At 36.4% G+C, this 144179-nt stretch overlaps 4 protein-coding genes, 1 long non-coding RNA gene and 2 pseudogenes across 9 annotated transcripts; 2 read left to right on the top strand and 5 right to left on the bottom strand.

Annotated features, from left to right (window-relative positions):
• The first annotated feature begins 784 nt into the window (after nt 1-784).
• Nucleotides 785-5026, top strand: LOC110694418. Its single transcript, XM_021871591.1, has 7 exons — nt 785-1084; nt 2157-2437; nt 2602-2657; nt 2761-2839; nt 2922-3060; nt 3790-3903; nt 4428-5026. Exons 2-7 carry the CDS (start codon nt 2271-2273, stop codon nt 4617-4619), a joined length of 747 nt encoding a protein of 248 aa, XP_021727283.1. The 5' UTR covers nt 785-1084; nt 2157-2270; the 3' UTR covers nt 4620-5026.
• Nucleotides 5027-6656: 1630 nt separating this feature from the next.
• On the bottom strand, nt 6657-12535 carry LOC110694419 (annotated as a pseudogene).
• A 4966-nt stretch (nt 12536-17501) lies between these two features.
• On the top strand, nt 17502-42280 carry LOC110694420. 4 transcript variants are annotated; one of them, XR_002505829.1, is made up of 6 exons: nt 17502-21302; nt 21424-21505; nt 39636-39787; nt 40709-40949; nt 41054-41133; nt 41978-42280. XR_002505829.1 is itself a non-coding variant. In XM_021871592.1 (5 exons), the coding sequence occupies exons 3-5, from the start codon at nt 40780-40782 to the stop codon at nt 42265-42267; spliced, it is 471 nt and encodes a 156-aa protein (XP_021727284.1). In that variant the 5' UTR covers nt 39304-39453; nt 39636-39787; nt 40709-40779; the 3' UTR covers nt 42268-42280. The 4 variants fall into 4 exon arrangements, 1 of the variants encoding a protein (XP_021727284.1); XM_021871592.1 differs by lacking the exons at nt 17502-21302; nt 21424-21505 and adding an exon at nt 39304-39453 and having other exon boundaries at nt 40709-40880; XR_002505828.1 differs by lacking the exons at nt 17502-21302; nt 21424-21505 and adding an exon at nt 39324-39453.
• LOC110694421 lies at nt 27612-36538 on the bottom strand. The gene is made up of 10 exons (XR_002505831.1): nt 35820-36538; nt 30682-30725; nt 30198-30557; nt 29834-30102; nt 29521-29756; nt 29213-29416; nt 29072-29131; nt 28872-28982; nt 28310-28777; nt 27612-27861 (listed from the first exon to the last, which is right to left on the bottom strand). It is a non-coding gene; the product is annotated as an uncharacterized LOC110694421 (long non-coding RNA).
• A 6110-nt stretch (nt 42281-48390) lies between the features above and the next one.
• LOC110694422 lies at nt 48391-54299 on the bottom strand (annotated as a pseudogene).
• Nucleotides 54300-55005: 706 nt separating this feature from the next.
• LOC110694423 lies at nt 55006-60471 on the bottom strand. Of its 2 annotated transcripts, none has more exons than XM_021871594.1 (7): nt 59391-60471; nt 58342-58583; nt 58125-58247; nt 57858-57989; nt 57490-57660; nt 56741-56882; nt 55006-55401 (listed from the first exon to the last, which is right to left on the bottom strand). In XM_021871594.1, the coding sequence occupies exons 1-7, from the start codon at nt 59728-59730 to the stop codon at nt 55334-55336; spliced, it is 1218 nt and encodes a 405-aa protein (XP_021727286.1). In that variant the 5' UTR covers nt 59731-60471; the 3' UTR covers nt 55006-55333. The 2 variants fall into 2 exon arrangements, with proteins under 2 accessions (XP_021727286.1, XP_021727287.1); XM_021871595.1 differs by having other exon boundaries at nt 57858-57974; nt 59391-60469.
• A 61552-nt stretch (nt 60472-122023) lies between these two features.
• LOC110694424 (phosphomannomutase/phosphoglucomutase-like) lies at nt 122024-127092 on the bottom strand. Its single transcript, XM_021871596.1, has 7 exons — nt 126395-127092; nt 125328-125591; nt 124001-124517; nt 123711-123910; nt 123424-123536; nt 122501-122641; nt 122024-122414 (listed from the first exon to the last, which is right to left on the bottom strand). Exons 1-7 carry the CDS (start codon nt 126962-126964, stop codon nt 122345-122347), a joined length of 1875 nt encoding a protein of 624 aa, XP_021727288.1. The 5' UTR covers nt 126965-127092; the 3' UTR covers nt 122024-122344.
• Between the last annotated feature and the right edge of the window lie 17087 nt (nt 127093-144179).

The raw sequence follows: 144179 nt of genomic DNA on the forward strand, positions 1-144179 counted from the left end.
TCCCTTCTTCAAAAAAAAAATAAAAAATAAAAAAAACTAGGTTATCCTCGTGCGATGCACAGTTAGAATGAATCTTTCTTGTAATTTATGTTCAGTTGCATTACATTATTGTATATGAAAATTAGAATTAGATATAAAATGATTTACATTTAAGGAAAGTAAGAAAATTAAAACCATGATCAAACATCAAACAAATAAGATATGTGAAACTATAGTTTAGGAGAGAAACTTGGTTCATTGAATTTTATATAGACACTTATACATTGAAGTCAAAAGTGTAGATAAAAATACAAATAATAAAATCATTAATAATTGATGACATTACACATTAAATTGGAGGGAAAATTTTAAGTGTGAGAATGACGCGTAGGATAATTTGAGAGTTAATGATGTTAACAATGTTTTGTTTTAATAATACTTCCTCCATTTCTTTATAGTTACAACACATGCTTTATCACGATATTTAAGAAAAGTGGACTTCACATGATATAATACATTTAAAATGGGCTTAAGAGGTTGTTATGAGTATAATCAAGTGGGCCATGAATTTTAAATAAAGGTAAAAGTACCATTATCACCATAAAAACCTTCTTTTTATGATGTGTTGCAACTATTGTGATATTTCCATTTAAGAAAAGTGTTGTAACTATAAAAAAATGGAAAAAGTAGATAATAAAAGTTTTAAAAAAAAATAAAAATTTGTAACTTAACGTGAAGTTAACTACCCGAACCCGAACCCGAACCGAAGGAAAGAAAACAAAACGTTAGCCAACAAGTAGCATCAATGTACGGCACGGCATTGGTGGATTACTCGCACAACAATAGGAGAGATCGAGAGAGGAAAGAGTAATAATGTTGTTTTAGACAACGAAGAGGAATATGCTGGAGACTCCTCTTCCGAAGATTCTCACTCCCACGCGCATCTCCTCTCCTGTGATCCGCATCTACTCTACAATTTAACCACCATTTTTTTCAATTTTTATTTTTATTATCATAACTTTATTTTTAATTTAATCAACTTTACTTTTTCATTCTAGCTTTTTCCCAAGTTTCTGGGTTTCTGGATTTACCTTCTTTTACTCAGGTATAATTTCTCTTTCTTGATTTTATTGGGATTAATTAGCATTGCATTTTAAAGTAAAATTAATTTTGAACTTGGTTGATCTTGTTTTCTTCTTACTAACCTCTAATTTGTTCTGGGTACTTGAAATTATTGTGGGTTCATCATATCATCTGATTACTTGTTTTTCTTTTGCATTATTTTTTTGAAGGCAATAATTATGTGAACTTTTGTTATGATTGATGAATTATAACAAAAGGGTATTTTTTGATGACGTAGGAGTAGTAATTTAGTAATTTAGTTTATGATTGTAGTTAGCTATGATTTATGATTAATGACTTCTTTGTTGACATTTATTCAAGCTTGGCTCCGAAATGAGAAAGCAAATGAATGAATGTATAATATGTAAATGAAAATTATTGTTATTTATAGGAGTCTTATATATCCTGAAAGTTATTTAATCTGAAAAAGATTGACTGTTAGCTTGAATTTGTAATTGAGGTAGTGTGAAATGGGATTTGTTTGTCAATATAACTGTTTGAAGGTTTGAGACTGGTTTCCAATCGGTAATTAAGTTAAGTTAAAGCTGTCTGATTTACCCTGGAATACTAAAATCTACTATAATTCTTTAGCAATTAAATTTTCATCCTCTCCCCATTGATTAGACAAAGTAGGAATATGATTCAAATGCGGCCTGAAATTATTGTTGATAGAATATTATCAATAGTTTTTTTGTGAAGTGTAAAATTCGAATATAATATTGACAACTAGGAGACACAAATTAAAGCTCAATGTAAAGCACGTTTTGTGTTAACAACATTATAGTATACAAATTTATCACCCTCTAAGGTGAAAGTTGCACGCTATTAAATATAGGAATAAATATATTAGTTATTGGTATCTCTTTGACTCTTATGGTCGTCGAAGGCATATGTTGTAGCTATTTGTGAAAGTGAACTGCTGTGGACAAACATGTCTTACAATTCCTTCATGATTGAGCACTTCTCTTATACTTTATATTCTTCTTGCATGTTTTCTTCTTTTATACGAGGAATTTGTGATGTTTCCATAATGTGTTATTAACAAAAAAATCCAGTTTGAAGCTCTGCCTCACGGCTGACAACACAAGTTTCCTGGCAGCAACAAGTCTTTTGACTGCTACCTGCAAGTTATTGTGGGTAGGCAGTACATGTTTATAATTAAATAGGAGATGGTTCCCCAGAGTGCATTGAATTCAAGTCGAGCATTAGAAGGTGTGCATGGAGTGCAGGTGGTGCCACATGCTCCATTTGTTGTTGAAGAGGTCACTCAACTCGGGGACCAAAGGCCAACTTGTAAAGATTCAAATACAAGAATTAGTCGACATGTATTAATGCAGTGAGTGAAAATAAAATAAAATTCCTTTGTTATATTTTCAAAATATTATCATATTTGCTTCGTCTATTGATAGCATCTTGGGAAGCTTGATACCAGTTGGTCATAATTATTCCAACAACTTGAACCAATATTAATAACCTAATTGCTTGTTTGGACATCATCAGACGCGTGCAGGAGCAAATAGCCATACGTTTAAGACCTGTCCAATGCTGCCATACCGGTATTTTGGAATTCCGATCATTGCATTTATTTGCTAGATTAGTGTGCAATGTATATTGTTGAAGGCTACTGGGGATATTCATGGCTATCCTATTTACCTGTAGGTGATCAAAATATTGCTGAAACAGTTGCTAATGTTGTAACATCTCTTCCATTTATTGCTCTTGGAGCCCATGCACCTAGGTCATACCTTTCTTCTTTTCATGGTATCTTTTGTCCGAAACCATGTGGCTGTGCCTTATCCTATTTGTATATTGTGGTGCAGGAAAAGTTACAATTCCAAGCTCTATGCTAATTCTCTGATTGGAGTTGGAGTTGCCTCTAGCATGTATCATTGTTCCAGGGGCAGGATTAGGAAGTTCCTGAGATGGGTTGATTATACCATGATAGCAACTGCAACTGTGGTAAGATTGATATGAATTACTTGTTGATTCAAATTACTTGCACTTGCTTTTACTATAAAATTAGCTTTTCAGTTACTTAGAGGCCAAGTACAGTGTGAACATATATAAATCCACTGATCCCCCCCCCCCCTCCTCTTCCTTTCTAGCTGATTCAAATCATTTTTAACCCAAACTATCATTCAAATCATTTGTGATAGTCCTCTCTATGAACAATCACAAATCAATCATTCATCACAATTCATCACAAATCAATAGTTTATGATTTGTGATTCAAATCATTTGTGATAGTCCTCTCTATAAACTATCACAAATGCAATAGGAAAAAAAATAAAAAGGGAGTTACAATAACAGAATTGTTAAACTGTAATTACTAGCTTTCTCAGTTCCTATCAGACTGTTTGCTTCTGTATGTATGAACGTTATAACCTGACACACTCAAATTGTGAAAGAACATCTCTGCTATGAAGCAGGTTAAGATATCAATTATGATGCATTTTGATGCTCTCAAGACACATGATTACATGAAATTATTATACTACTGCTAGTGGCTAGAGGCCAAAGGTTATGCTATCACTCTTGTCAGGCTAGATTTTCTTATAGCAGCCAAGAAGAATTATTACCCACCATTTGACAAACATGTTGGCAAAGGATCATCAGCTATAAATATGATTTCTAGTTGTGCTTTGTTGTCCACTGTCCATATTCCTAATGGGTGGAGAATTCTTGCAGTGTCTTTCGAGAGCACTTAGGAGTGAACATCCTAAACTTCTGATGGCTGCTTCTGCTGTGTGTCTACCATTCCAACCACTCATGGTTTCACTTGTTCATACTGGTTTGATGGAGGTAGTTTCCCACTTTGATATCTCTGCTAAATGTGTTTGGATGAATTTGGATTCCTGTGCTTTATTGACTTATAACATTATATTAGGCTAATTTTGAAGAGGAAAAAAAAAAAAAGGTTGTTTCATAATAGAAGGGACTCATATCTTTCAAGTTAGAGTTTTGACCATGACGTATAATATTGCTTGATTATCAATATGTTAGAGATATCAATAATCACAATATGCACATGGATTCTTTATATTATGGAATAATAGGATCATTGATCAATAGGTAACCTCTGTTTTTTGAAAAGTTCTTAGCAAGAGAAAGGTAGAAAACAATCTTGACTTTCCTACTATTTTATTTCTTTGATTCATTAATGACTTCATGTAAATATTTGTGTTCTATCAAGGGTAGCTGCCTTTTTATTTCTAAATTGTTACGTAGTATTTTTAATAGATTCTCTCTCTCTCTCTCTTTTTTTTTTTTCCTCTTTTTTCTACCTTTGTTGCCGTTGTACTGAATTTGAGCTTCTCTGTTTCCAGGTGGCATTTGCCCAAAGGGCATTCAAAGATCCAGAACTAAAACTGGCACACAATGTCCACAAGGCATGTTCATTGTTGGGTGGTGTGTTATTTGTTGCTGATGATGTTTTCCCAGAAACTCCGTACCTTCATGCGGCTTGGCATCTTGCTGCAGCTGTTGGAGTTGGCACCTGCAATAGGCTTCTTGAGTAACATGGACTTTGGCTAATCTATTGGTAAAACTATAGAGGGTAAAAAGAAAACTAGGAATATTGTATAAAATTATTGAGCTATCCTGAGCAATTGGATTATCTGAAGTGATTAAGGCTGTTATGTATCACAGCAAATTAGGGGGAAAATTTGTATATATTTAAGAATGTAGACTGTAGTATTTATCAGAAGGGGAGTTTTTACGGACCGAGAGGGTGGAACAGGGGGTTGATGAAGGTGGAAAGAAAATGTAGTATGTAACGGCAACTATTGTTGCCTTAGGGACTGAGTCTTGCATTCTTTGGAACTTGTAAACTACAAGTATTATGTTCGTTATGGTACTCAAGACCAATCAATACTTTTTAATGCATAGGATTGGAATTTCTCATAGAATAAATTCCATTATGAAATTGATACAAGGCACATTAGATACATTTTGTCTGAGCAAGCGTCTCTCTGTTGGTCGGCTAAATTGATAAGCACTAGAAACTGTGTCATGACTGTTATCATCCACAATTCTGCATTGCATAAGCACGAAAATTATGGACTAATGACAGTAGTGTACCTCTTTTCGGTAAATTTGCCTTTTCCTCCGAAAGACTTTAGTTGCCGACATAAATTTGGAAGTTTCTTCCAGTACGTTACTTCTTCCTTTAATCTTTATGGTACTGAAGAAAGTGAATACTACTCCGGACATAACATTAGAAGAAACATCCTATGTCAGAGCTACAAACTGAATATTTTGCTGGATTTAAAGTGAATCTTTTTGTCAAACTTTTAAGGCACTTTGTTAATTGCTCCTATATCCAACACTTAATTATTTACGCTGAGCATTTAAAAAATTCATGAAATGTCATCGTGTTTTCCAGAATTCACCAAATGTTACTGACAAACAGTAAAATGTCATGCCATGCCATTAATGAGGTATTTCCGTTAGTTGACCGTCAGTGCCCGTTAATTGACCTCACCACTTGCCACATGTCACCTTCTGATTGGTCCGTTTTTAAAAATAAAAATAATTAAACAAAAAAAAAAACCAAAATATTTAAAAAAAATAAAAAAAATTAACAAAAAGAAAACAATAAAATTTTTTTTAAAAAAAACAAAAAAAAAATTTAAAAAAAAAAGGAACTTAGAGGTGGTAACCACCACCTCCTCCCTGCCGTCGAGCCCCCTGCCCACCCCAAAACCCTAGCCGCTGCCACCCTCTGCCGCCGGGGCTAGCACCGAGAGGCGCGCCGGCGACCTCTCCTCTTCCCCCCCTATCCCGTCACGACCCCCTAACCTGCGAAACCCCACACCCATACCTCCACCACCCCCCTTCCTCTTCCTCTCCGTTTTCCGGCCACCCTACCCAAAACCCATCCCTTTTCGAAAACTTGGTGCAGGCTGACCTTGGTGTGGCATAATGTCCATCAAAGTCTGTAGATGCCTCATTCAAGAACATTACTTCTGGATGAATTTCAATTGACGTAAACAGTAATAGATCCCAAGGCTTATCCTTGAATATCTACAGAAATCTCAAATTATCTTGTTGCATCTACCTTGCTTCTTTACAGAAACCAAAACTTCCTGTAAACAAGTCAAATGTCGGAAATCAGAGAGGGAGAGGAAGGGGGTGGGGGTGGGGTGGGGTTTCGGGGTCGTGGAGGAAGGGGGTGGGGTTTCGAAGGTTAGGGGGTCGCGACAGGATAGGGGAGGGGTCGCCGGCGGCCTGCGTGCCGGTGCTAGCCCCGGCGGCTGGGGGTGGTGGCGGCTAGGGTTTTGGGGTGGGCAGGGGGTTCGACGACAGGGAGGAGGTGGTGGCTGCCACCTCTAAGTTCCCTTTTTATTTTTTTTTATTTTTTTGATGTTTTTTTTTGTTTAATTATTTTTATTTTTAAAAACGGACCAATCAGAAAGTGACAAGTGACAAGTGATGGGGTCAACTAACGGGCACTGACGGTCAACTAACGAAAATACCTCGTTAATGACATGGCATGACATTTTACGGTTTGTCAGTGGCATTTGGTGAATTCTGGAAAACACGATGGCATTTCATGAATTTTTTAAGTGCTCAGTGACATTTTATGAAATTGCCGTATTTACTATTTTACACCAATATGAACTGTTTGAACAAGGAATTTCAAACGAGGAATAAAAATGGATACAGAAAAGACGGTCAATTAGTTGCCACTGCAATGTGGAAGTACATATTCTAACATACAAATTTTTTAAAAAAAGTTTTTTTATAATCAAAATGATGGTGCAACTCAAACTATGAAGTAAAACTTGCAAATGCGCCAAACAGTAGACAGAACAGGCCAGTGGATGTGCTAGATCAGGAAACATATATGGGCTCTGGCTCCTGCTTTCTTCTGATCCTGCAAGCACGGGAGGGGATGGAATACAATTAGAATCGAAATATGGAAACTCAAACAATTGGACTTTAAACTTTCCGAACAACCTGTCGGATGGACATTGCCAACAGCATAGTTATACAAAATAATACTCCGCAACATTACAGATCATTCATATACTGCAACTGACTATCAGTAACGTCAAATTTTAGTCAATATCAATCATTGGTTTTTAATTGTCAGATAAAAAAAAAAGAAAAAAAGCTGTAATAATCATTGTCCCCTCGCCCACTTAAAATAGAAAGCATTCACTATCTTTCCTAAACTGGCGCCAAGGGAAAAAAAAAAAAAAAAATCCAATTATTGCATCACTAGAAAGAAGATACAAATTCTGCACATTGTGTGCTCGACTGTTTTGAATAGCTAATGGGAAGTTAAACCGTCTCTATATAAATGGTGTGGTGGGATTCGTATGGAAATGGAGAAAGTGAAAGTGAGGGATACATCTTTCCCTTGTTTCGTTATGACTTGAATAGGCAAAAGAAGAAAATTTGAGGATTTATTTTACTTCCCTGATTGCAACACCTTTAATATACACGTGGTTGCACCTACCTCTATGTGCACCTAAATGTAGTTTTTTTTTGCTTATTTTATTATTTTAAAATGAGCAAAAATAAATAAATGAGCAGAAAATACCCTAGGTGCACTTTGTACCCGGGTGTATATAAATTTATTTTCCCTATTTGATAAATTAAAGCCTTTCAATGTAGGAAAGATTTAGAAAGCATAGACAAGCTCATTCCTCTCATGACCTCCCTTTCTTTTCTCTCTCCTTCCCTTCCCTTCCCTCCACTCCCTTTCCTTCCAAAAAAGCTATCCAAACATAGTGTAAGCAAATATGTTGCAACACACCTTTTTTGGCACGCTACGTGAGAAAGTGATCAGAAACGGTAAAGGAATGGATTAGGCTATAAAATTAAAACCGTAGCAACTTAACACTTTGTTTTCATCGGTGCTAAAATTATTTCAAATAATTTAACTGTTTACCTAGTCTAAAATCTTCGAAGTGTGTGTCAAAGTGGTGTGTTGCAAGTATATATAGAAATGAAGGAAATATAACAATATTTCCTTTTATATTCTCCAAGGGTAAATTAGAACCTTATCAAAAACATTAGGCATCACTGATCATACAGTGGAAAAAAGTGAGCAAACATTGCCATGTAGATAATAATAAAATAAATAAAAAGATTTTAGAATGCAGAAAATATCCAGACACTCACCAATTATCTCCAGCCCACTTGCAACCATCAGTGTCCACCACATGCAAACTATAAGCATGCCTTGAACTCGGTGACTGGTTCTCAAAACTACAGTGAGCATATCCAAAAATAAGAGAACACACATTGTACATTTATTGAGTGTTAAATAGAAGTCATGAGAGTTGACTAACCTCTGATGAATAAGATCACCATGAATGACAACCAAGGAACCAGCTTTAACTTCAATTGGAACAAAATCATTCTGGTCGTATGATGGAGATGGGCAGTCAAAATGTACCCCTTCGTCATCTCTAATGAATCTTCTCACAAGGCCCTCTGAAAATTTAGTTTAAGAAATTAAAATAATGATTTGCATGGAATTTTAGACCACATATTATATCAGAAGGTCATGTACTTTTTTGAGAACCAGGGATTGCCCACAGGCAGCCATTGATCACTGTGGCATCTTCTAGTGCAAGCCACAATCCTGTACACGTTGGTGGATCTGTATAAAGAAATGAATTATCTTGGTGTGGCACCACTTCTCCACCAATACCTGGTTGCTGAAAATGGAAATCTTACAATCAGCTAATACTTCACTATTAGATGCCTAATTTTAGTTTTATCCCTTCTTGCATCGGTATAACCTATACTAAGCAGAGAAGCAGACATTCAGTTGAAAATGAAGCTACCCTTAACCAAGATTATTTTTCATTTAACCCCTCTTCTGACAGTCATATGCTTCGTACATAAAGAGCATCTTTTAGCATACATGTTTACAGGACATTCATCTGAGTCAACTAACCAAGGCTATGCAATTATCCAATTACATGATTGATTTTGTTGGTATTGATTATTATGCCTACTAAGAGCCTTTTATAGAAAGCCTGAGGTACGTAATGGTAGCTTCATATGTAGTATTTTCCAAATAGTATGATATGCATTAGATAAAGGAATGTCCATGGATCACCAATAATTTATCTTTAAGTGAAATCTAATTCTAAAACTTTCGTAATGGAACATAGGATCAAGTATAGGTTCTTTTTAATTTCACAATTTGCTTTGACGACTTTTCAGGTCAGTTGTCCTTGCTGGGGAGATGGCTACCATGGCTCACTAGAACGCGCTCAAATTCTAGGGAGTAAGAAGCAACCTCTCACCTCAAATATGCATGCATCTATGAAGAATCTGATATAACACAAAACTACTAATCTAAATCATCAATACAGGTCTTTGTATCAACTTGCAGGAATAATTTCCAAGAAATTGACTCGGTTCTGCCTTTTCTATTTCATGTCTTTGCCTCATTTGAGCCAGGGAGTGATCCTGATTCTGAGGGATGCAACAGCATTCCCTTGCCACATTGGTATAACAGATGTCAATGGAAACATATGCTTAACTTTTGAATAAAACATCCACCAGTATGATTGAGTTTGTTTCTAATTTCAATTTTTTCCATTGTTGACTTTATGAGTTGATATTCTTTTATCAGTTTTTGCAAGGAAAAACCAGAAAGTGAGTGTAGCAATATGGGATAAATGTAGCTATACCTTGAAAATGTACATAGACTGAACAACTGCCGGCCTTTTGTAACCTAAACTTGAGAGCAAGCTTGAGAAACTCTTTGAGGAGGAGAACTCTCTGAAAACTGGATCCAGCTCATGTAGAGCTGCAGTGGCAATTTAACAAGTACTCAAATGTCAAAATGTATTACGTACTAATACAAAATCTTTATACAAGGTAAATAAACTGCAACCTTTACAACCATCCTTATCGAAAGAGGTCAGAGGCAACTACATAGACCAAAGAAACAAGAAAAAAAAAATCTTTACCAGTAATGGTACCCATATAATAACATACCATGGCCAACTTTATTGATAGAAAGTTCTTTAGGCTGCTTTAGTTTGCCGTCCTCGTCAAATGCTTTCTCTAAATAAAACCAGAGTGTCAAAATCAGCACATAGAAGTCAATATCCTTTTTGAAAGCAATATGGAACATGTATATCTATAAAATTGACCTCTTGAGGAAAACAATACAAGACAGAAGCATCTTATTCGTGACAAGTGAAAACACACCTATCTCACCTAAATAGAATCTTCTACAATAACAGAATTCTAAGATATTCATCTCTGTTATAAATAGGTATGAGGAAGTTTCATTTACCCCTTCTTTCGGCTAAAATATGTCAGGATCCTTAAAAAAAATTTCTTTTATCTCCCCTAAATTTCAACCCCCCCCCCACCAAACACACACACACACAAAACTTCCTTTCTTTTGCATGGGGGTAAATTTGTTTTGGCAATAATGCTTATGATAACCAATGTGGCACTGGTAGAAACAAGCAACTTTCAGAAAAAATATCACACCATTTAAATATTAGCAACGTGGATATGATATTTGTAATCTCATGCAAATTGTCTGAGCATGATAGATAATGATTCGAACCAAGAATTAGAACAGTAAGCTTTTTTGAACCATGATGCAACCACTTTCTATCACAATACTCAGTATACATATTATCTATATAATAAGTTTATAACCATGTACACTGTTACCAAATTCCATTAGTTAGAGGTATGTAACTTTCATAGCCAAAGATAATTATGAATAAAAGTGACATACTAAAAGTCTACATTTCATCTTCCACAAAAGGAGAGCAGCAAGTCTACCAACACTTTACGGAAGCAAAACTTCAATCATTTGACGCTCTACATAGAGTACAGGCCTGTTCATAAAGAACTTTTGGCTAGCTTATTGTTGACCTTGGCTTTTAGCTAATTAATGTGGTCAAAGAATGAAAATTTATGGCTACTTCCAAAAAAAAAAAAAAGCTGACTAGAGCAGCTTTTTCCGGCTAACTATTTCAGCCTAAAATGAAAAAAGTTGATCATATTAACAATTAATGACCAAAAATATTTCAGAGTATGAAATAACTAAAAAGCCAATACAAAAAATATCTTAGTAAACAAGCTAGGTGAAGCCACTAACAACAAATACTTTCCAATTCAACTCTTAGCGTTTGCATATGAGTTCATTCCTTGAGAAACAAAAGAACTTCAAGCTCAGTAAATCAGCCAAAAACCAACTACAAATGAGTGCCAATTTTGAAGATTTAGTGGCTTGCTAAAAAAAAAAAAAAAAATCACTCCTTGAGTAATGAAAGAGCCTCAAAGAAAGAGATACCAAAAGTATAACCTAACCTATTCCTTGTTAACAAGCTTAAACAATTGGTAAATACAAAGAGATACATGCTTGCATCAATCATCGCTCATCCATGTAGAGAAACACCAAGTGAGTGTTCAACAATAGAGCGATATGATAACTAATCTAACAGATTAACCACACTTGGAATGAAAAGAATCAATTAAAGGGGTATCATGTATTATACTCGGTCAAAATTAATCTCGGGTAAGTTATCGTGCACAATAAGTACTACTATTCTACCCTTTGCTTCTCGGATTACCGCCTTGAGTTGTAATTCAAGCTGCTTTAGCATCAAACTTTGATCAATTAACTAAGCCACAAAGCATATTTTCGATAAGTCTTCAATCTCTTCATCATCAAATAGTGTATGTATTCTAGTTCAACATATCATATACGAAATTCAAATAAGTTTGAATTAACAAATAGTTTCAAAATAATTCATCAACATCAACAAACCTCCATAACAATTTGATCAACAACTCATAGAATATAATCAATGCAAGTAAACTCAATACCTTCAAAGAAAAACGAAATCTTCTCAGCGCTATCGAAAAAGTAATTATCTTTCGCATGACTCTGATCACCAAATATACAATAATAATCAAATTAAGAAATACAACAACAAAAAAGAGTGAATTTGATTAAATAAGTCAAATAAATAAATGGGTTCAGCAGAACAAACATGATCTTTAGTAGAGAAGATAACAGAAGAAGAGGAATCAAAATCATGAAGTAATTGTTCCATTCTAGTCCTCATTGACTTAATTTGATCTGGATTTGCAAAGGAATCCAATACCAAATATCCTGCAAAAATTGAAATTGAAATTGTATTAAAGAAGAAGGTGAGAAGAGAGAAGAAGAAGAGATGAAGAAGTGGTGAATTGGGTGACCTTGAGAATTGAAAAAAATCAAGCTGAATAGGGTTCAAACTACCGGGAATTGCCATCTTTCGACGATAATGGCAACTTTGGGTTTGAAATCTGAATTCTAGCAATGTTACGTGCTGGAGATTGGAGAAAGAGAAATTCCTATTTCATCACCGTTATGAAGATCATGAGTTAATCCAATAATTAGACGCTACACTCGTAATCACCGTACGCTCAATAATTTAACGCAAGTACACGACCACCTCCAAAACTTAAAATGTTGAAGGGGGTATTTGCGCGAAACTACCCAAAAAATCGAAAATTCAATCCGTAATCATTTCGAAAATTAGGGTATCTGATCTGATAATCATAACGATTTAGATATCCGTTCTAATAATTTGTTATCGGGTATGGTTATTGGATATTATTTTAAAATTAACGGTTACCCATTCCGATCCGATAAACAATTTTTTGTTTTTATTCCTACTCAAATCTATTTTCCCAAAATCTAAACTCTTACTTTACTTCATAATCACTTTATAAAATCAATGATTAGTAAGATTATTAATAATTTAGTCAAGATTATGTGGTATTGTTGTTAATTAGTGTTAAATGATATTATAATAACTACTTGCAATTTTTAGATACTTGCTCCACTTATCATTTTCGGCCGTTTTTAAATACTTGCTCTATTTCTTTATTTTGAAAGCATTTACAATATTTACTTCATTTCTCTGAAATAGCGGATCCAACATAAATCATATTTTATTAATTTCATATTCTCTCTCCTCTAATTCTCTCAACTATTTTTGTTTTTTACAATTTTTTATTCTTTCACCTACCCCACTACCTCCATATTTTATTACTTTCTCCAATTTCTTCTAAAACTCCGCACATGGAGAAATGGAGCAAGTATTTAAAAACGGAGGGAGTAAATTGTTAAGTTTAATTATCATTATTGGATACCTTATTGGGTACCCGATAACCAATCCGAAAATTAGGGTACCTGAACTTATCAGTTCGGTTTATGGATATCACTTTTAGTGATGTTGGTTATCGATTACCCGAACCGTGGTACCCGTCCCATGCTCACCCCTAGTATTTGGTTTATCAAGTTGGAATGGATTGGTATGGAATCTCGTAATAGAGAGGTATGGATTCTAAAACACATACTAGTCCAAAGTTGTTTGGTTTTATTGTTGGAATGCTAACTATCCTTCATTAATAGAATGGATTGTGAATCTTAGGGGGGCGTGGGTATGGGATTCCATCGGTATGGGAGGGAGTTAGAACCCTTTGGGTATGAGATTCCATTACTATAAATCTCAACCAAACAAAAAATTAGATGGAATGGATTCTAACTCCATTCTAACCCATTCCAAATTATCCAACCAAACGACCCCTAAAAAAAACAACCAAAGTATTAATACCAAAGATAGGTTGGCTACATGAATGAATAAATTAAGATTTTAATCTCAAAGATAAGTAGTTATGTGATTAAAGATAAGTTGGTTATGTAAAAATAAAAATCTAATATATTATATAAATAAAGTAGGCATTTTTGGAGAGCATTCGGAGAGTCACGTAAGAAATATAATTATTTCGACCAATAAGAAAAAAGATTAGTATTTTATTTTTGAATTAAATAATTATATCGCCATCTAGATAAAAGTAATGAATTAGATTTGATATATCTAAAATTTTAATGCCACGTAGATTAAAATTCAGGAATTAAATTATTTTAATGGAAAAAAATAAAGTAAAAATATAGGAAAAGATAAATTCATTAAATCAATACTACGAGTATAAGAAATCCAAAAAAATATAGCAAAAGATAAATCTCCAAAAAGATATTTAATTGGGTTCAAATTATGAAAATATCCTACTATTCAAAAATTATCTCCACATAACTTTACTTGGTGGAGAAATATGGTGGGTTCAAATATTAATTTTTTTTAAAAGATTTATAATATGGTGAAAATTATCTCCACGTAACTAAACTTGGTGGAGAAATATGGTGGGTTCAAATATTAATTTTTTAATTTATGATATGGTGGATTCAAATAGAAAAATACGTAACTATAATATGATAATTTATGAGTACATGTAGATATAAATGGAAGAGAATATGACTTCATGATAACCCAATAAAATAAATAAAAAATATTCAAATGATAAACGATTATAATAAAGTTTGATACCTACCATTATAAGATAAATTTTAATATTATTTATGATAAGAAATAAAAATTGTTCGTTAATTATAATTAAATCAAAATTTGTGATACCTACCATTATAAATTGACACATCATACGACAAAAACAAAATTTTGTATCAATACAAAACCCCATCAAGTGAATTTTGTGTTAGTTTTTGGTCATCAATGGTCGGGTAATTTTTAGCTTAATTTCTAAAATCCTATGTTTAAATTTGTATTTGTAATTATTACTTACATTGTGTTAATTTGGGATACTTAACAATTATATGTTTATGTTTTAATTACTAAATTTTGTTTTTACATGCACAAACGCATCATACGACACCAACAAAATTTGTATCAATACAAAACCCCATCAAGCGAATTTTGTGTTAGTAATTTTGTGTTAGTTTTAGGTCATTAATGTTCGGGTAATTTTTAAAATCCTATGTTTAAATTTATATTTGTAATTAGTTACTTACATTGTATTTATTTGGGATACTTAACGATTATCTGTTTATGTTTTGTTTACTGAATTTTGTTTTTACATGCAAATCTAATTTCATTAGAGAATTAAATTCGAGCAAAAATGATTGGAAAATCAAAGTACAAGTTTATCGCCTATTTGACATACTAAATTTCTGTAAACAACATAGCTTAAAAGTTTGGATATGGTCCTAATGGAAGAGGAGGTATTTTTTTTTATTTTTTTTATAAATTGTTTAATTTACATTTATTATATTTTTTTTATAAACCTCTTTAGTTTTTTATTAATTAATTTTATTAAAAAAATAAAATTTGTAATTTAGGTGGCTTAATCAAGTTATTAAAATAACTTAATTTCTTATTTTCAATTATAGGGTGATTACGTTCACGCCTCAATTAATACCAACTTTGTTCAACACTTTCATCCAAAATTGATTGAAGAAAAAGTTTACTTCTTTAGATACTTTTCAATCGTTCCAATCCAATGCCTTGATTTTTGTCATTATATTGATTTAATAAAAGTTCCATGCATGAATAAACACAGGGATGGACCGCATTTTAATTGTAATTAGTGGTCTTGATCTCATTGATGCAATTCATATCATACTACTTTTGATTAAAGATGTAATGGATGTATATTCTCCATGACATTGTAGACAAAATATAACAATGTGGAAACTAGCTAATTGTTGACTAGCTTAGTTTAGTTACTAAGAAATTTTATGTTGAGCATTGTCAAGCATATGTGGTTGAAATTAATTTGTAAAGTACTTTATTTGATGCAACTATTCAAGTTAATATTTTGGCTTTTATACATATATTTAATGCAACTATTTCAAATTAATTTTAAAAATTGTAAGAAGAAGTTAAGGCAAATGACACACGATTTGATGTCGTATACTTATTATATGGATGGCTTTCGTTATTATTGGAGATGATGAAAAAATTCCAATGCATAGATTTGCTTTTACACAATTACAGTTTTTTTTTTTATCAATTTCGCAACAATTTTTCATTTATTAGTAAATATATTGATTTACTTTATATAAATGTAATGATTTAATTTATATCAATTTTTTTTTTTTCTAACATAAACAATGAATAATGATTTAGAATTTAAATTATTTAAAAAATTAAAAAATTTATCTTTTCACATTAAAGATTTAGGTAATGGATGAAATATCAAACTTAACAATTTATTTATATTTAAAAAATTCAATTATAATGAATAAAGTTGTATTATTACCGGTAGGTCTAAGTCCTTATCTAACTAGAAGAGTAGCAAATTGTCTGCTCAGTGAAGAAATTATAGTAAAAAAAAAATTAACATTAAACTTTTGTAATTTTGTCTGATTATTAAATACAATAAATCAAATAATTAAAAACCTTAGATGAAAAAACCGTGCATTGCACGGGCTTTCATCTAGTTTATAATCTAATGAGCGCTCAACATTTAGAGGAGGAGGAGGAAAAAAAAAACCCCCACTCCCACCACCAAAATCTTTACCTTTAATGTAAGTTGCCTATATATACCAAGACACCAAAATCAATCATCTCTCATTTTCATTTGGTCAATATTATATAGTACTTCCTCCGTTTCATATTAGATGACACAACACACACTCTATAACCTTTCGACTTTTGTCTGACATGCTCAAACCAACAAAATCTGTCCTCGCTCATTTTATCATGTCTGCAACTCCAATTTTCCTTTTTTAATATATTTATTTCTAATTATATTATATAACGTGTTCCCACACATCCATCTTAACATAAGCATCAATGTCACTCCATCTTTCAATACCCAACATTCTAACCCGTATGACAATACTAGTTTAATAGTAGATTTTTCCCTCTATCTTCTAATGTATGCTCCAATCCCACAATACCCCTAATTTGGATTAGTTATTAAAATATAAAGGGAGTAAAATAATTTATCTTTAACACATTTTTTATTCTAATTTAGATCTAAATTGGATCATGTCATACATGTACAATTCGGGTTTAGGTCACGTGATTTGAATTAGCCAACACTGCAAGAAATAGCTCGATTTCCGACAGAACACTTCCGACGAACACGTAATTGTGTCGGAAAATACAAAATTTCCGACGATTTTAAAAATCCTGTCAGAAAAGTCGTCGGAAATTTCCGACGGAATTAAAATCCATCGGAAAGTACGTAATTTTCAACGAAATTTACGTCCGTCGGAAATTTCCTACGAAATTTTCCGTCGGAAAAAAAAATTTCGACGGAATTAAAGTCCGTAAGAATTTTCGGACGGAATATCATTCCGTCTGAATTTTCCAACGGACTTTTCTGACGGATTTTAACTGATTTCCGACGAAATTAAACTTAAAAAAAAAAAAGAAAGAAAAACCTAACCCTAATTTTTTTTAGCCGCCCTTTACCCCCTTCTCCCTTCATTTCTCCTCCCCCCTCTCTCTGATCTCTCTTTTAACTCACTTCTCTCTCCTCTCTCTCTTCTCTTTTGTCGGTTCTCTTCTCTCTCCTCTATCTCTCTTCTCTCTTTCTCGGATCTCTTCTCTCTCCACTCTCTTGGTGCTCTTCTCTCTCCTCTATCTCTCTTTTTTTTGGAATTTTTATGGTGGTTGGGCTGAGAAATATGGTAGTGGTAGGTGGTATTTTTTATTTTTTTAATTTTCGGTGGTTTTGTTGGTTTTTAGGTGGTTTTGTTGGATTTTGGGTAGGTGGTTTCGTTGGATTTCGGGTGGTTTTGTTGAAATTGGGCCAGGGTTTCAATTTTGGGGGTGGCGTAGTGAATGGTGGTGGTGGGCAGGGGTGGTAAGTGGCGGATCTGGGTTGTGGCATTGTGAGTGGGGGTGGTAGTTCTGGGTTTTGGGAGTCACGAGGTGGTTGGTTTTGTGCGGTGGGGTGGCAGATTTCGATAGCGAGGTGGGTGGTGGTTAATCTAGGATGTTGAGGTGGTGGATCTGGGTATGTGGTAACGGTGCAGGGGTTTTTTGTGGTTAGATTTTTTGACGGATTTTCTGTCGGAAATTTCCCGCGAAAAATTTCCGACAGACTTTTCAGAATCTCGTTCGACACTCGAAATTCCGTCAGATAGCTGGTTCCGACGGAAATTACGTCAGAAAAGGTCTTTTTTCCTATAAATGTGTTTCCGATGACCATTTCTGACGGAATTCCGTCGAAAACGCGTTTTTAGACGGAAAACAGGGTATTTTCGACGGAATTTTTCCGTCGAAAATGGAATGTTTTCTAGTAGTGATAAACCGGACTCTAATATTGATTTTAAGAAAGAGGAGAGCAAAAGAAGCTACTGTTGTAGGCCTTGAGTAGGAGGTGAAAATAAGGTAAGACTGAAATTCCCTGCCACTTTCTCTCATTTTTGGTATCCTTTTTCATTTCCATCTTGCAAAGCCCCAGGTTTGGATGGTTATGGCCCCAAATTCTTTTAACGTTATTTTAACATAATTGGTTCGGAAATATACAAAGCTATTAAAAGTTTCTTTTTTATCGGTATCCTTTTAAAAGAACTAAATCATAAGATTATTACTTTTGATCCCTAAATTAGGTTCTCCTTCAATAGCTAGTCATTACAGACTTATTAGTCTCTGTACTACTATATATAAAGCCATTTCTAAAATCTTAGTCAATCGGTTAAAACCCTTCTTGAATAAAATTATTGGTCCTTATCAAAATGATTTTGCTCCTACTCATGCTATTCAAGATAATATTCTCTTAGTACATGAAATTCTCAACCTTTTTAACAAATCTAAAAGTAAAAACGATTGGCTGGCTTTAAAATTAGATATGAAAAGAGCTTATGATCGAATTAAATGGGATTTTTTATGGACTACTCTCTCTTCTTTTGGTTTTAACCAGATTTAGATAAAGTGTATTAAAGCTTGTATTACTATGGTCTTTTACTCTTCTGCCGTTAACTACTCTACTACTCAACTTATTTGCCATTCCTTGCCATTCCTGAGGTTTGCGCCAAGGTGACCCCTTATTCCCGGCTTTGTTTGTTATTTGTATGGAAGTTTTATCCAAAAAACCTCTCCATCTTAGCCAATCAAAGAAGCTTGGGATTGGCCAAAGAATTGTCCATTCAGTCTCGATTCTTCTACAGCTTGTGGTACCCTTAGAAATACTTTGGCCGAGTTTGCCACCCTTTCTGGAAAACTTGTTAATTTGCATAAATCATTAGTTGTTTTCTCTAAATTTGTTTCCCATCAAAATAAATCTATTTTAGCTAGTTACTTTAACATGACCCCTAAGTCATGTCTTGGCCGTTATTTAGGAGTTTCCTTTAATTCCAGTACTTATAATAACAACAATTTTCACCATTTGATTACAAAGGCTAATTAGAAAATGAACAGTTGGTCTCCTAATCTAGTTTCTAAAGCTAGTAAGTTCGTTTTAATCCAGATCAATCTTGAGGCAATTCCTTCTTATGCTATGTCCACAGCTAGATTGCTCGTATCTAACACTTCCTCCCTTGATAAAATAAATAAAGGTTTTTTTCTTGAAACAGTCTCCTCAAAAGAAAAGATTGCCCTTGGTTGCCTGGGATACTATTTGTCAGCCAAAGAGTTAGGGTGTTCTTGGTTTATGTAAATTTGAGGTTGTAAATTCTGTTTTCTTAGCAAAGCTAGGTTGGAAACTTCTCATTAATCCCGAATAATCTGTGGGTACAATCGGTTTCAGCTAAATATCTTCGTCATTTCTAATTCCTTAGTTACCACCCCCAATCTAAGGATTCTTTGATATGGAAGAAATTGCTTCAGATCGTCCTCTTCTTATTCGAGGCCTTCGTTGGAAAGTATGAAATGGTTCCTCTATCCTGTTTTGGGTTGATATTTGGTGTGCTAATACTAATATCATAGGCCTATTATATTTGGACCCAAATCTTATTTCCAATCTAGATACTATAGTTAATACTTTTATTACAGATTACAACTCTTGGGATGTTCCCTTGCTTCTGTCCATCCTCACAGTTGATTTGATTCATAAGATCTGAGGTATCCCCCTACCATCCTCTACAATGCTTGATGAACCTCGTTAGGGTTTATTACAAGATGGTAATGTTTTGGGTACGGATCTGGGGGCTCTGACTGGAGCAGGTTGGGTCCAGTTGGATAACCTACACAGGGTGACAAACATAACTGCCCTCGGGGGTGGCTCGAGGAACCCCCCTCCGATGCTTAAGTTAGAATGTTTTTAGAGAGAGAAAGTGTACTTAGATATAGAGAGAGAGTGTGTGTAAGAATTCGTGTGTCTAACCTATTTTCCGCTGTACTTGGTTCCCTATTTATAGGTGTACGATCTCCTTTGGGCGGAGTCATACTTGGTCAGCCTATAAGTCGACTCTAACGGGCTGGTGAGCCCATCTGAATGTCCTTCCAGCGATGAGTGCGCACCCCATGAGCAAGGCTGGGAGCGTGGTGATAGCTCAATAGGAGCTATCATATACAACTAGCCCCTTAAGAGGTGGTATGAGGTCATTTATGCTAGGTCTTTGACTGATTAGCACACCTCCTCTGGACGAGCTCGACTGAAAGGGAATAGCTCTGCAGGAGCTATCCCATACAACTAGCCCCTCAAGAGGTGGTGTGAGGTCACTCATGCCAACTGTTTTGAGCATGTAACCTTATCGGTATTTGCTCAAAAAGTCGTCCGGCTGAGATTTTCTCCTTACAACTAGCCCCTCAAGTCTCAGGAGTGCATACGCGGTTCTAAGACTTAAGAGAAACATGTGGCGAGGTGCTAAAGATATTACCAACTGCAGTATGTGGATGATAATAGCCCCTCGAGTAGTTTTGAAGAAATGACTAGCTGCCAGCGAGGATTTTCGTTTACTCCTGCTAAGGTATGAGAAATGACGAGCTTATAGCGAGGAATTTCGATTACTCCCGCTGAAGTCTAGAAATGACGAGCTTATAGCAAGGAATTTCGATTACTCTCGCTGAAGTTTGAGAAATGACGAGCTTGTAGCGAGGAATTTTGATTACTCCCACTGAAGTTTGAGAAATGACGAGCATGTAGCAAGAAATTTCGATTACTCCCGCTGAAGTAGAGGAAGGTTTTTTTTCCTTTTTTTTGGTGGGAATGGTGTCTTGCATGTGTGGGACATGTGTCAGTCATCCAGGATGCAATTTATTTTACAGAAGTGACATGGCAGTTGAACTCTTATAGATTAGGTAAAACCGCCCATTAATTGTCACATTTAATTTCACTGTCTCCCTTTTTTTACTTCCCATCTTTCTTTTCATCTTCCTCTTTTCAAATTTTCTGCTCTCTCTTTCCTTCGCCATTGCTCTCCTGTTAACGGTTGTTGCTTCATTGTTGTTGTAAGTGTTCCTTCCTTGTTTCTTCTTACACTTTGCTTTTGTGTGATTAATTTGTCCTCTTTTAATTGCTCATTTTTTTAATTTTCATCCTGCATTGGGTTTATTTTTCCCTTGATTACAGTTCAAAATCCTCACTTGATTTTCATTTTTCGGGGTTGCAATTATCGCTGCGTGTCGTCAACTACACGATTTTTCTTTGAAAGGTATTTTCTTTGTACCTTCTTTTTCACACTTTCCTCCCTTTTCTATTTTCTGTTTGCGCAATTACATTCCCCATCTGTTTTCTTTGCAAGATTGAATCTTTATTTATGAGTTCTACTGTTCATGCGCATTCTTTCTTTTTGCTTGCTGTTGGTTGCGCTTTTTCGCTTCAATTTTGCCTTTTCTCTTCTTTTCCTTTTTTGTTTCTCTTGGATTCGCTGTTGGAGCACAACTGATTTTGCTTTTACTCCCCATTCTTCTTGTCTTTGGGGTTTTCTTGTTGTTTGTAAATCCTAAGAATGTCTAACGCTTCTAACAGTCAGAATCCAAGTTCTCCCTCTGTTTGCACTAAGTCTATTTCTTCCCCTGAGTTGTCTCGCTCAGGTGACCATTTTGAGTGAACTTCTTTTGTTTCTTCTGCTTTACCCCCCATTACCCTACAAGTAGTCATCCCGGGTGGAACTTTTCCTGCTGGAAGCGGGGTTGTAATACTCCGTATTTTTATAATATTTTCATGTAAATAAATTATTTATTTTATTTATTTTTATAAATTAAAATGATTCATTTCATTTTAAAATAAATTAATTATTTAAATGTTATGTAAATGTGTATAAAATAATATGAGTCATTAATTAAAGCAATAAAAGTATTTTGAATTGGGTCATCCTTATTTAAATAGTTGGATCAACTTGTTGGGAAATTGAGGACACTTAAGAGCCCAACAAGTTGGCTCCAAAGGAAGAAGTTAAGAAGAAGTAGGATTTAGTAATGACAGTCTTGTAATTATGAGTTTTTGTTTTAAAAGGGGAGTGTAAATACTTTAAAACCTCAAAGTTTTTCACTCTAAAATCATAATTGTCAGATTTCACAAAAAAATACCCCAAAAGTTTTCTTTTTATTTTCTCCCTCTTTTTCCTCTCTTTTTATTCTCTCTTTTTCCCACACCTCTCTCTCTCTTCTTTTTCTCTCCCACCGACGCCATCGGCGATCAACTAGCGCCACCACCGACCATCGATCACCGGCGGCCAGCAGTAGCCGGGGCCACCAGCCGGCCACCGTTTTCTCTCTTATCCTTCCCTCTTTTTGGTTTGGTACAAAAGAAAAAAAAAACTCTTCTCTCTTCCTAATTTAATGTTAGTTGTTTTATTAATTTAAAGTATGATTTTGAATATGTTTTTATATTGATTTTGGGTATTTGATGTTGTTAAATTATCCATATAAATTTCAGATTTTTATTTAATTAAAAACCCTGATTTACAAACCCCTAGAATTTGGGAATTTATTGTTTATGGTTAGGGTTTGATCTTAGGTTGCTGTTGTTGTTTAATTAATGGTTTAAACATGTTTTTAATGAGTTTGAATCCCTCAAATTAATGCTGGAATTTAATTATACACACTACTTTTTAATTACTGTGTTAGGGTTTGATTACCCATAAAAGGGAAAAAGGTTTTAATGATTTAAATATGATTTCTTAGTCTATTAGTGATGTTTTATATTAAATAAGGGCATGTTCTGTTCAGCTTAATTTTAGTTCAGTTCAGTTTAGTTCAGTTCAGCTCCAATCAATTCAGTTCAGTTCAGTTCCTAATTTCCTTCTCTCATAAACAATTCATTTCAGCTCTATTCAGTTCAGCTCAGCCCAATCAGTTCATTTCATTTCAGTTTAATTGTTTTCAGTAAATCAGAACAAGCCCTAAGTGTGCTTGAATTTTATTTAAGTCATAAAAACTAAGTATTTTTGATAGGATTTAAAGTACTCACTTAAAGAAAAGGTTTTATGGCTTTTATGTCATTAAATTAGGTTGATTAGTAAGGTTTAAAGTGTATTATAGTTGCTGGAAATTTGTGAGAATAGTGGATTAATTATAGTTATGTATTCTTATTTGTAGGAAGCTTTGAGCTAGGTGATTTCTAGCGAGTGTGGCCTAGTTTAGGCACTATTCTAGGTACGTATGTGCACAAGAAAATGTTTGTGTATGCATACGTAGTAGCATGCTAGGGTTGTAAAGTATGATTTAAGTGATGATTTAGTAGCATGTTTGGTTGATTATATGCTTGGAATTGATGTTGGTTGAGCATGTATAATTATGCAAGTATGTGAATATGTTGTTTAGGGTATGATACAAGTTGAATATGTATGAATCATGGAAGTATGTTTTATTTTCAAGTGTCAAGAAAGCATGAATTTAATAAGCAAAGCTTATGTATGTTTGAAAGAGCTAAAATTAGAATTATTGAGCATGATTCTTGAATTTATTTATCACCATTTATTATTGGTGTTGAGTCAAGAAGTTAGTTTATTTATTTACTCACTCATGTATGTTGAGTTTGAGTCAAGGAAGTTTAGTAGTGCGTCTTATGCACCAATGTAGTGATCGTGCAATTTTGTGCGCAAAACTTGGCAAGGAGCCTTAATTAAAATAAATAATATGTGCTCACTAATTAATTCAAGAATGAATTGGAAATTTGTGTTGATTGTTGCAATGTTTTTTCTTGATTGATTGGTTGGAGTCATAACAAGTTAAATTGGTAAATCACGTAAAGTGTAAGAGGATACGCACCAAAACTCTTGGAAGGTATACACCTTGAGTATGAACATATGGGGGAGTTATGGGGTTTTATATTTAACCATAACTTTTACAAGGGTATAGGATGCTGTACTTTCTTTTATTATTAATGCGCTGGAATTCTGTCAAAAGTGTGACATAGTAGGTGTCAATTGGGGTAGCTCCCTAATTGGAAGCTCCATGTTTAATGGGATTTTTTAAACGAAGGAAACCCGCTCGATGCGTAATCCAAAGCTATTTTTTAATAATTAACATTGCTAGTTATGAGTTAAAGGTAAGTTGACTTGTGATTGTATGGTGAGCATGTTTTAATTATTTTATTTGGTGCTAGAATATTCATGTTAGTGTGGTGCAACTAAAGTTTAATACTCAATCGTTCATCATGAAAACTGTATCAAGACGCTTCAATAACTTAAGACAAACAATTTCATGAAAAAAAAAGTAAGACTCCTAAGTTCAAAATTAAAGGGTCTTCATTCTCTATTGTTGCGCACATTGGAATTTCGCAAAGAGGATGATATCTATTGTGTCGAGCTTCAATCAGTAACAAAATTTGAGCTCAAAGGAAAGAATTCAAAAGTAGCGAGAATAGAGGGAAAAGTTGAATAACATTTTATTTTTCCTCTTACTTGTTCTAACGAATGACCAATATTACTAGGCTTAACAAGTTTCCTTTGGTCAAAAAACTATTTAAACACATTCGTTTAATCGTTTCCAAGATCCTAATTGTTATCATAATAAGACGAAACACGGGATTTCTAGACCCATTTCAAGCAACATGAAAGGGTTTAAATCTTAAAAACAAACAAGTCATCGAAGCTACCCAATATTGGGGGCTACGACACTCGGAAATATAAAATGGGGGCTCAAAAGACCGAAATATAGCCAAACTACACCAGTTCGATGATGTCTCAACAATTTCCTAAGCTAACTAGTTTTATGCAAATCTTGAAATCATAGTTTTATAAGTGAATAATAATAACTATCGATTATTGTTATCATTGATAAAACCAATTTTGCAACTTACGCATGGCAAAAATAAACATGAGCCGCAAGAATAATTTCATACCATTTTCAAAGTTCAAAATTTTGATCCCAAATTTAGTGCATAATTTTCGTTCTAACACTTCAATCTACATTAAAATTTACAAGTATAGTCCATATGAGAAAATAAAAAAGAAATAAGTTCAAGCACATTCGGAAATCAAATGAAGAAAAAACATATATGCTTGTGTATGCTCATACTTGACTCAATACTTGACCACTTCACATGAAATTTGTTGCAATATATTCCTTAAACATGTCACAACAATATAGAACAAACAAATTCATGAAAACAAGTCGAATCGAATACCCTTAATTTAAAAAAGTAACGGACTTCTTTCGATTTTCCCCATTTTGTTTACCAAATTAAAAGTTTGGTACAATAAACAAGGAGCACGATTTACTTTCCTTAAGTTCATACGACAACAAAAAATGGAAAGAGATCGGAAAAGACGAATGAAGAAGAAAGGCACGCGCTACAGATCATGTTCTTCCACAATTGTTCGTCATTTAAGTTCTGCGCGCAACTCACAGAGTTGCGTGAGATAGCTGCGTGCAACTTCTAATGTTGCGCGCGACGCCCCAGCGCAACCCTCAAAGTTGCATGCGGTTACTGGTAAGTCAAAATGCCCATTTCTCAGTTTTTGTTTAATCTTCCAAACCAACGTTTTAGCTCATTGAATTCGCCCCTCGACAGGCTTTCTCGCGAAGTTTTTTTAAAACCTTCAAAAACCATTTATTGCTTTGCATTTTATAGTTTATTTCTTCTTTGATAGTTTTTTTTGCATCATCCTGCATGCACACCGTGCTTTGTGCCTGCCCCAAGCATACGTTTTAGTTGTTTTTCAGAAAAGCGTCTACAAAATATACCGTAGTGGTGCTTTACGTAAAAGCTTCCATAGACAGCTTGGCATTTTCCTATACTGCCCTTACAGAAATGTCACATTTTTCGTATTTTTGGCGTTACTTAACAAAAATACCGCGTACGTACAACGTAAAATTGTACAATGTATTGCTGCGTAAAATTGCACTAGCAACGTGATTTGCCTCCCGTCGAAAACGGTAGAACCCTTGTTTCTGTTAAAGGTGTTAGCTTAACGAGTCAACAGGCATGCCTAACCATCGGGGTCGGACGACCCCCATTGTAAGAAAATACGGTTAGCTTGAAAGCTATCGTGCTTTACCGGACAGTTAGGGTGTCCGTCCACCCCTTGTATAAAGAGCCGCCCCAACTGAAGCTGCTCCCATTTAGACACGTGCCCCTAGTCCTAAGACGCGTGTTTTCATCTTGTGGACAAAACTGCTTAGAGAGTTATCGATTTTCTTCTCTCTCATTGGATTTGGATATGTGCCTCCAGTCCTGAGACATGTATTTCCATCTTGTGGACATTGAATATCTGTTTTGGCAGCGTATGTCAATCTTTTATTCAAGTGTTAGGCTACGAATGACGAAACACCCCCCCCCATTTATCATCTTTTACTTTGTTAAAATCATGGACTAAAGTTCCAATGACAGATCGAGGGACTTTAGACCGTCGATGACATATTGAAAGGGTATCATCCTCTTTTAATCTTTTTAAACCCGGTACTCTCTTATAACATGACATCACCCAGGACAACCTATACTTTTAAAAGCGTTATATACTCGCAAAGGGTCAACCTAGATTCTTTAGCGCGCTAAGTTCAAATTACCTTAATCTTAGTAGCAACTTGTCTCGAACATTTAGCGAATCGAGAATAGTTTCGACATTCTCAACAATACTGAACACTACAAGGAAAAAGGGATTAGGCAACGGCCAAAAATTGTTGCCATAGATTCAAAAACTATTGCAGTAGTCCTTTGGCAATGGTTTTGCTACTGTTGCATTAGGGTGGCGCAGCCTTAGGTATTAGGCAACACTTTTGATATCTATGGCAATGAAATCATCAAATCGTTGCCTTTAATTTCCTATGGCCACGGTTTTATAATGCAACGCTTAGCTATCTAAAACAACGGTTATCTTTGAATTTTAGCCAACGCTTATATTTGATTTGCTACAATTAGCCACTACCTATAACCACGGTTTTCTTGCTGTAAAAAGTGTGTTACGAGAATTTTTGGCAACCAGCTCAAGTATCTAAGACAACGATTATATTTTTTAGAATTAAAATGTACCCAATTAAATAATCCTCCTATTTTATAAGATGAATGTGCACAATCTTATAATTTAATACATAAGATTCATAGATAAAGTGGCTTAATGTGCTTTAAATGTACATACATCTGGGTAATATATATATATATATATATATATATATATATATATATATATATATATATATATATATATATATATATATATATATATATATATATATATATATATATATATATATATATATATGTGTGTGTGTGTGTGTATACATACATACATATATGTATATATATACATGTATACATATATGTATATATACACAATCAATTACATCAACCCATATACTATGTATATATATACACACACACACACACACACATATATATATATATATGTATATATACACAATCAATTACATCAACCCATATACTACCAAGGCTTCTTACATGTCCAAAAACTTGCATACATATATCCTACCAAGCCTTCTGACATGTCCAAAAACTTGCATATATATCAAAATATGAATCAAATCTAATTTCAAAATGTCGCCTAATCCTAACGAGCTGGATACTTCAATTTACAAAAAGTTGTATGCTCCATATATAAATATCCTGCAAAAATATATACACACATAAACAAAACAAAATCAATAATAGAATATATGCAAGGAATAAAAATTAATAATTGAAGTGGAAAATTCGGCAAAGTTTCCTTTATAAATTGGACAACTTGGAAAATGGGAGTGTTTCAAATCAAGATTCAAATAAAATAAAAACAAGTTCCCAAATCAAAATAGGACAATTCATAAGATAAAGAAAGAGAGATGAGTAACCAAATTCAAGTATAAAATTTAGCAAAGTTTCCCTTACAAATTGGACTACCTAAAATTTTGGGGTGTTTCATACCAAGATTCAATAACAATAACAAAGTTCTCTCAGACCATAATAGGACATCTCAAAAGATAGAGAAAGGGAAATGTGGATTGGAGGGGGAAGGGGGGGGGGGGGGGACAAAGAGATTGGAGGGGGAGGGTATACTTTTATGAAAAAGGGAACATACCTGATTCAACAGTGGCTAATGCCTAAGTTTTTGCACCACCATCAATAGTAGATACAACAGCCTTGGTGATTAAATCTGGAGTAAGATTAAGGTCCTTTTTTCGCTAAGTTGATGAGCAAGTACTAAGGATACCACTTCATGTGCCAGACTTTCCTTTTGAGCTTCATAATTTTTTTGCATCTCAGTAAATTCAGCTACTTTGGCAGCATGTGCTTCCTTTTCCTTATCTAATTCTTCTTTTTCAACAAGCATATCCTTTTGCACATCGACATTAATGGTCTCCATAACCTTAGTTGGAAAAACTAGTTTATTACTAGCTCCACTTGCCTTCAACTTTTTACGAGAAACTCCTTTCCCAATTAGACGAACATATCCATTATAGTCTTCTTTCATTACTTCATCAAATGGATCCTTTTTAGAATCATCACTTACATCTACTTGGGATGCTTCCAAACGCCTCATTGCTTCCTGTATCATTTTAAAAACCAGTAGAAAAATATTCATTTAAGGTTTAATTGATGAATAAAATTATAACCCATACATTTATAACAAAAGTACCCACAATTTTCTTTTGTGTATCGTCAGCTGATGTCTTATAGGTCCTTCCTTCTTTACGACGTCGCGTACGTTCGAACATCTTTAATTTTGATGGTGCTTCACCATCCATTTCTAACTGCGTTTCATACAAAATTAAACATTACTATACTAATATATAAATTCAACTTTTAATTATTGAAATTATGTATGGCATAAAATTCTCACCATTTCCTGATGTATACCCCGCAAAACCCTCAGGACCAGTTGTATGCATTTGTCTTGCTACTGCCGTTTTATAAAAGAAAATAGAAGTTAAGCATGATGTATAGTAGGATAATTATTCATAATGTAATATTTTTTATTTACCTTTGCTGCCTGTGTATTCTAGTAAGCTAGAAGAGTTTTGAAATGTGCTTCAGGCACATTCAATGGGCGAAACGTCCATCTACCACTGTTGTTGGAATATGAGTAGTAATGTAATTTCTTAAGTCGGCATTTCCAACCTCTCCAAAACCAATCAACAGTTGTAAGAACCCAATCTTTAGCAATATTTGGAAGGATGTACTTGCTCTAGTTAAAAAAAGTTATCACCATAGTAGTAAGAAGTATAGCAATATAAAGGATCTTTTTATGATCAAGAATTAACAAGTAAAATTTATGCAAAAAGAGCTTACTTGAACATATTCCCAAATCTTATCCTTGTTAGGTACTTTGTGCCAATCAGTATAATTTAAGGGTGCCCAATTATGATCACGAGCAATGGTTCCCAGAAATAGACTAAGTTCATCCTTAGCTTTAGAAGGGCCTACAGGTTGTCCTTTATCATTGCAGTAGATTGCCACGCGGTCTTCCCATTTTCGAGCATGAACCTCAAACATATTCGTTAGCCCTCTAGTTTTTTTCTTGGGGCCTGATCAAGTAATGAAAATTTTCAATGTTGAAAAACTAACATAGAAAGTAAAAACAATAATTTGTTCGAACCATTACCTTGCTTTTCCGGAGGGACAACTACTTGATTATCAATGACGCTGACATCAGTTTGATTTTCAGATGGAATTATAGCAGTTTGCTTTCGCTTGGATCTTAAACGTGTTTCCAAATTTTGTATCTCCACATCCACTTGTTGAGTTTCACTTGGATCTTTTTGTTGCTGTAACTTCATGAAATCATCCATCGCCATGGAAGGACATAATGGCTTCTTTTTTTTTTTTTTTTTTTTTTTTTTTTTTAGCAGATGCAAGTTCCTTGGTCATTACCTAGATTGCAGAACAAAAGCACCCAATATCAGATTACATAAAATAAAACTCATTTATAATTCAGAAATCAAAGAAGAAAAATATTTAGCAAGTACCTTCTTAGATATAGATTTTGTTAGTGTTTCCACTAACTCATTAATTTCTTCTATCTCATTGCTTGGAACTTCAAAAAATTCTTGTTCAGAATCATCATCGTCATCAAATTGATCTTCATCAGGCACATAATCTTGATATTTCAACTCTATGATCTGGTGTTTCTTTTTGTCTTTTTGCTGCAAGCTCTTAACTTTGGCTAATAAATCATTAGCCAACTTTTCCATCCCAAGCTTTTTGAATTTGAGAGCATTTTTTTCGATAGTCAGGTTCCTTTGTTTCTCATATTCGGTCAACTTCGTTGGTTCAGGTACTTTTAAGCCTACCTTTGAACCTAAACTTTTTCCTTACTTTGCCACATTCTAAAATCAAAAGATTAATAACATAAGAATGAAATACAATCATACAACAAGCATAGTACACATAACTACAGGACCAAAAATATAAGGAAAAAAACAACCTTATAAAATGTATAAGGCCACATACCTAATCAGTCTTTATTGACGACTTCAAAAGGATGTAAAAAGGTCCTGTACAACATTAAGAAAATTTAATGAACCAATTTTATATAATAAATCTATAAATGAAACTAATTCTCCAAATATTGAAGTCACTACCTGCAAATTATAAGACGCATAAAACAACCAAGTTTAAGGAAGATAAGGAATGAAAACAACATTCCTACTTATATAACATCACAACTTTCTTAAAGCAAATCGTGAAAATGTCATTTCAGATTACGACTTTAGACTACATACATAAAACTAACATTAGTGAAACACTAGAAATGAACAACAAACAAATATCCAAGAGCCATCATCCTTAAGACCCAAGCACTAGGGAATCATCAGTGGCATGCATCCAGTCCCAATCTGTGTCATCATAGTCAGATTCATGTTCATGTATTCACTAACATTATCAGGTTCATGTAAGATACTTGTGACACCAACTGACCGTACATTAGAACTTGATCCTAATTGACTAGCATCCATGTCATCAGAAGGGGTGAAATTGAAACCATAATCAACCGACTCTTCTCAATATGTTTTAGTGTTTAATGTTCCCTCAAAGTCAAAGAAGTCTCTTGGAACTCGTTTCATTACATAGTGAATATCATGTTCTTCAAGGTCTTGGATATAAAAAAACTTGATGAACTTGAGATGCTAACACAAATGGATCATCTTTATAACAAGTCTTCTTGATGAAATTCACGTACGTAAGCTGATGGTCGTCAATTCCAGCAAGAAACCAGTCACATAGCACAACATTGAATTGAGACAAAAAAAACACAACTCAATAATATCTCTTATAATACCATAGTATGTAACATCTTCATTGATAAGAGTTTGGTCCCTTGAGCTAGCAAAACTTGAAGTTAAATCTGTTAAAGTGACTCCATAATTTTGACTCTTAACCTTAAATCACCATCCCAAGTGTGAAACCTATAGCCATTCATGAAATATCCACTATACCTTCTTGCTTTAGGATTGGGACCTTTAGCTAACCAAAATAAATTGCCCTCAACATTATCTCTTTGTATCTTATCTTGGAACCAACCAATAAACTCAAAACTATGAGCTCGAGCTCTATCCCATCTACACTTTCGACTTTGGTTATTCACCAAATTTTGGTGTTCCCTAAATTCAAAAAGACTAATTAATACAAATAAAATAAAATATAATGTAAATCAAGTCCAAAAAGTAAATTGTAGACAACAGTTGAAATTTTCTTACTTACTAGATGTATTTGTCAACTATTTCACTATTGCAATTGAAGATGCAATATCTATGAGCTTGCTTTAAACTTTGAAAGTCTAATGAAAATCCCTTACCTTTTCTTTTCCGCTTACCACGTCCAATAGGATATCCTCCCTTTGGGAAAAAGGGATATTCATCCTCATTTGGATTACTTTCACGATTTCTAACACATCTTCTATCCAACCTAGTCTTGACCCCGTCATGCAAATATCTAGAACAAAATGTCAAATATTCCTCCATCCAATAACCTTCTACTATACAACCCTCTGGACGACTTCTATTACGTACATAACATTCAACTTGTAGAGGTATCTCTCAACAAAATACATCCAGCGATATTACACTGGTCCACCAAACTTTAGTTCGTCTACTAAGTGAACTGGCAGGTGCATCATAATATCAAAGGAAGCAGGAGGTAATAACATTTCAAACTCACAAAGTATCTCTACAACTTCAGCTGCTAATGTTTCTAGCTCCTCCAAACTCACAACTTTACTACATATGTTTCTAAAGATATTACCCAATCTAATCAAGGGTAATGCAACACTTTTCGGCAATGCTTTTCGAACGCAAACTGGAATCAAGTGATGTAACATTACATGTGCATCATGACTTTTGTAGCCAACAAGTTTTCTTTCTCTACCTTGAACAGATCTTCCTAAATCTGATGCATACCCATAAGGAAATTTAGCTTCTTTGATAAATTTGAGAAAAAGATCTTTTTCTGCATTTCCCATTGTAAAAGATACTAGAGGTATCAAAAGCTGTTGACCATCTTCTGATAAATATGGGTTAAGGTTTAATTCCAATTCCATCAAATCTAGTCTTGCCTTATGATGATCCTTTGTTTTACCTGGAATGTCTAACAATGTACCAATCACATTATCAAAGACATTCTTTTCAGTATGCATGACATCAAGATTATAACGGCATGCAATGTCTGCCCAATATGGCAACTCGAACAATTTAGACTTCTTTTTCCAATGACCATCACCCCTTCCAGGTTTCTTTGTTTTCCCAAAATCATTTATAAAGTGTTCCAATTCTTGTAACACCTCTTTACCTGACAAAGGTTGAGGAGCACATCTATCCTCTACTTTACCATCAAATGATTTTGCATCTTGTCGCCAAGGATGATTTATATCTAGAAACCTACGAGTGTCCGTGAAGCAAATTGTTTTTTGCTATGTTTTAAATACTGAGGTGTCACATCATGATTAAAACAAGGACATGCGTAATGGCCTTTGGTGCGCCATCCTGACAACATAGAATAGGGTGGGAAATCATTTTTTGTCCTCATTAAAGTTGCACGCATCCTTAATGTTTGCTTATGAAATGCATCATATGTCTCTACTCCACTTTCCCACAATTCCTTCAATTCGTTGATTAATGGTTGCATATAGATGTCTATGTCATTTCCTGATGACTTAGGGCTTGGAATCAACAAAGACAACATAAAATATTTGGGTTTCATTGACAACCAAGGAAGGAGATTATAGTTGATCAATACAACTGGCCATGTGTTGTGAGAAACACTCATCGTTCGAAAAGGGTTGAACCCATCACTGGCAAGTGCTAATCGAACGTTACGTGGATCTTTTTTAAAATCGGGGTACAATGAATCAAATTGCTTCCAAGATTGTCCATCTGCTGGATGCCTTATTTTATTATCATTCGGACATTCTTTATAATGCCAAATCATTGATTCTGCTGTTTTTTAGCACATATATAATCTTTGAAGTCTAGGCTTCAAAGGAAAATGCCTTAACACTTTCGCAGGAACCTTATCAGATTTCCACCTAGATAAATGACACTTAGGACACTCTTGAGCTGATTCGTATTCCTTCCTGTAGAGAATACAGTTATTAGGACAAGCATGTATCTTCTTATAATCAAGACCTAAATCCTTAATAATTTCCTTGGATTCGTAGGAGGATTTAGGAAGATTAGCCATGGGAAATGCTTCTTTCAAAAGCTCCAAGAGATCACCAATTGCTACATTACTTAATCCATTAAGACAATTGAAGAGGTATAAACGAATGAGAAAAAGACAACTGGAATATAACTCTTGTTTCCCTTCTTCAACCAACTTGTAGAACTTTTTAGCTTCCTCATTCTGTTCATCTTCAATCCCTTGGCATGAATTTGATTCTTCAGCAACATCTCTAAAAGTATCATGTAATAAACTATGAATATCATCACAAGTGTTCTGACCACCAGGTTTTGGGTCATTACAAGTTGATGAAGATTGTTCTTTTTGAAGAACCCACTCCTTGTATCCCTTCACAAACCCATCAACTACCAAATGATCATATACATTATGTCTATAATCCCCTCTTACAGTTTTTGCAAGGACAACAAATTTGTTCCCCAACGGCATTGTAGGCAAACGAATGATCAAGAAATGCATTCAACCTTCTTTTATACTCATCTGATTGTCTGGGGTAATTCATCCAATTTTGATCCATCATTAATTTTCTTGTTTAAAATCAATGGTAACTAGATATCTACCAAAAAAAAAAAAAAAATTGAAGACAGAATTATACAAAAAATTATGACATTTAAGGGTAAGCATACACTATATTTATCATTCCAATATGACGCTAACAATATCATCTTATTTTCCAAAGATATTGTACATGTTTTACTTTAATTTAAATCCCCCAAAAAAGATACATTATAATTGAATTTAAAAACAGGTGAATAATAGGATATTATAACAAACATAGTAACATGATTTATAAAACAAACAAATGTATCACTTTTAAGGTATATAAATTAAAGCTAAAGACTAATAGCATATTTCCAACAACACATGTTCACATAATCAATAACTAGTGAGATTTCCTAGATTATGTGTAGACATTATCCTTTAGTGCACATAATCACATTAATACTAATAAAAGGTTTGACAAAGTTCAATCCTTAATACTACATTAAATATCAAAGCAGGGCATAAAATAAAGATTATAAAAACAAATAATAGCTCACAAAATATATACAGAATAAGAGTGTCATTTATACAGACAAGTTGACATACTTCACCGTACAATCTTATATGGAGTGAATCAAAATTAGTGATGCAACCTTGAACTCCATCGTCTTATGCAAATGCTTTTATTTGCCATTTGATAATGAAAGCAAATATTAGCAAATCGACATAAAGGCTAGAAGTAATTACTCACTTTCCACTATAAATTTCACAAGCAAACAATGCAGGTGAACATTCAATTTCACCTAGCTAATAACAAGTATTACAATCAAACAACACATCAGAGTACTAAAATGTGCCTCTTATACTATGCTAATAGAAATAAGCCAAGGTTCCATAACACACTAGTTGCTTATTTAGAAATTTAACTGTATAATTTACCCCCAATGTATAAATTGCAAAATTAGATAGTAAATTGCAAAAATTATATTAGTAACCTCAACACATTTCTCAATTTGTTTATAAAGCATACTAGATGGAAAATGCTACAAATAAACTCACAATACCCAATTTATTTAAAAGCATTCTAGATGACCAGTGGTTCACCCCCACTAGAGGACTGTACTTCATTTTTAAATTTACACAACAACAAATTAAAACCCAAACTCTACATATATATCATACATTCAAACAGAAAATTCACTTGGTAGTAGCGTAAAATCACAAACCCATTCTTAACAAATTATTATAAAAAAAAAAATATATATAAAATATAAAAAATAAAAAAAAAATAAAAATTGGAATTGGCAGAATTTTTTCCTACTATATTAAATTTGTAAGAATAAAAAAATTATATGTTTCAATTACCCAAAACTTGCTAAGAATCAAATTTCAAGATTTAATTCTCAAAATTCAGCTGGGAGAAGGACACTTACAACAAATTAGCAGACCCACTAGCACTTGATGAGAAACTTGCTGACCCGATAATTGTACAGTTTCTACACACAATTTTGCTAGCTGCTATCAGACCTTCTTATTAAGAAATTCGTTGATACTACCTAGACGCTCGTGAATGAGATGTTAGTAACCCTAATTATGAAATATAAGCTAGGTACGGTAGGGGGTTATGAGAAAAATTAGGAAATCTAAAGATGAATGAAATTTATGAGAGAAAAGAACAGATAAATTCGAAATTAGGGTGAGAGATTGATGAGAGGATTAGCATCTTGTTCATGAGTTAGAGAGAGAAAATGAGTTGAGATAAAAATTGAGTTAGAGAGAGAAAAAACAGGCAGCTTGGGGTTTTGGTGGGATTTGGTTTGTGGGAAAAAAATTCATGGGAGGGAAAAATTTGGGTCCTTGGCGCGTTTACCAAAATATAATAGGCTTTAGGTTAAGTTTTTTTAACCGTTGTTTGATATTCTAACAAAAAAGTAGTGATAAAACTGTTGCCTTACTTAATCTTTAGCAGCGGTTGTTAAAGGGCTAAAACAAAGGTTGGAAAAGTGCAGCCATAAATGCCTTTATGCAACGCTTAGAAAACTATTGCTGATTCGGAGTTGCCTAAGCCCTTTTTCCTTGTAGTGAAAGATTCTTTATCTTTAAAGAACTTCGCAGAATGAGTCTCGGATTTACTTTCTTGACTACTTTGATCTTCGTCTATTCTAGACTCAATCAAAGTGGGGGCTAATTATAGACACCTACTTTTGGCCTCCTGTCCCGATGGGAAGTGCGATGATGTTACAAAAACTCGTTATTCATGCTAGATCAAAGTTGAAGTGTTTATGGACTCTGAAATGCATTATGAACCTGTATTTGAGAGAAAATTATCTTATAGCTTAGTCCGATTACTAATTAGGCCTAAAACATGCTCATACATGTTTAATATTGATTATTAACGAACCTAAATGCGTCATATGCAATTATTAGATCAAATGGGTCTTACATTGTTAAAAAAACAAGCCAACCAGAAAATTTAACCATCTAATATCCGTTCAAGGCATATAAAGTTGGATATTCCTTTCAAAGATCTTTCCAACGGTATATTATAAGCTTAATTCCGAGTTAAAACGAAAAAGTTATCATCAAAATACTAAACCGGGCCCTAAAACCGACACCCTTGCACTCAAACAGCCATATCTTGTGATCCATAACATATTTTAACCTAATTCTAACGGAATTGAAAAGTAGACATTTAGAGTTTTCCAATGATATCTTATTTGCCTTAATCCGACTTTGCAATCAAAATATAATAGGCTTTAGGTTAAGTTTTTTTAACCGTTGTTTGATATTCTAACAAAAAAGTAGTGATAAAACTGTTGCCTTACTTAATCTTTAGCAGCGGTTGTTAAAGGGCTAAAACAAAGGTTGGAAAAGTGCAGCCATAAATGCCTTTATGCAACGCTTAGAAAACTATTGCTGATTCGGAGTTGCCTAAGCCCTTTTTCCTTGTAGTGAAAGATTCTTTATCTTTAAAGAACTTCGCAGAATGAGTCTCGGATTTACTTTCTTGACTACTTTGATCTTCGTCTATTCTAGACTCAATCAAAGTGGGGGCTAATTATAGACACCTACTTTTGGCCTCCTGTCCCGATGGGAAGTGCGATGATGTTACAAAAACTCGTTATTCATGCTAGATCAAAGTTGAAGTGTTTATGGACTCTGAAATGCATTATGAACCTGTATTTGAGAGAAAATTATCTTATAGCTTAGTCCGATTACTAATTAGGCCTAAAACATGCTCATACATGTTTAATATTGATTATTAACGAACCTAAATGCGTCATATGCAATTATTAGATCAAATGGGTCTTACATTGTTAAAAAAACAAGCCAACCAGAAAATTTAACCATCTAATATCCGTTCAAGGCATATAAAGTTGGATATTCCTTTCAAAGATCTTTCCAACGGTATATTATAAGCTTAATTCCGAGTTAAAACGAAAAAGTTATCATCAAAATACTAAACCGGGCCCTAAAACCGACACCCTTGCACTCAAACAGCCATATCTTGTGATCCATAACATATTTTAACCTAATTCTAACGGAATTGAAAAGTAGACATTTAGAGTTTTCCAATGATATCTTATTTGCCTTAATCCGACTTTGCAATCAAAATATAATAGGCTTTAGGTTAAGTTTTTTTAACCGTTGTTTGATATTCTAACAAAAAAGTAGTGATAAAACTGTTGCCTTACTTAATCTTTAGCAGCGGTTGTTAAAGGGCTAAAACAAAGGTTGGAAAAGTGCAGCCATAAATGCCTTTATGCAACGCTTAGAAAACTATTGCTGATTCGGAGTTGCCTAAGCCCTTTTTCCTTGTAGTGAAAGATTCTTTATCTTTAAAGAACTTCGCAGAATGAGTCTCGGATTTACTTTCTTGACTACTTTGATCTTCGTCTATTCTAGACTCAATCAAAGTGGGGGCTAATTATAGACACCTACTTTTGGCCCCCTGTCCCGATGGGAAGTGCGATGATGTTACAAAAACTCGTTATTCATGCTAGATCAAAGTTGAAGTGTTTATGGACTCTGAAATGCATTATGAACCTGTATTTGAGAGAAAATTATCTTATAGCTTAGTCCGATTACTAATTAGGCCTAAAACATGCTCATACATGTTTAATATTGATTATTAACGAACCTAAATGCGTCATATGCAATTATTAGATCAAATGGGTCTTACATTGTTAAAAAAACAAGCCAACCAGAAAATTTAACCATCTAATATCCGTTCAAGGCATATAAAGTTGGATATTCCTTTCAAAGATCTTTCCAACGGTATATTATAAGCTTAATTCCGAGTTAAAACGAAAAAGTTATCATCAAAATACTAAACCGGGCCCTAAAACCGACACCCTTGCACTCAAACAGCCATATCTTGTGATCCATAACATATTTTAACCTAATTCTAACGGAATTGAAAAGTAGACATTTAGAGTTTTCCAATGATATCTTATTTGCTTAATCCGACTTTGCAATCAAAAGTTATGGAAGTTTTAAAAATACATTTTTGTATAAGGCAAACCGCACTACATGCAATTCTCAAAGTTGTGCGCACTTGCCGCGCGCAAGTCTTATAGTTGCGCTCGGCACTCTAGCGCGACACTAAGAGTTGCGCGCGCCACCTGACACCGCGGCTCTAAAACCGTAAACCTAGATTCCTACGCCTATGAATAGCATAGTGGAAAAAATGCCATTTGTAACAACCTATTTGTAACGGACAGTAATTTGCCAGTTACAATAAACCTATTTGTAACGGGCAAAATAACGATCCGTTACATTAAAGCAGCGTAGTGGTAAGGAAAAGAGTATTTGTAACGGGCAAAATAATGCCACTTACAAAAATCGAATTATTCGTAACGGGCAGCGTATTGCCCGATACAAATAAGTCGGTGTTTGTAACGTGCACTAGTTGCCTGATACAAATAGATTAGATACGTAGACGTTAAAAAACTCTAAAAGCGCCTAACTGCTTTTTCACTTCATCATTTCAAGCAGCTGTCTCACAGTCTCTCCTCTCTCTTACTTACTCTCTTTCTCTCTCCTCGGATCCTGCTTCCTTCAATGGTGATTTTTCTCACTTCACTCTCTCTTCCACTCCTCCTTACCTCCATTTCTCTCTGATCGCTCCATTGATGAACCTCCCTTCAATTTCCCCCTTTTTTGGATTTTTTATTTGATTTAATCCTTTTTATTTTTTTGTGTTTTTGCGATTTGATTTTGATATTTTATTGTTTGGGGTTGATTAGGTGAGAAGGGAAGAAGGATTAAGGATCTGAGCTCGATTGTGCAGAAGAGGTTTAATTTGTGAGACAATATGAAGAAAGCCAGCGTCGATAGAAAGAAAGTTCGGCGATCCGCTGGATCTCTGCAAAGCGGCAGCAGCGATACTCTTCCTCGGGTTTCGCCTCTTTCTCTCTTCTCTTTTTCTTGCATTTATGTCGATTTTTTGATATTTTTTTTTGTTTGATGATTTAGGGTTTAAGTTAGTTACAGATCTTGAATTTCGTCTTTTAATTTCACATTTTGGAAGATTAATATATCGATGGTATTCTGTTTATGGAATTAGTTGTCGGTTGATGATTTTATCTGTTTTGGCTGATGAATTGTTTAAATTTGGTGGTTATTTTTGTTGTGAATTGAGGTTTAATTGTTGCGATGAATGAAATTTTGGTTTGTTTTTTCTGATTTTGATGTGAATATTGTTTATTTCAGGTTGTGTTTTTTCGTAATTAGTTGATTACTTGATTGTTAATTTGCAAAATGAATTGAATAAATATTTAACTTGATTTATACTTGAGATTCTACAAAATGTGCTTATGAAATGTAATTTGATTATTGTGAATCTTATCGACTTTAAACTGCTATATGAAGTATTGTATTGAATTTTTTTGGTTACCGGGTTTGATTACCATATTTACTAAATAAATACATGTATTTGTGAATTCTTTTGGTAAAATTATATATTCCTGATCCATTCATTTGGTTGAGGCTGAATTTGCCTAGTTGATATGAGGAATGTTTGTATATAAAGTAAAAAGTTGCGTGATATAATCAGAATCATTAGATAATTTGATTTCATTTGGTACAATTAGTTTTACTCTAAACAATGACGGCCATATTAATGGAGCTCACTAATTTAGTAGAGTGATTGAAATTTCAATTTGTGCATGTAAATTCTGTTGGACTTATGAAGTGATTCTAGCTGTGTTTATTGCTTTATTTATATACGTGTGTTTATTGCTATTTAGGTGTCTGTCTCATGAGTTCTTTAGTAATGACATTATATATATTAAGATCTGTGGCTTGAACAAACATGCAGGAAGATAGACAATTGCATTTACCCCTTGATTGGAGTGGTGGTGCTTTCCGAATCGTTGAGAGGAGGCCATCATGTGGTTTATGTTAGAGGAGGTGACAGGAAAAGATGAAGATCAGAAGAAGAATATACGGGGAGATATTATATGGTATCATGCCAGTGGTTCGTATATTGGGTAATACATACTCTGGTTCACCCATTGCAATGAATCTAAAGCTCTTATGTAACCTATGATTTGAGCAAGGTTATATAAACGAAACGCCTTCATCATGATTTCTTCAGATTTATGTGTTCTAATTTTATCAATTAAATTGCATTTGATTAAAGGGTGTTATCATTTCTGTGTAGGGTATTTAGAGGAGACAAAGGAAACTTGTTCATCTTAAAATTGGTTGATCGATCATACTCATCATATAGAATTCCACAAGGTAACAAGTAAATCTGTAAATGTTAGGTTGTCAACTGGTTTTTTGTCTAGTTAACTTAACACTAGTCTTCTAGCTAGTGTTAAGTTTGGTTAAATTTTAAACATGAACTAGTAATGGCTTTTTATTTTGAATTAAAATGATAACGATACATATTTTCTAAATTAATCCACTTTTTTTGTTTTTTCCTTTTTTCTTTTTTTCTCTTTTTTGGTTAGAGCTGAGCACTTTCTTTGGGTGTGATTAAAAAGATTGATTTTGTGAATTAAACTATAGATGTTTCTCATAAAACTTATTAATACCTTTTTATAGTTATGTATTATTTTAGTATGCATTAAAAGTGAACTAAACAACAATTAGTAAGGAAATGAACATAGTATAATTTTCTAACTTTGGTTAACTTATATAGGGACATAGAAATATAAAAAATCAACAACTAAGAATCTGGGTTTGCCTAATATGATAGTCCTTTGCTGTCAAATTTACAAATTAATATCAGAATCTGTTTTAATGCTTGATCATAATCTATAGATCACACTGTATTGACTATATATATTAATCAATGCTCAACAACAAAATTAACACCAACTCTCATAAAAATTCCCAATTTTTAATTCAAAAAACCAATTAAAATTATATGTTGTGATATACGTGTGTTGTATCCTTTTAAGTTTTACGTTTTGTGGTACAATTTTTTACTAAGATTCTTGTAATAGTTGGGAATCTTTTATTCCATTGTTATTGTATGTGTTTTTGTTGGACACAAATACGCATTTTTATTTTGATCTAAATTCAGTAATCGTATCTGATCCATTTTCATCATTTCTTGCTAATATGTAATGTACAGGCAATGAAAGAAGTACTTCAACTTTTACAATGTTTGCTGCTGCGCTTGGTTGCTGCTGCCAGCTTTTGGTTGCTGCTGTTCTGCTACTAATAATGCTGTTCTGGTTGCTATTGATACTGTTGCTTTTGGATGCTGCTGTGATTCATTATTTACTAAAATTTAACATTTTTAGCTTTACAATATTGTTGGTTTATAAGCAGTTTTTCAGATGTAAATTGAATTTGGTGTATATGCTATGTTTGAAAATATGTTTGTGGCATGAAAACCAGCATTTTTGGTGTAAATGTTAATTGTATTTGATAATATGATTGGTGAATGAAAAAAGAATGGGGTATTTGTAGTTGGCATATATGTGTCAGTTACAAATACCCCTAATATTTTGCCTTATTTATACATTATTTGAAACGGGCACCAAAAGTGTCTATTACAAATAAGTAGTTATTTGTAACTACCCATTACAAATAAACTTATTTGTAACGTGCACTTAACATTTGTTATCCGTAACGGCCACAAATGTAACGCTCGTCGCCCATTACGGATGAACTGTTTTTGCCCGTTACGGATAGCACTTTTTCCACTAGTGTAGGGGTCTTCGTTAGCCCTAATCACAACAGAAAATTCAGAATTAAAAACCCTATACTTTGAAATCCCTAATCTCTCGTACTCTCTTGCTATCAAATTACTTTTCCCCTATATTCCCAAATACTCTCCAACCCTAATTTATTCCATTGAAACCTTGGAGGTACGAAGGAAGAAGGTCCATAAACATCCAAAACCATGATCTAGCAAACAAAGGAGAATAGTTAGTTTCCTAAGCACTTAGTTAAATCACTTTTTCTTTTTCTTCTTATTTTAAATAACTTTAATCAATTAATTAGTGTTGTTTGATCACTTTAAATAAAATCTAATTAATTTACTCACATAGTAATTTTTCGTTAATTGAAGACTAGAAATTGAATAATTTAAATGTTGTTTTATCACCTAAGTTAAGGCAAATATTGGTTATTTTGTTTTTTTTTTACGAATTTGAATTAAAAAAGATAACGACATTCATTGCAATGTAGACTTTTTGTGATTAATGTTTGTAAACAAATCAACTAACTTAGTACTCCCTCCGTCCCAGTTTACTTGCAACATTTTGACTGGACACGCTTGCCGATGCACATGTTTGACCGTTGATATCTTTTATTATAAATTTATATAAGTTATAAAAAGTTTATATTAAGAAACTATACATTAAAATAGACCCAACAACATCTTACATGATTACATTGACTTTCATATAATAGTTAAAAAAGATGGTCAAAGGGAGATGTGTGAATAGTGCAAAAAGTCAAACCGTTGCAAGTAATTTGGGACGGAGGGAGTATTTAGGTTTCGCATTGCACATATTATTTGGTAATGAAATAGTGAAAAAGGAAGAGCTAGTAGAGGCCGCACTTGGGCTAGGATAGCAATTCCCCCCTAAAGGGAACATTATTTAGTACCCTCGCTCCCGAACTCATTTCTAGTACTAGTAGAACAATTTGGGCATGGGTAAACTTATGATACGTGCTAAATATCCCTTGAACTCTACTTGGGAGAAAGGCATGAACGAGGTTTATGAGTTTTCTAAAACTCATTGGCGACTCCCTATTAGTTTCTTACAAAAAAGCGTAATGACCCTGGTTGCATACTTCTGCATTGCTGGCTCTCTGGTTTCGTACTCTCCTTTTAGCTGACTAGCCACCAACAGAGATTCAATCTGTAAGTGTACTTCTTGGCTCCGGCTGCTATGCTCATGCGCAATCCAGCTAGGGTCGCTTTGTATTCTGCCTCGTTGTTTGATGCTTTGAACTTGAACTTAATGGCATATTCAAATGCATTGCCTTCCGGCGAGGTCAGAATTATTCCAGCACCGCTACCTGTCTGGGCGGCCGATCCATCTACCGCCACTTTCCAAATTCCGATTTTGTCTTCCTTTTCTTCGTACGAGGCTTCTACTATGAAATCAGCCAGAGCTTGAGCCTTTATGGCTGCTCTTGGTTTGACTTCTAGCTCGTACTTAGAGAGCTCGATTGCCCATTTCAGCAATCGTCCTGAAGCGTCCATTTTCTGCAGAGCTTTTTCTAACGAGTGGTTGGTGAGAATCTGAATCACATGTGCATCAAAGTAGGGCTTTAGCTTTCGTGCTATTGTCACCACTGCCAATGCTAACTTCTCCACCAGCGTGTATCTTTGTTTAGCCTTAGTCAGCACGTGGCTTACAAAATAAACTGGCCACTGTTGCTTGCTTCTCTCTACCAAGAGGACTGATCCTATTGTTTGTGTCGAGGTTGAAATATACAGTTGGAGCTTTTCACCCTACTCCGGGCTGATCATTGTGGGGAGTTTGGTCAAATGTTCCTTAATCCCTATGAAGGCTTTCTTTTCTTCTTCACCCCACTTGAATTCTCTATTTCCTTTCAATAGCTGATAAAACGGTAAGGCTTTGTCCGCTGATTTATTGATGAAACGGGTCAGAGGTGCCATCCTCCGTGTTAAGCGCATTATGTCCTTGGTGCACTTTGGTTCTGGGAGACTAAGAACTGCTTCAAACTTTTCGGGGTTAGCACCGATTCCTCTTTCACTCATCATGAAACCGAGGAATTTTCCGAAACTCACCCCAAAAACGCATTTCTTTAAATTTAGCTTGATGTGATATTTATTCAGTGTGGCAAATGTTTCTTCCAGATCCAAAATATGACCTACTTGTGTGATGCTTTTGACGATCGAGTCATCTACATACACTTCTACATTCCGCCCTTTCTAGTGGATGAACACTCTATCCATTGTCTTCTAAAACGTGGCCCCTGCATTCTTTAGCCCAAAGGGCATGGCAATGTAATTGTATACCCCCCCTTCATTGATGGTACCTTGAGAAGGCATCCATGAAGCTTAGTAATGCGTGTCTACTTATAGCGTCCACTAATTGGTCAATTCGTGGCAGCGGGTAGCAATCTTTTGGACATGCTTTGTTGAGATATGTGAAATCAATGCACACCCTCCACTGGCCATTTGCTTTCTTTACCATGACCATGTTGGCTAGCCATTCATGGTAATCACATGGTTCGATGAATTCAGCTTCCAGTAGCTTGTCTACTTCCTCTTGTATGGCTTGATTATTTTCATCAGAGAAGCTTCGCTTTTTCTGCATGACCGACCTGACTTCTTCTTTCACGTTCAGCCCATGGACCATGACCTCTAGGTCAATCCCAAGCATCTCGTCCGCTGAGAATGCGAAGATGCTTTTGTTCCTTCTTAGGAGCTCAATGAGGTTTACCCGCACTCCAGGATCGATGCCTTTTTCAATTTTTACCATCCTGGAGCTGTCTTCCTCGGTGAGCTCAATTTCCTCATGCTCACCACTGGGTAATGACTTGGCTACTTCCTCTTTTGTAGGCTCAAAGTTCTCCATGGCCAGCTTTTGTTAGTCCTTTTCACTGCAATATTCTTCTCCTTTTCTCTTCCGAGATTTCCTTTCACCCCAAACCTCTTGCTTCATCTCTGAGCCTAGTTGGGATTTTGCCTTAGCCGGTTGCTTAAGAGCTGTAATGTAGCACTACTATGCTGTTTTCTGACTTCCTCTTAGCTTGGCGAATCTTCCGTCATTAGTTGTGTAAGCCATGGCCAAGTGATAGGTGGAGACCACTCCTCCTATCTTGTGGATGAGCGGTCTTCCCATAATCACATTGTAGGGCGAGGGTGAGTCCACCACCAAGAACCTAACCTGAACGTCGCGTCGTCTGGACCTTTCTCCTACTCTGACTGACAGCTCCATTATGCCCTTTGGGATTGAACCTAATCCATTGAACTAGGTGACTTCATAGCTCACCCTTTTTAGGTCCTTTCTATCCAACTGTAGATTCTTAAACGCATTGATGAAGATTATGTTGGCTGAATTGCCGCCATCTATTAGTACTCTATCCACTTCCCATTTTGCAATTCTCACCGTGACTACCAAGGGGTCATCATGAGGGTAGACTATGCCTTTCTGATAACACCACTTGCTAGGATCACAGTTCCTGTTTACCATTCTGGGTGGCCTTTGCCATTTATCATCAATTTGTTCACACTGAAGATTTGAGACCTCGAGTGAGTAAGTGGGGTATATTGCTCAAACTTCCCTGCCCGCGCTCCTTTTCGGCGGTTAGCTCTCCTGACTCCTATTTATATGTCCGCGTTTCTCTGACCTTGTTGAGCTTTGCTCGGTTGATCCCCCCTGGTTTGATGCTCAGCCCGGGTGGTCTCAGCCCGCTTAGCTGGGTCGTTCGTTACTCTTCTTCTCAGCATGGCCTTATCAGTCTCGTCCGCTTTTATGAACTCGTGAGCTTATCCTAGCGCTTCTACCTGTGTTTTAAGAATTTTACGCCCCATGTAAGCTCTGAATGGCGACCTAGGCAGGAGTCAGCTCTGCATGGCCAGTTAGGCTACCTCCTGGCTCATGTCTGGGATCGTCGTTGCCTCCTTATTGAATCGGGTAATGAAATCCCGTAGAGGCTCCTCCTTCCCCTGAACTAATGACATCAGCTCTGTAGTCATTTTGGTACGATCTACCAACGTGACGAAATGTTTCATGAACATTCTTTTCAGCTAGTTATAGGAGTAGACAAATCCTTTTGGAATGGCTCCACACTATTTAGCAACCAACCCTTCTAGAGTTGGGGGGAACGCCTTACACTAGACAGAGTCGGTCATGGTATACAACACCATGATTCTTAGGTATTGTGGTGCTGTTATATTTGCAGCTTGGCATCTTGATCTTCTCTATTGGTTCTTCCAGAATCTCCCTACAAAATGGGGAATCATCTAGAATTACCTGAAGCCGTACACGCTTCCTCCTATCCAGGCTTGGCCCTCGCTCAGAGATCAAGGATCTGCTGCGAGTGACTCGTGCCTCCGGGCTCCATTTTTCAGCCGCTACATCTTCTCCCCACTCCTGGTTCAGATTGCGAGCTTCCAACTCTAGAACCTTCTTCCTTAACTGGATTAGTTCTTTTTGCTCTGGGTGAGAGTTGGTAAGGGGGGCTTCCTGACCACTGCTCTGAAGTGGCAGCAAATGATGTCGAGCCAGCCCCTTTGCCAAAGTTGGTAAGCACCGCCGTCATTGATGCCAGTTGCTCTTTGCTGCATTTGGAAAGGTTTTGGAGGATGGCTGGTATATTGACATGCTGAGATTTCTGGGTTAGGGGTGTTTGGATAATCGGCTGATTATTCAGACCTGTTACTGGCATTCCGAACTTGAAAAAAGAGCTGGATCCTACCGAATCTAATGGTTTCACCACTGCATTTGTTGCACCAGTCGTCGATTTGGCGGGATTGGTTTTCTGGGTTACATTTGATTTGGGTTTTTCGATGGATCCTTTATGATATGCGGTTACTGGGGCTGTTTTTTGTGGTGTGTGGTTGTTTTCGATTGCTTTTGAGGTTGGTGTTTGCATCGCTTCCTCTCCGGCCATGACGATTAACCAGTCGGTCCCTGCTCAGTTGGCAAACTTTGGGTTCGGATGATCCTTTCCCCTCCTTCTAGCGCCAATTGTTCGGATGATCCTTGTTTCTTCTAGCGCCAGTTGGTATATTTACGGTGAAATCTGCTACGTGGTTAGCTCACAACTATTCTGCCAGTTCTTCAAATGGGAAGTTCATTAGATATGGAAAATTAGATATTCCTCTTAAAATACAACTTTTTTTTTTTATGGAAAGTTCTTCATAATAGTCTCCCTACCCGCCAAACGTTAGCTTTACGGAATGTAAATAATTCTCATCACTGTGCCATTTGTAATAACTAACTTTCCCGAAACACAAAACTTATTTCTCCATTGTTCTTTTACTTTTGACTTTTGGTCCTCATCCTATGTTAGAAAGTGGTTAGGAATTCTCCCTCCTTCCTCTTCCCTCCCTGATCTCTTATCTTCTATGAAAGTTATGTCTCCCTGTCTTCTCCCTAAGTTTGCTATTTTATTATGGAGTATTTGAAAATGTAGAAATGCTACTATTTTCAAAAACTCAGCCCCCTTTATTACTACTGTTTTCTTCCGTGCTTTTTCGCTCTCCCAAGAATGACAGGCTAGGAATTTTTTGGATTCCCTCCACCAATCCAATACATACTACTCTCCTTCCTAACAACCAAAAGGAGGCAACTACAACGATTGTCTCATGGTCTCCTCCCCCAATAGGTTAGTGTAAGTTAAATTTTGACGGGTCTGTGACTCATACCACTTCTACAGCTAGTGTTGTAATTAGAAACTCCCCCGTTAATCATATTGCCAATCGTACTTATAACTTGGGTTCATGCTCAGCTTTTCTTTTCTTTTCTTGCTGATGCAATCTCCCTTCGTAATGGTCTTCTCCTAGCAAAAGATCACAATATTTCCAATATTTTTATAGAAGGTGATAATTTGATTGATATTAATATTTTGCAGGGTCATTTTAATTGCCCATGGAAGCTTCAGCTCTTTATGGAAGACATCAAGATTATCTTGAATTCCTTTTTGACTTTCAATTCCCAGCACATCTTTCGTGAAGGAAATAGAGCAGCAAATTATGTGGCCTCTTTGGCTTACTCTACTCTGACCCACTAAGATATTGATCCATTCATGGATAGCAAGTTTTCTTATTTTTTAATACAAGATAGATTAGGACATGGTTTTGTGAGAAGACGTTCCTAATCTCTTTTTCTATATCTAACCTTCAAGAAAAAAAAAAAAAAAAAAATCTTGCGAAATTGTAATTGCTCAGAAGTACCAACCAGAAAATATTTGAGAAAGGCGCCAAACTTGAAAATCAAAAGGGTAGCCTGCAACACGGCTTTGTAAGCGTACAATTCATATGAATATATGATTTATGTTTAAGTTTATGATGTACATGGCCATGTCAGAGGGCTTGTCAATTTCCAGGTTTTATCTACAAATCAAAAATCATAATAAAATTAGAGATGGGGAGGGATGCGAGGACATTTATACAGATATTGCACAAAATTAGCTACAATATCAATTCATCATGTTGATCTGACATTCACTGCTTAACAACTCAACTCGACGATGATTCTTATTCACTGCTCAGAATCTCCAGAATCAGTAGATGACAAAGATCCAAACGTTTGGGCAATTAGGCTTCCACCTGCACAACAGAGGTACTGCAATCAGCACAACCAGCCAGTGGCCGATCCAGTATGGGTTCAGTGGGTTCAGCTGAACCCATACTGGATCCAGGAAAAACTGTCAACCAGCAGAGATGCAGCCACTAAGGGAATGCATGCAGACAAATGTATGACAAGAAGATAGGCTCAGTTTTTTTGGTAATTAGTAATACTATCACTTTTCTGGTAGAAAATGTTGTGCCTTTTTTTTTTTCCCTTAACATCATAACATTTTTTTTCTACCATAAAATCCCTCCAAAACTACCATGTTACAGTAAATCAAAGCTTTAAGGTGGTGCCTCCAAGCTGTTTGATACGATGCTAAAAACTGATTTAAAAAAAAAAAAATCTCTCCACTAAGCCAGAAGATTAGTAAATTTCTCATACATGCAGGCAGACTACAGCTCAACAAAAAAGTGATTCTCGGTACAAACTCGACAAGTCAAGCCTTTCATCCTTACTGAATCTCTGGTAAAGCATATTTAACAAATGTGCAGATTAAAATTGAGGCTGGTAAGGGTAAAGGGGGAACACATCTTTTGTTGAATGGGAAATAACTATTTATCCCAAGTCCAAAGGTGGTTCAGGCTTGCTCAATCTATTTTTGGAATTTAGCTACTGTTTTGAAGTTGTCAGATCTATTAGCACCCAGAAAAAGAAAGCCTCGGGCATGGACAATTCGGTTAGACATGCTGGCTTTTAGGAAGCCCCATTCCCCAAGCAAGGTTCCTGGATATCTAAACGCCATAAAAAATTAGCAAAGATCTAGAGCATGCAAAGAATGGCCTGTCTCCTATAAAAAAATCTGGTCAAACGTACGTGATCCTTTTACTTGAATCTCAATCTTTGCCTGGGATTCTTGAACTTGACACTGCACAAGTGCACAGTCATTGCTTGAAGAAATATGCAAGGCATACACAGTAGAAATTTTGATCTAAGTTGAAAGAATATGATTATATATGTAATAAATAATCTCACTCACTATTTCCCCAGAGGCCTAGATAGGTGTTAAATTTTCTGCCTTTTTCTTTCTAGGATTTCTTTGGCAAATGTGTTCAACTGAGTGAGCCAATGATTGGTTCCCAAAAAACAACAGTGCATTTGAAATTTAATTAGTAATAAAAAAGTTATTTATTACCAAGGACAAGAGCAGCACCAATCCATCCATAAATACCCCATCTTTCACCAAGAAAGAACCAAGCAAAGCCAGCTCCCCAAATTGGTTCCAGTCTGTAAATAATAGCTGCTTCAGTTGCTGATACTTCCTGCGCTGTAGCCATCTGCAGAACCAAATGCATTCAGAAATGATGGACACCATATAATAATCCTAAATGACAATAATTTCCTAAATGGTCAACAGTACTCCATATTCATAGCTATTTTACTTGTGACAACAAATGGTATGCTTAATAGTTCATTATATATCTAATTTACCTTCCACATATCATTTTCCAATTCCAGATTTCCAATTTCCAGTTTGACTGCTGATTCACAGTATAGTGATTCTAAGTTGGAACTTAGGGAAGAAGTACAAAGGCAGTAGGAAGAAAAAAATTTTGAGATGTGTCTTTCATTTGTTTAGGCCCTTTTAATGCCTATACAAATTAATACTAGCCGTGATTGTAACTAGAGACTAACCTTTATTCAATGCAAATACGAAGATCAAGTCTTTTGAACTTAATTAATCCATGTCTTTACTCAAGTTTTCAATAAATCAACACTCCAAATGCTTAATTATATCAGTCCTAAATGCTTAAGTTTCTATTCATGCTAATGTTCTCAACATTACTCTAATTCAAAATGTAATCTGCATGTTATCTTGCTACCATACTGCACTCTTAAAAAATGTGCTCATTAAAATTTTCTGAAGCAAAAAATTTAAAAAATAGAGAGAGAGAGAACCTAATTAGAAATAAGATGAGAGATCAAGATTAAATAATAAGCAACCACGAGTGGGTAAAAAAAGAAAGAAGGCTCACATAATTTTAACTAAGCTTTGAATAGAGACGTACCTCTACCCATAAGCATATCCCGGAGAACACTCCTGTGTATATTGCTGGTATCCAAGGAAAAGAGACCCATGAAGCCCAAAACAATTCCCATGTCCAAGGTCTATGACTTTCATCAAACCATCCTTCGAATAAGAACCAGGTGATTGATGAGACTGCAACAACACATACCTGGATGAAACCTCAGAACTGCTCAGAAAACAGGCAAAAATATCAACATGTGCGATCAAAAAAAAAAAATAAAAAATTGCAGTTTTATAACTACTGGCTGCCTAGGAATTGAAACACCCAATTGCCCAAACGTTATGGTTGATATTTTGACAAGGCTCTTAACCTCATATCCAAGGAGTGGTATGAAGTTCTCTTTTGTTGTGGTTCTTGAAATTCTCTGAGTCTTCAACATATGGACACCAAAAAAAAATCGCACTCAGAAGGTTAAAAAGATCTCCAACCTGAAAAAAATTGATGCTGAATTAATCAAATAATAACAAAGTGTCAACATCTTTTAGCACAGAGTTTAGATAGTATGTGATTAATGATTTTTCATTAAAAATGCAACATGACTTAAAGCATAAATCACTTACACTAGGCGGAGACCCGCTACATTCAAGCATAGTGACCCCTACGACAGACATTATAGCCCCAAACCATGTAAGAGGTGGAATCACTGATCCAAACATTTCACCAAGCAAAGGAATCACAATCACCTGAGCAATAAATGACCAAGAAAGGAACAAAGAAACTTACTATCTATACACCATACCAAATTGGGCTTCGATACAAGGAACATAGGAACTTACTCCAATCATAGAGATAAAAGATGCCCGTCCAGCATCAGATGTAAGCAACCCAAATGCCTGCAAAAGATAAGCTAAACTGACCCATAAACCCAATTCTGCCCCTGCCTTACAAATGTGAGCATCATTTCTTGCTCCTAATGTAGCTGGTAGAAAGGGAATAGCTGATAGAGAAAATCTAACAACATTGAAAGTAGCAGGGTCCATAAATTCTTCAACCTCTTTTAAGACTGGAATGTCACTAGCTGCAACAATAATCAAACAATTTTTTCTAAATGTTGAAGTCGGAAAAAATGAATGTTAGTAATGTACCCTAAATATAAGCAAGTAACCAGACAACAGATTTGGCTACACGTATCTATGAAAGCTCAAATTTTTCACTGCCATAAGGCCATATGTGAAATCCATGACAACTGACACTACAATTGCAACAGAACACAGTAGGTCAAGCACGCCTCAACTCCTGATCCGTGATTAACCATAACTCAACTTTAACACTCAATGCCTTCTCACAGCGCTTATTATTCTTGGGACTATGATAAAACTTTCGTTTCCTTCTCAATACAACCCGTACATCCTTGAAAGTTGAAACTCGTAACAATAATGGTACAACATAGATTTTTCAAAGAAAATATTGCCAAGGCAATTGTAGTTGGTGCGAAAAGATTGTTCCTCAATATTTGCCTTTGCAGCAATTGTATAAGTTGAGTATAACTAGTATCACCTAAAAAGAATTTTCTCAACCTTAATCATATTCAATGCCATTTTTTCTAACATTAGTCCTACAAATTATCAAAGTAAAATGTATATTTTACCCAGTGAAGCACTATAAAAGCAATTAAGATCGAAAAGCTTCCAATCAATCAACTTGAATTACATAGTCTTTGTTGTTGAATACAATATATAATTGCATAATTTTGATATGTTTTCGACATCAGTCAAGGTAACTAACTGGATGCCTCTTATTAATATCAACACACAGGCCATGTTTAGTTCACCATATTTCCACTTTATCATAGGAAGAATAAGTTTGGCTAAAAACAAGTCATAATAACAAGTTTAAATAAGTTCAGGTAAGTTCAAATAAGATTAGATGGAAAATCAAGTGAAAAGAATGCACCCTTGGCCATCGTTCGAAATTAATCTAATATTGCTTCATACAAGTACAATGCACAACACAAGAGCAGAAAAGTTGAATAAATTTATAGAAAAATTAACAAAAAATTCAACCCAAAAAAATAAAGATAATAGAGAACACACCATAAACAATAGTAATGACATTAAGCAAAATAATGGCGCGAAATTTCTTGGAGGTGAAAAAGGTCCTACACCACAATGATTGGCTGTGGAATAACAACTTGAATGAATTGAACCCAATAATTTGTGGGGATTTGATTGGTTGAGAAGCCGAAAGCGCCTTCGGTGGAGTATTATGATTGGCGGGTGTCCTACAAAGGTAGACGAATCTGTTGGATGGCTTAGAACTTGTAATAGGAGAAGGTGGATGAGGAAATGAGAGACAAATGAATGGATTTGAATGGTGACAGAAAAATGAAGTTTTTGAGGTTTGCTGCTGCCATGGATATCTGCTGCTTGAGCTTGAAACTACTGCTGAAGCCATTTCTGTTACTCTCCCACTCTCTCTATCTCCTCTTAAGAGTTTATGCAAAAAAATCCTACCTTTTTTTTGGTTTATGCATTTGGATTGTACAAATAGATGGATTTGATTTAACTTATTTGAAAGGGGTCAGATTCTGTTTGTGTAGTGTGGACTCAGGTGTGAAATGATGAAAATGAAATATGTTTCATTCTATCGGTTTAATTTTGATTTTGACGGTACATACAAATGCATTAAGACAAATCTAACAATGTCACGCATGACTATTCTTTAATACTATATATCAATATTTACGATATTTTGAATCAACTTTTCATTATACTAGTATTACTCCAATATTATTAATGGCAAGTTTTTTTTTTTTTTTTTTCTCTTGAACAAGTTGGTGCTAGTCTAATGAGTGGTATAACTAGATATTAATAAATGTGATAACCCAAAAACTGGTGTTATTGAGCGTTACATTGCCTATTAAACATAAGAAGTACAGAGTAGTACTTAGATTTTGTATCGATGTATGAATCGATGTATGAATAGTGGTCAGTTGTTGGGTCCGTATCTGATTCCCATAAATCGCACCCAAGAGCATGCATCTGTGTAAAGCCCGTCATTATATTTGAATATGAATACTACTTCCGTTTTATATCATGTGCAAGTGCAACAAAGGTTATGGCACAGACTCCTAGGCAAAATTTGTTTGTAAGTGTTAAATGGAGATAGAAAGATAGAACGCAAGTGATGAGGAGAGAGATAGAAAGAAATGACAACTTGAAAAGGAAAGAAAACATTTGTTGCACATAATGTATAGCATCCATTTTTAATAAATATTGCACATAATATGAAACGGAAGTAATATCATATGTTGGACATTTTCCTCCTACATGACACAAACGACACCTTCAGTCATCACTTTTGCTTATAACTCTCCTTGTTCTCAATCTTCCTAAAGCAGTTATGTAGCCACAAATGAATGAATAGCGATATTATATCAATTCTAAACCCACTGCATTCCTAATTAATTAATATTAATGATCTAAAACGAGTAGTTTGATCTATATTGGAGCTTCAGTAATCAGTTCTTTCATAAGATCTAGGCTAGGAGCCCATGGATTCATCACAACAGGCTGACAGCCATCCAGATTAATATGATTTGTTCCTAACAGCACAGGGTCAACTTCAATTGCTTTGTTCTGTTTTGTTCCTACCATCCTTATGTCTAATTTTCGCCATAAACACCCCACTACTTAACAGCACAGGCTTCTCAATACCATTTCTCCCCATACTCTCCTTGCAAACGCATTAGCAACATGAAATGGAGGTTTTATCCTGAAAATGTAACAGGCAAATTGCAGTTTCCTAGTATTCAATTTCAGATTGAACAACTTTCGCAATTTGTAACCATTTTAACAACATGCTGAGAGTTGTGAATTTCTGATAAACAAACATTGATGTGAAGTATGTAAATAGCTGTATATATGCCAAATTTCAAAATTGTAACAAATTCATATCTATACATTTTAATAAGATTATATATCCACAACACTAAACACAAAAAAAATTATAAATATGCCAAACTTCGAAACTTAAGGCAGCACTGCAGTTGGCTACTGGCTTAGATGAAGGATATCAACATATTTTCGCTTTAACTGTTATGTACTTATGTATCGGGTTTATGTACACTAAAGCTATGGTGCTTTCTATACATACACTGCACATCTTAGATACATTATAATAGTGTGATCTACCATTCCAGATCTAAAATTTGAGGCCTAATCTAGATCACCCCTCTCTACTGCCAGAATCTGTAGATGATAAAGACCCAAACATATGAACAACTAGGTTTCCACCTGCAACAAAGGATAATTTGTAATAAGCACAACGAGTGAGATACAACCACCATGATCACTCATACATAATAACAGGACATATTCAAGTATAGCACTGGATAGAAGTTTAGATATTAATGCATGAGAGACTGGAGCAAACTTGAAAACAAGCCGCTGGGCAAGGAACAAGAGTGGCTTCTATATACGAAGTAGGTAATAATGTTTAGAGTTTTCCTTTTCCTTACGTTTCTAACATTAACGTATCCTATCCCTCCATAAAATCCTTCCAGTGAGAAAACCATAACAAATAGAGAGTAAATTGAAGCATTTATGGTAGTGCCTCCCAATTGGAGAAACAAAAGGTTTGGATAGTACCAGTGAGACACATAGGGATTCTGTCTGATAAGAAGTTTGACAGAATCAACTAAAAAGCTGATTGAAACTCCTTCAGGTAAGCCATTGGGCTAGTAAATCTCTCTCATAAGCAGGCAGATTGTAGCTCATCAAAACTTTTTTTTTTTTTCGACGTGCTAACCTGACTGGACAAACCCTACAGTGTCATCTGAATCAGGTTTCTGATTTAGCTTGTTAAGTTGATCTGCAGGTCGTTTTCATGGCTGGTAAGGGGGTAAGGAGGAAAAGAGTTTCTATCGAACCATAGTACCATACATTCACGTTTCCAAGTCCAAAGGTTGTCTAGGCTTGTTTAATCTTCGGGATTGGAATTTGGTTACCCACTTTGAAAAAGAAGCCTATGGTAATTAAGATGAATCAAGTCAATCAACCAATCACTGCTATCACTTGAACCATGCCAATTCATGTGAAGCTCACATTCTTGAGCAGGCTTTCTTGATAACTATGGAGTAAAAACTATTATATAATAGGAAAGATCATAAGATTCCTATCATTTATCAATCATAGGCCTGGTCTAAAATGTTACGGTCACTTCTGGAACTAGCAAAAATTTTTGCAATTCGCTAGCAGTTCTTTAAATGCTTCTTAAGACAGAAAGAATTGGTGAAATGAGGATCAATAAAAAAAAAAATTCCACCTCAAAAATCCAAGCTAGATGCAGAGGCTTAAATTTCAAATGGCTAAATCTGTTCCATTCCAAGTGGGAAGAGATATGGGGCTCCAATCAAAAGGACCGAAGCATTGGCACATAGATATGCATAGGCGTACTTGCAGCACAGATTCACATATTCATTAGAATCTTTCCTCCAGATTTAAGGACAAGCCCAGATAGGTGTTGATTTTCTTTTTTCTTGTTTTTTATTTTATTTTATTTTTTGGTGGGCGGGGGGATTGCATTTGTAATTTACAGGGCATGTGAAGACTAATCAAATTAGTGATTGCTTACCAAGGATAAGAGCAGCACCAATCCATCCAATAGTGTCCCATCTTTCACCAAGTAGGAACCAAGCAAACCCTGCACCCCAAACAGGTTCCGTTCCATAAATAATTGCTGTTTCAGTTGCTGATACATCTCTCATTGCAGCCATCTGCATAACCATACGCATTCAGAAATGTTTATGCACAAAAGAATTTTACCTATGGTATCCTAGATGGTCAGCAATACACCATATTCACATTATTTTTACTTGTGAACAAAAAAAAAAAAGCAATGCTTGATAGCTCACAATGACCTAGATGTATCTTCTATACTCACTGAAAAGCGTAATGTTACCATTTTCAAAAATAAATAAACAAAACATATCTTCTGATTTTTTAATCTACTACACGTAAAAATGTTTTCTCAAAAAATTTCACAAGGTTCAGTGGTTCACTAGACCCAGCAATGTAAAATGCATAAATTTTCCACAACTTAAGCTTCTGTCATTACTACTTTCACCACATGACTCTAGTTACCATTAATAATGCAGAAGGTCATCAGCATGCAACCGCTATTAGCAAAAAGAGCTCTAAATCTGTTGTCTGTCAATTAGTTTATGCAATACATGCTAGATGGCCAAGAAATAATATTAAGAAGAACAAGAAACAGGAATGTAATTCATACACAAACTTAAATAAAGAAGTAAGTAGCCAATGCTCAGACGAAGGAAAAAAGTAAGTGTAATATAGGTCAAACTAAGATTAAGAAAAGTTTACCTCTACCCATAAGCATAACCCGGTTGTCAACACTCCTGTGTATATTGCTGGTATCCAAGGAAATGAGACCAATGAAGCCCAAAACAAATCCCATGTCCAAGGTCTAACACTTTCACCAAACCAACCTTCGAAGAAGAACCAGATCATTGATGATAGTGCAACAACGCATACCTGGAGGAAAAATCAGAACTGCTCAGGACACAGGTGAAAAAATCAATATTTTCAATTGACAGGCCTTTTTTTTTTTTTTTTTTTTTTTTTCTTCCCTTTTGGGGTTACATATGCAAAGTATTTCTGAATAGAAAATGAACCTCAATTGCCAAAAAGTTGAACATGAAAATTCCTTCAGGGCTCCTAAGTGAACTTACCTCATATCCAAGGAGCGGTATGAAGTTCTCTTTGTTTGTGCATCTTGAAATTCTTTCAGTTCTCAACATATGAATGCCAAAAAAAACTGCACTCAGGAAGTTAAATAGATCTCCAACCTGAAAAATGATTGACTGAGATACGTAATTAAGAAATCAGACAGTGCCATATCATCTAGCACAGAGCTCTGATAGTGGTGATTACTAATTTATCTTTCATATAATGACATAAAGCATAAAGCACAGATTGGCCTGGCATAAGACACTTACATCAGGCGGAGACCCAGTAGATTCAAGCATAGCAACCCCTACAACCGACATGATGGCACCAAACCATGTAAGAGGTGGAATCACTGATCCCAACATACCATCAAGCAAAGGAACCACAATCACCTGAGCAGAAGAATGACCAAGAAATCAACAAAGAATATCACAATCAATACATCACAACCAGATGAGCTTTGATATCTGGAATATATAAGCTTACTGTAAGTATAGAGATAAAAGATGCACGTCCTGCATCAGATGTAAGCAACCCAAGTGACTGCAAAAGATAACCTAAACTGGCCCATAAACCCAATTCTGCTCCTGACTTGCAGATGTGAGCATCATGTCTAGCTTGAAATGCAGCTGGTAGAAAGGGAATAGCTGAAAGAGTAAATCTAACAACATTGAAAGTCGCAGGGTCCATAAGTTCCTCGACTTCTTTCAGAACTGGAATGTCACTAGCTGCCATAATAATCAAATCATCATTAATAATGTTCAACTGGAAATTACATGTTAATAGTATCATTAAGCAACTATAAAAATAGGCAAGCAATTAGAAACATTATGACAGCTATAATATTTCACAATTTTCACTACATAAGTTTCAATGTAGGCAGTCAAATCGCGCCTCAACTTCTGATTCATAATAAACCACTGGGAATCATATAGAAGACATATCTCTACTCAAAAGCACCTCACAGCACTAGTCATTTCCAAAATTCATAACACCAATTTTAAAGTAATAATCTTTCAAAGACCATATTTACTGCTGCCAAGACGATTGAAGTTGGTAGGAAAATATCACTCCTCAATATATGCAGGGACAGTAGTAAAATTATCCTGGAAAAAGAACTCTACCCTAATCATATTCTAGCCATTAATTCTGTCTTAATGAAGCTAATCTGCATTAGTACTACCATAGACAAATGTATCAATTGAAGCTCTATCTAAGTAATTAATCAACACCTACAAACTCTAATACAAAATTACAAATTACTACTATAACAACAAAGCCTTAGTCTAATAATGATCTGGGGTTGACTCACATGAGGAGCAAAAATGATTTGGGGTCGGCTAACATGAATCATAGAAACCGTCCAACTCCAAACTCTAATAATAATTATTATCTAAAATATATAAACTACAATTAGCTTCATAAATAATACCAAATTAACAATCATCACAAAAACATTTAAATTAATTTTTTGTGTTTAAAAAAAAAGAAAGAAGCAAAATTAAACCTAATACAGAACAGAATTAAGAACGCACCATAGATAACAGTAATGACATTAAGCAAAATAATGGCGCGAACTTTCTTAGAAGTGAAAAAGATCCTACGCCACAATGATCGCTTTCGAGACAACACCCGAAATTCATGGGATTTAATCGGTTGAGAAACCACTATTGCCTTTTCTCGATTATCATTTGCAGAATACTTACAAATGTAAACGTATTTTTTGGATGCTTTAGAATTTGTTGTAGAAGATGAAAATGAAGAGAGAGAAATGAACGAATTTGAGAAAGATGAGAGTGTAGAATTGGTGTGTGTTTTTAAGATTAACTGCCATGGATGGCTGCTGCTTGAGCTTGATAGTGCTACTGAAGCCATTTTTGTCTGATTTTTCTCTGCTACTCTTTTACGTTTTGATTATTGATTTATGATTTGTAATATTTGAATTGATTTGATTTGATTTTTGGGGGAAAGAAGTCAGATTTTGTATGTGGACTTGAGTGTGAATTGTGAAAATATCTTTCACTCGGTCTGTAATATTCATCACGTTTTTCTTATTTTGGTTTTCGGACATTAATTTAATTAGTTTCAATGTTTTACCTTTTTGCTCTCCTCACCATTGTCTCCGGCTAAATTTGTTTATTTGTTTTTTTGACACGTAAATTTTAGTCTAACAGTTCGGTTTAACGATGGTTAATTGAATTATGGGTTAAAACAGGTCGGGTTATAACAGATCCATATGGTTAGTGAATTGATTTGAGTTAGATTTTTTTTTTTTTTTACAGAAATATTAATTCTTTTTTTCTTTTCTTATCTTTTTTTTTTATTAATTTTTTTTAATTTTTTTTGTGCTTTAAATTCGGGGCTAATCGAATCATATTGGATTAGAAACGAGCTTAAGCAGGTTAAAGTGAATCTTGTTCAAATCAAATTAAGTTAGGTCATAATTGAATTGGATTATAAATAAGTTGGGTAATCGAGTAGCGGTTGAAACATATTGAGTCATAATTGAGTTGGTTCATAATCAAAGTCAGTCGACCAGATAGTAGGTTGAAATAAGCCGAGTACTAAATTTGTCGAAGTAATCTAGGTAGCAGGTATAACGCATCCAATCATGATGCAGTTGCTCAATAGTCATAATGGAGCTGAGTTATGTACGATATCGATTTACATAATTCAGATTATGAATAGATAGATTTAGTCGAGTTATAACAGATTTGTATTCATATGACGTTAAACTTCATATATGATATGTAAGCTCTATCTTCCATAAGTGTTCCAAAAGATTTAACATAAACATAAACGAGCACTCACATGTTTGATGTACAATCGTTTTTAGATGAACACCTCATTCAATAGCACCATGCCCAATTGATATACTTCACCTTATTCAATAGCACCATGCCCAATTGATATACTTCATTTTTATCACGTCCCTAGAAGAACAATTTAAACAGTCTCTTTTGTATACCAAATTTCTCCTATAATTTCTTAAAGAATGAAGGGGTGTCAATGTGTCACTTAGAGTAATTTGTATAGATAGGTCTGTCTATGCACTAGAAGTACTTTTGGAGTCTTGGTGCCTATACTAAAATTTCTGACAAGTATGATATATATATATATATATATATATATATATATATATATATATAAATATATATATATATATATATATATATATATATATATATATATAATATATATATATATATATATATATATATATATATATCATACTTGTCAGAAATTCAAAACATTTACGTTATTCCTTGTGGCAATACTGCATCTTAATTAGGTTCATATGTATGAATTAGGTTCATATGTACACATACAATGACATAGGGTGAATGCTATATACACTAATTTGCCATTATCATTTAATCTCATCCAATGGCGGAACCAGAAATTTTTAATAAAGGGGGCCAAGTGTAATATATGTAGTAATATGTCTGGTATAAAAATATTATGGAGTATATTGAAATATAAAAAAAAATGAGACCAAAAAAAAATGTTAGGGAGAAGGTTTGAACTTGGAGCTAGAAAAAGATCTCTATATTTTCACCCAAGAACAACTCATAACATTACAACTAACATAAATTAATGCAACATTTATTAGATAACTAAAATCAAGGGGGAGGCCAAGGCCCACCCCAACCCCCCTTGGTTCCACCCCTGATCTCATCTATGTTCAATGCTTCTAACTATTGATTCTTTTGCATAAGGTTTTATCTCCTTATATAAGACTCAACCAGAAATAAATATTACAATTTTATTTAATCCGTTGTCAACAAAAAAATATAAAAGAAAAAAATATAATGAGCAAAGGAGAAGTGAAAATATTGTCAAGTAATTAAGGTTTCACACTTATCCATAAAGATCTTAGTCATACATATTATTAATTTTATTATGTTTCGGAAATAATCTGGGCGAATTATAATATTATTGAAAATTCCTATTGCTATTGCTTCTTTTTTAAAAGGCGAGGTTGTTAAAGTATAATTACGCACTACTATGTTGCAAAAGAGGCTAAAATGGGCTGATTATAGTAGATGAGTTTGTTTTGAATGAATGTAGGATTACTTGTACTTCTTAATGTTTGGCCTGAAAAGGGCCTAATTTTATGAACTCGCACAGGGCCCCGCTAAACTTTGCCCCACCTCTGCGTGGGTGGTATCGGTGGCGTGATTGGTGGTGGTTGATGTGGTTGTTTTATAAGTGGTGGATGGACTAAAGTTAGAGAAAGAAAATGGGGAAATATTTTAGTAAGAGCAAGAATGTACATTTTCTTGATAAGTTGGCAGTGCGATAAATTTTGTTGGCGGTACGTTTTAGCAATTCACCCCAATATTTAAATCATGAATTCAAGTTTTTGAGTTCAAATTGACTTTAGCCAAATTCATCGTTTACATTACACCCATCATTTATAATATACCCTCATTTAGGAATTATAGAACTTACTAATTGTAAAAAGAAATTCTTTAATACACATCGTTTACATTACACCCATTGTTTACACTACGTCCTCATTTAGGAATCGATTAAATTTGCATTACAAAGTATGGAATAAAGGCAAAGGCTCTTTAATATAAGACCTGTAACAATTCTTACCCCACCTTAACTACTCTAACGATCTAACCCAACACCAACACCCACCATCCCACATTCCCACCTACACCATGGTAGACCAAGCCTTGATTATCACGATACCATGCTCAAACCCCAATCCATTAACATCTCCCATACCCAATAGCCCTAGGCCACAACCACCACACCCTCGCCTGAAAACTTACTACGACTATCATGTTAGAGAAGGGCAACCTTAAAACTGAAAAAGATTGAAAATAAAAGTTTGAAACAATTCTACCTAAGTACTACTCACAATATGGTGGGTATGATTAAATCATTAGTCGAAATTTAGAGGAAAAAAAGTCAAAGAAGTGTTTAAAATTGTTTGTGGTTGACAAAATGAGGTTGGAGTAGTGACCTGAAATTGAGATGCTATCCTAAGTGAAAGTCATTGTCAATCACCACAACTAAAAGGGTAATTCCAAGTTTCTCTTTTTGTTAAACATGGAACGTATCTCAAGGGGCTAAATTTATATTTTTACGCTGGAAATTGGGGGTACGTTGGTCATTCTGTATATCTGTCAATTAACACATGGTCAAGTTGGGTAACGGGGTTAACAGATGGTGAATTGGCATAAGGTATTCACTTCACGGAATTACTCCAAACATCCTCACTTTCTCTCTCCTCAAATCTCCTTTCTCCTCATCCTAACCCAGCACCCCTTTTCTCCATGGAAATACCACCACCACCAATTCTCTCTCCTTCCTTGATTCTCCGCCCTTTTCTCTATCCACCTCACCATCAATGCAAGGCAAAGTCGTCTGCGCCACCAACGTCCATGGGTTCTTCTTCTTCCATTCTCTTACCTCCATTAAAGGAAATCAAAACCTTTAATACAGAAATTGGAACGCATGAACAACCTCAATGGAAGAGGAAGACAAACCTTGCCCTTAAGGGTTAACCATGTAATAATTTCTCCAATTTTTTTAGGGTTTTTCGTTTTGATTCGGTGGCGAAGCCGCCGGAAAGGCGAAGGAGAGTGAAGAAGATAGGGGCAACGAAGGTGATGGTGGTTTGCGAGCAAAATGATAGGGGCACCTGTTTGATGGAGTAACTTTGGTTGTAACAACAAATTAGATGGATGTTGAAGAACGACGTTAACAGCAGTAAATTCATCATTTCACACCGTCTAAACCAGTCCACATCAGCAGTTTGAGTGAATGTTACAGTTAGCGCATCCTTTCATTATAATATTATTACTTTACAAATCCGAATGCTTTATAATTTCATGAATGCCATTAGAGAAACGCTCCCTGTTTCTCAAGAAGATCGAGGAACTGGGGCACGCCCCAACTAAAATTTCTTTATGGCCTACTACTCAAATCATTCTAATCTTAATCTCTTATATTACCATCATTTTAATAGTAATCACACTATTTAGCCTTTAAACACCTAACAACCAGCTTAACAAAAGCAAAAATAGAGCCATACATTGTAATATATGTAAGGTGAGAGCAAAAAATAGTTTGATATCACATCCCAATATAAATCAATAACTTTTACATGAGAAAAGTAACGATAATTTGAATGAAAAAGAGTAAAATTCGTTAACCTAGATAGCAATGTGACCATAAATTTGGAAGATGGATTCAAAAGCCGAGGACTTGGTAGAGACTGGAGTGAGAAGCACCTCGTTTGAATGTGTTGGTCGTTGGACTTTGAATTGGACAGAAATACAACGGTGTGTCTTTTTCTATCAAAGGATCAAGATTTCGAAGATTTTAAGAATAAGTAGTGAAGCTGAGTAGACCATTGTTGAGATGGTGCAAAGCATCGAAGATGTACTCTGAATAGTCCTCAAAGTTAGAGGACAAGACAACATTCAACCATTGTTTGGTGTCTAAATCATAAGCCTTAAGCAATTGCTTGGATTTACGGCCAGCAATCATAGGTCCAAGTGAACAAGGATACGATCGTGTATAGGATCAGACACAAGCGGAGGAGAAACTTGAAATTTTCTCCCAATAAAAGGAATTGGCATTGGCAAGGGATTCCATGTATTATTAATGGGATAAAAAACCTCGCTGATGCAAGACTATTTTGTACTTCTAAAGACATAAAGCTGCCGCAAAGAGCGACACAATTTGGAAAATTCTTATCCTCCATGAAAAGAACACCTTTTTTCCAACCCATATGAGGGTTGGTTAAATCGAAATATGACATGCCCTTGTGAAATTCAACTATATCGTTTACTCCTTTACAATGGGAAAAATAAAAAGAGTAATCTGGGTTTAGACTTCCAGTTCAGGACGTTCCGAGGGTGTAAATTACTGAACCTACTGATAAAATTGTGTCGATCCCAGCATCCCCTAAGAGTGTAAAAGGAGTTTTTGACAATTCACCACTATCTACATCTAATATTTTGAATTCACTATAGGAGGAATAAGAAATTAAGATTGATATGGTTTTCTTCGCACTATGCAACACCCGTAATAAAACCTTCTTCTTTAACGAACACTTTTTCACATACTCATCACCCATTATTTCTTTGAGTAATCTATAGGAGAGAGAAGGAGGAGAGACAAAGAGCACACAATTGTTTTGAAAAGTGAGATTAGGGCGATTTAAAAATAAATAAATAAATAAATAAAAGGTGAGATTAGGGATATATCTATTTTGTATAGTGATTTACCCCTGTCCCTTGGTCATATTTAGGAGTATTATTGGCTCTACGGAGCTATTTTTATTACTAATATGCGTTTTCTAGTGTTTTCGTAGCTTTGGCATTATTTTGTAGGAAATTGCGGATTTGGAGCATTTTCCGAACTTATTTGAGCCACTACGAGCATTCGATATGGAGCACATTCTTATGACCATATTATGTATCCCAAAACCGCGTTAGAGTGATCAAACCGGTGATTAAGGGCCCGGCGAAAAAGAAGAAACCTAGGCAATGGACCGAGTTATAAAGACCCATTGAGGATATTCGAATTAGGCCTAGCAAAAGAGCCCAACCGTGGAATCTAATGTCGCCCAGTGGACTTGCTCGACCAGGAAGTGTCCTCGCCTTGAGGCGTGCCCGGCCGGGCGAGGAAGAGAAGTTCAAGGACCTCGAAGGCGCGCCCTACCGGGCGCGTGTTTTTGAGGATGTTTATGGCGTTTAATCGCCGTTTTAGTTTAGGATTCGTTGCTTTAATTCAAATACGCTTTTTGTTAATCATGACAATTACGTCTTTCATTAGTTAAAAATTCCAGATTTTAGATTTTAAGCTTACTTAGTATTTTGTTCTCTCAACGCTCTTTGGTTTATGCAATTCACACTACTAGAAATAGGCTGATTTCCGATGGACTATTTTCGACGGACACGTAATTCCGTCTAAAAAGTCAGAAATTTCCGACGGACATGTAATTCTGTTGGAATATAAGGGATTTCCGACGGAATATTCCGTCGGAAATTAAAATTTCCAATGTAAATAAAATCCGTAGGAAGATTCTAACGGGATATTCCGTCGGAAAATTACATTTCCGACAGAATTAAAATCCGTCGGAAAATTACATTTCCGACAGAATTAAAATCCGTCGGAAGATTTCGACGGAATATTCCGTCGGAAAATTATATTTCCGACAGAATTAAAATCCGTCGGAAATTTCGTCGGAATTAAAATCCGTCGGAAATTCCGTCGGAATTTAATAATATAAAAAAACCAAACCCTAAGAAGAAACCGGTTCTTTCTCCTTCTCATTTCTCTTTCTCTCTCCTTCTCTTCCTCCTATTTCTCTTCTCTTTTCTCCTCTCCTCTTTCCTCTTCTCTTCCTCTCTGACCTCCTCTCCTCCGCCCATTCTTTCTCTCTCTTCTCCTTCTCCTTCCTTCTCCTTCTTCGTCCTCTTTCCTCTTCCCCTTCCTTCTCCTTTTTCGTCCTCTTCGACCACCGCACCGACACCAACAACCAACGACACAAGCAGCACCGACAACCAACAACCACCGCCGCAACAACACCACCGCGCGAGCATCTCAAGGTTTCCACAACAACACCACCACAGCGAAACAACGACCACCGTCGCAACAACACCACCGCGCGAGCATCTCAAGGTTTCCACAACAACACCACCACAGCGAAACAACGACCACCGTCGCAACATCACCAAGGTTTTTTATAGATCTAGTTTTAGTTAGGATTAAATTGTAGATCTTGTTTTGTTTTTGAACATTTATGATTATAGTTAATTATTTTTGTAATTGTAATTGTAGTTTATAAATTTATTAGATATTTGTAATGATAATAGTGAATTGTTGTTTTTTTTCTTTTTTTTTTAATTGAAATTCAGATCAAATATGCAAATCTACTGGTTTAGATCTTGTTTTTGTGGTAATTTTTGTTTCGAATTTTACGTTTTTATTTTTTTCGATTTGGTAATTTTTTTTTTTTTGGTTTTTCTGGGTGGGTGGGTTTGGGGGTTGGTTAGGTGGGGTGGTGGTGGCTCAACAGGGTGGGGTAGAGTGGGGGTCTGGTCAGGGATGGATGGGGGAGATTTGGTCAGGGTGGGTGGGTGGGTGGGGTGGGGGAGGTTTGGACAGGGTGGATCTGGGTGGGGTAATATAAGCGTTAGGGGTGGGGCTGGTTTTTTTTTTTTTTTTTTTTTTTTTTATTGACTTTTCCGACGGAATATTTCGTCGGAATATACCTCTTCCGACGGAAATTTCTGTCGGAAACCTCACCAACTGCGACGGAAATTTTCGTCGGAAAATTGCAACGGAATTTCAATCAAAGTCAAAGTAGGGCCGACAGAAATAAATCTGTCGGAAATTCCGTCGGAAACTAGCCTTCCGTCGAAAAATGTCGAATTTCCTACAAAGGGTTTTGCGACAGACTGATTCCGACGGAATTCCGTCGGAAGGCTAGTTTCTGACGGAATTTCAGATGTTTTCGACGGATTTTTTCCGTCGGAATCAAACTGTTTTCTTGTAGTGTCATTATTTCCTTTTATTTTGGTAACGATTTTCTCCCCCTTTATTTCTAGTAAGTTAATTGCTTTGATTAATTATGTCTTGTTTGATTGCTTTGCTTAGTTTAGATTTCATTATGTGTGAGTATTTTATTTCTAGGGTTCTTGGGGATCCATAAATAATATGAAGGGGTGATTTATTATTGTTGATTGTCAATGCTTTGATTAATTTCCTATTAATTGATTCAGTCCTATGCAATTAGATTAGGCCTGTTTTGATTGTATGAGTTATACAATATTGATTCGAGATTCGACAAATAAGAATTGATGTTTAGGCTTAGTTTCCATCGGTAGGTTAATTTATAAATGGTTAAGTCAAGATTCGAGAGATGCGATTTAATACCGCTAAGTTAATTATTCTGTGATTGTAATACGTAGCGAAAGCCCTTTATGATATGATGAATTGATGCATTGATAATTGATTGTTGTCATTCATCCTAGAGTATTATTTATTGGTGAACCTATACCCTAGGCTTTGATTTATTGTTATTCCTATTATTCTTATTCGCGTTAGTTTATTTATTTCCCTTAGTTTAATTCATAAATTCATATTTGTTACTTAATAATTTAGATTATATTAATTTTTTGGGAATAGAATAACATTGTTTCCCTGTGGATTTAACCCTACTTCTCTATCTGCTTTAGTTAGAGGACTCAGGAATTATTTTTGATTTGGTGATACGACTAGATCCTGTCAAAATTTGGCGTCGTTGTCGGGGAAACGATTTTATCTTTATTTCTAATTATTTTTGTAGTCTAGATTATTTTCCTCCGTCTTAGAGAACGTAAGTTCTTTGGGACAATTTCTCATATTTGTTGTTTAGTTCTTTCTTTATGCCCAGGTGTTCTAGATCAGGTTATATTCCATTTGATCCTGAGATCGGGCGCTCTTTCTAGATAAAAGATCTCTACAAACAAATACTGGCAAGTTCCGAAGGTAATACTCCTTTAGACCCTCCATTTGATTCTAGTGACACATAAATATCTTCATAAACAGAATCAGAGATGACGGCTCAACCACCTCGCAAGCTCGGCGATTATTCGCAGCCGTCCTTGACGGATCTTCCACACCTTGGTCCTCCAACGGATCTCGAAGGAGTAAAATTTGAGATCAAACCCCAGTTTATTACTATGATCGAAAGGAAGTAATTTGGCAGAGCTAAGAATGAAGATCCTAATATTCATATTTTGGATTTTTGTCAATATTGCAACACCATCAGACAAGCCGGGGTCACACAAGACCAAATCAGGGAGGTTCTTTTTCCTTTTTCTTTATGTGGTAAAGCTAAATTATGGTGTAATGGATTGAATAAAATTGCACTTGGTATTACTGACTGGAATTCTCTTGCTTTAGCTTTCTACAATAAGTATTATCCTGTAGAGAAGACTGCTTTGTTAAGAAGCTCAATTCTAAATTTTGCCCAAGAAGCCGATGAGTCCTTATATGAAGCTCGGGAAAGATTTAAGGGTATGTAGAGAGAAATTCCCCATCATGAGATACTACAATAGTAGTTGATCCAAGCCTTCTACAACGGGCTTGGAAATTCTTCAAGATCAATCCTAAACTCTATAGCAAACGGAAGATTTATGAATCTTTAAGATGATGTAGCAGGCAATCTTATTGAAGAGATGGCAATTCATAATTCTCAATATGGGAATCCTAGAGGTTTTGCAAACAAAGGGAAGCATCATGTTGACTCTGTATCCTTAAGCTCAATTAAACTCTATTTGCCAGAAATTAGATACTCTCACTACTGTTATTTTATCTTCCGTAGCTAATATTTCTGCTGTTAATAATACTAATACTGATGCTTTTTGTGAAAATTGTGGAATTGTAGGTCATTAGGCACAAGATTGTAGGTGTAATCCCTCATATTTTTAAATAATTTATAAATTAAAATTTATTTTATTTATAATATATAGTTGTATTTTTCCGGAATTTAATTTCAAAATTTCGGGTTGATAAACTATTTTATTACAAAAGGAATTTTATGTGTTCATTCTACACTTCATGACCATAAAAACAAAGCCTAACCCATTTTATTTATTTAATTGGCTCATTATTTTCATGAGGCCCAATTTTATCCTACAATTCTCTCTCCTACAAATACCCCATTAATCCCCAAAATTTTTCCCACACGAAATATTAGTTTTAACTTTCCTTCTCCTTTAGTTTTATTTTATTTTCTCTTCCTTTATTTTTTTTCTTTTCTTTTCTTTTTCCTTTTTTTTCTTTCTTTGTTTTTTTTTTCCTTCTTCACGTGAGAATTTTCTCACTTTGTTGCCTGCTTGCTTCTACCCGCTGCCACCTGAGTCCGCCAGCCACCTGTCGTCCGTCGGACTTCGGTGCCACCAACCCTTGGCCACCGGTGAACCACCAGCAGCCAGATCGGCCACCGTGGCTGCCTTCCTCACCTTCTTCCTCCTTTTATTTTGTTCTATTATCTAGTTTATTATTAAATTATTTTGGGTTTTGATTTTAATTGTTTGAAATTATTTATTTAGTATCAAAATCATGTTTTTGATGTTTTAAACTAATAATTTCAGATTATAATGTTAGTTTTAATTTTCAGATTTTGTAATTTTAAAACCTAGGGTTTTAATTTATGTAAATTGGGATTTTAGGGTTCTAATGAGCAATTTAGTTGGGGTTTTCGTACCTAATGTATTTTTAATGATTAATTAAGCATAAAAACATGTTTTAAAGGAAGTTTTAAGGAGTTTTAATCAAATATATATTGCTGAAAATTAGTTTAGGAATTAATTTTTGATTATTGGTTGTATTCTAGGAGCTGATTATTCCCTGGGAGACTTCAAAGTGATTAAAAGTGGCACAAAAGATTGTTTACACGAGGTACGTACATGTCTATTTTTTTTAAGTAGTATCATGTTTAGGTACCAAAAGGAAAGAACTTAGTTTCATGTCTAGAGAACTCTGAAATGGAAATTGTTTGGTTAAATATTGAATTAATTCATATGCATGTGTTTATGAGACATGTTTTGGTGAATTGATTATGTTTGTATGGAATAATGGATGCAAGTATATTTTATTGGATTGGTTTGTTATCCACATTTGGATTATTGAAGGATTGGAATTGAATGGTTTAAATGGAATGAATTTATTAATTGTTCCATGAGGTTATTATTATTTTATTTATTACTCAAGCATGACTTGTTAGTATATTGAGCAAAGGTGGACTAAGTCGAAATGGCTAGGTGGGTTGACTATGTTCAACAAATTTTGGATATTTTGGAATTTAAAGCAATTTAAAGTCAATTTGTGATGTGATCATCATTGTCCTAATTAAGATTAAAAGTGAATCTCTATGATTGGTTTTGTAATGTTTAATTGAATGATGAGTTGAAGTTTAATTAAACTTGTTATCACGTAAAGTGAAACATGGATGAGCAATAAAACTCTGGAAAGGGTGCACTTCTAGAGTATTGGCAATTATGGGTTGGGGTACACGGTGGTAGCCCGTGGCTTTCCGAGGTTTGTTTGATCAACATGTCCTCTTTTCTTTTGGTATTTACATTTTATTCTATAATGAAAGTTAGGTAGGATCCTAGACTAACTTTGTGAGAATGGAGTCGCTCCCATTCTTGTATTGCGCTATATTTTTATTTTAAATGGTCATTTGGGACCAAAATGGTTTGGTGGATTGGACAAACTGGTCTATTTCTTACTCCAATAATTAATTAAATTAAATATAATGAGTCAGGTTATTGGAATTGGTTAGTCAGTATGTTGAGCTGATTAAATTATTTAAGTGAGGAGCCTTGTTTAATGAATTCGTGATGTATGTTTATTTACTTTAATTAGTTGAGCATTCTAGGTTGGTGTGTTATAGCTTGTATGTACTCAGCTTTGCTGATTGCGTGCTTTTGTGTGTGTTTTCTTTTGGTCATGGCTTCCGCCTTTCAATAACCCTGTGATGATCCAATTATTACACTTGTATTATTAGGGAGCAGTATTCCATAGGTTAGCTCGATGATGTGAAGTTCGGGGATTTGACAAACGTATTGTCAAGGAATTGGTGTGATTGAGTGTATTTGAATCTTGTGTTGAACTTATTTATGATTTTTGTTATTCTTTTATGATTTGGGTTTTGAATATAGGTTTGGTTTTTAATAAGGGCCTTTATGGTTCCATTTTATAAGCTTTGACTTATTGATGATTTTCTTCACTATACACTACTACATTTTTTTTTACCTATTGCAACCCTCAAATCCGTTGCATTAGGCGTCAAAATCCGTGGGATTAGGCCTAATGCAATGGCCATATACCGTGGCATCTGATGGCGTTGTAGTAGGTCTAATGCAACGACATATGACACCTAATGCCACAGCATAAATGACCCATTGCATTAGACCAACACCTGATGCAACGACAACATTGGTTTCGTGGCATTAGCTATAATACCTAATGCCACAGTTTCCTATACCTAATGCCACGGTTCCCTATACCTTAATACCAATAATAATAATAATAATAATAATAATAATAATAATAATAATAATAATAATAATAATAATAAAAATAATAATAATAATAATAACAACAACAACAACAACAACAACAACAACAACAACAACAACAACAACAACAACAACAATAACAACAACAACAACAACAACAACAATAATAATAATACAATAATAATAATAATAATAATGATGATGATAATAATAATAATAATAATAATAATAATAATAATACAATTATAATTATTTTTTTTTAAAAAAAATCAGAATTTAGTAATATAAATTAAAAGTTTGTACATTGTTATCTATAAGAAAAATTACAAAATTAAATTATCACTAGTCAAGCTAAGAAAAAAAAACAATTAAAAAGTTAAAACTAAATCGTTTTGTCCCCCAAACCATATTTTCAGCAATTGTTTGGACCGCATTATCATTTCTTTCTCCCGTTTCTCTAATTTCTCAAGTAAAGCAATTCAGGAAGCACCTTCTTCAGCTTCAGTATACCCCTATTTTACTAGTACTTGATGATGCTGAATGCTGCTGGAGCTCCTTGCAACTCATGTTCAAAGTTTCCTTAATCGAGTCCAACTCTTGTCATATCAATCGTTAATGTGCTCAAGCAATTGTTTACACCTACATCATCCTAAATATAGGTCAGTTCGTTCTTATCGTCGAAAACTAATTAGCTCATGAATAATAATTGCAAGCTATACCAGTAGAAAAAAACAAAGTTAAAAATCAGTGTAATTAATTCCTTACAACCTGCATATATCAAATAAAACCCAAAAACCTTATAAAAACACAATCCAATTTCAAGAATTCAGAATAAAAAAAGAAGATAAGCATCCATCATTCCTCTTTTCTCATATATAATTCAAGTAGAAAAAAAGAAATAAAAAAAATACTCGGAGGATGTAGTGGCTACAACAAACAATAAAGTCCAAATCATAAACCTTTCATGTGCCTCAGACCCTAAAATTACATGTACAAATGTAATAACTGTTGGGTTTCGTAGCGTCAAACGCTACGCGGAAGAGAAACCCGCCCAAGACCTGCCCTAATAATTAAAGCAATAAAGCATGCATAAACATAATTAAACAATAATTAAGAGAAGGGATAAAGAAGTAATACCCTTGAAGCGTGCTTCGCTCGTAAACCGAGCTAGCGATGCACGCACACACGCACACCTATGGTGCAGCGATGGTGATGTGCTAGCTTGAGCCAGCCTAGAAACCACATTGCTAGGCCAATGTAATGCTACGACTTTGCTTGAACTAATCTCCCGGGTGTTCCCGTTATAATCCCCAGTTACGGCGGACGTTTGACAACATCAAAGAGACTAGTACTCAAACAAGAGAACTTCACAATACTCATGGTGGAGGAAACAAGTTCCGATATCTATAATGGGAAATGTACTTATGACGTTTTTAAATCTCTTAAAGTACTCTCATAGGTCGATCCGGTGTAGTTCCAAACTAGCACCTGTGCAAATGATTTATGACTACTATGTCCTTGCAGCACAAGAAACGGTGCTGTAAATCATACTACACACTAATCTCTGGTGGTCATTGAACGTCCATATTTTAAATGACCTTGATTAGGGATAATTTTCGATTTAAATATTCAATTTTCACTTAACAGGTGTTTCTTTATCTAAGACATGATCTTGATACCCTGTTTTGAATATTCTCAGAAATCGAATGGACTCATTATTTAATTCTAAACCACAATTAAATAGCAATGGAGTGAATAGTAATTTTGCATAAAATTGATTACTCCATAAATGAATGGTTTCAACATAGTGTTTTACATTAAGACATCTAGTTTAATTAAAACACATGTATCGGGAATTCAAAGCCAATCTCTAACGTGCTTGATTCCCATTGCCTCGACGTGCTTGTTGTGCTTCACTTGAGGCAGAGGTTTAGTCAAAGGATCGGCCACATTGTCATCCGTCCCGATCTTACAAATTCTGATTTCACCTTTGGATTTCCATTCCCTTATCATGTGAAATTGCCTTTGGACATGTTTGACCTTCTGGTGCTCTCTTGGCTCTCTGGCTTGAGCAATAGCTCCATTCTTGTCACAATAGAGATTTATTAGACCCTTGATGGAGGGTACAACACCAAGTTCACTGACAAACTTACGAATCCAAACTGCCTCCTTAACGGCTTCCGAAGTTGCCAAGTATTCGGCTTCAGTTGTAGAATCTGCAGTGGTGCTTTGCTTGATACTCTTCCAACTAAACGCTCCTCCATTTAGGAAAAATATTTACCCTAACTGTGACTTGAGGTCGTCTCTGTTAGTCTGGAAGCTAGCGTCGGTGTAACCTTCAACAATCAAGTCTTCATGGCCACCATAGACCAGGAATTTATCCTTATTCCTTTTCAAGTACTTTAGGATATTCTTGGTCGCAATCCAATGCGCCTCTCCTGGGTCTGATTGGTATTGGCTCGTAGCACTTAAGGCGTACGATACATCAGGCCTAGTACATATCATGGCATACATGATCGATCCAATTAGCGAAGCATATGGAATCTGATTCATTTTCTCCCGTTAACAGGTGTCTGTGGACATTGTTTCTTGCTGAGAGTTACGCCATGGGACATGGGTAAGTGCCCTCTCTTGGTATTCTCCATGCTGAATCGGGCTAAAAATTTATCAATGTAAGTGCTCTGGCTCAATCCAATCATCCTATTAGATCTATCCCTATAGATCTTGATGCCCAATATGTACTGTGCCTCTCCTAAGTCCTTCATTGAAAATCACTTTTCCAGCCAGCCCTTTACGGACTCTAATAATTTTATGCTGTTTCCAATGAGCAATATGTCATCGACATACAGGACTAGGAATGCGATGTCACTCCCACTGACCTTCTTGTAAACACAAGATTCATCTGGATTCTTGATAAAACCAAACTTACTGATGGCTTTATCAAATCGCAGATTCCAACTTCTGCTTGCCTGCTTCAGTTTATAAATGGACTTCTTAAGCTTGCATACCTTTCCAGCATTGCTTGGATCAACAAAACCTTACGGCTGTGTCATATACACAGTTTCTTCCAAAATCCCATTAAGGAAAGCGGTTTTGACATACATTTGCCATATTTCGTAATCGTAATATGCAGCAATCGCTAGGATGATCCGGACGGACTTAAGCATTGCGACCGGCAAAAAGGTTTCATCATAATCAATCCCATGGATTTGCCTGTAACCTTTTGCCACCATTCTAGCTTTGTATATTGCTACATTTTCATCTTTGTCTGTTTTCAATTTGAAAATCCATTTGCAACCGATGGGTGTGTAACCCTCGGGCAAATTTACCAAGTCCCAAACTTGATTTTCAGACATGGAGTCCATCTCAGATTTCATGGCCTCTTGCCATTTAGCAGAGTCGGGGCTCATCATATCTTGTTTGTATGTCGCTGGCTTATCTCCATCCATGACTAGGATGTCCTGATCTTCGGTTAAGACAATATCAAGGTATTTGTCTGGTTGAGATCTTGGCCGTTGCGACCTACGAAGGGTATTAGGTTGAGCATTTACATTGTCTGTTTGATTCTGACCAATCTTATCAACTGCTTCCAAATCCTTTTGATTGTCAGTTTTATCAGGTTGACAATGTTGCTCGTCCTCTCGAATTTCGTCGAGTTCGATTTTCCTCCCACTTGCCATTTTGGAAAGGTGTTCCTTCTCCAAAAAGACACCATCACGAGCAATAAACACTTTGTTCTCGAATTTATTGTAGAAGTAATACCCCTTGGTTTCTTTTAGGTAGCCCACAAAGAAACTCTTGTCTGATTTTGGGTGAAGCTTGTCAGAAATTAATCGGTTGACATATGCTTCGCAACCCTAAATCTTAAGAAAAGACAACCTTGGAGGTTTCTTAGTCCATAATTCATATGGAGTCTTTTCGACAGCTTTTGACGGAGCACGATTCAGTGTTAGTGCCGTAGTTAGTAGCGCGTGTCCCCAGAAAGAGATAGGAAGTTCACTAAGACCCATCATTGATTGAACCATGTCTAACAAGGTTCGATTTCTCCTTTCGGATACTCCGTTCCATTGAGGGGTTCTAGGAGGTGTCAGCTCTGAAAGAATACCATTTTCTTTCAAGTGATCGTCGAATTCATGGCTCAAATATTTGCCACCTCGATCCGATCGAAGTGCTTTAATCTTCTTGCCAAGTTTATTCTCAACTTCACTTTTAAATTCTTTGAATTTCTCAAAGGATTCAAATTTATTCGACATAAGGTAGACATAACCATATCTACTATAGTCGTCGGTGAAGGTAATGAAATATCGATTTGTCTTAGTTTTGTCAGCGGTATCCCAATATTTGTCTAATTGTATGTAAAAACATGCAATTTCCATTGAACATACATAAACAAGACATTTTGAAACAAATATTGTCAAAGTCTTACGATCAAAACAACTTGGTGTCCAACACCATAGATCATAGTATGTTCAAAAGCATGATGAAACTAAGATTAGTTTAATTACAAGTCATATACAAAATGGTGCATGCAAGCATGACTGAAAAACCATCTTCGTCGTTTGCTCGTTTTGCACGTACACTTGATACGCTTCTCACTTGGTCCCTGAAAGGGCAACATAAAGTGAGTCATATTTGGTATCTAATATGATTTGCTTAATGCACAAGTGTTTAAGGAAGATACCTGAGGTAGATGAAACATTCCTCTCCTCCTCCTCTCAGAGGAGCTTGCATTCCCTCTTGTAGTGGCCTTGTCCACCACAATAGAAGCATTGCATCTTCGCTTTGACCTTCTTCTTCAAGGGTCTTTTGCCTGCTCCATGAGAGGTGGCTCGGAGAAGCCGCTCTACCACAACTCTTAAAGAGCGAGTCTCCTCTTCCGCAGCTATATGTGCCCGGAGCGCATCATAGCCCGAGTGGAGAGAATCTCCATGACTCGCCATCTCATCCTGTAATGGAATTCCGAGAAGCTCCATGTGCTTGAAGAGCCTAATCATTCTAAGAATATGAGGTCAAATGGGCATACCGGGTCTTAATTTGGTATTACATACCCTTGACCAAAGCCGATATCTTTCCTTAGCAAGACAACCCTTTTCCGGTGGCTTTATCTTCATCTTCGAGAGTGACCTACTCAAGTCAAACACGAGTCCATCATAGTTTCCATTGTCACTCTTGGTGACTCTTATATTGACAACGTCCTCAAGTCCTTTGAGGAACATGTCCGGAAAAAAGAAGGAGAGCTTTTCCTTCCAATCTTCCGGGATGGAATTAGCCATAAGTCGTGAGACTTTCTTGCAATTGGAAGACCATTCTTCATGAGCCTCATCGGTCATGATTCCCTTAGAGAAGAAGCTTGGAATGGGAGTATCAAGAGTGTACTCCAAGGAACAATTCCGAAGAGTTTTCCTGAGTTCCTCCTCCCATTCCTTGAAGTTAACCAAGTTGAGGCAAAAGGCCAACTTGTCGGGGAGTTTCGGGCACACAGAGTTAATGTTTGAGTTACTTGCAGACATTTTTCTACAATTGAAAGAATTTGAAATGAAAAACCATTCATAAACCAATAAGTTTGAAATTTAAAAGCGTTCATGCAAATTTTCAATCTTATTGAGCATTTTATCCATGCATTAATAATTTATCCCTTTTAGGCGAGAATAAAACGATTCCAAGATCCCAAAAATCAAAAAGTGGTTAAGCATGCTTTGGCTTGTCTTAACACTTAATATTTTAGGGTAAGCAATCCAATTGCTAATAGCTCTAAGCTACTCTCGGTTTGATAAAACGTCGCATCTAATGCATCCTTGACATTTTATCTCTTTTGCCGCGACATCTAAGGACTCCTTACTGATATTGTTGAGCTTAACCAAGATCAACTCGTATACCTAGGATACCTTACGTTCCTAGGGAGGTAGTGATGCCTCTCTTTGGCGTAGCCCATCACGTACGCGCATTAGTTCGGTAAGTGTTGTTCTTGGAACGACAAATTTTAGCTCAATATTTTAGGGACCTACGGTTTCTATGTTGGTTGATTTAAGTGAACTTAACTAATCATCGCAACATTTTGAAATCCTAGACATTCATATATATATATATATATATATATATATATATATATATATATATATATATATATATATATATATATATATATATATATATATATATATATATAAGCACAATAATATATATAAAGCATAAAAATAGATGCATTTAGCAACTAGCATGACCCCTTGAATCTTCAAGTCTTCAAGGGTCTTCATCTTGGCTCGTCTTCATAGAAACGCTGTCTTGAGACATCTTCGCCAAAATAAAATTATTAGCTACTACGACTAGGATTAATCTAAATATAAGGTACAAAAATACTCAACGGTACGCAGACCGTATTTAGATTTACAAAAATACGTAACAGAACGCAGTCCGTATTTACTATCCTAATCGGGCCCCTCTAGTTGTCATTTTCACGAAACCTGTGAAACATTATATTTTCCATTCATCCACTCACTATATGTGAATGACTCATGCATTTTACGACGAAAAACAAGTAACAATGCACAACTCGCGAAAACTAGTAACTAACTTTGGTGGTTAATCCGATTAACACGCCTAATTAAAACTAGTCAAAGTTGTTTAACGTTTTATGTTTATTAAGGCGCAATTATATCGTGCAATTAACGAAGCTCACACTAAATTCCGCATCCAACATACTTAATCTGATTAATTAAGCCGGTTAACCCAAATTTTGTCTAAATTAAAATTTTGCAAGAGCTGGAAAAATCGAGGTCTAACCTCGTTAAAATAAATAAATAAAATTAAAAATGGTAAAATTTTGTAAAAACGATAGCCCAAAATTTAGGCAAAATAGCCCACCCTCAAAACACGAGGGCTGCGCACCATGGCTGCTAGGCAGCCCACGTGTTGCGTCTAGTGCTGGGTGCTAGCATGCTCGCCTAGCGCAACACGCCATGATAGCTAGCACCAGCAGCACGCTATGCATGCTAACTGCTCGCTGGCTCTGTCAGCGATCGGATGGCTGGCTAGGGCTTGCTACGCATGCTAGCTGCTCGCTGGCGCTGGCAGCGATTGGCTGGCTGGCTAGGGCTTGCTGCCTTGCTGCCCAGTAGCATGCACAAGCACTCCAGCAGCCTAAGGCCACGCATCCAGCCATCAGCCCGCAACAGCAGCCACTTGCCACACAGCAGCAGCACCTCAAGGCACAACCCCCTTGTGCGCACCATAGGCAGCTACATGTGGGCCGCTTGGGCAGCCCGGCTAGCCTTGGTGGCGCTTGGGTGTTGTTAACTCGATTTGCGTGCCATTTCTCGGGATTTTAATCCCGATTTACGTGTGACATAAAATTAATCCTAAATTTGTTTAGAATCAATTTAGGGCAAAATGAAATAAAATAAGTCCAACTTAATTAAATTCAATTTTAATGGTGCACAAGCCTAAATCATCAAAATTACCTTTTGAAATAATTTAGGTCTTTCTTGATGCTTTAAAATTGAAGGGCTACACCCATAATTAATTTAACCAAAAATGTAAATTAATTATGAGTTTTGACAAAATAGGGAGTTGGAAAAATAAAACCTTTCATCCAATGAAAATTTTTTCCAACAATAACTTGTGTAAAATTGAAAAAAAATTACATCTTCCAATATGAAGATTAATCAAAATTCAATCACAAGTTTTGAACTTTAAGGACTTTAATCAACACAAAAATGATTAAATCCAAAATTAGTTCAACATGGAATTTAGCAACCAAAGTTCCAACCAAATAAACAATTAAAGATTGAATCTTTGAAATTTTAGGGGCTTCAAAATTGCAAGTTCACCATAAACATTCACACTCAAAGCAATTTATTTGCAATAATGTGAAAAAATACAAGTTTATGTGAAAAGAGAACACACCAAATTAAGCACCAATTATGACTATGAGGTTTATAATTGCAGTAGATTATGGATGCAACAATGCATATAATCTACCCTTGACATGCATAAATTAATCAAGGCATAAAGATTTAAATTTTTTCATCAAAAACGAAAACCCCTCAAAAAACATACTTCTGGGAGGATTTTGGCTTCTGGACAAACTGAAAGGATCAGAAACGATTTAGAACATCGATTCTACTCAAAAAACACTATTTTTGAGTCAAAATCTAGGTTCGTCAGCCAAAATTAAAAAACAATACGAGTTTAAAATTAATTAAAACGAGCTTCTAATCCAATTAGAAAGCACAACCAGAAATTAAAATCCATTTTAAATCACCCTAATTAATTATTAATTGCAATAATTAAAAGGAGCGCGGCTCTGATACCGCTGTTCGGTTTCGTAGAGTCCAACGCTACGCGGAAGAGAAACCCACCCAAGACCCGCCCCAATAATTAAAGCAATAAATCATGCATAAACATAATTAAACAATAATTAAGAGAAAGGATAAAGAAGTAGTACCCTTGAAGCGTGCTTCACTCGTAAACCGAGCTCTTACTTCGAAGCTTAAAGCCTCACAAGTAGGGGTGGGACTTCGGTTTGGCGGTTTGGTTTGACCTCGGTGCGAGTCGGTTTCGGTTTGGAGCGGTTCGGGTTGAAACGGTTTGATTTAGCTGACGGGTCGGTTCAGTTCGGTTTGGGTTAGTCACGGGTCGATTCGTTTCGATTTATTTCTTTACAGTTTAAATTCGGTTTGGGTCATAAGCGGGTCGGTTTATAAACAATTTGTATCATGCCGGTCCAGTTTGAAACGGGTCGGTTTAGGGGGCGGGTTTACCCAGGTTGATGTCGTTTCGGTTTACAAACAGTTTGGATCGTGCCGGTTTGGTTTGAAACGGGTCGGTTTAGGGGCGGGTTTACCCGGGTCACTGCTGGTTTGGTTTATAAACGGTACGGATCATGCCGGTTCGGTTTGAAATGGGTCAGTTTAGGGGCGGGTTTACCCAGTCCAATGTCGGTTCGGTTTATAAACGGTTCGGATCATGACGGTTCGGTTTATAAGCAGTTTGGGTCATGAATTCATGATTGTTTTAAAGATTGCGTCATGACCATGATTTAATTAATTGATACTTAGAATACGATAAATCGATAATTAAGGAAGTACAAGTACTCAATTAGATCGATTAACAAGTGTTCTAAACTTTTAAGTTTTAACATATATGTTTATCGATTATACATACATAGTTGCATTGTTACATACTTACATAGCAATGATTCAATGAGGCCATGAGGCAATGATAGTATGATACCAATCGTACATTTGTACCATACTACCATATGATATACATAATACATATACATTAACAATATCGTATTGAATCAATTTCAATTTCCAAACATTTGCATTTCTTATAATTTATAAGTTACACGAGATTAAATGGATTAGTTATTTAGTTTGGCACTTTATTTAGATTACTAACTCAAACAACTTGATAAGTTAAATGGACGAAACGATGAAATCACTAAAGTGGGGATGAAATCATTATGCAATACTAATGTACAAATAGTCAAATAGTCAAATATACAATGGTTAGATTGAATGCCCATGAAAAACAACAGTTAGATTTCATTACTTTATTAGTTACTACTTATTACTTATTAGTTATTACTTATTACTTTATTAGTCTTATTACTTATTAAGTTATTAGTTTATTACATTTAAAGTCACAGACTCACAGATATATTCATATATATAGTTATACATAGAGATGTTAGATATTGATGTATATTAACTATAATAATAATAATAATAATAATAATAATAATAATAATGATAATAATAATAATAATAATAATAATGATAATAATAATAATAATAATAGTAATAATAATTATACTTATAATAAGAATATTAACATAAAATTATACTAACATTCTAACAATAATACTACTATTAATAATAATAATAATAATAATAATAATAATAATAATAATAACCTCAAAATAATAATAATTATAATAATAATAATAATAATAATAAATAATTAATAATAATATGTTTTTTTTTAAAAAAGGAACGGTCAAAAAGACTCGAAAAAAAAAAAAATTAAGATCGTTGGATCAAGCACGAACATTCTAGATCCTTTATTACTACCAAAAAAAAAAATGAACGGTGAGATGCTGAGATTGAAAATGGACGGCTAGATTAGGGGAAGAAGTAAAACCTAAAGCTAAAACGCACACAACACACCAACACACAACACGCCTCATTTCCTCATCTGATATTCTCAAGCATCTCTCTCTCTCTCCTAACCTCCTAAGCTATCTCCCTCTTCATCTGAATCTCTCAAGCTTTCTCACGCCTCTAAAACTCTCATTTCCTCATCTGATATTTTCATTTATTCTTAAAATTTCAGATTTTTTTTTGGAAGGTCTAATTCTTTTGATCAATTGTTCATTTATTCCGAATGATTCGTTTGCAATGTATAATTGATTAATTTCTGTTTTTGTTTTGGAAGTTCTATTTTTTTTTTATTTTTTTTTGTAGATCTGTCATATATTCATATTCTACTCACGGACGATATAAGGTATTTGTATTTTTCATTCTCATTCTAAGTTCCAAATTTTTTTTTTGTTGAAAACTTCTAAGTTCCTATTTTTTTTTTCTAAGTTCTGTTTTTTCATTTATTATTTTGTAAATTATAATTTCTGATTTTTTTTTTTTGAAAGTTCTAGTTCTTTTGTTCATTTATTGTTTTGCAATGTATAATTTGTGCCTTTTTTTTTTTTGAAATTTTAATTTTTTTTTTTTTTTTTTTTTTTGTAGATCTTTCATATTTTACTCACGGACGATATAAGGTATGAATTTTGTTTGTATGAATTTGATCTTAGTCGCTAGATCTTGATTTTCAGAGGGAGGGGAATTGAATTATGGTTGTGTTGTGTACTTGTGTTGGTTGATTTGACTTTTTTTTTTGGGTGTATGAATTTGATCTTAGTCGCCTATCTAATTCATAAATTATTCTTCAAACTTGACTAGAATTTTTCACAAGTTGAACACATTAATTCTCGAAATAGCTCGCGAACAAGTTTTATAACATTTTTATTTGTAATTGCCTACTTATTAGAACATCTAATAAATTAACAATATTCAGTTAAAATTATAGTGAGAAGGTAAATTAATTATCACAAACATATTTGTATGAATTGAAGTAGTACTGTAGTAGTGATTTTCATATTCAAGTTTAGTTTAGTTTTTGTGTGTGTGTGTGTGTGTTTTTTTTTTTTGGAAACTAAACTCCAAGTAATGTCATACTTTGTACATTCTGCCCAAGTCCAACATTTATTAAATGGGCCTAGTTTGTCTTAGGCCTCTATTAGTTTGTTACCATTACCTCAGGAAATGAACATATATAGTCCAGTGAAATGGGCGTGCTGCTTAAAATACATTGTACATTTGTACTTTGGATGAGAAAGATCACAAAGTATATGTAAAGTATCTTGAGAATGTAGGAAACATATTTCATGATAATGGTTTAGTTAAGATACTTTCAGAGAGTTCGGGAAATTCATTTTTTGATTGTGCAAACCCTCAATAGGCATATTTAGAGAATGAATTCATGAGATGAAACCAAGCTAAACCTTAAAGTTAGTACTTAAAGTTAGTATACTTGTATGATTGCCTTACAGTAAGCTACTACTTAGCACATTTATCATGTTATAGACCTTACAGAAACTGCAAAATCATGATTTTCTCTGTTCTTTCAGAAAGGTTTCTTTTTTTATTTCTGAAACTTTTGAAGTAAAAATTCAAAACTAATACAATAAACCTGATTCTTGAGTACTTTGATCCAGTATATTACAATGCAGCAGGAAGCAACTCAGAAAAATAATGTCGTTAAAGAATAGTATATCATCATTGCTTAAAAATGACATATTTAGGGGGGGGGGGATGAAATGTCAAAGATAACTCACAAGAAACTTATCATTTGAAATCTAAACTGACAAACATAAGCACATATGTCAGTCACATGAGACAATGCATGCTTGAACTTATTTTGAGCTGCTGGTAGTGCTTTTGCCTTTTGGTTGTTGTCCCTGATGAGTTGGTTCTGCTTATATTGTTGCCTGTCTGAGCTGGTTCCTGCCTCCTGCCAGCTTGAGGTGCTGTGTTTCTCCTTCAGTATTGTTGCTGCCTTTTGTGTTATGAATTTATGATAAGTTTTGTTGCTGCTGTTTCTTATGCTTGCTGTTTTAATTTATCTTGAATCATCGTTGCCCTTGTCATTTATGTTGAGACTTTAATGTATACGTACTTGCTGGCAGCATTTTTCAAGTTTTAAGTTAAAACAACCATTGCTTAGTGATGATACGATAAACGTAAATCTGAGAGCAATTTTGAAAAACAAAAATTAGTTCCTACTTAGTCCCTTCTGCTTATATTGTTCCTTGCTTCTGATAAGTTGCTGATCTGTTATTGTGTGAGCTGGTTCCTGCTTGTTGCTACTATTTCCTCTGCTCTTGAGGGCTGTGCTGCTGCTTCAAGATTCTGCTGCCTTTTGTTTTTAGGAATGTTTTTTAGGTTAAATTTTGTTATTAGGATAATTTATGATCATATGTAAAATGTAAATTCTTAACTTATTTATTTTTAATGTAAAATGTAGATGAAATGTATTTTTTTTTGGAATAATTAAAGTTATTTATTTTAAATTTATATTTATTATTACCTTTGTTAAATTAAAGTATATATAATATATATAATAATACTAGTATGTTACATTTCACATTTGATATTAATTAAAATTATAAGTAATCTAAAACTACAATATTTACATTAATAATTCCGTTGGATTAGGTGATATAAACCGTTGTATAAACCTAAGTCGTTTAATTAGATCTAAATTTAGTAATGTTTATTGTATTTATTTTAAAATTTATATTTATTGTTACCTTTGTTAAATTAAAGTGTATATATAAATATATAATAATACTAGTATGTTACATTTGATATTAATTAAAATAAATAAGTAATCTAAAACGACATTAATAATGCCGTTGGACTAGGTTTAGGTGATATAAACCTTTGTATAAACCTAAGCCGTTTGATTAGGTCTATATTTATTAACATTAATTGTACTTAGCCATTTAGGTTGTAAATAATTCAATTTGAATTAAGCAGTTTGTAATCGGATCAGTTTAAACAGGTTGCGATTCAAAAACAGTACGATTTTAACGGTTTAACGGGTTATGGCAGTTCAGTTTAGACGGTTAGCGTATTATAATGGTTCAGTTTAAACAGTTTTTCCTGCGGTTTAAACGGTTTCACTTCATAAACGGGTCGGTTTAAACGGTTAGCGGGTTACAAATGGTTCGGTTTAAATGGTTTTTTTACAGTTTAAACGGTTTCGGTTTATAAACGGTTCGAGTCATTAACGAGTTTATAAACCATTCGGTTCGGTTTCGTTTCGGTTCAGATTTGAGCAGTTTGGTTTGTTATCGGTTTACGGTCCATAACGGGTTGACATTGAGCGGTTCGATTCGGTTTCGGTTTGAAATTGAACGGTTCAATTCGGTTTTCGGTTTAAATTTATCGTTTTATAAACGGATCGGTCCGTGATGGTTCGGTTCGGTAACGGGCGGTTTCACGGTTTGTTTTGAAAAGTCCCACCCTTACTCACAAGCGTGACGACCTCCAATGGCTCGTACCCACGACCCGACTTGAACGATCTTCGTCTCGAGGGTTAGTCGAGACTTGACCTAATATAAAACTAGAGTTTTACGAACTTAAAGGTTTTTTCAATAATAAGAGATGCCTTTTTGAGTTCCACTCAAGTTGTTCTCCAAATGCCCAATCATGGGGTATTTATAGAGAATAGCAACTTGTATCCCCATTCATGATCAATGTGGGATCTTGTGCATTTTCTACTAAGTTATTTAAATCAAAAATAAATTATAAAACAATGCAATCAACAATCAACAAGTGGCACATGGAGAGGAGTGTTAGGTGAGGACCATCACCAGGGGGGGCATTGCCTTGCTCCCCAAGGAAAGCCTCCAAGATTTGGTCCCCACTCCTCCAAACCGGCAACAAGGACAAGGCATGGCTGGCAGCCTGCCTTGGCTGCCAAGGTTGCCAGAGGGGCGCCTGGCACCAAGGCTAGGCAGCCTGCCTTGCTAGCCAGCCAGCCAACATAGCACAGCAAGCACACACAGCCCAGCCAGTGCATGCGTGCTGCTGGCGAGCCACGCATGATGCTGCTGCTAGGCGAGGCTCCTAGCTCGCTGCTGTGCTTGGTGCCGCCATGCGAAGGCATACGTACACACGCATACACGCACAGCCTAGCGAGCTTGCTGGCTAGTGCGTAGCGTTGTGCATTGCTGGGCTGCTAGCTCTAGGCCTAGGCACATGCATGCACACACGTAGCGATGTGTTATGCCGCCACACGCAAGCGCCTATCAATGCGAGGCATGCTGCGCGCCTAGTGCTAGCTATGCACGCATGGTGCTGCGATGGTGTTGTGCTTGCGATGCACGCACACCCATGGTGCTGCGATGGTGCGTGCTAGCGATGCACGCATACATGCACACCCATGGTGCTGAGATGGTGATGTGCTAGCTCGAGCCAGCCTAGCAACCACATTGCTAGGCCAATGTGATGCTACGGCTTTGCTTGAACTTGTTGATTTTGAGACGCTCGGTCTCGACGCCCTAGGCTCATTATCCGACGTCTGTGTTCGTAATACTCTAGTGACTCATCAAATCCTTCGGATTGATTCGTCGGTTCGGATCGGCAGTTCGTTTGAATTCGACCCGAAGGGTTCAGTCAAGACAAAGTTGTAATATTAATTGTTCACTAATATTACAGACCGGAAGCGGCTTCCACCCAGGCATTCCGATCACTTCATCTCACTGAAGAATTAGCTTCCTGATAATTCTGAACCCTCTATTAGAATAATACACTTGTTGGAAGGATACCATTCCTTTCAATAACAAGCAACTTTAAGCATTTTCACTATTTTCTAAGAACTACACTGCAGTCTATGAATGAGAGGTGTGCAATACATAGGGACATTGTTCAAAAGCTCATAACATACAAGTAAACAGTTGTATCAAGGTTAATGAAAATAAATTCGAAGTTCTGAAAGTTTATTCGTGTACAAGAATCCTTCACTATCACAGAGTTAGGGTACTAGTTGAAGCAAGCTCCAGTGATCTTTTGTGACAATGCAGGGGCAACATATGTAAGTGCTAATCCAGTTTTTCACTCAAAAATGAAACACCTTGGTTTGAGTTATCATTTTGTCCGAGAGAATGTACAATCAAGATTGCTAAGGGTGGTGAAGGTTCAATGGGCACTCAAGAGGGGGGGGGGGTGAATTGAGTGTTAAGTAATCGTTGGCTAATTTTGCTTCTTTTCGGATTATGTGTGAGGAACCAGTTGTGCTGGTTCCCGTACGCAGCGGAATATAAATAAGCAATAAAGAAGACAACAAATTTAACGAAATAAAACAAAGCAATAAAGAACACAACAAATTTAACGAGGTTCAGCCAACTCAGGCCTACGTCCTCCTATCCTAAGTTCTTTATTAATCTACTCCGAAAAACAAAGACAAAGAACACTCTGCTGTTCCCTACTCCGGGAACCAGCAAACCCCACACTCTACTCCGAGTGTGCTCTCGACTTACACTCGTAAGCCCAATGTGTTTGAACTCACAAACACTCACCCAGCCTTTAACCCCTTTGTTAAAGACTCAATACAAGAATCAAGAACTCCCCTTTGATCTCACTTCTACGAAGCTAATTAAGAGAAAACGTTTAAGTACTAGAATGCTCTTGTATATGACTTGATGAATGGGATTAGTGCTTAAGTATATGCTCTCAAATAATTGCTCTTTTAATTTCTGGAGAGGCACACGAAATATGTGAAATAAGATGAGTTTATATAAGCTTAGATTCCTAAAACCTAGTTTCCTTAAATCACACAATCTTAGAGAATAAGATATAATGTAATTTTAGGAAAGTTTTTATCTTATTTGATTTAATCACAAAGATAGAATCAATTAAGATAAATACTCCTAGATTTTAGGTAACCAAGAATATTTCATCTTATTTCCAGCTGCACAAAATATTTTCAAGATAATCTTTTCGAAAAAATCTTTTTGTAAAATCTTTTTCCAAAACGGCAGCTCGAATACAGTGAACCTGGTTCCCCAACCTGGTTCCCTGAATTGAAACATGTTATGAAACCTGTTCCAACTTTGTACCAGATTTCATATCATACTTCAATATACTTTTAAGCACTTATATAACCCAAACATGCAAGCATACTACGGAGCATATTACATGAAAACCTAGATAACATATTAAAGCATAAATCGTCTTTTCTTCATGTAATCTTCAAGACTTGAATCTTCCTTGAATACTTCTATTATGAGCAAACAATCTTTCTTCGAAATATCTTCGAAAGGCTTCTATGCTCCAAGTCTTGGAATCAACTCAACTACTGCACATGTAACATGGTTAATGCACAATAAAGAGTATGTGACTGCTTTACCACGTAGCAACCATGGAAACAGTACATACTGGTTCCCTACCAGTACATAACACTTTTATCATATAACTGTTCCCTGTATAAAGACAAGTTAGTTCAATAAGAAAACTCATGTAAGTAATAACTTGTCTGGGGAAACAGTGTTCTATGTTAGCTGGTTCCCCCAACTATATCGAACACTTTCAAGGACCTGTTTCCCTTAGCTGTTTGTCATCATTCAAAACTATCAATCAAAACCTAAGGGACTCAACAAATTCCCCCTTTTTGATGATGACAAACTCTTGAAGTTCCTGAACCTGTGAACATGCTCAAAAGGAAAACCGTCAAAAACTTCAAGGACTCAAGACAAGGACTCAAGACTCTTTGGAACAAGTCAGTTAGGCCAACTGGTTCCCTAAACATAAAATAGAAAATACGAAATAAAAAGACTCAAACTGACTCAATCTAAACTAGCTAAACCTTAGGCTTCAACTTCAGACTACTTCCCCCTTTTGGCATCATTAAAAAGTATCCACAAGTAAAAGCAATGTGCACAAGTTAATGTGCTTATCCATACAATGGCATCAACCACCATTCAAGCATTATGCTGTAAAAAGAGATTAGTCAAACAGTTCATACCATAGCAGAGTTAGTAGTTCATACAAGCCAACAAAGTTCAACCAAAGAAGCCCAAATCCATCCAAAAAGAAAGTTCATGGAATGGAGAGAAGTAGACAGACCAACAAAATCAGTTATTTTAGAATAAACATGAGGGTGAGGAAACAAGAACAGAAACAGCATCACTCCTCATCATCATTCTCGTTCCCTTCCTCCTCCTCGAACTTTGCAACATCTTCTGTATTATCATCTGATTCCTCTTCATCCTTGTCACCATGCTCTGCTTAAACCAAAATCATTATATTGCTAAGCATATTCTTGTGATTCCCCAATCTGTTTCAAAACCACTTCCTGACCTGCTGGTTCCTCTATTTTTTTTTTTTTTTTTTTTTTTTTTTTTTTTTATAAAACATGAGAGATATGTACTGATTCAGAATGTTCTCCTTGTTGCATAACAAGTGCAAAACTGTTCTCCTTGTTGCATAACGAGTGCAAAACTAGCATCACATCAATCAAGCAAAGAGGTTCTTGCTGGTACCCTTTTTCTCTTGGTTCCTGGAACAGCGTCAATGGACTGTTCCTCCTGCACCTTCTCAGTGAACTTCTTTAATTGAGTTACTCTACTTCGTACCATGGTCTTAGCAATGGGTGTTTCCTCATAATAACCAACAATCTCTATTTCATCCTCTTCACTCTGAATTTTCTGAATTTCCTCCAACTTCGGGCTTAAGGACACTTATGCTTCCATCTGATGTTCCCCCTGAGACTGAGCTGGTTCCTTGAGTGAACAGTAACCAAATGAACAATGATGAATTTAAAGCATACGAGAGAGAGAAAGAGAATTTCGAGTGATGATGATTGATGATCTGCACAAAGGGTTAGTGTATATTTTTAACAATGAAGCACAAAGAGAGAAGAAGGAAAGAAAAGAGTTAGTTGAGCCAATAAAAAGCAACTGTAAAGGATATTTTTAAATTGAAATCAAAAATTTGGTAATTATCTTTTACCATAATTATCTCAACCAACTATAAATAAGGCATATGATATGTTTGCCTTTTATATGGGATTAAATAACTGAAATAAGATAAATTCCTTCCAAAAGGAAATATCTTATAGTAATCTTCCGAAAATAAAAGATATTATCGGATGACATATCAGAGCTGGTCTGCTGTTTCCCTTTGCTGGTACCTGTATAGAACCATGTCACGCTGTTTCTGGCAATTCAGCCTGATTTCACCTGTTTCTTACAACAATGATTCTCAATCCTTTTGAGATTTTGAACCATCTACACAACACTTGAAAGATATCAACATAAGTATGTACACACACTATACAAGAGAATACCATTCTAACCAATCATTGAAGGAAGTAATTGAAGCCAATACCTAAAATCTAACTAGACCTAAAAGGACTCTTAACCTACAAAAAGACTCTCTACACAAAGGCTTTGTGAAGATATCAGCAATTTGATCTTCACTTTTACAAAACAACATCTCCACCAATCCTTTTTCCACATTGTCTCTTAAAAAATGGTGTCTTATTTCAATGTGTTTTGTCTTGGAGTGTTGCACAGGATTCTTTGAAATATTGATTGCACTAGTGTTATCACAGAAAATAGGAACACTTTTATAAATAACACCAAAATCTTTCAGCTGGTTCCTTATCCACAGTAGCTGGGAACAGCATGAAGCTGCAGCTATATCTTCAGACTCTGCCGTGGATAGGGCCACTGAATTTTGCTTTTTAGAACCCCATGAAATTAGACAAGAGCCAAGAAAGTGTGCCATACCTGATGTGCTCTTTCTATCAACTAAGAAACCAGCATAATCTGCATCTGTGTATCCAATAAGATCAATGGTACTGCCTTTGGGGTACCACAATCCCAGATTTGCTGTTCCTACAAGATACCTAAGTATCCTTCTAACAGCCTTCAAGTGAGATTCCTTTGGATTGCTTTGAAACCTAGCACACAAACCAACAGAAAACACAATGTCAGGTCTACTAGCTGTTAGGTAAAGTAGAGAACCTATCATTCCTCTATAAAGAGAAGCTTCAACATCTTTTCCCTTAAGATCAGCATCTAATTTTGTAGATGGGGGAACAGGTGTATCATAAGCTTTGCTGTTCTCCATGCCGAATTTTTTCAGCAACTCTTTTAAGTACTTTTGTTGATGGATCATTATTCCATCATCCATTTGCTTAATCTGCAGCCCTAGGAAGAATCCTAGTTCTCCCATCATGCTCATTTCAAATTCACTCTGCATAAGATTAGCAAATTCATCACATAAAACCTGATTAGTAGCACCAAATAAAATATCATCAACATAAATTTGTACTACAATCAAGTGTTTCCCCCTGGTTCTTATGAACAAGGTCTTGTCTATTGTTCCCCTCTTGTAATCATTTGCCATCAAGAAATTGGACAATCTTTCATACCAAGCCCTCGGAGCTTGTTTCAACCCATATAATGCTTTGTCCAACTTGTACACATGTTGGGGGAACAGTGCATCTTCAAAACCAGGTGGCTGCTCCACATATACTTCTTCCTTTAAATATCCATTGAGGAAGGCAGTCTTAACATCCATCTGAAACAGCTTAAAATTCATGTGAGCAGCATAAGCAATTAAAATCCTAATAGCCTCTAGCCTAGCTACTGGTGCAAACGTCTCATCATAATCAATTCCTTCTTGTTGATTGTACCCTTGCACCACTAGCCTTGCTTTGTTTCTGACTATAGTACCAAGGTCATCTAACTTGTTTCTAAAGACCCATCTAGTGCCAATGACTGATCTTTCCTTGGGACGGGGAACCAGGTGCCAAACCTGGTTCCTCTGAAACTGATTTAACTCATCTTGCATAGCTAGTACCCAATCAGGATCAGTCAATGCCATTTTATAGTCAGTAGGCTCTACATTAGACACGAAAGAATAGAAAGCACAAAAGTTTTGAAAAACATTTGTTCTCGTTTGAATCCCCTTATTTATATCACTAATTATTTGATCAGTGGGATGAGAAGATTGATATCTATAACTTTTAAAATTAAGACTGTTTTGTGCTTTCTCATTAAGTTGGGAACCAGCATGTTCATGGATCTCTCCTTCTTCTGAGGAGCCAGGAGGATTCACATTCATGCTGTTTCCTCTATCATTACTTACCTCAGGTTCAGGGGTGGTACCTTCTTCTGTTCCCCCTGAACTCATTACCTGTCTATTATTTGAGGAACCATCAGGACTTGGTTCCCCTTCAGAGTCCTCATTATCTTCATTTTCTTCTCTAGGCACTTCATCATTATCATCTGGTGGAGTATTTGGTAGGCCTAGATCTGCTTGCACTTCATCCGTGGGACCAGTATACTGGTTCCCCGTGAAATCCATCAATCCAATCACTTCATCAGGTTGTACCTGCGCAATCTCAGAAGACATGTTAAATTCATCAAAAATGACATGGACACTCTCCTCAACACGAAGAGTCCTTTTATTAAAGACTCTATATGCTTTGCTGTGAGAAGAGTATCCAAGGAAGATTCCCTCATCACTTCTAGGATCAAATTTATCAAGCTGGTCCTTCCCATTATTATGCACATAACATTTACATCCAAAAATGCGAAAATATGTAATGTTGGGCTTTCGACCTTTAAGAAGTTCATAGGGAGTCTTATTTAACTTTGGTCTAATGAGACCTCTATTCAATATATAGCAAGCAGTGTCAACAGCTTCTCCCCAAAAACTCTTTGGGAGACCACTCTCAATGAGCATCGTCCTTGCCATCTCCTCAAGAGTTCTATTCTTCCTTTCTACAACACCATTTTGTTGAGGTGTTCTAGGGGCTGAGACGTTGTGATTAACTCCATGTTCCCTACAATAATCAATAAAGTTAGCATTATCAAATTCAGTACCATGGTCTGATCTTACCGAGACCAGCTTGTGGGTGAGCTGGTTCTCCACTTGTTTCACCAATGTTACCCATTCTTCAAACGTTTCATCCTTTGTGTGTAACATCATTACCCAAGTGTACCTAGAATAATCATCAACCATAACACAGACATATCTATGACCTCTTCGACTTTGTACTCTCATGGGACCACACAAATCAATGTGTACAAGTTCGAAGGGTCTGCTGGTACTCAAAACAGTTTTAGGCTTAAAAGAGATTTTGACCTGTTTCCCCCTTACACATTCAGAACAAACTTTATCAGCTTCATACTTAATGTTAGGAAGGCCTACAACTAAGTCACGTGTTTTAAGTTTGTTTAGAAGTGTTAGGCTAGCATGTCCAAACCTCTTATGCCAAATCCATTGATTATTGTCAGAAACAGCTTTCAAACAGATGGACTTGTCTTGAGGGATTTTATCTAAGAAGGTGATGTAAACATCATGCTTCCTGGTTCCCTCACATACAAGTTCTCCTGTTTGTGAGTTAACTATGTGACATAGGTTGGCTTGAAACTCAACTATATTACCTTTGTCACATAATTGAGAAATACTCAAGAGATTATGTTGCAAGCCTTCAACATAATAAACATCATCTATTGCGTTAGAAAGTGTCTTACCAACCTTACCTAAACCAGTGATGGTTCCCTTGCTGTTATCCCCAAAGGTGACACTTCCTCCATCAAAGGCCACTAGTGAAAGGAATTGATCTTTATCCCCGGACATGTGTCTTGAGCAACCACTGTCCAAATACCAATAGGTGTCTCCCTTCACTCTAGCCTGCAAGAGCAAATCAAACATTAGTTTTAGGAACCCAAACATACTTGGGTCCCTTTTCAACAACATTAACATCTTGTTGATCCTTTCTTCTCCATACATATTTTACACCCTTGCTGTTCTTATTAGCACTAATTTTCTTAGCTGGACATTCATGCATTTTATGTCCATTTTTACCACAATGAAAACACACATGCATCTCTTTAGTCATGACATACTTGCCTCGTTGATATTCTTTGATCCAGGTGGTTTCTCTGGGAGACCAGTTAGTCCTGGTTCTCTGTCTAATATAACCAAGACCCACTTTTCCTCTATTTCCTCTTGATGAAGTCAGGTAATTTAAGGATTCTTGAGCATTCAATAATTTGTCCACATGTCTATGACTATCATTAAGTTCTTTTTCTCTGGTTTCAAGTGTTTTAGTTAACAATTCGTTTTTCTCTTTAAGAAAATCAAAGTTACTTTTTAAAGCTTCGAATTGTAGATTAAGTTTTGAAACCATAGAGTCAATAGACATGTCAACAATCACTGGTTGCTTGTCCTTTTTCAGTTGATTGATTTCCGCATGCAAATCACAAATATTACTTTCATACTTATCAATCGTATTACTGACATCTACACTGGTACCTGTAGGGGAAACAGTGAACTGTGCAGCTTTAAGTGAAGCAATTTCCTTGTGAGAGTTTTCCAGGTTGTAAGCCAATGTTTCAAAGGCCTTCAACAAGGAAGTTCTAGTACACGAATTTGCTTTACTTATAGCTACTGAAAAATCAAGAGTATCACTAGTGGTTGATAAGTCTCTAGGGAACCAGGAGGTCAGATCCTCTTCTCCATCAATTGGTTCAAACGATCTTTCCTTTTCTAGTTCCACTTTACACTTGTCCAATTCAACCTCTAGTTCTGCTACTTGATTTTTTAGTTCATAACAGACTCCTTCTAGATGATCACAACTAGCAATAGCAATATTACATTCACCACGTTTTTCTTTTAATTCTCTTTTGCAAGTTATGTATGTTTCACTTAGTTTATAGCATTCATCTAGTAAGGAATCAATACAAGCAAGCATATTTTCTCTATCATATTCATGCATATCTTCTCTAATTTGCTCTAAGCTTACCTTGCGTTCATGTAATACATCCTTCTTTGCCATAAAGCATTTGTTGAATGTACTGGTTCCCCCTCTGGTTCCTGGACCAGTGCTGTTTTCCTTGATGTTTGTAAAGGCAGTTAGGCAAACATCTGAGTTGGATGATCCTTCTTCTTCATCTGACCCTGAGTCAGAGTCTCCCCACATGGAAGCTATCATGGCATTCTTGTATGCTTGTTTATCTCCGGATTTAGACTGTTTGTCATTCCACTTAGGACAATCTCGAATAAGATGTCCTTTTTCTCCACACTTGAAACATCCTGTAGAAGAAGAATTAGAGTTAGATTTTTTATAGTTTTTAAAATGCTTACCTTTGAAATTCTTTCTTTGATCTCGAAGAGATCTCTCAAATCTTTTTGCAATCATGCTAATTTCATCTTCATCATCTTCTACTGTTCCCTTAAGCGCCATGCCTCTTGCTGGTTCCTTCTCAGACTTAGAGTCAATCAGCATCTCATGAGTCATAAGGGAACCAATCAGCTGTTCCAGAGACAAGGTAGACAGATCCTTTGCTTCATATACTGCTGTTACCTTGGCTGTCCATGCATCTGTTAAACTACGCAATAATTTTCTCACAAGATCCTCGTCAGATAAATTTTTACCAAGAGATCTAAGATCATTTACAATAGTCATAAACCTACGAAAGCAATCATTGATTTTTTCATTTTTATTCATGGCAAACAATTCATATTTAGACATGATTAAATCAATTTTAGACCGTTTTACCTCGCTGGTTCCCTCAAACGCAAGTTCAAGGGTGTCCCATATCTCCTTAGCACTACTACAGCCAGAGATACGATTTGTTTCGGTCTCACCTATTGCTTGTTGTAGTATTGACATTGCCTTAGCATTCTTTTCCAGCAACTTGTAATCAGCAATGACCAATTCGCTATCCTTCTTGGGAACCTGGTTCCCCTCAACATCTGTCTTGAGAATGATATTAGGACCATTTTTAACTACGAGCCAGCATTCATAATCAATACCCATGATAACATTCTGGATCCTGTTCTTCCACCAAGCATAATTATTTCCATTAAACTTGGGTGACTTGTTGTCATAACCGATTGCACTTAATTCTTGAGTACTCATTCTTAACTCCTCTAGATGTTACTCTTTCAAGAAGCTTAGGCTCTGATACCAATTGAAGGTTCAATGGGCACTCAAGAGGGGGGGGGGGGGGTGAATTGAGTGTTAAGTAATCGTTGGCTAATTTTGCTTCTTTTCGGATTATGTGTGAGGAACCAGTTGTGCTGGTTCCCGTACGCAGCGGAATATAAATAAGCAATAAAGAAGACAACAAATTTAACGAAATAAAACAAAGCAATAAAGAACACAACAAATTTAACGAGGTTCAGCCAACTCAGGCCTACGTCCTCCTATCCTAAGTTCTTTATTAATCTACTCCGAAAAACAAAGACAAAGAACACTCTGCTGTTCCCTACTCCGGGAACCAGCAAACCCCACACTCTACTCCGAGTGTGCTCTCGACTTACACTCGTAAGCCCAATGTGTTTGAACTCACAAACACTCACCCAGCCTTTAACCCCTTTGTTAAAGACTCAATACAAGAATCAAGAACTCCCCTTTGATCTCACTTCTACGAAGCTAATTAAGAGAAAACGTTTAAGTACTAGAATGCTCTTGTATATGACTTGATGAATGGGATTAGTGCTTAAGTATATGCTCTCAAATAATTGCTCTTTTAATTTCTGGAGAGGCACACGAAATATGTGAAATAAGATGAGTTTATATAAGCTTAGATTCCTAAAACCTAGTTTCCTTAAATCACACAATCTTAGAGAATAAGATATAATGTAATTTTAGGAAAGTTTTTATCTTATTTGATTTAATCACAAAGATAGAATCAATTAAGATAAATACTCCTAGATTTTAGGTAACCAAGAATATTTCATCTTATTTCCAGCTGCACAAAATATTTTCAAGATAATCTTTTCGAAAAAATCTTTTTGTAAAATCTTTTTCCAAAACGGCAGCTCGAATACAGTGAACCTGGTTCCCCAACCTGGTTCCCTGAATTGAAACATGTTATGAAACCTGTTCCAACTTTGTACCAGATTTCATATCATACTTCAATATACTTTTAAGCACTTATATAACCCAAACATGCAAGCATACTACGGAGCATATTACATGAAAACCTAGATAACATATTAAAGCATAAATCGTCTTTTCTTCATGTAATCTTCAAGACTTGAATCTTCCTTGAATACTTCTATTATGAGCAAACAATCTTTCTTCGAAATATCTTCGAAAGGCTTCTATGCTCCAAGTCTTGGAATCAACTCAACTACTGCACATGTAACATGGTTAATGCACAATAAAGAGTATGTGACTGCTTTACCACGTAGCAACCATGGAAACAGTACATACTGGTTCCCTACCAGTACATAACACTTTTATCATATAACTGTTCCCTGTATAAAGACAAGTTAGTTCAATAAGAAAACTCATGTAAGTAATAACTTGTCTGGGGAAACAGTGTTCTATGTTAGCTGGTTCCCCCAACTATATCGAACACTTTCAAGGACCTGTTTCCCTTAGCTGTTTGTCATCATTCAAAACTATCAATCAAAACCTAAGGGACTCAACAGGTGGCTTACATATCCACGAATGATCAGCTAGTTGATGCGTTAACGAAGCCGCTCCCACGAGCTCCTTACACCTCCTTGGTCCACAAAATTGGTCTTTCCTCTTGGTCGTCAATTTTGAGGGGGGCGTGATAAGGATACTACTATAATCTAGCTGTAGAATATTGCTTAATATTTATCTTATTAATATTGTTAAGCATATATATCTTGTATAGCTCTAAGGATAAGTATACTACTTTATAGCTTTTATTGGAACCAACTAACGTAATGCTAGTTGCCTAACCTAGTTTGTATTTAGCTATAAATACTTATTGAGTCTATGAGAATAAATTAACCTTTTTTCTCTAATTTCTATAGTTTCAATGTTCATTTTATATACTTGAGCAGAAATAGATATTCACCATAATTCTATAATTAAGAAATAAGGAGTATTAACCATTAACCAACTTTTGAACTCCAAAGTTGTTTTATTCTTAATAGTCACGAGTTGCATCATCATATTTAGAATCTCAATACTATAGATTTTGATCATGCAATTAGATCCTATTAGAGACACCTAGTGAACAATGATATGCTCTAGTCTGAAAAAAAAATCCGGGCAATGGAGAATAATTATTTTAAAAGAATCCGTAAAATTAAGTGAAAAAAAGACAATGTCAAAACACGATGCCCAAAACTGGCACCAACTTACTCTCAAAGCTATAAAATCAGCCCGATATACCTAATGGGAATTCTCATTTCAAAAGCAAGGTTCAATAATCAAAGAGCTAGGTAGCCTAGGTATATAAAAAATAACGAAATTGTGAGTATTGTCGTCTAGCCACACATAAGAAAAACAAAGAGAACCTTTGAGCTAAGTAGTCAATCCAGGCCACCATTTTTAACATTCATACCATAAACTTCCAAACTAAGTTAAAGACTTTGAGCAGAAGTCCCTTTCTAATGTCCTTTTTTTTTTACCAATGAAATCAACTGAAAAAATCTAATTCTCATCCATGCCCATTAAGATAAAATGTATCAATAACATCATTAAAGGGCTATGAAAGAGTTTTGGGATCCTCAAACGTACTCAGCTAACTAATCAAGCAATGCATTTAAATTGTACATGAGTATATGAAAAACTAGGTGATTCAATTGCAAAAACTAATATAACTATACCAGAAACACAGGCATAACACAACGTTAGTCCATTATAATTTTCCCTAATACTCTTCATGCATTGGTACATAGTATGTCACTATAGATACTTCAATCTTTTTTGGGTTAGTGACAAGTAAGAAGATTCAGTTATCAGATAACTTATATGCAAATACATTGTCAAATTAAGCAATACAAGCACTATGTCTAAACAGAGGAAATGGTCACCTGTAGTTAAGTTGTAACACCACAAAAACAAGAAATGAGTTAAGTTCAAGTCAATATCAAGTTAATATCTACGTCAAGTGCGATGGGAGCAAAGGACTCTCTTGTTGTAACTTGTACACATTAGATAAATTGAGACACAATCTCTAAACAATATATGACCAAAATGAATTTGTGATGCATATATACATTTAACCATAACAAAAGATCCAATTCAAACATCAACAATACTCCAATACCTTTAAACCAACTCCCATGGTTGAATACTCGGATACCTATAAACCAACTCCAAGTTATTTAAAGTAAATCTCTATACATAGATCGAATACTAGATTAAATCGAAAAATTACAAACACACAAAATCTACTATTTATGATATTCTTTAATCATAATTACACATATCTTTAGTCATTACTCATAAATTTAATCACATTATAACTCAAAATTCAATTAATTAGTTCCACAGAAACAATATTCGCTTGATTTATAATTTGATTAACTTTATGAACATCATCATCTCCTAGCATTTAAATTATAATTCGAACCAAGTACAAAAAGCACACAATAGTGTAGAAGCACGATGCCACACTACAACACCAGCAACAAGTGGTCAGCAGTAGTAGCAGCACAAAGACAGGCAAGGATGAAATAGCAGGGTAGCGGTAGAGGGAAATATCAGGGAAGCAACAAGATAACAGCAACAAAAATAACTTGAAGATAAAATGTTGAATGAACATCTTACCTAGGAGGGAGGAGCCATTTCAATAAAGAGGAACTTAGAAATTGCTTCAATGGAGAAAGAACCCTAATTTGTGGTCGGAGTCGAAAGGAGGGAGAAAGAGGTCGTTCTTGAACCGTAAAGGGGTTAAATCGTAGATTGGGTTTCCGAAGAGGTCGGTGTACGAGCGCGGTAGTGGTGCAGGCGGTGATTGCGCCATTGCTAGATTAGCCGACGCCATTGTTGGTGGTTTTGAGGTCTGGGTTTTAAAGCAAATGCAACAACTACGACAAAAACATACTCCTTCTCATCTACCTTTACCTTAAGCATCTCCCACACATTCTCAAGAGAACTAACAACCTCTTTCTCAGATTAGAATCGGCGAAGAAATCCGTCTCTTTGGCGACGAAGTCAATGGCGGATTAAAGAAATCCTAGCGAACTAAAAGGATCGAGTGTTGAAGATTACGGTTTTAAGGTCGATTCTTCTATGGTGATTGTTGAGGTTAGAGTTCTTCGTAATTGGAGAGAATTGCCATTGTTCTAAGATTTTAAGGAGAAAGAGAGAGACAGAGAGCAATTCTGGGTTTTCTATTTTTTGTGAAGAACCTGAAAAGAAAAAAAGGAACAGTAATATAAGGGGTATAATCCTAATGGCCGTGGCATTAGACCGCTCTATTGCAACGGCAAACTCACAACCATTGTGTTAGGCTCTACTATTAACCAGCTGATGTATTAGACCATGCTAATGCAACGGTAATCAATGCATCCGTTGCATTTGATAAAAAATGTAATAGTGATATTATCTTAATGACGTAAGTTTGGTTTTTCCGCTGCGATACTTTGATAAAGCCTTAACGTTTTAACACGTGACGGTAACATGTCAATGGTTCTCCTCTATTTTATTTAAAGTAAGTGGTTTAGAAAAGGGGAAATTATTGGTTGTGCATTGATTATAGGGAATTAATAATGCGACGATTAAGAATAAGTACCCATTGTCGAGGATCGATGATTTGTTTGATCAATTGAAGGGAGCAAGTGTGTTTTCCAAGATTGATTTACGTTCGGGATACCATCAACTAAGAGTTACTGATAAGGATATACCTAAGAATGCTTTTAGGACTAGATATGGGCACTATGAGTTTACAATTATGCCTTTTGGGTTGACCAATGTACCTGCAATTTTTATGGATTTGATGAATCGAGTATTCCATAAGTATTTGGATAAGTTTATAGTTGTTTTTATTGATGATATTTTGGTATACTCGATAAATGAGGAAGACCATAAGGAGCATTTGAGGATTATGCTGAGAACACTTAGAGACAATAAGTTGTATGCTAAGTTTTCGAAGTGCGAGTTCTGTTTAGAGAAGGTTGCATTTTTGGGACATTATGTGTCTAAAGAAGGTGTTCTGTCGATCCATCAAAGGTTGTTCAAGCTGTGAGTGAGTGGCCTACACCTAAGAACGTGTCTGAAATAAGGAGTTTCTTGGGACTAGCTTGCTATTACAGAAGGATTGTGAAGGATTTTTCGAAGATTGCTAGACCCTTAACTACCTTGATGAAGAAGGAAAGTAAGTTTGAATGGGATGAGAAGTGTGAACAAGCCTTTTAAACTCTTAAAGAGTATTGAACCACTACACCTATATTAACCTTACCTGATGAAAGTGATGGATTTGAAGTTTATAGTGATGCTTTGAAGAATGGATTAGGGTGTGTGTTACAAAAAAATGGGAAGGTGATAGCTTATGCTTCTCGCCAACTCAAACCTTATGAAGTTAATTACCCTACACATGATCTTGAGCTTGCAGCTATAGTGTTTTCATTGAAGTTTTGGAGACATTATTTGCATGGGGTAAAGTGTAAGATCTTTACGGATCATAAGAGTCTAAAGTATATTTTCACTTAGACATATTTCAATATGAGACAGAGGCGTTGGTTGGAGTTTTTCAATGACTATGATTTAAGCATACAATACCATGAAGGGAAAGCAAATGTTGTTGCAGATGCCTTGAGTAGGAAATCAAGTCATGGTGTGAATGCTTCGATCGTGCCTGACGAGTTATGTGAAGATATGAAGCGTTTGAACTTGGAGGTTGTGAACTATGGTGAATTAGAAGCAAGGTTGAGTACTCTTACACTTGGGAGTTCATTGTTGGATGAAATTAAAGAAAGTCAGAAAGGTGATGAAGGAATTCAATTGATTAAGGGGAAAATGAGCTAAGGGAAAAATGTAGATTTCAAGATCCATGATGTCGGAAGTTTGAGTTACAAAGAAAGATGGTGTATACTAGAAAAGTGTGAGGATTTAAAGAGAAAAATCATGGAAGAAAGCCACAATACTCCATATTTTGTACACCCAAGAGAGGATAAGTTGTACAAAGATTTGAAAGAGTTGTATTGGTGGCCAAACATGAAGAGAGAAGTAGCTGAGTTTGTGAGTAATAGCTTGACTTGTCAAAAGGTCAAGATTGATCACAAAAGACCTATGGTAAAGGTTCAACCTTTGGAGATTCCAAGTTGGAAATGGGATTCGGTATCCATGGATTTTATCACAGGATTGCCTAGAACTAAGAGTGGCAATGACACTATTTGGGTGATTGTAGATCGGCTTACAAAGTCTGTGGTGTTTATTCCAATAAAGGAAACTTGGAAGAAGAAACAATTAGCAAACGTCTATGTGAAGAATGTAGTTCGACTACATGGAGTGCCTAAGGACATAATCTTCGATCGTGATTCAAGGTTCTTGTCCAAATTTTGGCAAAAGGTTCAACCCAACTTGGGAACAACACTGAAAATGAGTACTGCGTTCCACCCAGCAATGGATGGACAGACTAAAAGGACCAATCAAACCATGGAAGATATGCTAAGGGTGTGTGCCTTGGATTTTCAAGGTACTTGGGAAGATCATTTGGATTTGGTTGAGTTTTCTTACAATAATAACTACCATGCTAGCATTGGCATGACACCTTTTGAAGCATTATATGGTCAAAAGTGTAGAAGCCCTTTTTATTGGAATGACTACAGTGAGAATCTTGTCTCGGGAACAGAGTTTTTGAGGAAATGGTAATAAAGTGAAGTTGATTCTTTCAAGAATCTAGGCTGCATAAGATAGGCAGAAAAGCTATGCTGATTTGAAAAGGCGAGATGATGAGTTTAATGTGGGTGATAAAGTCTTTTTAAGGTCTCACCTACAAAAGGAGTGATGAGATTTGGAAAGAAGGGCAAATTGAGTTCCAAGTATGTAGGTCCTTAAGAAATTTTGGAACGTGTAGGCAAGGTTGCTTACAAATTGGCATTACCTATGGAATTTGAGAAAATGCATGATGTGTTTCATATCTCTCAATTGAAAAAGTATGTTCCTGATTCAAAGCACGTGCTACAACCTGAATCTATTCAATTGGATGAGACTTTGACTTATGAGGAAAAGCCTGTGAAAATTTTGGATCATAAGGTGCGTAGTACACGCAATAAGGATTTGAAAATTGTTACATTTCTTTGGTCAAACCAAGAGTATGAAGAGGCTACTTGGGAGGCTGAAGATGATACGAGAAGGAGATACCCTGAGTTATTTAATGAGGTGAGTTACGAGGGCGTAACTCTTGTTCTTTAAGGGGAGTAGAATGCGTATAATTTCGCGCTTTTTTCCTTATTTCATGCTATTTTGTGGTATTTTTATGCTTTCATATCTATTTTATTGTTTACGTATCTAGTGAAGTACGTAAATTGGGATGGTGATAAGGTATTAGTGTCGATATTATGACACAATTGGAATTCCAGCAACATAATAATGAAAATTTTCAAATGGTTTTATGCAAATGTTTTGCAATTTAAGGGATTTTGTGCTAAGTTTCGGGACGAAACTTCTTGTAAGAGGGGTAGATTGTAATCCCCCGTATTTTTAAATAATTTATAAATTAAAATTTATTTTAGTTATAATATATAGTTGTATTTTTCCGGAATTTAATTTCAAAAGTTTCAAATTATTAATTCGGGTTGATAAACTATTTTATTACAAAAGGAATTTTATGTGTTCATTCTACAATTCATGACCATAAAAACAAAGCCTAACCCATTTTATTTATTTAATTGGCTTATTATTTTCATGAGACCCAATTTTACCCTATAATTCTCTCTCCTATAATTACCCCATTAATCCCCAAAATTTTTCCCACACAAAAGGCTAGTTTTATTTTTCCTTCTCCTTTATTTTTATTTTCTTTTATTTTTCTTTCATTTCTTTTCTTTTTCCTTTCTTTTTTTTCTTCCTTTCTTTTTCTTTTTCCCTTCTTCACGTGAGAACTTGCTCACTTTGCTGCCTGCTTCTACCCGCTGCCATCTGAGTTTGCTAGCCACCTACCATCCGCCAGACTCCGGAGCTGCCACCCCCTGGCCATTGGCAAACTATAAGCAGCCCGACCGGCCACAGTGGCTGCCTTCCTCACCTTCTTCCTCTTTTTATTTTGTTATATTATCTTATTTATTATTAAATTGTTTTTGGCTTTGATATGAATTGTTTGAAATTAGTTTATTTAGTATCAAAATCATGTTTTTGATGTTTTAAACTAATAATTTCAAATTATAATGTTAGTTTTAATTTTCAGATTTAGTAATTTTAAAACCTAGGGTTTTAATTTATGTTAATTGGGATTTTAGGGTTCTAATGAGCAATTTAATTAGGGCTTTTGTACCTAATGTATTTCTAATGATTAATTAAGCATAAAAAATCATTTTAAAGGAAGTTTTAAGGAGTTTTAATCAAATTTATATTGCTGGAAATTATTTTGGGAATTAATTTGTGATTATTGGTTGTTTTCTAGGAGGTCGATTATTATTCCCTAGGAGACTTTTTAGTGATTAAAAGTGGCACAAAGGATTTTTTACACGAGGTGCGTACATGTCTATGTTGTTGTAAGTAGTATCATGTTTAGGTACAAAAAGAAAGAACTTAGTTTCATGTTTAGAGAATTCTTGGATGGAAATTGTTTGGTTAAACATTGAATTAATTCATGTGCTTGTGTTTATGAGACATGTTTTGGTGAATTGATTATGTTTGTATGGAATTATGGATGCAAGCATATTTTATTGGATTAGTTTGTTAACCACATTTGGATTATTAAAGGATTGGAATTAAATGGTTTAAATGGAATGAATTTATTAATTATTCCATGAGGTTATTATTATTTTATTTATCACTCAAGCATGACTTGTTAGTATGTTGAGTAAAGGTGGATTAAGCCAAAATGACTAGGTGGGTTGACTATGTTCAACAAATTTTGGATATTTTGGATTTTAAAGGAATTAAAGGTCAATTTGTGATATGATCATCATTGTCCTAATTAAGATTAAAAGTGAATTTCTATGATTTGGTTTTGTAATGTTTAATTCACTACTAGAAATAGGTCGATTTCCGACGGACAGTTTCCGACAGACACGTATTTTCGTCGGAAAAATCAGAAATTCCGACGGATTTTAATTCCGTGGAAATCTGTCGGAAATTTCCGACGGAATATAAATACGTTGAAAAATATGGGCTTTCCGACGGAAATAAAATTCGTCGGAAATTTCTGACGGAAAATTCCGTCGGAAATTTAATTTTCCGACGGAATATTTCGTCGGAATATAATTATATAATAAAAAAAACAAACGCTTAAAACCCTAAACAACCGCCCCTCCCCCTTTATTTCATCAGTTCTCTTTCTCTCTCCTCCTCCTCCTTTCTCATTTCATCTTTTCTCTCTCCTCCTCCTTCTCTTCCTCTCTCCTTCTCCTTCTCTTCCTCTACGCCCCTTCTCTTCTTTTTCGCTCCTTCTCCTTCTCTTCTTCTACACCCCTTCTCCTCTCTCGTTCTTCTTCTCTTTCCATCATTTTCGCCGACATCAACAACAATAAACACCACCGTTTTCATAGTCATTTTCGCCATCAACAACAACAAACACCACCATTTTCGCCATCAACATCAACAACATCAACAACACAAGGTTTTCAAGTCAAATTCAACCATGAAAACTCTAGATCTAGAGTTTTCACGGCCGAATATGGCCTCACAAACCCAATTTCGAGGTTTTGCGTGGTCGAATTAAGGTATGTAATTTTTTTTATTTTAATTAATTTGTTGTTTTTTCGGTTTTTTTTTTTTGAAAATTTATGGTGGTGCTGGTGGATGTTGGAGTTCGGATTTTGGTGGCTGGGTTGGCGAGGTTGTGGTGGGTAGATCCGGGTTTTGGTCGGAATTTTTTGATTTTTTTTGCGTGGTTTCGGTGGTGGTTTGGGAGGGAGTGGAATGGCGAGGTAGGTTGTGGTGGTTTGTAGATCTGCGAGGTGGGTGGTGGTGGTTTGTAGATCTGGCGAGGTGGGTGGTATTTGGGTGGTGGGGAGGGGATACAGGTTAGGGTTAGGGTGGTGGGTGGGTTTTTCCGTTGGATGTGGTGGTGGTGGGTAGTGTGGGAAAAGGGGTTGGATGTGGTGGTGGTAGGTGGTGTGGGCTAGTGGTACGGGTTAGGGGGGCTTGTGGCTAGTGGTGGAGTGGTGGGAGCTGGTTTTTTTTGTTTTATTATTGACTTTTCCGACGGAAATTTCCGTTGGAATGTATCTATTCTCCAACTCCGACGGAATATTTTTCATTGGAAAATTGCGATCGAATCTCAATTAAAGTAAAAAAAAGCGCCGACAGAAATAAATCCGTCGGAAACTAGCCTTCCGACAGAAATTCCGTCGGAAAAGGTCGAATTTCCTACGAAGGGTTTTGCGACAGAACACTCTGACGGAATTGAAGACCAATTTTTGACGGAATTTCGACTGATTCCGACGGATTATTTCCGTCGGAATCAACTGTTTTCTAGTAGTGATTGAATGATGAGTTGCCATTTAATTAAACTTGTAATCATGTAAAGTGAAACATGGATGAGCAATAAAACTCTGAAAATGGTGCACTTCTAGAGTATTGACAATTATGGGTTGGGGTACACGGTGGTAGATCGTGTCTTTCCGAGGCTTGTTTGATCAACATGTCCTTTTTCTTTAGATATTTACATTTTATTTTATAATGAAAGTTAGATGGGATCCTAGACTAACTTTGAGAGAATGGAGTTGCGCCTATCTTGCATCGCGCTATATTTTTATTTTAAATGGTCTTTTGGGACCAAAATGGTTTGGTGGATTGGACAACCTCGCCTATTGATTACTCCAATTAATTAAATTAAATATAATGAGTCAAGTGATTGAAATTGATTAGTAAGTATGTTGAGTTGATTGAATTATTTAAGTGTGGAGCCTTATTTAATGAATTCGTGATGTATGTTTATTTACTTTAATTAGTTGAGCATGGTGGGTTGGTGCATTGTAGCTTGTATGTACTTAGTTTTGCTGATTGTGTGCTTTTGTGTGTGTTTTCTTTTGGTCATGGCCTTTGCCTTTCAATGAACCTTTGATGATCCAATTAATACACCTGTATTATTAGGGAGCAGTACTGCACAGGTTAGCTTGATGATGTGAAGTTTGGGGATTTGACAAACGCATTGTCAAGGGATTGGTGTGATTGAGAGTATTCGATTCTTGTGTTGAACTTATTTATGATTTGTTATTCATTTATGATTTGGGTTTTGAATATTGGTTTGGTTTTTAATAAGGTACTTTATGGTTCCAGTTTGTAAGCTTCGACTTATTGATTTTCTTTACTATATTATTTTAATGACTTAAGTTTGGTTTTTCCGCTGCGATACTTTGATAAAGGCTTAACGTTTTAACATGGTAATGGTTTTCCTTTATTTTATTTAAAGTAAGTGGTTTGGAAAAGGGAGAATTATTAGGGTGTTACAGTAGGAGTCCCGTGGAGCAAGTTAATGTCTTCTAAGCCTATAAGCAAAATAACACATACTCCAGCACTTACAATCCTGGTCTCTGGAACCACTCAAACCTTTCCTACCGGAGCACTAATATGCTCCACCTCCACAACAACAAGCCCCACATAAACCACAACAGAAATATTACCAACACCCTAACTAGAGAATCCAACAACAAACTCCACCTACATCTACTGATCCTACCCTATCAGAAATCAAAACTATGTTAGCCAATATGCAGAAGCAGGTGTAGAGTAGGGATGCGCAAATTGTCTCGATGTTAGCACATAATAAAATGATAGATACTCAAATTGCGCAACTTTCCTCTACTGTACAAAATCGCCAACCAGGAGCCCTACCATTGCATCTAGTACAACCTACAGATCATGCGAATGCAATTACCCTGAGAAGTGGTTCTCATTATGATGCCCCCCCTATGCCCAAGGATGATGAACTTATCATTACAAAAATTGCTAATCCTTATTCTGTTATACCAAATAATGTTGTTACTAGCCTTGTAGGGCCTTACGGTAAAACTAACTCTTTTGGTGATAATTGCAGGGTACAACTCAAGATAAGATCGGAGATGTGCAGAGTCCAGTTGGATAAGCAGTTTGGCAAGTTCCTGGAGGATGTTAAGAATTTGCAGGTAACAGTTCCTTTCACAAAATTAATTACACAGGTTTCTGCGTATAGGGTTGTACACCGGTCAAAAACCGGACCAGACCTGTCCGGAACTAGAATCCATGGTTTTTAAGGACCGGATATCGGACCTGATTCAACGGGTCTGGTTCCGGTCTAGACCTGAATGGACCTGATTTATGCTTTGTTTCCTTTTTCTATAAAAAAGAAATTAAAAAACCTGCTTAGACAGAAAAATTCGGAGCAATACATACACTATAAAAATTTATTATAAGTAGTTGGAACATGAATAAACTTATAACTTCTTAAAAAATTTATAAATTCTCAAACTAAATTCATAATTTCGAATACAAAAATACCCAAACATAATTAGATTTTTTTAAAAAAAACAGAACTTATAGTTACCGGAGGAAGGAATGTCTTAATGTTGCGCACCGGTGGCTGGTGCAAGGTGGTTGTCACGCGCCGGTCGGTGGGTGTATGGTTGTCGCTTTCTGATGTGATTGAGTGACCTCGTGAGTTGTAAGGTTGAGGCTTGAGGGAGCGAGGGTGCCTGCGTCTTAGGGACTCGCTGGTGGGTATTCGCGCTGGTGGCCGACTGGCTGGTGGACGATGGTCGCGTGGTTAAGGGGAGGGAGTGGCTGCGTGAGGCTGAGGGTAGGGGAGGGGAGTGACCGAGTGATTGAGGAAGTTAGGGTTTTTCAATTGAAAACTGACTTGAGTTTTATTTGAATAAAAACTAAGTTAAAAAAAATACATAGCTTTACCAGGTTTCAGGTCTGACCTGAAATATACTGGGTTTTACTCGGACCGGACCTGAAACCCGAAATCATGGTTTTTTAAGGACTGGGACCGGACTTGAATCCACCGGCCTGGTTTCGGTCTGGTCTAACAAGTCCGGTTCCAGTCAGTTTTTCAGGTCCGGTCAAGATTGTGTACACCCCTACCTGCATATGCTAAATTTATGAAAGATATAATGATTAGAAAGAGAGCCTTTAATGAGGTAGAGATTGTAGATCTTATAGAGGAAAGTAGTGCATTATTACAAAATAAATCTCCACCAAAATTAAAGGATCCCTGTAGTTTTTCTATACCTTGTCATATTGGTAATCTTTTCATTGATAAAGCATTATGTGATTTGGGTGCTAGTGTTAGTGTAATGCCATTGTCTGTGTGTTCAAAGCTTAGTATGGGTGATTTAAAAGTTACTAACATTACTTTGCAAATGGCAGATTGTTCTGTTAAATAACCTTTACATATTCTAGAGGATGTTCCTGTTAGAGTTGGTAAATTTTTTTATCCCTATTGATTTTGTTGTTTTAGACATGGCTAAAGATACACAAATTCCTATAATATTGGGTAGACCTTTCCTCCACACTGCAGGGGCCATTATTAATGTTAAAAACGGAAAACTCACTCTTTTTGTCGGAGATGATAATATCACCTTTAATTTAGGGAGATTTATAAAGGGTCCTATGTTAGAGGAAAATTGTTATAGTATTGATGTGATAGATGTTATTTGCATTGATAGCTTACCACAAGTCCTTGTAAGGGATCCCTTAGCTTGGAGGAAGTGCTTTGTTGTGATTTTACTGCAGGTGATGCTGGTATTTGAAGCAGTTACGTGGATGCTATTGAAAAAGCTCTCGCAATTGAACAACTTGATCCTAAGGAGAGTAAGAAGGTAGAAAAATTAGTTCAGGAATCGAAACCTGCAGAGGTAAAGAAACCTAAGCTAAAACCTCTCCCTTCTCATTTGAAATATGTGTTTTTAGATGAATTGGAATTACACCCCGTGATCATTAGTACTACGCTTGATGACCCCCAAACTTCCCAACTTCTAGAGGTTCTTCGAACCCACAAAAGGGCAATTGGGTACAGTATTGATGATCTCAAGGGTATTAACCCTGACTTTTGCATGCATAGGATATATTTAGAGGAAAATCACAAGCCATGTATTCAACCCCATAGGAGGTTGAATCCTAACATTCAGGAAGTAGTCAAGAAGGAGGTTATGAAATTACTTGATGCACGTATTATTTATCCAATTTTTGACTTAAAGTGGGTAAGTCCCGTACAAGAAGTTCCTAAAAAGGGTGGGATGACAGTAATAAAAAATGATAAAAATGAATTGATTCCCACTAGAATTGTAACAGGGTGGCGTATGTGCATTGGTTGTCGTAGATTAAATATTGTCACTAAAAAAGATGACTTCCCTCTCCCTTTTATTGATCAAATGTTAAAAAGGTTAGCTAATCATAAGTTCTTCTGCTATTTGGATGGGTACTCGGGATTTTTCCAAATTTCGATTCAACATGAAGATCATGAGAAGACAACATTTGCATGCCCTATAGTACTTTTGCATATCGTAGGATGCCCTTTGGATTATGTAATGCCCCTGTTACTTTCAACGTTGTTTGATGAGCATTTTTTCTGAATTCATAGAGTCTATCATGAAAGTCTTTATGGATAATTTTAGTGTGTATGGGTCTTCATTCGATGCATGTTTAGCTAATCTCACTAAAATTTTGAAAAGATGCGAAGAATTTAATTTGGTTTAAATTGGGAAAAATGTCACTTTATGGTGACAGAAGGTGTGGTCTGAGGTTATATTGTATCTGATAAGGGTATACAGGTAGATAAAGCAAAAGTTTCTATAATTGAGCAATTACCTCCACCAGTTAATGTTAAGGGGGTTAGGAGTTTCCTTGGTCATGCGGGGTTTTAGCGTTGATTTATCAAAGATTTTTCTAAAATTGCTAAACCACTAACTCAACTTTTACTCAAGGATGCCCCATTTGATTTTACTGATGAGTGTCTTGAGGCTTTTAATAGGATTAAGCTGGCTTTGATATCGGCACCTATCATATGTGCTCCCGATTGGGTCCTCCCCTTCTAGATCATGAGTGAAGCCAGTGATTTTATAGTAGAAGTTGTACTATGACAAAGGAAGAACAAAGTTTAGCATGCTTTATATTATGTAAGTAAAACTTTGGATGAAGCTCAAGTCAACTATGCCACTATAGAGAAGGAGTTTCTTGCTGTGATTTATGCTTTAGAGAAATTTATATCATATCTAGTTGGATCTAAAATTATTGTTTTTACTGACCATGCAGCTTTGAAATATCTGATCGTCAAGACGTAAACAAAGCCTAGGCTTCTCCGTTGGGTACTCTTGCTCCAAGATTTTGATGTTGAAATTAAGGATAAAAAGAGAGCAAAGAATGTAGTTGTAGATCACTTATCGAGAATCAAGTATGATGAGGGTAAGGATTCTCTTCGTATAGATGCTTCTTTCCCTGATGACCATTTGTTGCAGTTGTAGAGCAACACCCTTGGTATGCCGATTATGCCAATTATTTGGTAGGCGTCACCCTACCTCCTAATATGTCCTACCAACAGAAAAAGAATTTCATTTATGATGTTAAACATTGTTTTTGGGATGACCCCTTTTTGTTTCGTGAGTGTGCAGATGGACTTTTTCGCAGGTGTGTTCCCGAATGGGAAGTTCATGGTGTTCTTACTAGATGCCACAACTCACCCTATGGTGGACATCATGGCCCCACAAAGACAGTAGCAAAGATCAATGAGTCTGGTTTCTATTGGCCTACCATGTTAAAGGATGCTTACTCTTTTGTTCTAGCTTGTGATTCTTGCTAAAGGACTGGCAACATCTCGCAGCGACATAAGATTCCTCAAACCGGTATTTTGAAAGTTGAAATCTTTGATGTTTGGGGTGTTGACTATATGGGACCTTTTCCCTCTTCAAAAGGGAATCTCTATATCCTAGTAGCCGTTGACTATGTATCTAAGTGGGTAGAAGCCGTTGCCGCACCTACCAATGATGCTCAGGTGGTCCATAAACTTTTCAAGAAAACTACATTTCCTAGATTTGGTGTCCCTTGAGCTATCATTAATGATGGAGGTTCTCACTTTCATGAGCGGAAGTTAGATACCCTTCTAAAGAAGTATAGTGTTTACCATAGGATAGGTTTAGCTTACCATCCCCAAACTAGTGGCCAAATTGAGGTTTCTAACTGTGAGATTAAGACTATTCTAGAGAAGGTGGTGGCAAAGTCTAGGAAGGATTGGAGTGATAAGTTGGATAACACACTTTGGACATATAGAACCGCATTTAAGACCCCCATTGGTACTTCCCCCTATAGACTTGTGTATGGGAAAGCGTGTCATCTCCCTGTGGAATCAGAGTACAAGGATTATAGGACAATTAAAGAGCTCAATTTGGATGCTAAGTTAGCGAGAGAGAAAAGGCTTCTTCAACTTAACTAGTCAGATGAGTTTCGATTGATGGCCTATGATAGTGCACGTGTCTACAAGGAGAAGACTAAGAAATGGCATGACAAGATGATCCTTCCTAGAGAATTCAAAGAAGGTGATAAGGTTTTGCTGTTTAATTCTAGGCTTAGACTTTCCCTGGAAAGTTAAAGTCAAGGTGGTCGGGTCCTTTCACTATGAAAGGGGCAAATAAATTAGGTTTTGTGAATTATATGATGAACATGGTGATGTTTTCAAGGTAAATGGCCAAAGATTGAAAATATATTATGAAGGGGCTATGATAGGTGCAGTTGAATTACTTCACCTAATCGATTCTACCTCATCTTGATCTACATATAGTAAGAAGGTCGTGTGGGACCTAGATAAACCAGCGCTTTGTAGGAGGCAACCCGTACTTACTTGATTTCTAGAGTAGTCTTTCTTTTAATTTTTCTTGTAGAGAGAAGAGAGAGGGAATTTTACATATGTTGGAGTTTTTTTTTTTTTTTTTTTTTTTTTTTTTTTTTTTTTTTTTTTTTGTACAGGTTTGGAGCAAAAGAGTTAGCCAAATTTTGAAGAAAAGTTGAAAAACTCGAAGCTTAGTGTTGTAGGTGAGCCCGACTGGGCGCGAAAGCTAAGTTTTGGGGAGAAAAACACCGCTTGACCGGGCGCGAGAATAGCCCGTTTACGAGCAAAACTCGCCCGACCGGGTGCAAGAGAAGCCTTGAAAAAAGAGCGAAAATCACCCTACTGGGCTTGAGAAAGAAAATGAAAAATTCGAGCCAAAATCGCCCGATCAGGCGATCAGCGCTCGACCGGGTGCGAGAAAGCACATCTTGTGAAGCATTTATCACCTGACCAGAAGAGCAAGCGCCCGGCCGGGCGCGAGAAGATGAAAACAGAGAGTCTCAGATCGCCCGACCTAGCGTGTCCCATTATCCGGATTTGCTTCTTTCTTTCTTCTTTCTTCTATTCTCTTTCATACTCCATACTTTCTCTCTCGAAAACCTCTAATTTTTCAAACTTCTCTCTAAGATCTCTATAATTTTTCTCATTCAAAATCGATTTTTTTTACATATTCTTAATCCCCTCTTCACCCTCTCTAACCCTATACTAATTTTTCTTGTTTTTGAAACAAAAAAATACAAACCCACAATTTCCATGGCTAGCAAACGGGAAAGAACTCAATGAGGTGGGGGTGGTTCAAGTACAAGACAACCAATTGACGAATCTCTACAACTTAGGGAGTGGCCACCGATCGTCATCACAACACAACAGCAAAAAGACCGACTAGTCAATCTCTCCAAACGTGAGGTAATTTCTTCTCGGTGGTTAACCGAGACGATCTTAATACTATTTGTGTGTATAACCATGTTAGGAGATTCTTAATGATATTGGCATGCGTAAATTTATTGATATGTATTACCCTACATATAGAGAAATTACGTGTGAATTTTTGTCGTCTTTGGTTGTTACTAATACTAACAATGGCACCTTTTTGTGTTTTCGATTGAACAATAGGGATATTAAATTAACTTTTGTTGGATTCGCAAAATTGTTTGAACTTGATCCCTCTCCCCCACCCAAAATCATGAGAATTATAAAGTCGTTGACGTGTATTTGGCTTTGACGGGAAAACCTTGCTCGAATATTCAACATGCTAGCTCCATCCCCTTTCACCACCCCGTCCCAAAAATCTTTCAAAGATTTTACGGGACATATTTTTTGGCCTCGCCATGAGCCTCACAACTCCCAATCTTTAGAACTTGCTATCATAGGGCATTATATTTTTGGATATGGGATATTGAACATAGCCCGTTTGTAGACACCTGATTGTGTCTCCCCAAAAACCAAATCCAGTGATGAGTACCTTTCACGTTTTTTATTATCGAGTTAGGTGAGGAGTTGAAGAGTCTCGTGAAGTTCATTAACCCTTGACCTAAAATGTTTCTATCCTTTAAACCCAAAATTATTTGTTTCGTGCCTTTTAACCCAAAATCATTCATTTCGTGTCCCTTAAAATCATTCATTTCGTGTCCTCTTTCTAAAAATCGTCCAAACCAGTCTATTTTTATCTATAATACTGGTCCAATTATTGTTTAGTTGGATGGGGTTGAAAAGAGCTTTCCAATGATATATTATAATCCCAAATCCAGCTTAAAACAAAGAAGTTATGGCCAAAATACTAAACCGAGTCTTACCTGCGACCCAATGATCATGTGGAGGGTCCAAACACCTTAACCTCATTCCTAAACCAATTAGGATTTATTATAAGTTTCTAGAATCCCTTGAAGGTTGTTTTTTTTATCCTAAATCCCTTAAAATTTATTATTAGCTTCTAGAATCCTTTAGAAGATTGTAATCTGTCCTATTTTTGAAAAGATAAAGACTTACGAATTTTACACCGGATAAAACACTTGTTTTTTAATGATTTTAATTCTAATAAAATTGTAATACGTGCAGAAATTTGATTAACCCAATTTGATTGGAAGTCGGATTTCGTACGGATTCAATCTTCCAAAAACCATCGCTCAGCGACAGTACCATCGCGTCTCAATAAGCCTATTGCGCTGCGATAAGCCTGTCACGTCGTGATAAAGCTATTGCGCCGCGATGGAACTTGTTTTACTCCAAGTCAAATTCTGACTCTTTTCTGATCTTTCTCTCCTCTTTTTTCTTATAAATAGAGGTCGTTTTCCCCTATTTTCAATCATCAATAAGCTTGATCACCAACAATCATCATCAATACCCTCTCTAATAGCCTTTCTCTCTTTCTCTATTCGTTCATGTTCTTAGCCTAGCTTAAATACATCCCAACACACATCCTTGATATTTCCTCAAACAAACACCATACCTCCTTCACAAGCATTGACTACTCCTAGCCAAGCTCGAAGTTACCTTCGACCTCGACGTGAAAGGTTGATAGTTCTGAGGGTTTGGTCCCTAATCTATATTTCAATTCTTATTTGATTTAATATTTCTTGAAGTTACTAACGTGTTTATTGTTTTGATAGCAAGAAGGGAGGAACATCAAAGTGAGTATATCTACTATCCTTCTTCCTTGATTTGATATAGAAGTCATGCTTAGGATATTATGTTAGGATACTAATTTTGATTCTTACTATCATGTTTAGGGTGTTAATTAATATTTATAATGCCATGTTTTCTAATATCATACTTAGGTTGATGCTTTGATTATGATTATTAGAGACATGCTAGGATTTAATATTAATCCGTTTAGTATCATGCCTAGGATCTTGCTATTAATCATGTTTAATAATGTTTTGATGATATTATTATGATGATGATTGTTGTGTCTATAATACGTTGCTTGATTATTCATGATTGATTGTTATTGCTTGATCACGCCCTTCTTGCAGGTTTAAAGGGAATTTGTACTTGAAATCACGCCTAATAAGATAATTGATAATTCGATTTTAGGTTAATATAATTTTAATTCAAGTGATCACCAATATTAGATTTATTTGTGCATTAATAATCAATCAACATAGATTAAACATGTTTAGGATTAACTTTATGTATGTATGTTGATCGGAAAGTGCAAATGAATATCACAAGAATTAAGTAGAGGCCGATTTATGGAGGGTTCAATCTCTTTTAGGTTGGATTCGTACCATCATCCTTGAATATCTTGTCATGTTTTCAGACCACTTTGGAGTTAGTGATCTCCGTGATCGTGAATGGGGTGTAACCTGCACACCCGTGAACGGTTTACAAGTTCCTAAAGCTTGTTGGCGACTCTTTTTATCTCTAGCTTTATTCCCTTTGGATGCCACCATGCTTAAAAGCATGATCACAGTGGGGCTCAAGGTTGAGTTTGAAAAATTCGCTAAACCGTTATATAGTGAACCACTTGAATAGGCATAGTAATACATGTGATAACAACATTAAAACCCCAATTTATTTCGATGGCCTAATCACTAGGATATCAATTAAAAAGGAAGGGTTTAGTGAGGTGGGTCAAACCAACTGTGGGGGTAGGGGTACCTTATCAGACCTTGACTTTTATGGGGGGTTGAACTGGGTTAAGCGTAACCACCGCTAGGTTTTTGAGTGGCTAGTGGAAAGAGGGAGTGACTACGTGCCTGTATTTCCTTTCCCTGATAATGAGTTGACTAGCTTCCCTCCCATACAGCAGTCCTATACCTTCACCCGTCTACTTCCCACGGCCCACCCCCAAGCACAACCCTAGTTGCATGTGCCACAGCCACCCCCTCACTAGCCTAGACCCAACCCAGAGACTGTTTGGGACCTTTAGAGTATTAGTCAGGCCATAGGTAGGATAGAGAGGGGTCAGTGGGAGCTTAGGTCGGAGGTTAGGGATATTAGGAGGCTAGTTGGGTCCCTTGACCAGAGGGTTGGGTATGTAGAGAGGAACACGAGTAAGGGTCTTTTCCCAATGTACCATGCCTATGCTCGTCGTGGTGCTATACCTAGTGAGACCTTTCGCCCAGACTAGTTCCAGCCACCACCGAGGGGGATATGTGGATCCCAACTCTCAGGGCATTTACATAGACTACTCCTCTTTCTTTGGCTACGACCAATACTTTCCTTTTGGGGGGATGTGGGTAATGTTAACTCTAACTATTTTGGTGGGAGTTCTTCTAGTGCAGGTGGAAGTGGTGGAGGAGGATATAGAGTGATGGATGAGGATGAGGATGAGGATGGTGATGATTACCCTTGCTGAGGATAATTCCCTAGCCAATGAGGACATTGTCTAATTTTAGCTTGGGGGAGATTTTTGGTAGAGGTATCTTATTTCTTCTCTTTCTTTTTGATTTCTTGTGTGTTTAGTATAGTTTTACTGCTTTCTAGTGTAGATTTTATTGCTTTGAAAAAGAAAAAAATACAAAAAAATTGAAAAATAAAAAAAAATACAAAAATACGATCTAATGAATGATAAATCATGTTTCCCTGTGCCCCATACATGAAAATTGTGAAATTGTTTTGATTCTTGGTACATGATGATGGATATTGTGGATAGGTTAGACATTATTTGATGTTTGATTGCTTTGATGCCTTGATATGAGTAAACTTTGTCCAACTATTTGTAGATTTGGTGCCTGACTAGTTAATTTGGTTAGGAATTGTGTGTTAGTTCCTGGTATGTCAATGAAGTTGAGTATTAGTTTATGATTTTGAGTAATGCTTTTATGGCTCATATTATGCACATTGAGGAGGACGAAGGCATATGCATTTGTTCCCTTCTTGCTACCCATGTTGTTGCCTAGACCTTTTTATTGTTTATTTAGCCACATTACAAGCCTATTTTTACCTCATTGGTTACTAGTCCCAAGCTTGGCCTGGGGGAGCTATTAGTGAGTGAGGTGAGGGAGTTTGTAGTGTGCTTATTTATTGCATAATGTGGGTGAGTTTTAGAGAAGTTGTTTTGTTCTTAATTGTGGTTTATTTTTGGTGATTTGAAAGTTGAAATTTCTTGAAAAAATAAAGCATGACGAAAAAAAAGAAAGTCAAGAAAAGAAAAGGAAAAAGAAAAGGGAAGTGAACTTCAAAAGAAAAAGAAAAGAGCAAAAGAGAAAAAAATTGTTTCAATGTTCAAATGTTCTAAATGAAGGTTGTTCAAAAGAAAGAAAAGAAAAAAAATTCAAAGTTTGTTTGTTCACTCAAGTTCTACATTATTATATTTATATGAGTGAAGTTGTAAGTGTTGGAAAAATTTGTGATATGATTGGTTTGGTTGTTTGGTGAATTTTGGTGGAGTTGAGTTATGTTGGAGATGTTTTGGTCATTGTTTGATTTTGACCTTGGTTTTATTAGTTAGGATTTGGTCCCTTAAGCATGGCTTTATCCCCACTTTTTTCCCAAATATTTCCTACCTTTCACCTTGGCCTTATATTACAAGCATTAAAGACCTTCCGATCTTTTTTCATAGAGTTATGTGGTTGTGAAATTAGTTGTTTATCAATGCAAAGAATGATTTGATATATTTCGAGTCGACTACTAGGTTGAGTGCTTGTCTTTTTTAAAAACACGAGTGTTGTGAGTTTGGGAGGGCATTGTTCACATTAAAGGGTTCTGATGGAGAGCGATCGGATACACTTTTTATCCGCCACATTTATGAGTGAAGAGTGTGTGAGCACTAGTCATGAATTCCATATACACTTTTGGTTCACTTTGTTTGACGATTGTTAGGGTGGATTAGTAGTTAGATGGAACTGATTGGTTGACTTTGATGCATATTTGTTGGATTTGCCTTGAATTAATTATGGTTTTAGTTGATTTTTGGGTGAAGCATGTTTTATTTGTTCATTGATAAGATCTTTGCTTTGGGACAAGCAAAGGTTAGGCTTGGGGGAGTTTGATATGTCCATTTTATATAATGATTTACCCATGTCCCTTGGTCATATTTAGGAGTATTATTGGCTCTACGGAGCTATTTTTATTACTAATATGCGTTTTCTAGTGTTTTTATATCTTTGGTATTATTTTGTAGGAAATTGTGGATTTGGAGCATTTCCCAGACTTATTTGAGCCACTACGAGCATTCAATATGGAGCGCATTCTTATGACCATATTCTGTAGCCCAAGACCGCATTAGAGTGATCAAACCAGTGATTAAGGGCCCGACGAAGAAGAAGAAACCGAGGCAATGGACCGAGTTATAAAGACCTAAAGAGGATATTTGAATTGGGCCTAGCAAAAGAGCCCAATCGTGGAATCTAATGTTGCCCGGTGGACTTGCTCGACCGAGAAGTTTCCTTGCCTTGAGGCGTGCCCGGCTGGGCGAGGAAGAGAAGTTCAAGGACCCCGAAGGCGCGCCCGACCGGGCAGTCAGGCGCGCTGCCGGGTGCGTGTTTTTGAGGATGTTTATGGCGTTTAATCGCCGTTTTACTTTAGGATTCTTAGCTTTAATTTAAATACGCTTTTTGTTAAGCAAGACAATTACGCCTTTCATTAGTTAAAAATTCTAGACTTTAGATTCTAAGCTTACTTAGTATTTTGTTCTCTCAACACTATTTGGTTTATGCAACTCATTATTTCCGTTTATTTTAGTAACGATTTTCTCCCCTTTTATTTCTAGTAATTTTATTGCTTTGATTAATTATGTCTTGTTTAATTGCTTTGCTTAGTTTAGATTTAATCATGTGTGAGTAGTTTTTTTCTAGGGTTCTTGGGGATCCATAAATAATATGAAGGGGTGATTTATTATTGTTGATTATCAATTCTTTGATTAATTTCCTACTAATTGATTTAATGCTATACAATTATATTGGGCCTAGTTTAATTGTATGAGTTATGCAATACTAATTCGAGATTGGATAGATGAGAATTGATGTTTAGGCTTAGTTTCAATAGGCTGGTTAATTTATAAATAGTTAAGTCAACATTCGAGAGATGCGATTTGATACCGCTAAGTTAATTCTGTGATTGCAATACGTAGGGAAAACCCTTTATGAACTGATTAATTGATGCATTGATAATTGATGGTTGTTCTTCATCCCGGAGTATTATTTATTGGTGAACCTATACCCCACGCTTTGATTTATTGTTATTCCTATTATTTTTATTCGCGTTGGTTTATTTATTTCCCTTAGTTTAATTCATAAAATCATATTTGTTACTTAATAATATAGATTATATTAATTTTTTAGGAATATAAAGACATTGTTTCCCTAAGGATTGGACCCTACTTCCTTATCTACTTTAGTTAGAGGACTTAGGAATTACTTTTGATTTGGTGATACAACTAGATCTTGTCAATTAGGGCTTTTACAATGTTTTTTTTTCAACCCCTAATATATATATATATATATATATATATATATATATATATATATATATATATATATATACATACATAGATGGTCGGCATCCATTCTTGGAATTGTAACTCTCACAAGGGACTCCAAAAACCCCGAAACATTTAGCGCTGTCTGTGGGGAGAGTACTTGAAACTTGAAAAAAAAGTACTCTAAATCTTTATATATATATGAAAGTTTGCTAGGAAGGTACTTTTAAGTGGTCGACTTTTTGAGGAAGGTCTTTTTATGAAAAAGGTGGCACAAAAAGTCTTTTTATGGCGATTGGGTTGTGAGGAGGGTCCTTTGACCAAACTCCGGCGTTGACCTACATTTACCGGCCAAAAAAAGTCACGTGCTGTGCACGTGACCATTTAAATCAGCTTTTTTTTTTTTTTTTTTTTTTTCTTTTTTTCTTTTCTTTCCTCTTCATCTTCTTCCTCCCTTTCAATTCCACACCTCCATGAATGGCATTTCCGGTCGGACCTCCACCCACCACACCTCCACCTCTGGCAAAAAGGAACCCCATCCCTTTCCCCTTTGCAATCAAATGTACCATAGCAATACTAAAAATACAGATTCTCAACTACCCGGTAAATACTATTATTTCCTAAAGGATCAATAAATATGACTTGCATCCAACTCACCCAGAAAAAGCTACAACTACAAAATACCCTAGGATTGGTAGATGTAACCCGACGATACTAACCCAACATCTATTAGCATCCAATTCACCCCGCAAAAGTTACTACCGATCAATGACTTAGCCATAATATTATTCACTTAGAACGACAACAATATTGCAGCCCAATTTAATTAACAACTATCATATGAACTATTATCTCTAACAAAACTCGATGGTAAAATAAAAAGAGGGAAAAAAGTTGCAAAATATCGATTGAATTCTATTAAATTATAGTCGGTATTCATAAGCTTTGACGAGATTCACATATTATATGCTAATTTAACATGAAAATTATTGAAATTAAACCAAAAAAATGTTGGAATTGGTTATTATATGCTAATTTGACGAGGCTTCCAAATCTTCATCAGATTGGTGAAGTAGTGGATAGATGGCTGCAATTGGTTATTGTTGCCGCTGTTTGTTGTGGATCGGAGAAGGGTAAAGCTAGGAGGTTCTATATACGGTGGCTGCAAAGTGTGAAGCTGTGGAGCTTGGTGGCGAAGAAAGCAAGGGCTGCTACTGTTGTTGGAGTGTGAGGAGGTTGATTGGTTGGAGATGCAGGGAATTGGTGGTGAAGGTGGGCTGTTTACGGTGAAGGGAAGGTGGCAAGGCTGCTGTGGTTGCCATTATTGTTGCTGTAATTGTTGTTATTTGCGTTGTTGGTTGGCTGGAATTTGGTGGAGTGGTGGCTGCTTGCGATGGCTGATTGGTGTTGCGTGGGTTGCTATTGGTGTTGCGCAAGGGAAGGTTCGTTTGGAGTGTTTTTGAAAGGGAGAAAGGGTGGAGGAAAGGGATGGGGTTCCTTGTTGTCGGAGGTGGAAGTGTGGTGGGCGGAGGTCTGGCCAGAAATGCCATTCATGGAGGTGTGGAATTGAAAGGGAGGAAGAAGATGAAGAGGAAAGAAAAGAAAAAAATAAAATAAAAATAAAGTTGATTTAGGTGGTCACGTGCACATCACGTGACTTTTTTTGGCCGGAAAATGTAGGTCAACCCCGGAGTTTGGTCAAAGGACCCTCCTCACAACCCAATCGCCATAAAAGGACCTTTTGTGCCACCTTTTTCATAAAATTAAAGGACCTTCCTCACAAGGTCGACAACTTAAAAGGACCTTCCTCGCAAATTATATATATATATATATATATATATATATATATATATATATATATATATATATATATATATATATATATATATATATATATACTTTGTATATTATACTCTATAACATTTACGTATCAAGCTAAGTTTGGTGTAGTGATTTAGAATGTATCTTTCAACCTCGAGGTTGGAGTTAATCCCCACTAGGGACACTTTGAGGGTGGGAATCTCTTACCCTCCCCCCTCACTCTCAATGTTTCTGACCCGCAAATACCGGGCTAAAAAAATAGTGAGAATTGAGGTACAATTAGTGTCCTTCTCCTTACTTTAAAAAAAATCATAACATTTACGTTATTCCCTATGGCAATACTACATCCTAATAAATTAGGTTCATAAGTACAAATGCAATGACATAGGGTGGGTGAATGCTATATACACCAATTCACCATATTCATTTAATCTCATCTATGTTCTAGATTTCTAACTATTGTTTCTTTTGCATAAGGTTTTATCTCCTTATATAAGACTCAATCTGAGATAAATCAACAATTTTATCTAATCCGCTGTCAACAAGAAACCTGAAAGGAAAAAATAAACTATATTAGCAAATAGCCTACAATGAGGCAAGGAGAAATGAAAATGTTGGTCAAGTAAGGTTTCATACTTATCCATAAAGATCTTAGTCATGGATCGACAACCTCCAGGAATAGACGATTGCATGTTCACTGCAATGTTTGGATTATGAACACTCTGCCTCAAGTGCACCCAACCCTGTTCATTTTCCTCTTTATCCAATACCTTCACCCTGCAATGTTTATTTTGTCATTTGTTTTACAAAACAAAGTTCTTTAAAATTTAAATGTAGTAATTAATTACTTGCAACTGCCAAACAAGGTACTCTTCGTAATACCAATATATCTACATAATTTCCGCTTTCATACTTAAAAAAAGAGGGACTCACTTTCTACTAACTCTTAGTTTTTCATGTTTTCAAATTACTAATGTAAATGGGAAGATGAAAAAAAGGAAAAGAACGGTATGTTGCGATCCAAAGAGAAATGAAGAAGTACGAAAGAAAGTCACTACTCCTAACTTCCTAAGGGAAAAGCTTTTATAAAATTGAGAATCAAACACACTTAACAGTAACTAAAAGTGATGAACATGGAGAGATAATGTAACCCTTTTAACAAAACAATTCTAAGATATAAACAACCCCAATTGATTGCATCCCAACTATTTTGATATTATTTTTTTCTAATAAAAGAATAAAAATAGTTAGATAGGAGAATAAATATAAGATTCTTGTAATGTCTACTACAACAAAAACTTAAGTTATTCATCTCTAGTACGATTTTTGAGTAGAAATCTTACAAGTTTTTTAATAGAGTAGTTTTAATTGTAATGCAAAATTTATCTTAACCACTGCATTCTTTTCATAGTTTAGATTATAGCCTTATAAGATGCAATGTGCAATATCCAATTGCAATATGAAATATCCAATTTATCATCATACTCTTGTTACAAATTCCAAATTACTCTTATATGAGTACATGCTAGACATGCGACAATAAGTTTTGAAAGTAATACCTGTACATATGAGCATCAATAGCTGTTGGATTTTCGTTTAAGTCTACAAGGCAACCTTCGCCGACCCAACAATCTCCACACGAATCAAGCACCCAACCCACTATTTTATCATCCTGATGCCATCATTAGACATCATTAGCTAGTATTGGTTAAAATCATCACTAACAACTTATTAGTATTGGTTAAAATCATTAGTATTGGTTAAATTCATATATATTAGACATCATTAGTATTGGTTAAAATCATCACTAACAACTTAACAAGTTATGCATGACTTTAATTCATACCTCCACATATTTCCGAAAAGTTTCAATGATTTCAACTGCCTTTGCCTTGGCATATCTTGGCTCTGAAAGAACATCCATCCTTAGCTCCACAGAATCTACAGGATCTTCAAGGTCTTCGATGAGGCTTCCTATTCCTTCACTTGATCCCGAAAGCCTCATACGAACCAACTCAATAATGATCTTTACAACCATATAAGCACCTAATATACAAATAATGTTAGTTGCTTGTCATGCAAAATAATGACTAACAAATAACGCTCAAGTTATTAAGCAATACATCAGTCAATTACCATCGTCGAGAAAGTAGTTCTCCTTAAGAGCACCATGCCCGGAAGTCTCCATCATAAGATGAGTCTCAATGCCGTCTTTATTCAACTGAACACCCTTATCAATAACATTCCTATACCCGACTCTATATAAACAATGCTTTCCTCCTCGATTAGTGATGAGCCTAGATAACCCAATGCTAGTCCGAGCATCAGTCACAATGGTTGTTTCAGGATGCTCCTTAAGCACAATAGCAGACATTAGTGCTATCAACTTGTCACCGTTGATGGGGTTCCCTTTGTTGTCAACTAAACCACTACGATCAACATCAGTGTCAAAGACAATTCCGATGTCAGCCGAGTTTTCTAATACTGCTGCTCTTGTGAAGGCCATGGCTGTTTTGTCCTCGGGGTTAGGGATGTGGTTAGGGAACATTCCATCAGGGTTGAGATGTAGTGATCCAAATGTGTCTGCTCCAAGTTTGTCTAGCACATCATATGTGAAAAATCCTCCTGAACCATTTCCAGCATTTACAATGATCTGCAATATATTATTCAAGTGTTCTCATGTAAAACTAAATAATTATGGTTATTGTCCTTATTGATTTGGAAAATTTATCCTTTTAATTCACAATTTTCGTTTTTGAAATACACTAATGTATTATGTATATATATATATATACTCGTTCAAAATTGGATTATTGTAATTCTATACAACTATGGAGTAATGGAAATAAAAACGAATATTTTTATGGGACTCTATTCTATGTCCTTAATGTGAAGAGAACAAGTAGTCCTTAGTCCATTTGTTTCCTATAGTCACAAATTTGACTCAAATTAAAATAAAGACGCGACATGGAAGTGGACTCAAAAACTTTTTTTTTTTTTATTCATTCAGAATGTTATATAGAGGGCCTATTGATATATAATAGATTAATATTATCTCGTATATATCCTTTTCTCCAGTAATTAGCTAGAGGACCATATAATTGGCTCAATATATCATATAAATTGTGTGGTCCGTGTTCGTAAGCTCGTGTATCATGTGTAGAACTTGAATTATCTACAATCGACAATACCATGCAAATGTGCGAACCAAATAAGTTGTCATATCCACAAACACCAAATAAATTGTCATATATCTACATACAAACACTTGTAATAGCGAGGCAATGTATGTATCATGTTTAGCTCATTTTTAAACTAACTTTTTGGTAAGGTGAAGGGACCACCCGAGATAATAAGTAAAAATCTCCCAATGAACTTGACAACGTTTTTAACTCCGGCCTATTAAATATTTGGAAGTTGGAGAGCTAGCTAACGAAAAATGAAAAAGGGTCAAAGTACGTACCTGAAAGCCTTGGAGGGGTGTGTCGTAATGAGTAGGATGGTTGATTCTCTCCTTGATAATGTCTCGGAGATGGCTAGCATAAGCACTCATGAGATTCACTTTTTTGGGAGGATTGTTTAAAGTCAAGGAAACCTTGGCTTGCCTATTAGCATACTTGCGGGCAGCTCTGTCACATAGCTCTTCCACCTCTAGAGAAGTAAGCCCTCCTCTTTTTGTGAAAAATTTTAAACCATTTCTAGTGTATGGTAAATGTGATGCTGTCATCTGCGACATAAATAGCATATAGATCGTGTAATTAAAATTTATGCACGAGTCACTTTGACATTCTAGATCAGATTATAAATGGTATATTGAAGGGTAGGTCAATCTATCCCAGGATTCCCAGATTAGTGGATAAGCTATATGAAGAGGGCGGGATAAGAGAAAATACACTTTTAAAGTAGTGTCACTAGTGGAATTTGATTGTGAGATACAATTCTTACCTCTAGACCAAGTGGTATTTGTTTTGTTCATTTTTTTCATTCAACTATGATTAAATGTGAAATTAGATTAGTGTGTTCTTATACAATATGAAAAATAAAAGATATAACCCCAAAACATAGACAATATTATAATACTCTCAAGTTAAGTTATTTTGAAATTGTTTCATACAGCAAGATTTATCACCCCTTTCAAAATTATACCTCCTCTATGTTGAAACTAGCTAGAAGCTAGCTTAGCAATTCAAAAAAAGAATATTGTAGCTAGCTTATTGAAATTATTTTTTATAAGATTTTTACAAATATTAATATATATTTTAGAAATCAAAACCCAATTAACTTTATATTATAAACTTATAAGGCTATATCACAAAAAAAGCAATTTGTATATTCTTGTCAATTTAAAAGAACGTCCATACATGTATTTGTATATATGGTGTCAATTAGCGTAGTATGTAATAAATTTTAGATATCACGACTTACAACTATTATTATATTATTAATAATAGTTAAATTAGTTACGAAGTATATGATATAAATTAACGTGATAGTAAATTTTGAATAGAAGATATACATAAATGTTATTACCATGATAGAGCCATGATAAGAAAAATCAGGCAAAACAGTGCTCATAAAACAAGCTGGTGTAGTAGCGAGACCCATGTCAAAACTCAGACAACCAGCTCTAGCCAGACCAGCAAACACAGCCACACTCAACACCTTACCCGTAACTCGAGGATCTCTTCCCAGTGACACCTTAACAACATCCACAACTTCTTTCTCCTCCTCACCATCTCTTAATAACTTTGATATCAACCACTCTCCAAAACTCTCCGCAATAGCCTCCACAGCAGGCGGCGTAAGGTCAACTGTTCGACCTTTCTCACCCTCCAATGCCACCCCTCGAATATCCGAACCATTCTGAAGCCTCTTTATTCTTTCTATATCCTCATCATTGGTCAACACATTCGACGACAGAGAAGGAGGTGCACTCGACGACGAAGATCTTACAAAAATGGCATTGCCTCTAGGAGGGAAAGATGGTAAGTTAAGGTTTATTATTGTTTGCAATGGTTTATTCTTCTCTAGTAGCCATGGGAATTGGAGTTTATTCGCGTTGCGATTTAGTATGAGAGTTGGAGAAGATGTACAAGCCATGAAATTTGATATAAAAAGAGATGTATATTTTTAAACAAGCTACGCCACCTCGAATCAAAGCTAGAAGTTATGATACTAGCTAATATCTTTGAAGAAATCAAGTAAGATACTGACCAATTAAACCAGAACCTTACAATATTTGAATTACTATCCATTTTATGTGCAAATATCTTGAAGTAAACTGACAAAAAATATAGAGATTTTTTGCTCTCTTTAATATCCACGAAATTGTGTAATAATTTGCAACTTTGCAAGCTTATGGCTTTTCTCTTGTTTTCCTTTTTGTTTTCTTCTGAGTAATATGACAAGCACAAATTTGACGTATTATACGAAAGCATAAACACAAAAGAAGAGACTGGGAGAGAAAAAACGAGCATGTGATGTGCTATGTATTTGGGTACTGAAGTTTTATACTCCCTCCGTTTCATAATGTTAGTCCCACATATTATTTTAGGCGTTTTAAAAGTTCTACATATTATTGATTATATTTCATTTTTAACTTAGTTTTTATTTCCTATTTTATACATATTAAATTCTGATTGATTAAATTAATTGATTGTTGATTTATGACATGGCTTTAAGTAAGGATATCTCTCCCTTAAATTATGCAATTATATATGGCTAATGCTTTCCAAAAAAAAAAAAATCAAAACTTTAAATAAGGCAAAACTAATTATGAACTATTTTTGTATTTTAATGTTAGATTCCAAATATTCTTCTCTTATTTTATGTGATTGATTCCATATGAGACTATCATATGGAAATGGAGGGAGTATGATTTTTTGTCAGAAAATAACTAATAAAATTCGGTTTTTGTAAGAAACTGTCTAATATAAAAAAATAAAAAAATAGTTAATTGAAATGGAGTTATTTGAAATTAAAAGATTATGTAGCACTTTTATTTTTTTTTTGAAATTTGAATTTATTTATTTAAATTCTTATATATATATATTAAAAGAATTTTAGATTATTTTTTAGTAAAAAAAAAAAAAAAAAAAAAAAAGGTAATATTTTGTAGGAAATTTTTTCACAAAATTATATCAAGTGTTCTATCCGGTAAAAACTGTAGTATATAGTATAAATTAGAAACTACCTATTAAAATGCAAAATGTTGTGAAAGACTCCCTATGGTAGTAGGTAGTCTTTTGCAACATTTTGCATTTTAATAGGCAGTTTCTTACAACATGATCTTTGAACAATTTTTAAGTTTTCATAAAAGATTTGTTTGCGGCTCCCTACTTTATCATTGTCCCTAATTGTTATTTTTCACATTCACTACTCCCACGATTACGAAGCACATTCACATATGCTAAGGTAGGCCGACTCATATGATGCATAAAATCAATTTTGATTTGTAGGTTTTTTTATTACACTTTATTAAAAGTCAATTTTTTACAAAAAAAAAAAAAAAAAAAAAAAAAAAAAAATGAATTTTGTTTAAAGTAACCTATTAATCCTTGATTAACCGTATTTAACACAAGATAATTTGTGCTCCAAGAAAATTGTTCAATTTAGGGTTGGAGGTCAATTTGACCCTTAAAGTTCAAACTTGAGGTTAAATTTATTAAAAATTTACCAAGAATGCCTTGGGTTGCGTGTCTCAATTTGCATGTAGAAAAAAAAAATGATATGTTTAGGTTTCGGAGGACCATTTTATTATTTCTTAAAGGTCAAATTTAGCAAAAAATTACCAGAGTACATCAGTTAGCTTGTCTTTATTTTCAAAGGGATTAAATTGGTCAATTAAGTTTTTTGGGGTGATTTCAACTCATAAAGGTAAAGTTTGAGGTCAAAAGTTCGGGAAAAAAAATACCATAATTAATGTCTTGGTTTGGATACTGAGAAAATTGCTCGATTTAGGTTATAGAGTCATTTGAGTTGTTAATAGCCCAATTTGAAGTTAAAAAGGAAAGAACGCCTCATTTTAGATGTTAAAAAAATGCTCAAAATGCGTGCAATGGGTTACAATGGGTTAATAGGTTAGTTAAATTAACATTAATTTTTAATAAATTATTGTAAAAAATTAAATTGAAAAACCAACCACTTAGATAGCGACATATGTCAAACATATATAACTTGTTAAAGAAGTTACTAATGATTACAACCTTTATAAAGAGGATACCCACCAAAAATGATATTTTTAAGAATAATCATAGGGTCGCCTTATTTTTTAAAGACGCCAAAGGTCGTATTATTTTTTGACATTTTTGCTTCAATTTTGCTTGTTAGTCACCCACATAATGGGAAATTCATAAAATACTTATGGTTATTCATTATTGGAAAAATTGCCAAAAATAATACAATCTTTGGGCCGTTCTTTTTAAATAATATAACCTTTGAATTATACATGAATATTACAACCTTTGGGCGGTCTCTATTTTAAACAAGACAAAACCAGATGCAACTTGATAAATAAGTTAACAATGCTATGTGTCGCCATACGCTTGGCTTAAATAAGTTTTTCTTTCTTCTCTCTCCTTTCCCCAAACAACACCACTGCTCCACCCATCCTTACCACCACTACACCACTCTTGTCCCCATCCCCACCACCAGAATCGCCCCCTCCCCTTCCCTACCACCGCTGCCAACCCCCACTACCAAGCTGAAACTCCCCACCCACCCTTCAGAAGGCCTGATCCCCCCCCCTTCCTAACCACCGCTGCCAACCCCCACCACCAAAATATCCCACACACCCCGATTCCTCCCCTTCCGATCCCGACTAATGATTCCATAACAGCAGCCATGATTGACCACAACAACCCGAATTACTCCCCTTCTTGACCACCGATTCCACCTCCTCCCTCCAATATCGAAACCCCTTCAAAGAGGGTTAGGGTGGGGATTTGGGAAGGGTAGGGTCAAGGTTAGGGTGGGGGAAACAGTCGGCCGATTGGGTAGGGATTAGGGAAGGGTAGGGTCGGGGTGGTCGAACGTCAGGTCGTTGGGGATGTACGTGAAGGTAGGCTTGGGAGGAGGGGGAGGTGGGCTGACCACCATGGCTGGCGGAGGACACTACAAGAATCAGGTCAATTTCCGACAGACATGTATTTACGTCGGAAAAATGCAAATTTCTGACAGATTTATATTTCGTCGGATATTTCCGACGAATTCAAAATTTCCGTCGGAAATCCGTCAAAAATTTTCGACGAAAAATTATTTCATCAGAATATATGATCTTTCTAGCGGAATTTTCTTTTCGACGGATTTAATTTTCGTCGAAATATAAATTCAAAAAACAAAATAATTAAACCCCTTTAACCCTAAAACTACTGGATTCCCTTTCCCCTTATTCTTTTCGCCTCTTTCCCCTTATTTTTTCCGCTTTCTCTTTCTCTCTCCTCTTCTCTTTTCTTTCCCCTTCTCTTTCTCTGAATCTCTATCGCTCTCTTCTCCTTCACTTTCCTCTTATGTTCTCTATTCTTTCTCGCCTCCTTCTTCTCTCCTCTTTTTTCCCCTCCTTCTCACACCAACAACAAAACCCACTGCCGTATCTCACACCAACAACGTCAACAACATCAACACCGCCGCGCAATAACAACGACGCAACTAGCATCACCACCACCACTGCGCAACCCACACAAGCCTGGTCACCCTCTTAAGGTTTTTTTTGTATAAATTTAGGTTAGATGGTAGATCTAGTTTTTTTTTCTTTTCAATATTTATGATTGTAGTTAATTTTTTATGTAATTGTAATATTACCTTATAAATATAATTAGATCATTGTAAATTTATTTATTTCCTTCAAATTTCTTTAGTTAATTTTTTTTTAATGAAATTGCGAATAAATATGTAGATCTATTGGTTTGTCATAATTGTGAATTAGTTTGTGACTTATTTATGGTAATTTCTGTTTTAGGGTTTTCCGTGTCCTTCAGGAGAGTTATGTCACTGGATTTCGAGCGTCTGTACATACAAAACAAAAGAGATTCCGGGTGGTGGAAGCTTCGCCTCCGACGATCAACTTAGAATCGGTCGTAGAATGTAAAAAGGTGCGAAAAAGATAAAGTGGGATTTTCTCAGATTCCGAGATCAGGTGTTTTCTCTAATGAGAGAGAATTCAGTGTTTGTCATAAATGAACGTGTCCCTGAAATGGGGGAAATCTCCCTATTTATAGGGTTATTTGGAAAATGTGCCCTCCCTTAGGTCATCTTGACCTAGATTTGGTGTGCTGGGCCGTTTTACGGCTTTCTCGAGAATTGGACCCTGAAAGCTATCTTTTTCCTTTGCTGATTGGGGATGCCACGTGTCAGCTGGTGAGTGGCCCTTATTGAACCTGCCCTGAGGTGACACGTGTCCCCTGCTTATTGGGCCACGTAACATGGGTATTTTTACCCAAATCATTTACCCCTCACAGGGATGGCGTGGTGTGCCACGTGGCACCTGTGACGCGTGTCACGTTGGAAGTAGTGAACAATTTTTAACTGTTCACCTTCTCAGGAAATTACGGGGATGCCCCCATTTTTTCCCCTCTATAAATAAGCATTTATTCCACCCCTCCCTCCCTCATCTTTGACATTTGAAAAAAACTAGAGAGAGAAAGAGAAAGAATTCTAGAGAGAGACTCTAGTTGTCGCCTGCTGTAACTTCCACAAAAACTTTCGTCTGCTATTTTCGTTGACACAGTCGGTCAACGCTTGAGACTCGTTTCACCAAGCTACATTAAGGTAACCGTCTCTCCCCTTCTCAGCTCTTTTAAGCTTTACCGTTTTATATATATGTATAGCTTTCAATAAATGGATTCACCATCAGCACACACAGCACAGCCTAGGTCAATAACCAGCCGGTCTCCTAGTATGGCTGAGTCTAGGACTGGGGGTGCCGTCTCTGGGTGTCTGGGTCTGCCTTGCTTATCCCCGATCTGACCGTCTTTGTGTCTGTGTAGAACACAATGAAGAGGGTCAAACAGACGGCTACAAGGCCAAGACATAGATGTCACACTTTGGAAGTGCCGGCTGATAAGGTTATGCCGTCTGAGGAATATGATAGGTCGGATGAGCAAGTGGCAGATTCTCTTCCGAGTCCCCCCACCACTCCCAATGATGGGATTTTAAATGAGATAGACGGTGTGGGATCCGTCTCTTCCCCTAGTGCGCAAAACGAATTCGAACAGGAAGACAGCGAAGAGGGCGCCCAACGATCGATCTGATTCTGAGGCATCAAGCTCCCTACAAGCGAATGCCGACTACTAGGAGGGTGAGTCATCAAAGGGGTCATCTATGACCAACCCGACTAAAACACGCATGTCCGCCATGGATAGAATTACCCTAGAAGCTAACTTTGAAGCTTTTAGGGACAAGTGCCCAATGGGGAAAGGTTGGGAGATAATTGTGCCGCCTGCAGAGGCGGCTGTCGCTGGGAGGATGATATTGACCATGGAAAAAACTATTTCGGCTGCTATGAGGCGCCATTTAAAGTCGGCCTCCACTTCCCCCTCCACAAAGGAATTAGAGCCATCTTGAGGGGTTATGAGTTAGGCGTATGACAACTCACACCCAACTCATGGGTGAACATTTGAGCTATATCGCCGCCTGCGAGATGCAAAATCTTACGCTCGGCGTTGAGGTGTTCGCTCCTATGCATTACATGAGCCGGGCCCCAGGCGGCTGGGGGGCGTGGTATACTCTAACCACAATCCCAGAATACATGATGACTCTAGACAAGTCGTCCAAGTGGACCAACTGAAAGAGCAAGTTTTATTTAGTTTCTTCCCCGTCTCTGGCACATAACCGCTTTCTCCGCCGGTACAACAAGGAGTCGGCTCTCTTAGGGAAGAAGTGTGCCCTTCCACACGTTCCGGAGAAGGCCTGGGCTGAAATACTATAGTCGGAGTTTTTCAAAACCACAACTGCACCCTTAGACGATGGCTCGGAAATAATAGTGCCCAAGAATTGGGTACCCCATCCGGATTGGCTCAAGGATGAGGCGTTCCTCTCCGTCTGTGGTCTTAGTACCTAGTACCATGTTTGAGAGACGTATGTTAACCATCTAGCCGGCGTTATGTTGTCGTTTCTATTATTGTGATTTCTGTTTTGTATAATCAACCGGTTTCTTTTTGTAGAAAAGGGTCTAGAAATGGTGGATGTTGAAAATACACCTGCCAAGTCTGTGGCCCAGATCCGGAAGGATTAGCTTGAGAAGAAGAGGGCCCAACTGGAGGCCAAGAATGTTGGGCTAAGTTCCGCCTGTATCTGTTGTGTGAACTTTTATAGACATCAGACGGTTGTTACCTGGCTTTAATTCATTTGTTCAGATTCAGGAGGGGAGCAAACACGTTCCACGATCCATCTCTAAAATGCTCAAGCAGAATGCTGATGAGCTTGGCAAAATCCCTTCCAAAGCAAGGAAGGTAAATCCAACTCAGACGACTTCATCCCTGCCGCCTGTACAAAACAGACCAACAACCGGAGGCAAAGGTCTGGACTGAAAGCGCTCATTCTTAGCACTAAGCTGGCTGGCAATGAGCCGGACGTCCCCAGAACCCTCACACGGTCAGAGAAAGACCAGGTTCCCGAGCTGCAGCAGGTCAACTTTGAATGCATCCTCACCTTGCTGGATGAGGTAACTTAGCTTGCTTTCAAATGCCTGATTTTAACAATATATTAATTACCCCTCTTTTAACGGGCAGTGTTTTGCAAGCGATGCTGAGGGTGGACGTGCTCAATGTCCTGTTTAGAAAGAAGCAAAAGGAGGTAAGAGATGCCTGTGCTAGGGCGACCCATACCATAAACTCAGTTCAATATAGAAACACTTAGAATGATATAAAGTCTAAAGCCCGAGAGATGAAACACGAGGAACTGATTAAGGAGCTCACGGCTGTTGTTGAGATAGCTAATAACAAGACTTCAGATCTTGAATTTGAGCTCAAGAATACCAAGTCAGACCTCAAGGCATTGGAGGGGGATGATCAAGAGAATACCAAGCTTAGGGAAGATGTCAGCCGGCTCCAAGTTGAGATGGTGCAGATGTAGACAGACCATAAGGCTGAGCTTGCAAAGGAGTAGGACCAGCTGGTCGCGGAGAATGAGAGAGATTGCGAGGAGTGCATGAAAATGGCATGGCAGCTCATTCATCCAAACACCGACTGGGAGTTCTTCAACTTGAGGTATTAGTATGCCACTGAGTTATATGATGCCCAGACCCTAGGTCTGGCAGCGCCGGCTCCGTTCAAGGAGTGGGCTAGCAACGTCTCTGATGAAGAGGAAGGAGCTCGAGGAGTAGCAGGATGAACAAGTCCAGGTTGACTCTAACCAAGTTCAACCAGGACAAACTGAAGGCGAGCTCCCCTCCTGCCAAGCCCAGCTGGTGCCCCCGCCGCACAGACTCAGAACGATTAGATTTCTTTCTCAGCCAAGAGTTGTTTGTATTTCCGACCTGTGAGCTGAGTATTTGAAGTTAATTTCAACAATCTTTATTTCCCGTATGTGGATTCGGTTTGACAATCACTCTCCCGGCCCTTTGTTCGGGCTTTATTTTATGAAATTGCCGACTAAGTCGGTTTTGTTAAATTTGCTTCAATTTTTGCAATTTTTGATTTGCTTTGATTTGCTATATATATATATATGCTTGAATTTTTCCTAACTTGTTAATTGCATGCGGTAACTAACAAACCGGTTGGCTCTTTTGCCTAGGGCGGCTGTGTGGTTGGTTTCAAAACTTGATTGATTGACTTAGGGACTATTGATACTTTTAGGAGTATGATGAGTTCCTAAGTCAATCAATCACAACCATGATTGCCCTATACCAAGTATACAGTCGTCCAAGATTCAGAAGGTTTGAGCCTGGAACCTAGGCGGTCTTCGGAGATTACTTAGTCTATTGGACTAAGATCGTTATAACCATCTAGGGTATTTGTAACCCATTCATATACTCAGGAACCCTTATTCCCTATTGGAAGGACTTTTACAAGTATATGATTTTTAATGCAATCTAAGTTGGAATAACGGTAGGTTATCGGCTGATGTCTGCGGACACACGGTTTTAATACACCGTCTAGGTTTCCTTTAGATTGCTTATGTGAAACGGCTATGAGTGAGCCTCATTGGGCTAATCAATCTTTTCCGTTTGTGATAAGTTTATAGAGCAATGTACCACCCGGATGGGAGATGGTCTTTGCGACAAATTCACCCGGACGGGTGTCGCCAGATGTCTACTCATGTTGGAGCAGACGATTGGTTTTAATGAGGCCGTCTGCATATTGCACTGACGGTATTCCCATTGGGAGATGTATACAGTTAAACCAATAAATAAACAGAGTTGAAAATAAAAAGCAACTTTTTCATTGATAGGCTTTTTATTTGCAAATATTTACAAGTCTTAGAAGTAGTACTTTTATAAGTAATCTACATTCCTAGTTCTGGCTAGCTGCCTGCCGTCTGGAGTTTCCAGGTGGTAGGTGCCGTCTCTCACTTCTTCATAGATCCGGTAGGGGCCTTCCCAATTAAGAGTCAACTTTCCTTGCTCATAGGCCCTACCGGTTGCCTCCATTTTACATAACACAAAGTCCTCTACTTTCAAGGGCCGCTTGTGTACTATTTTGTTGTAGGCTCTTGTTATTCCATACGGTAAATCTCATGATGTAAGGCGGCATTGCCCCTGCACTCTGTTAGTGAGTCCAATGCTAGCCGCATGACCTCCCAGTTTTCAACACCATATACCATAAGGAATGGGGTTTCGCCGGTTTTCCCTTTTGCTGTTGTTCTGATGGCCCATGAGACATGAGTTAACTCTTCTACCCATAGACCGCCAGCCTTTTCAATTTTCTTTTTTATGTCGTCTGAGATAAGCTTGTTGAAGGCTTCAACCTGGCCGTTTGCTTGGGGACGACCGACTGATGCAAAATAGTGAGAGATCCCTTGGTCTCCTAACCAATTCTAGAGGGTAGGCGTCTAAAACTGAGGGCTATTGTCAAAGACCATAGACATAGGTACCCCAAACCGAGTGATGATATTCTTCTAGATGAAGGAGATGACATCCTTTGTCTTAATGCCTTTGACTGCCTCTGCTTCTACCCATTTGGTGAAGTAGTCAACGGCGACTAAAATATACCGCTGTTCGCTTGGCGCAGGCGTATACGGACCCAAAATGTCCATGCCCCATTTGGCGAATGGTACTGGGCTATGAATGGTCATCAAATCAGTGGCCAGACGGTGTATGAATCTGCCGAATCTTTGACACTTATCATACCTCTTCACCATTTCTATAGCGTCTGCCTTAAGAGTGGGCTAGAAGTAGCCTTGCCTCTTGGCCCTTTCTGCTAGAGACTGGATGTAGCCAATTTGGACAGAGCATCCGCCTGGTTGTTCTCAGATCTTGGCACCTGACTTAAGTGAAATTCATCAAGTGTCCCAGCTTCAACTTTGAGCCCCTGCAAATATTTTATCATGGCCGGATGGGTGGCCTCATAGTCACCATGGTATTGGCTAACGACCAATTGTGAATCAGAGCAGGCGTCAATTTTTCTTGCCCCTGCCGCCTTGCACATGCGAATACCAGCTAGCGGGGCTTGATATTCCGCCTCGTTATTTCAGGCTTGAAACTTGAACTGTAGTGCATTTTCATACTTGTGCCCTTTAGGGGACTGACATATAACCCTGCACCTCAGCCTGCCATCTACATACACTTTCCAAACCTGGTCAAGATTCTCCGGCTCAGCCGGCCTTGTCATTTCGACGATGAAGTCGGCAAACGCTTTACCCTTCACTGTATTCCTTGGTTCAAAAGAGAATTCAAGACTTTGCATTTCAATAGCCCATTTGAGCATCCTACCGGATAACTTCAAGGTTGTCATTGGCCGCTTGAGGGGTTGGTCTGTGTAAACCACAACCAGATGTGCTAAGAAGTAAGGCTTCAATTTCTTGACTGCCATAAAAAGAGCCAGGCCAAATTTTTCAACCATTGCATGGGTACCGTAGTTCAGCATTTCGAAGAACATGGATAATGAAATAGACCTGGAGTTGGATGCCATCTCTTTTAGCAAGGAGAACAGCACTAAGAGCATGGTCTGAGACGGCTAAGTACATGTAAAGCGTCTCCTTTGGCAGGGAGCTAACAAGCCTCGGTAAAGAGTGTAAATGTTCTTTCAATTTCTGAAAGGCCGCCTCAGCATCATCCCCCCATTCAAACCTAGTCTTCTTTTTGATAGCTTGGAAAAAATAGAGGCATTTGTCACCTGATCGGCTGAGGAACCTCCCCTATGCCGCGAGACAACCTGTTAACTTCTGAACTTCTTTGATAGTGCGGGGTGACTTCATGTCAATGACCACCTGTATCTTCTCTGGGTTGGCCTCTATTTCCCTATGATCAATCAAAAATCCGAGAAACTTCCCAGACTCAACACCAAAGACACACCACTTGAGATTGAGCATGACCTTTTGCCGCTTGAGTGTGGTGAAGGTTTCTCGGAGATCAGCAAGATGATCTTCCTGTACCTTGGATTTGACTATCATGTCATTAATGTACGCCTCTACATTCCTCTTAATTTGATTAATGAAGATTGTATTAATCATTCGTTGGAAAGTAGTAGGCGCATTTTTTAAGCCAAACGGCATCACAGTATAGCAGAATAACCCTTGATTAGTGACGAATGTCGTCTTCTCTTGATCTTTTTTCCACAAAGGTATCTAATGAAAGCCTAAATAAGCGTCCATAAATCTCATTAAAGCATGTCCGGCTGTAGAGTCAACCAGACTGTCGATCATTGAAAGTGGATAACTATCCTTCGGACATGCCTTGTTCAAGTCAGTGTAATCAACACACATGCGCCAGGTACCATTCAGCTTCTTTACAGGCACAACATTCGCAACCCAATATGGGAAGTGACATTGCCGGATAAACCCGGCGTCTAACAGCTTTTTCACTTTGGCGGCTGCCGCTTGACTTCACTCATCGCCGTGGTTTCTTTTCTTTTTCCTAATCGGCTTCTTTTTAGAATCCACGACAAGCTTGTGGACAGCTAGATCCAGGCTGATGCCTGACATCTCTTCTACTTCAAAGGGAAAGATTTCTTTGAATTCCTTCAATAAATTGTGCAAGTCTCCACCCAGCTTTGCAAAAGCAGTCACCCTAACCTTAACAGTATGCTCTGGACGGCTGTCGTTCAGAGCAATATCAACATGTTCAACAACCGGCTGGGGACGGAGTTCATCTAACCCTATCAGTGATTGCTATTGCTTCTATTTTTTCACGACCACCAACTGGTCGGCCTTTCTCTTCTTTCCGACTACTGTTGGAGCAGGCTCGGCTTCCTTGACATCGTCAAGGTCTATTGGCTCCTCACCTCAGCCGGTTGCTGCCACTGTGGGCTTGACGTCTGAGAGGTAGTACTCTCTACCCGTCTTCTAGTCCTTGTTCAGGGAGCCAACAGACCTATCATCCTTCTCAAATTTCAGTAGCATGAGGGATGGAATAATGACGGCCTTGAATTTGTTCAAAGTCGGACGACCCAATATCAGATTATAGGCGGTCAGCTCCTCCACGACAAAGAATCGGACAACCATGTGGCATCCCTCTCTTTTCTCTCCCAACCGAATGGGTAGGTCAATCCGTCCGACTGGGCGCACAACCCCACCCCTAAAACCAACCAAGTGGTGAGACACCTTGTGCATGCTGTCGGGCTTGTACTTCAGCTTTGACAAGCACTTGTAGCTGATGATTTCAGACGAGTTTCCGGTGTCAATGAGGATCCAGCCGACCTTCTGGTTAGCCACTTTGCACTCAATGACAATGGGGTCACATGCGGTCGGCGGACCTTGCCCTTGTCCTTTTCAGTGATGATGACCTTAGGAAAGGTGTCAGTAGACGCCTGGCCCTCATCAACTGAACTGACATCCAGCCATCTGACATGGTCCTTGGTGCCCCTGATGATTGGGCCCCCTCTAGCAAAGCCACTAGCTATTGTGTAGATCGGCTCTTTGTTAGTGTCCGAACTACTAGTAGGTAGGGCATCCTTTTTGGACGACTGCCCGGGGTTTTTCTTCAGGGTCACATAGACTTCAAGATGTAAGACTTCAACATCCCCTTATCAGCCATACGATCTAACAACCACTTAAGACTATAGCAGCCATTGGTGTCGTGGCCAATATCCTCATAAAAGTGGCATTACTTGTTTTTGTTTCGATTTTTGGCAGAACCTTTCATAACAGCGGGCTTCTCTATGGTCACCTGGTCCTTTATCTCTATGAGGATGCAGTCGCAGTCTTTGTTAAACTCGATATTTAGGACGTACGGTTTAAACTCTTTCTTTTTCTTCTAGGACGGCTGATCAGAGTCGTCAACCGCCCAAATCTCTTTGTTCTTCTTACTCTCTTCAGCTTTCTGAGCCGACTAACCTTGCCGAATCTCTTTTTTGCTAGACTTCTTAGAGTCCGACTGCTTGCTGATGGAGTAGAGCTTTGTCGCTGTATATAGGCTTCCGCCTCCATTAGCGCTTCCTGGAGGGTGGCAAACCTCTTTCTGACGAGGTCAAACTTAATTAAAAGTCGACCCATCCTTCAGACCCTTGAAGAAGTCTGTAAAAGCTACATCCTCAAACTGCCTCACGTATGACCGAAGCACTTCTCTATTCCTCTGCTGCACTACACACAAGTCAAGACTTGTTTTCTTGGCAGGGATATTCATAAAAAAGTTAGAAGCAAACAAGAACGCAAGCGTCTTGAAGCTATTGATGCAGCCGGCTGGCAAATTACCGAACCATTGTTGGGCGATGCCCTTCAATGTAGGCAGGAAGCATCAGCACTAGGTGACGTCATCCAACCCCTGCAAGTACATGAGGTTGATGTAGGCCATGAGGTGGTCTTCAAGGTTGGTGGTACTATCATAAGTACCCACCAAAACATTTTTAACCTTGACCGGCTGTGCCGCCTCGGTTATCTCCTTGGAGAACGCAGAAGGTTGTTCCCCAAGTTTTAGCAGACAGAGCTGCCAGTCCAAAGATTGGACGTTTTATGTCGCCTGACCCCCAAAGAGGGCCGGTTGCATGTAAGGTTGTCCGTACGGCATGTATGGCTAATGAGGCACATACGAGGCCGAATGGATCATCTGAGGGCCATTGTGGATGGACGGGCTGCCTGACTGACTCTCTCGTACAGATTGAGAATACCTCATTGAGGTATTCTGGAAGTTGTCTGGGTAACTCGATGTTGAAGCCGACTCAGATAGTTGTTGGTTTCTCTTCTGCTCGATTAAGAACCGGGCATCAAAGTATGTCTTCTTTGAGCCATCCGGCTGGACATGCCAGATGGCTTTCCTCTTCCCTGTCTCAAGGAATCGGATCATGGAAAGATCAATCAAGGGCCGCTTCCCCTCCTTTGATTTAGGATGCGAAGTGGGCTCTCGGTCCCTGATTGGCTTGTTCTTCTCAGAGTGAAAAGGTTTCTTGGCCGACTGGCCCCTGTTAGAGCCAGCCGTCCTCTTGTTGATCAGGTCCTTTATCTCCCCCTTGAAACTTGTCATGAATTTCATGAGTTCGTCTCGAGTGATTGTGGTTGTGCCTTCTGTAGCCTGGTGTTGTCCAAACGGGTGTCCAGATGATTTACTTGGACCAGCTTGATCATCGCCCTGTTCCCTTCTTTCCCTGGGATGGGTGCGTCTGGTTCTTAGTGACCCATCAGCGGCCACATACGTTTCGACTTCAAAGTCGTCATCATTTTCATGGTCCGAATAGACCTTAGCTTCAGCCGTTGGCCGTTTCTCATTAAGAGGCGGTACAGACTGTTGTGAAGCCATCTTAGAGGTACTCTCCCCACATACGGCGCCAAATGTTTCGGGATTTTTCGTGTCCCTCGGGAGAGTTACGTCACTAATTCTGGACTTCGGGCATCTGTACCTGCAAAACAACTTCGACTCCGAGTGGTGGGAGCTTCGCCTCCGACGATCAAGTTAGAACCAGTCGATGAATGTAAAAAGGTGCGGAAAAGGTAAAGTGAGATCTTCTTGGATTCCGAGATCAGGTGTTTTCTCTAATGAGAGAGAATTCAGTGTTTGTCATAAATGAACGTGTCCCTGAAATGGGGGAAATCTCCCTATTTATAGGGTCATTTGGAAAATGTGCCCTCTCTTAGGTCATCTTGACCTAGATTTGGTGGGTTGCGTCATTTTACGGCTTTCTCGGGAATTGGCCCCTGAAAGCTGCCTTTTTCCTTTGCTGATTGGGGATGCCACGTGTCAGCTGGTGAGTGGCCCATATTGGACCTGCCTTGAGGTGACACGTGTCCCCTTCTGGTTGGACCACGTAGCATGGGTATTTTTACCCAAATCAATTTGCGTATGCCGTATTTTCTTGGGGTAATTTTCGTTTTTCTAGTGTCAATTGTGTTTTTTTTTACGATGAAGGCTGGCGAGGGTTGGTATAGGGTGGAAAATTGTGGTGTGGGGGCTGATGTGGGTGGGAAATGGTGGTGTTGTGAGGTGTAGATCTACTGGTTTTTGTTTATTTTTTGTGACATTTTTGAATTGTATGGTGGTTGTGGATGGTGTGGGGTAGGAAATGGTGGTGTTGTGAGGTGGTGTGTGGTGGGGCTGGTGGTGAGGTAGGGCCTGTTGTGGGGTTAGTGGTGGGATAAGTGCTTGTGGTGTGAGGTGGGATGGGGGTTGGTGGCGTGGGGTGGGGCTAGTTGTTGTGGGATTTAATATATTTTTATTCTTTTGGTTGGAATTTTCCGGCAGAAAATTTTTCATTGGAATTTTTCGCGGACTTTTCCCGGCAGGAGTATCTCTTTCGACGCCTAAATTCTATCGGAAAATGTCGTTTTTCGACAAATACTTTTACAACAACGGTTTCCAACAGAATTCCGTCGGAAAAAAATTTTCCGACGGAAAATAGGGTGTTTCGAACGGAAAAATTCCGTCGAAAAATCGCCTATTTTCTAGTAGTGGGAGGGAGTTGAGAGGGATTTTTTTTTCCTTCTAAATAAATTTTCTATTTAAAAAATAATCAAGATTTAATATTTAGACCAATTACATGACTACACGTGTTGTGAGTAACTGTTTTAGTAGGCTACAAGTTTTTTTTGTCTTGTTTAAAATTAAGACCCCAAAAAATTGTAATATTCATGTATAATCCAAATATTGTCTTTTTTAAAAACACCTGGCCAAATGTTGTATTATTAATTGCAATTTTTCCTTCATTATTTGCCCAGCATTTGACTCATTTTTATAACAAATAATACTTCCTTGCATTGTTTCCTATCCATGAGATTTGATCATGAACAAAAGGGAAAACAAAATATTATTATCCAAGTGCTAGATCCAAGTTTGAAGCTAAGACTAAAACAATGTGCTAATTAGGAAGAAGTTCAATGAAATCCACACGACCACACTAATATTACATGATGCCCCTAAAGAGGCTTTTAGCCTAGGAAAAATATAGGACTTGAATTTATGTAGAATATTGTGATGACTTTTGCAACAATAAAGAGGATGTCTCGCAATCGCCGTTAGTCTAATACACAAGGAGCATCTACTATTTTTCTCCTTCAAAGTAAGTGACAAATATACAACTAATACAAGGATATCTAATTAATAAAGTAAAATGGACTAAATTAATAGAAACTAGCATGAAATTAATATGTGAGCTTCTAAGATGTTAACGAGTCAAGATAAAGCAAACTCTAAGCCTAACCCATACATAAGCTAAGCGAAAGAAAAGGATTTGATGAAGTGATTCCACACTATAAATTGTAAATCGCAACTTTGAAAGTATAGCGTAGACAACACATATACTATTAGTTGAATAAATTTATGCACCCAAAAAAAAAAAAAAAAAAAAATAATAGTAATAAATAAATAAATAAATTAGTTGAATAAATTTATTTTATTAAGTATACTTCATTCCCAGAGGGGACCTTCCACCGCGGCCATTCGGGGTCCGGCCCCTGGTGAATTATTGTAATCAATTAGTTAATGAACTTATATAACCTTATTTTACTTATAAAATACTGAGACATAGTGATTAGTTTTGAGCGATATGTAAAAGATTCAAATTCTGACCCTTCTGATATTTTCGGCCAAGATCCGCCACTGTTCATTCCCATAATTTACAATATTGGTCCACTTTCTAGGAGACTTCTATTAAAGATTTTATCACGAAAATTCAAATTTTATATTTCAAATAGATCGTATACATGTGTGAGTACAGTTTTACATATAATCATTGCTCTCACTTAGAAAATGAGTCCCTAAAACCTCTATAATCACATTAGATTTCTATTGCATATATAAGCGTTAAAATTTTATAATATAATTTTGGAAATTTTGACTTTTACCACCTTCAAATAACCACTTAATTGAATTTACCACCTCCAAAAAAAAAGATTTACTTTACCACCACCAAAATTTCCAAAAATTCGATTTTACCACCAACTAACGGATTCCGTCCATGAATCCGTTAGTAGGGCCCACCTTTTTGACAGTTCTTCTTCATCTTCCCCGATTTCCATATCAACCCAGCCGGCAACGAAATTAACACACCATGGTTGGTCGGAATTTCGTGTGGGGGCAAGGGAGGGGTCGGAATTTAGTGTAACCTAGGGAGGTGATCGGAATTAGGTGGTGGTTAGGGTTTTAGGAGTGCGGAATTTGGTGGTGGCTAGGGTTTTAAGAGTTGTCGGAATTAGGGGGGCTATATGGTTGGTCGGAATTTGGTGGCTAGGGTTTTGAGGTCAAAAGTTGGTGAAAAGGGGGTCGAAATCCGGTGTGGGGGCTGTGGCTGTGCGGTGCGATGCGGTGGTTGTGGATTAGTGGGGTCGTTGGTCGGAATTTCGTGTGGGGGCAAGGGAGGGGTCGGAAGTTGGTGGTGGGGTCGTTGGTCGTAGTGATTAGGTGGTGACTAGGGTTTTGAGGTCGGAAATTGGTGGAAAGGGGGTCGAAATCGGTGTGGTGGTTGTGCGGTGCGGTGGTTGTGGCTGTGCGGTGCGGTGGTAGTTATTAGGTGGTGGGGTCGTTGGTCGTAACGGTTAGGTGGTGGGGGCTGGTAGCGGTTAGGTGGGGGGGCTGGTCGTAGCGGTAGGTGGTGGGGCTGGTCGTAGTCGGTCCGGTGGTGGGGTCTCGACGGTGGCAGCAGCCACCAATTGATGGATGAGGTTTTTTAATTTTTTTTTTTGTTTTTTTTTAATTTTTTTTCTAAAGCTTACCCAATAATATGGCGACACGTGTGCAAGGTAGGCCCCACTAACGGATTTATGGACGCAATCCATTAGTTGGAGGTGATTGGTGGTAAAA

Source organism: Chenopodium quinoa, unplaced genomic scaffold (genome assembly GCF_001683475.1).
Source record: "Chenopodium quinoa cultivar QQ74 unplaced genomic scaffold, ASM168347v1, whole genome shotgun sequence".
In the NCBI taxonomy this organism is placed as follows: domain Eukaryota; kingdom Viridiplantae; phylum Streptophyta; class Magnoliopsida; order Caryophyllales; family Amaranthaceae; genus Chenopodium; species Chenopodium quinoa.

Bases quoted from the DNA above. Each gene is read 5' to 3' on its own strand.
- LOC110694418 (XM_021871591.1), top strand. From the start codon at position 2,271: ATGGTTCCCCAGAGTGCATTGAATTCAAGTCGAGCATTAGAAGGTGTG. The intron at 2,438-2,601 runs GTGAGTGAAAAT...GGACATCATCAG, and splicing joins AGTCGACATGTATTAATGCA to ACGCGTGCAGGAGCAAATAG. The intron at 3,061-3,789 runs GTAAGATTGATA...GAATTCTTGCAG, and splicing joins TGATAGCAACTGCAACTGTG to TGTCTTTCGAGAGCACTTAG.
- LOC110694420 (XM_021871592.1), top strand. From the start codon at position 40,780: ATGTGGTTTATGTTAGAGGAGGTGACAGGAAAAGATGAAGATCAGAAG. The intron at 40,881-41,053 runs GTAATACATACT...ATTTCTGTGTAG, and splicing joins GCCAGTGGTTCGTATATTGG to GGTATTTAGAGGAGACAAAG. The intron at 41,134-41,977 runs GTAACAAGTAAA...TGTAATGTACAG, and splicing joins ATCATATAGAATTCCACAAG to GCAATGAAAGAAGTACTTCA.
- LOC110694423 (XM_021871594.1), bottom strand. From the start codon at position 59,730: ATGGCTTCAGTAGCACTATCAAGCTCAAGCAGCAGCCATCCATGGCAG. The intron at 57,990-58,124 runs GTAAGTGTCTTA...TACGTATCTCAG, and splicing joins CTACTGGGTCTCCGCCTGAT to TCAATCATTTTTCAGGTTGG. The intron at 56,883-57,489 runs GTAAACTTTTCT...ATGGTTATGCAG, and splicing joins GGTTATGCTTATGGGTAGAG to ATGGCTGCAATGAGAGATGT.
- LOC110694424 (XM_021871596.1), bottom strand. From the start codon at position 126,964: ATGGCTTGTACATCTTCTCCAACTCTCATACTAAATCGCAACGCGAAT. The intron at 123,911-124,000 runs GTAATTGACTGA...TTTGTATATTAG, and splicing joins GAACTACTTTCTCGACGATG to GTGCTTATATGGTTGTAAAG. The intron at 123,537-123,710 runs GTATGAATTAAA...TGATGGCATCAG, and splicing joins CTTTTCGGAAATATGTGGAG to GATGATAAAATAGTGGGTTG.